The sequence below is a fragment of the Cervus elaphus genome, chromosome 20 (assembly GCF_910594005.1).
Source record: "Cervus elaphus chromosome 20, mCerEla1.1, whole genome shotgun sequence".
NCBI lineage: Eukaryota > Metazoa > Chordata > Mammalia > Artiodactyla > Cervidae > Cervus > Cervus elaphus.
The window spans coordinates 44,557,435-44,701,613 of NC_057834.1; the positions used below are offsets into that span (position 1 = coordinate 44,557,435).

Below are 144,179 nucleotides of genomic sequence, written 5' to 3' on the forward strand. Positions count from 1 at the left end.
TATTCACAACAGCCAAAAGGTGGAAGTAACCAAGGGTCCACTACCTATTATATAGAGTGAAGTCAGAAAGAGAAAAACAAATATCGTATATTAATGCATATTTATGGACTCTAGAAAGATGGTACTGATGAACCTATCACAGCTTCTGTATCCATTCATCTGTCAAACTGAGTTTTTCTTGTTTATCACTTGTTCACCAGCACCTAGCATAGTACTTGCATTCTGAAATCAATCAGTAAATATTTGTTGAATGAAAGGAAGGAAGGATCATACAAAATCTTTCCTGGCCACCCAAACTCACATTGATCCTTCCTTTGGTCCTTGACTTCGTGGAGTAGGTGAGATAGAATAAATAATTGCCATAAAGGACACAAGTAGGATGTCGTACTATAAAAGGACGGTGTGTGTGTGTTGGGGATGGGGGAGTACTATTTTGTTGGGGTAATCAGAAAAGGCCTTTCTGAGGAGCTGAGACCTTGAGGATGTGAAGGAGTCAGCCACTGGGAAAGGGGAAGGCCAGAGTCAAGAGCATGCCAGTACAGAAAACCAGTGTGTATAATTACGAGTCCCGAGGCAGGAAGAGTGTGGCACATCGCAGGTACTGGAATTAGAGTGGTTTGACTGGAGCATAGTGAGTGCGAAGAGAAGGGCATGAGGTGAAACTGGAGAATGCCTGGGGCCTGGAAGGCATTGTTAAAGATCTTGGATTTTATATGAATTATATTGGAAAGCCATTGCAGGGTTTTAAGGAAGGAACTGATGTATATGATTTAGACACTTTTTAGGATGACTCAGGCTACTCTGTGCAGAGAACAGATTGAAGGAGAGCAAGAGTGGAAGTAGCAGTTAAGAACTGAATGTAATGGACCATGTGAAAGATGGTGACTTCATCTGGAGGGATGGAGAGAAGTAGATAGATTTAAGATATTTCTTGGCAATAGACGTAAAAGGATTTGCTTATGGTTTTAATGAGGAGTAAAGGATGAAAGATGACTCCTGTGTGACTGACATGATAACTGGATGGATGGATATATATCATTTACTGTGGTGGGGAAATAGGGTATGGAGATTAGATTTGGGGGAAATGCAAAAGTTTAGGATTTAAGTTTGAGGTGCCAGCAAGACATGAGGCAGTGTTGAAAATGCCAGTTGACTGTGTCTAGAACTCCTACGGATAGGCTGAGAGGGAGATAGAAATTCTAGACTTACAATTATACAGATGGTATTTAGTGACTTGTGATTGGATGGATTAGAAAAGTAAGCAGAAGGCCCAGGGCCGAGCCCAGGGCATGTTTGTATACTGATGGGAATAATCTAAAGGAAGGGGAGAGGTTAATAATGCAGGAAGGGGGTCAGAGGCATGATCATGAGACCAGTAACTGCATTCTGTATGGCCCTTGTTTTGTTGTTTAGGGGCTTCCCTGGTGGTTCCAGTCTGTCTTTATTAGCTAACTTAGTAATTATTTCAATATTGACTATGAACATGAAATATGGTGATGCTGAGAATAGAATGTGGTCCTATTTTCCCATTATTGCTAGTGTATGTCTCTTCAGTTAGCTGTAGGTTCCTTGTAGGCAGCTGTTATACTTTCCTTTTACCCCACTGTGCCCAGCACAGTGCAGGATAGAAGATAAATGCTCAGTGCTTCTTATAAGGCCCTTGCTGAAACCACGGATCCTGGTACATAATGCTAAAAAGACTGTTTCTTTCCTAAGCCAAGCGATGCCTGCTTCATACTTCGTATGGCTGCGATCCCTGTTTTTCCTTATTGTTATTATTACATTTAAATCCTAATGGTTATATTTTAAAGCTCTTGCAGACACTAAGCATAAGAGAAATAAAGAGATCCCAGGGATTGTGTAGCTTCCTTGACAAGGAAAAAACCAACTCATCTTTTACAACAGCGTACTGACATTTCAAAACTGGCATTTAATTATTTACATACTCTAGTATATTAAAAGTATGTATACATTTGTATAAGTAAATCTGTGTGTGTGTGTATAAAAATTTTTAATAGCTCAACTACTGACAGCTAGAATAGAGAACTTCACCAAAGCTTGGGAGACCTCCTGCTGTTTGGAGAACAAAATAAATCACAGTAATCCATGATTCCCTGTAACCAAATACATTTTGAGTGAACGCACTGGTGATGACTCAGTGTCTAGCAAGGTGCTGGGCCTGGCCAGACTGTGTTTGGTGCTGGGAACTGGGCAGCCAGAGGCCAGCGCCCCGGAGCTCATAAAGCACATCCAAACAGCATGTGCTTAGATCAGACTGACTCAAGGGGGTGGGTGGGAGCTCCAGGAGAAGAAATGCATGTCGAGCTGTGGGGTTTCTATGTGGGGAATGGGGAAGATGAAAGCTCCTGAAAGACTGGCAAAGAGGAGAAACAGGCTCCCAAGAGTCTTCAACAGAACTTAAGCTGTGGAAAAAAAAATAATCTTGAAAAGTTAAATCCACCCTGGACAGTAATTTTGTTTTTGTTTAGTTGCTAAATTGGGTCCAATTTTTTGCAACCCCATAGACTGTAGCCCGCCAGGCTCCTCTGTTCATGGGATTTTCCGAGCAAGAATACTGGAGTGGGTTGCCATTTCCTCCTCCAGGGAATCTTTCCTACCCAGGGATCGAACTGGGATGGAACCCGCATCTTCTGCATTTGCAGGTGGATTCTTTACTGCTGAGCCAGTAAAGAATCCACCAGGGAAGCCCCAACACTAATTAATGGGACACTAAATACCATTAAGATTTCTAAGTCCCTTTCACTTTTGACCCTAGCTCCAGCCACAGGACAAAGGAAGAGGGAGGCTAGCAAAGAGCTGTGGGCAGGCTATACAGTATGAAGAACCAGACTTCCCAGAATCACGCATCATGTCCTGTCCTGTCCTCCCTCGGCCACAGGGCAGACCTGAACTTGCTTAGGGCTGGATTGTGCTTTTAAACCTGTTCCTTGGAACCCCAGGGTCCCTCATAATTGCTTTGGGCTCTGAGGTGGGGTTTTGCAAGAGAAGCCTGAGTTCTTGTATGTTTGATGAAATAACTGGATTTTTTTCATGCTTTAAATATGTGTGAGGCACATATTTCTGAACCTTCTCTTTATCTTCTTTCTGTGATCATCTACTTACCCTCTTCCCCAGGCAGTGTTGGTTGCCAGGCACAACTAAACACTGGGCCAGAAAGTTAACAGTTGAAGTGTGGTTACCTACAGGCAGAAAACAGATCCCGTCTGTTACAGTAACCCAGATAAGGAGCCATGTCAGAGGCTTTGTTATTTATACAACCCTTAGAGCGTATCTTCTTTTTAACTTATTATTTAACTCCTTCCAATATAAAATATTGGGCCACAAACTGGTTTCTGTGCTCTATAAACTGTTTGCTTTAAATGTGTCATTAAAATTTTACCACCAAATTAAGCTCCCTTGACTTTTCTTAAATATTGTGTTTGTGACTTTGAAAAATATGAGTGGTCTGGGTTAGAGAAAAGAAAGTGGCAATAGGCTCAAGTTATTAAGCAGCAGAGGAAATATGATCCAATTTGATGTTTTTTTAAAGCAAGAGAGATGAGTCTGTGAGTTTAAAGATTTTGTAGAATAAACAAGTTTTTGCAAAATCTTCCTATGGTTCTCTTACGCCATCCCCACCCTGTCCTCCACACCCAGTGCAGTAATCTTTCCACAGAACCTATCTGATCACCAGATTCCCTTGCTTAAAGCTGTGAAGTTCAAACTCCCTGGGCCACCCTGGGTTCTCCCATGACCTGCTCTCTCTGAGCTCATTTCTTCTCTCCACCTCCCTCCCTTAAAGAGCACCCCCATTGCAACAAGTAGGCCTTTGCTGCCCCCATGTCCTGTTTAAAAGCCCACCGGCACCCTCCACTGGGAAGTGCTTCCTCCTTCAAGAGTTAAGTTCAAAACCACCTTTCATGGCGGTTTCCCTGGCCCTTCCTCTCTGGTCAGTGGCACTCAGCTGGCACTTTCCCTGTGGTAGCGATCAGAGTATGGAATGTTGATTTACAACATGCGTTTCCTGGCCCCTGTCTTAGCGCAGTTCTTGACACACAATGGACACTGTCTAAATGGTTGCTAATAAATGAATCCTTGGGTTAAATACAGCTTTCCTCTCCCCTGAGCACTTTGAAGGTACTCAGGAAAAGGAAGTGACTAAAGGGTAGGCGGTTTAAGCGGAACACAGCACCCACCCTGTCTGGGGTCACCCCTGGCCACTGGGATGGAGAGAGGACGAAGAGAGACCCGGATCCCAGCATTGCTCTGGAGCTGCGGAGAATTCTCTTATTGCTAACAGGGCCAGCTGCTGCATTTGTGGGGCCCAGTATAAAAATGGAAATATGGGGCCCCTGCTCAAAGATTATTAAGAAAGTCAACACGTGACAGCAGAGCATTAAACCACTCTGGGGCCTATGCAGCTGCCCCAGTGACAAAAGTTGTGTCATGATCACAGCATCCACAAGTACAGGAGAGCAGGGAGGATAGGAGAAATTTTGGATCAATTTTTTAAAGAATAGCTTTAAAATATATAAAATTGTTTTAAAAACTTATCTTTCTTGCCCCTTCATAAGGCGTCTCCAGTTTTGTTTGCTTGTTTTCATTTACAAGTGCAGATTCTTTTAAAAAGTAAATCACTTTGTTTCACATTATTTTAAGGAAAATACCACATATGCTTCTTTAGTTCCTAAGAAATGCTATGATCCACAACCTTACCACTTAGCCTGGAATGAAGCAACACATTATTGCACTTCCTTCATTTAACCCCAAAATTTCAGGAGGGGCAGGGGGTGGGAGAGGCTGGCTTGGCTTTCATGGGATTATGTTAACATAAAATATTTTTATCACCCTTTTGTGGATTTTTTGAAAAAACCTTGCATCATTTATTCTTCATGCAAAAGCATCCAATCTGCCAAACGTGACTTTATTTCATAGCAAGATTAGCAAATTGGAAATTGTGACATTTAAACCCTAAATGAAGTTTATCATATCAGATGGATCATGATGAAATGTATATGGCTAAGGTAAATGAATGAAGATTTATGGTCTTTTCAAAACCCAACTACTTTGAAATGGTTAAGTTGATTTGCACTGCTGCAAGTTCTCCAGCAGGGGACAACATGCAGAGTGCCACATATCCAGCCTCTCCCAGTGGGGGTCTACAAAGCTCCTACCTGCCTTTGTCTCCCTCCTTGGGACAGAAGCAAAGGGACCACACAGCATCGGTGACCACAGCACTATGAGATGCAACAAAGAGTGGGACTGCCCATGAAGCCAGACCAGTGGACCAACACCAGGTCCCAGCCTTCCTTTCAGGGCTCTCATCTCACGTGCCCCACACTTAGCTGTTTCCCTGTTCTTTTTTACTAGTTCAAAGCCTAGAGGACCTAGGGATAGGGCTTAATCCTTGAAACAAAATCCTTGTACTCTAATTTCTCCACAATGTAAAATTTTCACTGCTTAGGTTCATCTGTAAAGATCTGATTGTGTGAGAATGCTTAAATCAATGAGCTCAGTATTCTCGTCTCCAGATGAGATGCTTTACTACCTGCTTCCTACGGCCCTTCGAAAGTTCACAAGAGAATGCATGTGGGGTGGAGGTGACTGGTAGAGGAGGTGCTCAAATCAAATCTCACTTTTGTGGTCTGGGGTTCTTGTGTTTCTGAGAAGACAGGATTGCTGAGGGTAGAAGAGAAAGTGACTCTCAAAAACATTTCACGGGAGAGAAACGTTCATAGGTCAAACTCAGACTGTGGGTCTCTGGCAGAGCCCAATCTGTACAAGTCTGTCTGCAGACGACTGCACCTGTGCTCCTCACTTAGATTCCCTCACCTGGGAAGAAACACGCACACAGACGCCCACTTGCTCAGCTGAAGATGCCTGTAACTCAGAAGAAATACATACACCAGAAGAAACCTAACTGCGCAGAAAACACAAACGGCCGGCCCCTTAGACATTCACCTTGCAGGACTGACGCTGACGCGCTGAAGGTGTGCCCGTCGAAGTGAGCCGTGTAGCCTGAGCAGGGCTGACAGAAGGGGACCGTGGACAGGCAGGGAAGGGGGAAGGCAGAACGGACCACAGAAACCACATTTGCACACACAGTAATAATACTTTAACAAGCTCCACGGACATTTCGTAGCTTTTCAAATGACTGTAACTTTGGCCTTCTTAAATACTTCACACCATTACACTGGCCCTCACAAAAATTCCTAGTAAAGGCCATGAGCTGCCTCCAGAGATGAGGCCCTGGGGACCAGGGCTGTTCTTCTGCCTACAGCTAAGATTTCATGCCTGAGACAGGAACAGCACTGGATCAATCTACAAGAGTAGTTACTCCTCAACAGCAAGCAATACGCTTCATCTGCAAAAGCACTTTTCTATACTTTCCCTAACTTTCACCCTGTCGATCAAGTCTGATACAATGGTGCTACGTTTCTGGGTCACATGGCAACCACTATGCCTAATATTCAGCAAACAGGAATCCAAATGGACAAAAAAAAGGCAATCCAATTTTGTAAGAAACAATATATTTTATTTTTCTGACACCACAGCTCTGGTGAGTGGTTTTGTACCAAATTTAATGGAGGTTACACAGAACGTTTTACGCATGGGAGGGGGGGGAAAGGGAAGGACCCACAAAATTAAAAACAGAAAAACAAAATCCTGGATAGCTTTTAGCATCTGTTCCACTCCCACATTAATAAAATTCACTTGGGAATTCCTAATAAAAGGAGAACAGAAAACAAGGTGGGCAGGGAAGGGGTAGGATGGGGAAGAAAAGACGAAGGGCAAAGAAGACCGTCGAGCATCCCAAAGACAGACCTTTCCCTCCTGGAGCCGGGACGATGCTCGGCATGGAAGGTGAGGCTTGCTTAGATTTATTTCCCCAAAGTATCACCGTGTATTGCAGCTGCCAAAGGGAAAGAGAGGAGGGAAGCAGGGGGTCACCAGTGAGGGACACAACAGGGGGAAACTCACTCAACCAAGAGATGGGGGAGGAGAGGGGAGGGAAAATGAGAGAAAAATGTGCAGGTGGGTCTGTAGGCTGGGAGAGGCAGACAGTGCTGAAGAGCACTTAAACTGAAAAACAAATGTCCTAAGCGTCATTATTTTTAAAAAGAAAAATCTCCCCCTCCCCCCACCCCTCGCTGAACTTAGTTCCTTTTTTTGTGCTTTTCATTAATACTCTGCTCTGAGGTTGTAGTTTGGTTTTTCTATACACTGGAGTTGAAAGAAAATAGTCCAAAGGTCTGAAGATGGATTCTCCACCTAAAGTAAACAGCCCAGCATTCCTGTTCTCCTCTTGTCCCAAAGACTAAAGTCTCTGCTAAAATCCCTTTTACAATATAGTACAGTACACAAAAAAATAAAGCCCCAAGCAAAAACAAAACCAGAAAAGAATCCTGGGAGAAGCCAAGTCCAAAGGACGTAAACATACAGAGAACGGTGCAACACGTGACCCATGGCGATTCTCAAAGCACGGCTACAGATTCCCAAAAGGAGGTGCCATCACGGGATACCCAAGTCCACAAAAATAATTTTTAAAAAATAAATCTTAAAAAAAACACACCTGTTGATTAAATGAATAATTTGTTTTCAGATAAATCCATACATTCTCGAGTTCCCCCCGCCCCCAAAGCAGCCCTTGGGTCTCTGTTCTCCTATTGCATGACCGACAGTGCTCCTGGAACGCCCTCATAGCAGCTCTCAGGACCTGGAATCTCATCTCAACAAGGATGGGCACATCCAGTCTTAGCAGCTTAAAACATCATGTTTCCTGGGTTGCCAGGTCCTTGGCTGAATCCACCCATGCCCACGTCAGCGGCCATGCCCCGGGGCCTCATCTGTGGGGGGATCATGATGTTCTGTTGGGGTCCCATCATGCCCTGCATGGACATCATCATGCCTGGAGAGCCCACAGGCCCAGGGTGAGTGTAGAGCCCGGCAGGCCCTCGATCCTTGCCAGGAATCATGCCCACGGCAGCAGCGGGATTGCTCATCAGGGTGGGCTGGCCGGGCATTGTAGATTGTGCTGGTGACATCATCCGATGGTGAGGTCCCATCATGCCTTGCTGGAGAAAGGCTGGTGGTCTCATAGGGTTGTGGCCTGGCATGGACGGAGCTGTCCCAAGAGGGATGTCTGGAGTTCCCACGGGCCCTGGACCTCCCATGCCAGGTAATGCTAGTCCCATTCTGGGGGCTTGTTCGCCCATCATCCCCTGCATGTGCGAAAACCCAGGTCCAGGACCCTGGGGCTGTTTACGGCCTGGGACTTCCCCTCGAGGGAAATATTGCAGTGTCTGGCTGGGCTTCTCAGATGGGATAATGCGAGACAGGTCAAACTCAGGTATTCCGGTGGCTCCAGGTCGGATGACCTCCTGTAGATCTGGGTCTGTAAACACTGAAGGCATGCTGTTTCCCAGGACAGCGAAGGAGTCAGGACCTCCGGGGCCTCCAGGCTTGCAAAGTGCTGCATCTGCTGAACTTTGGGGCAGGTTGCTGGGGCGGCCAAGAGGCCCTTCTCCTGGGAAACCCATCCCTCCTGGGAAGTTGCCCTGCCCCCCACTGGGGCCATTGTGAGGAAACGGAACCTGCTGTGGAGGAGACTGAACTGGAGGGAAACCCTGGGGAAAACCCATGCGTCCTTGAGGTACCATTGGAGGCTCCTGGGACCCATGCCCCATGATAGGATTGTGTGACATCAAACCAGGCCCCATAGGGACTCCATGAGGAGGTATGTTGGGTCCCATGGCGTTCGGAGAGGGCATCTGATTGGAGTGAGAAAGTGGCTGGGTCATTCCCATTGGGCTGAGGGTTGGCATTGGAACCACGGGGTTTGGACCTGAAATTCGAGGATTCTGTGTATTAATGCCCATTCCTAGAAAAATAAAGATATCAAATGAATCAATTTCACCAAAAGTAACTCAGAAAAACTATCATAAATCAAATTAACAAAAAAAGTGACCATGCATCAAATGTGCATGGGACTCGGCTGAGAAAATACACAATGCACAATCTACCCTCAGGAAGGTTATAACACATTTTGGGGCACACAAACCAACAACTCCAAAAGAAATGTATTACTGAGCTTTAAACTGTATGACATATACGTATATAGAAGACAGCTAGAAAGTCTCCTGAGTGAAAAGTTACAAGTTAATACACAAATGAGTACAGACTTATTCACTGGAGGTATTTAATTCAGAAGAAAACAATTTGCCTAGATGACCTGTAGTACAGTCCTTTTTGGAGAAAGAGGATTCATCAGTCCTACAAGTCCAAGAATCAGAAGTAATAGCAATGAGGAAACCAAATAGGCCTTTTTGAACTGATATGTGGCATCACTATTTTATACTGCCTTACAGGGAGAGCATTTCAAACTCTAGATTATGTAAACTGGTGAAGAAAAGCATTTCAAACTCTAGATTATATAAAATGGTGAAGAAAAGCTAACTTTTAATGGAAAAGGAAAACACAGAGGTTCTACCATGGCCTCTAGGACATTTAAATATTTGGTCTTTCCATGAAGTTAACCACTGAGTATGGTAAGAATGCTTGTCCAATCCATGGAGCATGCCCTAACCTGATTGATGATAAGAAGCATTCTTAACAAATCAGAATGGAACTGGAACCAGAAACCCATGGCTGAAGTTACGGTCTCTTTGTTGACCACATTTGCCCTCCCACATCATTTCCTGTTAAGTGAGATTTGGGGAGATGGGAGGTATAAGAGTGAAAGGACAACAAAACGAGGAGGGAAGGGAGGAATTTTATTTTCTCTGTAGGCCTAAAGAAAGTGCTTCTCTAGGAAATAGGGATTTTCCATTGTCAGAAATCCTGTGGCTGCTTGCCCTTTCAGGAAAATAGTTGAGGACTCAAGACATTCCTAGCTGAGTTGAGCTGAGCTGAAGTTGCTCAGTCGTGTCTGACTCTTTGCAACCCCATGGACTGTAGCCCCCCAGGCTCCCCAGTCCATGGGATTTTCTGAGCATGAATGCTGGAGTGGGTTGCCATTTCCTTCTCCAGGGGATCTTCCCGACCCAGGGATCGAACCCGGGTCTCCCTCATTGTAGGCAGACGCTTTACCGTCTGAGCTACCAGCGAAGCCCTAAGACATTTCTATCAGCATATTAAAAAGATACTGCTTTCAGTTTCGCTCCAGGAGGAGCCACCACCTAAAAATAAGCACACTGAGGTACACAGAAGCATCAGAACTTCTGTAAGAAAATGACAAGAACTCTAAAAAAACTTGCTTTCTTATCCACAAACACAGAATTAAACAAGTTAATCCAAAAAAGTGTTATTCTCTTCCTCTAGACAACACATTTTAGTTTTACTGAAACTAACTCAGGTGGTATACTTTTTCAACCTGCTGAACGTCAAGCTTATTGAGGTCTACAGATATCAAGAAAATACCTCAAGATGTTTTTCTTTTGTCAACAGCAAGAGGGCCATATCCTATCTTCCTGATTTCTTACCTGGCATATTATTCATTGATGGCAAGTTGGGAGAACGAGCTGGAGGGGAGTCATCATCTGAGCTGGCCACAGTCTTGATGGCGTCGTGGTATAACGGGGTAGAACTGGGCATTGCGAACTTGGACATTCGAGACATCATAATAGACAGTGGGTTCTGGGAAAGGGTCGGCTCTGGAGGCATGGTGTAAGGTGTACTAGAGGGAAGACTTCCTGGGATACTCACAGAGGCAGACTGGCTGGCTGTAGGAGGTGGGGGGCCACCTAGAATAAGAAAGCAAAATAAAACAGGGCAGGGAATTAGATTCTCCTGAAGGTTCTTGGGCCTGTGATTATGAACTAGCAGGGCCAGGAATGAGACAGATGAATGGGACAGTGTTATTAGACCCAGGACATGAATCATCAGTCATCTAGTCAAGCTCCGTATGTGTGCAGAGGGAGATGGCAGCGTGCAATGGAGGTGACAGCTCAGCAGATGGGAGGACAACGCACCAAGGATACGTGAGAAATATTAGCTAAACTTGGGAAAACCACGTCTCACAAACAACTCCTTCACTGAAAACAATGGGAAATAAGTGGATCTCTTACCCTTGCCAACCACAATTCAGAATTCGCCTCTGGCGTTAGTGTGCTTGGAAGCCAGATGAGCCATCCCACCCCAGGTACTGATCAAAGCACCCTACACATGCTCCTGATTGATTTCGGCCACCAAGATGTCTGCACTCAAAAGGTCTGAGGGGGCCACTCCACTGTCCGCTTTATAGAGAACAGCTACTCAACAGAGAGACACACTTTAACCTGGTAGGATAAATCTCCTATCTCATTCTGATTCTAGTCTTTCTCAAGTGGAGACAGCACAGACCTAGTATTTACACTAGGTGCTCATCTACTGACTGTCTCTGGTCCTGTTCACAAAACCACCATCATCAGTGAGAACTTCTCCCAGGAAGAAAATACTAACAAATTGCAGCTGATCTGTGAGAACAGCAGTCTACCAAGGAGAAGGTTTTGGGAACTGTTTCGATGGTCGACACATATTTACGAGAACCACTCAAGTCTCTCAGCGGTCTCCCCTCTTTGCTTGGGATGACCCTCACACTCTCTTTAACATGAAGCCAGACCTCTGAAGTGAGTGGGGCTGGTGTTTAAAGGAAACACATTTATCCACTGTTAAGACATTTTATTCCACCAATGTGAGTTCCCTGTGCAAATGTAAATCGTTCAGTGAAATGATATGCATTTCCCATTATCCTCCCAGTCCTATTTCATAAACATATTTTGCACTAAAGCCCATGAATCTTCACCAGGATTGGACACTTGAGCATAACCCCATGGGAGTACCGACTCTGCACCTTGCCGCAAATACATCCATCTTGGCAAAAGCCCCCTCCTCTGGCTGCGTAATCAGGACACCAGTTTTCTTAAAGTACGTAAACCAGGCTTTCACAACCTCTGGCTATAGGTGCAACTGTGAAGGTGAGAATATACTGACCTGACTCTACACTTGCCAGCATGGCTGGGGAGGCCATGGTGAGGGGTGCTTTGTGGTTTGGAGGGATCCCAGGACTCTGAAGGGGAGGTTTTGGAGACGAGGTCCATCCAGGTGATGGGGCGGGAAGTGATGGAGACTTGAGGTGAACAGGCGAAGCAGCAGCAGACCCCAAGACGGGCGGGGACTTAATGGAAGCAGCGGCAGCTGGGCCCGCCAGCATGCCTGCCAGCTGCGATGGAGTCTGGGGGGACTTGAGGTTCCCCGAGGGTGAGCCCAGCATTGGTGACTGGACTTGGCGCATCGTGGGGGATTTCAGAGGGTTGATGCCTGGGGAATGCACCTGGCTGCCTGCCACAGATATCTCCACGGGCTTCCGCCCCAGGCCGCGCTGAACGGGAGGAGCTGTGTTGAGGCTAGTGGGGTTACTGGAAGGGTTGAGAGGTAGTGGTGGCATATGACTGAGCCGGCTGTTAGTCCTTTGGTCGGGCCCCATGGGTTCTCTGAGATTCCGCAAGCCACTGTTGCTGCCTGGACCCTGAGACATGGGGAGGAACGGCCTGGGGCCCATGCCATACTCTTGCTGCGGGTGCTCGCCGAACGGCAGGGGCACCATCTTCTGCTGAGCAGGCAGCATGTCCGCGCCAGCCGCACGGAGCTTCAGCATCTCCTCGGGCCCTGCCCCAGCCTCTCTCATCTTCTGAGGTATCATCTGAGAGTTGGATCCCATGCTGACATTTAGACTGACATCTCCCTTCATCCCACTGGGAACCATTCCAAACTCGAGTTCCCGGCCGGGGCCCAGCTGCGGGGGCATTCCTTTCGGAAAGTCACCCCTGGAAGGGCTCAGTGGGCCCTCCACTGGTATTCGCGGGAAGATGGGATTATTCCCTGGCTCCACGTGGCGCTGGGAGCCTGGCATCATCCTGTTCATCTCCATTCCGGGCCTGATGCCTTCCACGCTCATCCCCGGGGGCAGTCCCAGCTGCTTCTCTGCCAGCTGCTGTTGAAACATCTCTTCAGACAATCCTTGGGGGTTTGGGAAGCGCTCCCCTCGGCCAGGACCACTGAAGATGCCCTGGCCAGGCGGGAAGTTTCGACCATCTGGGATTTTTGGCACATCGTCTGGCCAGCTGACTGCAGAAAGACCTGGTCGCGATGCCGGGTTGGGGACATTGGGCCCCTCCATCTCAGAATTCATCATTCCCGCAAATCCAGGGAGGCGCATTTGGCTCCCTGGCATGTTGGGGTGGGGAGCCATGGCTCTCGGGGGCAGAGAATGCGGCATGTTGATCCCGTCGGCAAAGGGCTCTGCGCCCCCAGGCCCCCACGCCTCGCCAGGGGTCATCTGGTACGGAGGGGGCGGCCCGCGGACGACCGCCCGCGGCCCGTGCTGATGGACCATCATGTCCTGGAGGGAGCACTGCTGCACGGCCACCTGCTCCTGTTTCCTCCTCTTCTCTTCATAGAACTCCTGCTGCAGTTTCAGCCACGCTATCTGCTCAGGGGTCATGTGATCCAGGTGGTCGGGTCCGATGGGCCCAGACTGGGAGTTCATGGAGGGTGGAACCATTTCATCTGGAGGAAAGGGCACATCTCTGTGTCCTTGAGGGCCAAACGGAGCCCCCACGTCTGTCCGGGGCCCAGGTCCCTTACCTAGGCTTTGGGATTGAACCATCATGGCCTGTATAGGCCCTTCTGGTTTTTTCTGAGGTCCATCTAATACCCCAGTGTTCTGCGGGGGTCCCCCACTCTGTCCTCCTGGGAATTCCTTCTCATCTGGGAAAAGCATTCGCTGGATATCTCTGAGCGTTTGTAAGGAGCGCTCCCGGTGCTCCAGCTGCTCCTGAGAGAGTCCATCAGGGTTCTCCCCCAGTGTGGGGGGCTCGCCACTGGACACTGGTGGAGGCGGGGGGGCTTTGGGATCTGCTGAAGAGCTATTGCTCCCCTGGGAGACAGGGGTCACGGCTCGGTTGTTGGGCGTTGAGTTTGGCCCGGTACTGTCTGGGGGCAGTGGAGTGGAGCCGGCAGGGCTGCCGACAGAAGGGATCAGTTTGTTTTCTACCCCAGGACTGTCTCGGTCCAGGGGACGCGGGGGGGCGGCAGGCTTGGGTGCTGGTGCCGGAATGGGGGGAGTTGGCTGCAGCCTGGTGTTCTGGGAAGAATTCTGGTCCTGGTTGGCTGGAGCTGGGGGCTGTTGTGGGAGAGGTTTCGGATCATTTCGAAGGGCAGATATCTGTGTGTTCTGAAGATAAACGAGATTTTAAAAATCATTGGTAAACTGAACAGAAGGGCAATGAAAAGAGCATGATATGTTATAAAGGACTGGTCCCAGCCACATAAATCTATACTGACACTTGCCGTAGAAACTGCTCATGTACAAACCCCATGGACGCGTTGGTGGTATAGTGGTGAGCATAGCTGCCTTCCAAACCCCATGGACATGAAGACATTTTGATTTTTTTCCTCACATTTTACTGTCAAATGGTATCCTCTTTCCCAAGCTAAAGATTAGGTTTCAATAACTTTATGAGCATGCCAAGGGAAAGCCACTGCTCGAGTGAATACATCTGAGTATCTATTTCGAGGAACAGGTTTGATATCACATGTCTACTATGTGTTTCTGATTCAGGGAGAGATTAGTTTCTTGGTATGTGGGAGGCTGTACCTAACACCTTTTTCTTTCCCTGAAAGTATAAATGGGTATGTAGACTTCTCACTGTCAATCAAAGAGTCTGCTGTTTTAAACTGAAAAAGAAAGTCCTTGTCACTTCCAGCTCAGTGCTCTACCAGCCACAGGTGGCAGGTGAGGCTGCTCCACTTCACTGTCTCCCCAGGCACGGTGACTAGTGAAGCACTCCTCTCCTTTAGTTTCCAGGGGGCCTGACAGCTCCGATTTCGGTTTTCAGTCTGTGATCACTGATTCCATATTTGATAAGAACTTGCACATTAACTGCATAAGATAATCTGTAGGCAAGAAACATCTGTGGAGAAATCTGAGGCTAGCTCGTGGTGTCTCTTGATCTGTTCTTTCCAATAGACAGCACATGGCCCTTTCTACAGGCTGAATGAGTGTCTTATTATTATTTATTAAGTACCAATGCCACATTTAAGTCCTGGGTAAAGGCAGGCTCACCTGTAAGAGGTGACATGGATGTTGTCAGTGTTTGAAAGAGGGATATAAAATGTTCTCCATCTATGCCTTGGCCCTGCTGGAAGTTCAGGTACTAGAGAAGGGCAGTACTGCAGAACAGAAGGGCCCAGCCTGCCAATCCTCAATGGATCTCAAGAGCTGCAGGATCCCTTTTTGATGTTCACTTCCTTCTACATATTCACTTAATCCAGTCTGTATTTCCAAACCCCTAAGGCTGTTACTTACATCCCCACCTACTCTCTGGAATGTTTCTCAAGGTACAAATTTGTACAGAAATCATTACATGTATCCCTGAATACGAACAGCTCACGTTCTGTGGACATGTATGTAAATGCTCCACACGCTGGTATTCTCCACGCATCTCTGCCTGCAGACCCAGACTGAGGTGGGGCAGACTGGCTGAACCTAGATGACTCTGGACGTCAGTGTCCTTGGTGTCTCTGACTACGTAAATGGAGTCTGGAGGTCACCTTAATTTTCTCTCCAGAGCCAGTTTACGTTTGGTTTTGTTGGCCAGGCTGTGTTTGTGTTAAAGTTGGATACTCATTTCCTATAAGGGTGACTGTGACAGAAGAAATGGTTTAGTACCACTCTTTTTATTTTAGATTTGGAGCAATGGTGATGGGACTATTCCCAATACCCTCGTTAGCTCCTCTTCTGATTTCATTTTAGTACTAGAGGAGGTGGAGATAAAAACTGTATGAAGATCTGTCATTAAGTCAATAAAACGTCAGTCTGAGCTGCAATGTGCCCTATATATCCAGAACAATATAAAATATAAATACTTTTAAAGTATAAATTAAAAATAGTATACATTTATATATAATTATATTATATATGATACATATAATATATACATTTAAAATATTATATATACACTTCTTCTACCCTTGATTAGTGGAGATACAGAGAGACAGGAAATTCCTTTGCTTGGTCTAGGAAAGCTCAAGCCCTGCTATGTCACGGGGAGGTATCCTAAGTTCTCATACAACATGGGCAAAACGTTTTCTATACTCAACTGTCACTTCAGTCATTTAACTTTTCCCAGGTTTAAGACTCATTCCAGTTTTATAGTTTATGCTTCCTGAAATCAGGGACTGTGTCTTGAACCTCTAGTGTCCCCACAGCACTGGGTGCAATGCCTCGACAATCTGAGACACAAGAAATACCTTCCGGTTCAATTTGAGACACTACATATATTGAAACAACCACTGCATGTGTGTTCTAATGTAGTTTACAGCAGGTGCTTAAGTTCCAAAGAGGAAACAAACTAACATTAACTATAATTTTGAAAATATCAAGCAATTAAAAACATTCAGTGGTTCTCTCACTCTGAAACAAATAAGAATCATTCCGAAAGTCACTGAGACTCTAATTATGGAACTATCAGCATGTACTCCAATACTGTAGGGTGGTAGTACACTGTTTCTTCTGTCACAGTATATAGGAAACCAGTGTCCACCCTTAACTGTTGTTTTTTCTCTGTTCTTTAAGTAACTCAAGAGTATGTGTTATTTTTTTTTTAATGCAGGGTCTGAATTCAGAATTTCCCAGAGATGGCCACATTAAGGAAATCCTAAGATATCCATATGTCTCCTTTTTTTACTTTGCACCTCTTCTCTTCTAGTAACTCATCAATATATCTGCATGCTAGCAGAAAAGGCCAGTGTGATGTGCCTAAAACTACACAACTAGGTTAAAGGCTCAAAATGTAGCTGATACCAAGATTATCTCCCTACTGAACCCTTGTGGATTGTTGGTGGGGATGTATACTGGTGTAGGCACTATGAAAAACAGTGGGAGATTCCACAAAGAATTACAAATACAACTAACATATAATCCAGCAATTTCATTCCTGGCTATTTATCTAAAGAAAACAAAAACACCAATTAGAAAAGGTATCTGTACCCTTATGTTGTTCACTGCAGCATTATTTACAATAGCCAAGATATGGAAGCAACCTAAGTGCCCATTAATAGATAAATAAAGACTACATGGTGTACACACACACACACACACACACACACACAATGGAGTATTACTTAGCCATTAAGAAAGAATGAAACTTTGCCATTTTCAAAAACATGGATGGACCTAGAGGGTATTGTGCTAAGTGAAGTAAGTCAGAGAAAGACAAACATGTGGAATCTAAAAAAACAAAGCAAATGATTAAACATAACTAAACAGGAACAGAGTCACAGATATAGAGAACAAACAGGTAGTTTAAAGAGGAGGGGGGCCATGGGAGGAGGACATAAACACGTGATCAAAATTGAGAGTACAGTCTTTCAGTTACAAAATAAATGAGTAATAGGTGTGAAATGTACAGTCTGGGGGATATAGTCAATAATTATGTGATATCTTTGTACAGTGATACATGGTGACTAGACTTATGGTGATCACTTTGAAATGTATAGAAATATCATTTCACTATGTTGTATACCACAAACTAACACAGTATAGGTCAGTTAAACTTCACAAACAAGCTCACAGAAAAACAGATTAGATTTGTGATTACCAAAAGTGGGGGGACTGGGGGAGAGGGAATTAGAGGAGGGCAGCAAAAAGGTATAAACTTCTAGTTATAGGGTAAGTAAGTAGTAGGAATGTAATGTATAACATGATAAATATAATCAATGCTGCTGTATGTTCTACGTAAAACTTAAGAAAGTACACCTAAGAGTTCTCATCACAAGGCAAAAATATTTTTGCCTTAAATTTTGTATGTATATGAGATGATAATCATTTTGTAATGTATGTGAGTTAAAGTATACAGTACAGTTGGCTGTACACTTCAACTTATACAGTGCTGTCCATCAACTACATCTCAATAAAACTGGAAGAAGGAAAAAAGGCTGTCAGTGAATTCACCACCTCCCACCTTTAGAGTCCCCTTATAACCTTGAAGCCATTATTCCACTTCTAAGATGACATACCAGAGGGGCTGTGCTTCTCTCTGTCTTGCTGTTAGAGATGTTCTGGATGTGGAAAGAGACGATAGTTTCAACCTGGCCCTTTAACACAGCTTCTGCAGCCCTGCAGAGAGAGAAGAGATGTACACACTAGGACTTGTTTCTATTTCACTAACTGAAATTCTAAAGCATTTTAACCCCAGACGGAACTGGTATGAGAGAGGAAGAAGTATAAAGAACCACCAGCAAAGTTCAGTGAGAAGAAATCAAGATAAAAATGTTTTAAAAAAAAAAAAATGTTTTCACTATTTGTCTGTCATTTACTGAAACTCGTCTGAAATTTAAAGATAGCCATTAGCAAATCTCAAAAGAGACATTAAAAACCCTCAGGGTTTTTTTCCTTTAAACCCATCACTCTAGTAGGTGTTTTATAGAGAATCCTAGTTCAAACTCCCAACCCAAGAAGATTAAATGAAATCTCACACCTTATCATAATTTAAGGTTGCCAAGATTCACTCTATATCTTAATTTTAAAAATGTTAGATGAAAAGTCAGAAAACTATGTAGTGTATATTCACATTTTAAATAAATATCCAATGATGCATCTGTCTACTAGAAACATGTACCAAAACATTCATAATAGTTATCTCTATAAATTCTTGAGACTTTTTATTTACAGTCTCTAATTATTCTAAAATGGACATGTATTACTTATGTATGCCATTTTAAAAGAATACTGAGTTGCAGAAAAGTGTGTACTGGCCATCGATCCTTTTCCTGTTTAAAAAAGTATATATACGTGTATCTGTATAAGTATCAAAAGTTTTTCTGGAAGGAAAGCCAAGGAACTACCACCAACGGTTGCCTCTGGGAGTAGAGGAGTAGGGGTTTTATATTTTATTTTACCGCTTTCTGTAGTGTTAACCTTAAGTAATAATACAAGTGGGCAAAAAAAGGTCAATCTTCAAAGGGAATAAAAATTTAGATGCCCCAACATGCAAGCCACACCAGCTGTCCATCAACTACATCTCAATAAAACTGGAAGGAAAAAAGACTATCAGTGAATTCACAGCCATTAACTTACTTATTAGCCATCTCAGTAGAAAACACATACACCACTTTGGCAGGAGTCTTCTGAGCAGGTGTGGGCTCTGGGGCAGTAGTCTGGCCATGGGAGGGGGTGGAAGACCTGGGGACTGTAGCATTTGATGGGGTCATCGAGTGTGGTGTGTGCTGGGAATCCTGGGACTTTATGTGGTCAGCAGAATTACATTCTAAAAAAATAAAAAGAAGATTCATGTTATAGAAAGTATAAAGCTTTCTTTTTTCTGCCAGCATTTATAGCATCATAATGCAAACACCTTGAAAATTTCAAGGAGGAAGTACCTTGATAAGAGGAAATTCTTCTATTCGTAAAAATACAAGTACACTTCTCCCATTTAAATGACTAAGTACAAAGCGCTCTTCCCCACCTCCTTACTGCTCTACTACACATTCTTTGAAAAGTGTGAAAGTGTTAGTTGCTCAGTCGTATCCAACTCTTTGTGACCCCGTGGACTGTAGCACGCCAGGCTCCTCTGTCCCTGGAATTCTCCAGGCAAGAATACTGGAGTGGGTAGTCATTCTCTTCTCCAGGGGATATTCCCGACCCAGGGATTGAACCCAGGTCTCCTGCACTGCAGGCAGATTCTTTACTGTCTGAACCACCAGGGTTTAGATATTAGCATAAATGTCCCTCCTTCCTGGAAACCCTTTTGGAACCTCCTCGGCTGGATGTCCTTGCTAGTTAGACCCATAGCCCCCTAACTTCCCTTACTTCAGCATTTATCAAATTTTATTGTAATTTTTAAATGATCTGTTATCTAGGTGCATTTAGACCCTTGAGGATAGCAACTGTTTCGGTTTTGCTGACCATGGCACCCCCAGCACCCAGCATAGTGCTGGTGCTCAAAAGAGGCCCCCCACAAACAACCTGAAGAAGACAGGAAAGACAGGGGAACAATTACCCAGGTACTCATTTCCAATTTGGGTTGGGGAGTCACCATTCTGCTCCATGAATATCAGTTTCACATTCCGGCCTACACAGTTACGATGTTCATTTTACACTAAGTGAGGGAAAGCCTAAGGGCACGGCCACAGTCCCGTCCCCTTCCTGGCTCTCTCCACTGTGGTGCCTACAGGACCTCTACCACATGGAGCCCCTCGTTCCCGCCATGGTGAAACTGGCTGGGACGATCTACACTTGTGCCAGGGCGGCCTCTTGTACCTACAACTGGCAAAATGGCAGCCAGAGTGCATGCAACCCAAGTCTTGAAGGACTAATTCCATGGAGAAGAGGAGGAGTTGTCAGAAAAATTGCTCCAGTGTGGGCTCTGGCATAGACAAACTGGAGTTATTGGCTGACACTCAAGTACACAAAAGCACGGAGACCAGGAACATCCTTAAGTCTATGGTTAGGGTCGTGCAGCATCCTCAAACACTTGCATCCTCAAGGGCAAGAACTTAACAAGGTCGTTCCAAACTATTCTTCAGTTCGTAGGAAAATGACCAGGAAGAGTTCCATCTGAAACTCCGAGAACTCCTGGATCTGATTCCTACTCTCCCCACTTGGCTGCTATTAGGCTCTCCGGCATCCGTCCATGTCAGAGGCCCTCCCTCAGGAATACCTACTTCCCTCTGAGTCTCAAAGATCTTATAGACATACCTTTCATGTCAGAGTCATCGTTTGGAGTCCCAGGATCTCTCTGATCAAAGGAGTCGGCGGAAATACTTCGCTCCCTTTTCCCCTTGCCCTTGGCACCATTTCCAGCCCCATTCTTCAGCCCCATGCTCCCACCTGGGCCAGGGAGTGCTTTAGGGGTATGGCCCCCACTCTTGGAGTCACAGGGGGATGGCTGGGATTGGCTGGCTGAGCCCCCCTGTTTACCCTGATTGGAGAATTTGGAATCCAGCTGGGGGTTTCCAGATGGGGACATCACTGTAGGGGGACGGACCATCACCTCCTGCTTTGACTTAGGGCTACTAGAAGAGACAAATAACAAAGGGAGATCAGACACCAGACAAGACTGGGCAGCACAAATCAGAGAGGTCTGATTTCTATCACACGTCAGGGAGACCTGGACAGCTAAAGTAACCACCCCACCTTTCACTTAAGCCGCTTGCTTGTTGCCTTCTCCCCATTCTCATCTCAGAGCTCTCAACAGAGAGGAGGATTTGGGCAGAGTGGCCTGTCTCGTCTCGGGAACCCTAGAGTCACATGGGAACCCATCGCTAGGGTTTCTGTCAATAAAGGACAACGGTTTCTATGTACATAGAGAAATGACTCTCACACTAAGACTAGCTCAGAGTAAACAAACAGACATCGTTAAGATCAAAATACTACCCACCCCTCGGCTGATGAACAAGGAACAGCTGTAACAAGAGACTGGCTTCCCTGCTGGAAAATACAAGCAGGTCTGGGAGAGTGTGAGGAAAGCCGCTGGTGACTGGCAGGTTAGGGAAACCCTCCAGGACACTAATCACCAAATAAGTATCACACCAGAGCAGACACACTAACCACTGTCTCCAGGGGAGGAGGAAGAAATTCTTTTAAGGTATCAATTTTGTGGAACAGAGGAAAAAGCTTCACAGTGGGGGTCAGGGGCTGGTGTTTTAGTTCTAGGACCTTAGGCCTCCTCAACTTTCCAGGTCTCAGTTTCCTCCTTTGCCAAGTTTAGCATGTTGTACTGGATGGTTTTTAATGTTTTGTTGAGGAGGGAAGCTGTAATGAGGAGCAGTCAGGTAATGATGGACAAATGAGTAAGAGGAGAACGCTAACCTGAACTTTGACTCACTATTCTATCATTGTCTACTTGTGTCTTTTTCTTTTCCCATTTGGGTCTCATGATTCAACATACTGTTCCACCAGTGAGTGTTCAGGGTCCACTATGATGTCCCCAAGGGGCAGTCAGGCCAGGCCCTGGGGCTCACCTCTGTGTGTTTCCTGATGGAGAGTTCCTCACTTTAGGGTTACTGGAATGCATTGATTGAAATCCTGAGCTCGCAGCCACAAACAGGGACGGGCTCACCGAGTTCCTCTCGGGCTGCAGCGGGAACAGCTGCTGGGGGCAGCGGCAGGGGCCCACTGCGTGCCGGGTGCGTCCCTTAGTGCTGGCTGCCTGCACGCCTTTTTCCTCTTTGTTTTTCTCCGCTGTGGAAGTGGGTCCTGTCCCCTTGCGGCTCCAGCATTCTCTGGGTGTGTGCCTCCGGCTGCCAAAGGAAAATCTCGCATCTCCAGGGCACACTGGGAACAGAAACAGAGACATCCAACACCCTTATAGCAGGACCAAGGCTAAAGCCCCACCTCAGCAGTGCAGAGGCAGATGGTTCCTCAGCTTCCCTCAGGGTGAAAGCAAAGGGCGATGTTCATATTCTGGCCAAAAGGCTCTGGTGCTAAAGCAGCGGAAGAGTGACTAAGACTTTCTGCCAGGCATACAAGCCTCCCACCCAAGCATCATATACCAGGCATTTGTAAGCAGATGAGAAAAACATTTTTATCTTTAGCTGTGTATTCTCCCTTACATTTCTCTACTTCCAAATACAAAACCCTCAAAAACTTGGGTTTTTCTTTCTTCAAAACAATGCTCTGAAACCACTGGGTACTCCAAATCCATAGCAACTATCTGGTGCTTCACCTCTGATGGCACTGAAATGTAACAAACCCATCCCAATTTCAAACCATGAAACAAATTACTCTCTGTTTATATTCTCAGGGCCTCAGGGTGGGGAAGACATTAAAGGAGGTACTTCTGAAATCAACTATTGAGCCAATACCAAATACAATCAGTTCTGCCCCCTGATTTCTATGATCTTTCTATTAAATTATGCTGAGTATGTGTCCTGTGTTCCCACTGCTTAATGACAGGAGCTGTAGGCATGGGTAAGCAAGGGAATGATCCATAATGCGGAGGTGAAAGAACATCTTTGAAGACTAAGATATTTTTTGAGCCAATTTGCAAGGCTAATTTGAAGCATAAAGGTCAAAAAAACATTCCCCAACCTATGAGAGAACAAATGAGAAAGCCCTTTATTTAGAGAAATCTAAACTGGTTCAGGGAAAACCAAGATACACTTTCAGTCACTGCTCCTTCCAGGGCAGTTCCAATGTGATTTTTTTGGTAACCATGGTCCCCTCCCCTCCCTCCCTCCTGCCATCTTTACTAATGAGGTATAGGACTGAAGGAGAATATTAGATGCAGGATTAAAGGCTAAAGAATCAAAAGGAGTTAGAAGTCACTTTGGTGTTACATACACTACAAGAGGTTCAAGAACTGGACTAAAATTGGGAGAAACCCTTACATTCTAGGACTCAGCAATGAGTATGATCGTTGTCAAGTATTAAATGTCTATTTCCTCTTTTAGAAATAGTCCCAGCTATTTCACCTGAGAGCATGAGAGGAATTTATGGATGTTCTGAGTGTACACAATCACGTTTTTTTCTTTTAAATGAAGAAGGCAAGAAAAAAAACGAGTAAAATGCTATAGAATATTTCTACACTGATCTTAGGAAAAAGCATCCTAAAAACATTTGAGTCTCAATTATATTTAGGGTTGTATGTTTATTCCCTACCACCTTTAGCTCCCTCCCCCCACTTTAGATTCTAAAACTGATTATGGCTGTGAAGCTCAACATAATATATGATCATAAACCATACTGTCCCTCTCATTAAACATCAGGAATCATTGGTAAAACAGAAGCAGTCAATGAATCTTCCATGGACAAAGCCAACAGCAAACACTTACCTCAGGAAAAGAAAAGAAGTTACCACCTGTATAGTCCCTTCTGTAATTTCTTCTCGTACTTTCTGTCTGTATCACACATTTGAGCACTCCAATCATGTGTCAAACTGAATAGTCCCATGTGCATGATTTACCTCCCTATGAAGACTATGCTCTTTGAAGACAAGAACCTTGTTTTAAATTTCTTTGGTTTTTCTATAGTACTCAATATAATGTACTAAGAATGTTGTTAGACCCTAGGTGAGTTACAGAGCAGAAACGCCTGGCACTTGTGTTACACTCCTTCTAAAGAAACTCTAAACATTAAAAGTACCAAATCACCTCAGTCTGCCAGGCACTTCCGACGAGCTGGTAGCAAAGATTATTTCTAAATAATAATAATGTGAACAGAAAACATTTTCAAAGTATCTCCACACAGTTTCTTAAACTCACTATACCGTGATCAATGGCATTTTATAGATGAATGGATGGAGCACAGGGGCGTGAATGCCTTCTCCCAGGTTTCCAATCAGTGCTCCCTGACCTGCTCTTTCTTCAAAGCCATCTCCTTGCCATTACTTTATGAGTGGAGAAACAGCACAGAAAGTTGAAACAAGTACATGGGCTCACTCGAGATGGGAATAAAACCCAGCTGTTTTAACCCCTAATCCAAAGGAGTTGTTGAAATAGGTCACCCCAGCTTTAGCCTATCTGACACCAAAAACAACTGAGCAAGAAATCTGCCAAGTATCTTATCAGATAACCCTAAAGAATAAAATTCGAGTCTTTCAGCTCCTGAGTGTTCAGGTTAGTGCTCAACTGTTCACCTTTCAGGACTGAAAAAAGAGAAGATCTTCCTCAGAATGGTTAATTTTAGCCAGAGAGAGATATTCCCCCAATATAACTACATCTTCTAACTCTTAAGATCTGCTTATAGAATGTTTCTCTCTTTTCTCTGTAAGTAATACTTAAAATATTTACTAACTGTGATTCAGGTACCCTTATAAGCACTCTCCATATATATTAACTCATTCATAACAACTGCAGAAGGCAGGTCCCATTACTATCCCTATTTTATTTTACTACTTTTTCTTTTCGATTTTTTTTGCAGTATAGCTGATTCACTACGCTGTGTTGATTCAGGTATACAGCCAAGTGAGTCAGTTATACACATATATATATATATCCTATCTCTGTTTAAGGGACGAGGAAACTGAGGCTCTTGGAACAGTACGTAATTTGCCCAAGTAAGTTGGTCACACCCTAGTTAAGTGGTGGAGCTGGAGGTCAGCCAGACACTCAGGCTGCGCTTCATCACTGCAGTACTTTGTGAAAAGCATGGACTTGGTGGACAAGGTGAGCCAGCACATAGAAAATGCTTAGCAGCACAACATAAGCATTTATGTAAACTAGTACCATGACTTCTACCATCCTCTAGCAAGCTCACTCACCTGTCCTGCCCAATGGCATTTCAGACCTTCACCATTGCCAACCATCATCTTCCTCTCCCAGTGCATGGCCTTGCCCAGGACTTAACAGGGAGAAGAGAAGTCACCAGAGAGGACTCCTTACCACCAAATCTTCAAACCTCTTTTTATCATTCCCTATCCCCTCTTTTTTCTCCATTACTGCAATCAAAAAAAAAAAAAAAAAGCCCATTTTTCCCCCAAAGGTTAGTCCTACCACAGGTGGTCTAGCCCCATCCCTTTCAGCTGACTGAGTACTCACTCTCTTCCATGATCACCCTTCTACATCCTGCATCTCCTGGATATTTCCAATCAGCTTTCAGACATGTTATTCTACCTTCCAGATGAAATAATAATGATAAGGCAAAACAAAACTGGCTCTGGCATTCTATTCCCCTTTGAAGTCAAGTTTCTTTACAGAGTTGACAAGACACAGCCTTCATTTCCTTACCTGCCATTCACCCTTTAACCATCTTAAACCAACTTCTACCCACAGATCACAAAAACCATGACTCTTGTTAAGGTCACCACTGACCGCTTTTCTAACCTCATCTTACTCCATCTCGTAGACTATGCCAGTTGAACACTCCTTCTTGAAACTCCTCTCTCTTGGCTTCTATAATACCACACTTTCCCAGTCTTCCTCCTTCCTCTCAAGTCACTCTTCATCTGCTTCCTTTGCTGACCCTTTCTCTACCCAATCTCTACAATTTCAAGTTTCTCACAGATCTACCCCAGGTCCTCTTCTCTTCTCATTCTCTAAGTTCTTTCCATGCCAAGAACTCCCAAATTTCCATCCAGCTCAGCTTCTGCCCTGCTGACCTGTATACACAACTGCCAACTTGGCATCCCACTAGACGTCTGAAACCTAACAAGGTCAAAGATGAATTCTTCATCCCTATATAGCCTCCCTCCCCAACGTATTTCCCCTTCAGCTTTCTACATTTTAGTAAATGGCATCTTCATCCACACAGCTGCTCATGCCAGAAATTTGGAGTCATCCTTGACACCTCTCTCCCTCACCCCTAACCTTCCCATGTCAAGTTTGAATATTTTTGCTGAGTGAAGAAAATCTCAGTTTCACTGTTTTTTCTTCAGAGATAAAGGATATGTAAAGCCACTAATCTAGATGAAATGCTCCATTACATTCTTTTCATAGCATCCTATGTTTTTCTTTCACAACATTTCTCATGTTGTATAATTATGTGGTCATTTGCATTAACATTCATCTGTCATGCTAGGCTCCATGAAGGTAAGAGGATCCGTAAAGGATCAAGACTGATTTGTTCATCCTTGTATTCCTAGTACTTGCTATAGTATCAGATACATGCCATCTGCTCAAAAAGCATTTGTTGAATAAAAGTTGAAGCTTTCCCCGAAGATCATCTCCTAAGCCAGGCCTGCTTTCTAGGGTCCCTATCCATCCATCAGGCTACTCACCAAAACCCCAAGGGTCACGATAAGGCGGTGCTCATCCTGGAGGTGGGGAGCTTGGGGAGTCCAGGAACCCCTATCTCAGAGGTGACCCTCACCTGGATGAGGATAAAGGAAAGAAGAAGAGTTTCTAAGGAATGAAAACAAAATCATCAGTGCCACTTAGTTACCATCTGAAGACCTGGCTTCCTATCTACAGGGTATTAGTTTAAGAGGAAGTTGTCGTCTCCCATGTAAACAGCATCAGCTTCCAATTATTTCAGGGTATATCATCCAACCTGCAGATACCTCAAGGCCCTTGTAACTTTCCCTTCTTCCCAAGTGCATATTTTCTTTTCAGAGACTGGAAAAATATTAAAGGCAAAGAAAATCGATTTGTCTACTTTTCTGAACAGTTAGTAGGGAAAAAAAATCTTCACATTTTTGCTTCTTCCCATTCCTAATTAGTACAGAGAATTGAGAGCTGACTGTGGAGGTGAAAGAGACAAAATTCCAGACACACTTTTGAATTCACAAAGCGCATGCCATTCCCAGGTCCTCCCTACTCTCAACTGTAACTTTACGCAGCATGCATTCAGCAAGGAAACTTATTTTCACACCCTTTTGGGAGAACATATGAGTGAATGACAGGGCCACAAGATCTCCTTTGCTTGAGAGCTACTGTGTGTGAAATGCTATACCAAGTTGAGCTAGGTAAACCGGTAAAAGACTAAGTAACTCAGCAGGCAGAACTATTTCCAACATTAGTCCTTGTAAACTACAATGATAATGCTGAGCCTCCCCCTTCACCCAGAATTTATAGTTTTGAAATGGCAGGGAAAAACCAAGTTCCAGACTGTCCTAAGGCCAAATTTCTCAGGAATCTTTAAAAGGAGATTCTACAAGGTTGCCATGAAGCTGTCAATAAATCCACAACTTGGTCTAACTTAGCTCAGAATCACCTCTACAATTCCAATTTCAACTTTTCCAATGATCCTTTCTCACTCTCCTGCTCTAAGAAGTCAAGTTTATTACAAGTATGTCATGTTTAACAAATTTCATTTCTATGCTATGACCACTACGCCATAAAAGGCATAGTATCAAACTTAGAATGTGGAACTAAAAGGCCCTGGGATTCCATTCCGAGCTCATTCTTAAGTTCTGGCATACCAGCTACTAAAAGGCTTCCTTCTCAGAAAGAATACACAATAGGAAGAACCAATCTTTCCCAAATATGTGGAGAAAAGAACATTATACTATAGTCTTATGTAGAAAACCTTGGTCCTAACAAAATGCTAAGATATGTTTTCATACTCAAAGGGTAAAAACTCATCTACTGTCCTTCAAGCTAACAAACTTTAAGCAAGCAAATAAATTTGTATCAAGCTCAAGGGTTCTGATAAAATGTAACTAATAAAAAATGAACATCATCTATCACCCTTTAGAATAATGGCTACCCAAAGTAAAACTTCAGCACAAATGTCCCTTCTTTGTGAAACTCTCCTTGATTCCAAACCATTCCCAGGAATGTCCTCCATGGCCCCACAGCATTATATTCATGACACTTTTAAAACACTTTGAAAATTGTATCCTTGTTATGTACAGCCAGGGAACCTCCTGAGGAAAGGGTCATCATCTCAGCACCCAAAAGAAGAAACTTAATAAATGCTAGTTGATCTGTGTGTGGTAATGAGCTGGGGGCTCGTATACTGCTACTTCGGCTTTGCATCCCCAAATAGCAATGATGACACAATAAATACTTATTCAACTTCTCACCATCTGCCTTTCCTAGGAAATAAGTTACTGCAGAAGTCCCTGTTCACAGAAAAGTACAAGGTAATTGCACTTACAGCTATGGCTTGCATTTAACTTGATGACCGCTGCCTTGGGAACTGCTACAATAATGAACAAATACAGTTTTAACTTACAAGAGACCCTACGGAAGCAGAAACAAAATCCAAAATACACTGACTGAATAACAGAAGTGACATGTTCATAATTGGGCTCTTTACCTTTCAAGACGTCCAACTTGCTCTCTCTTCTAACATTGGGACACAGCGATCTGTGCCTCCCAAACAGAAAGGAATTTTTAGGTCAAAGTGGAGTGACACCAGCTAGTCCCACATTCAGTCCTACAGGAATGAGAAGAATGGAAAAGTTCATACCCCATCACACCAACAGCAAAGAAAACCACCCATTCCCCAAGGCTCCGTGACCAAAACAATATCTGGAAGAAGGAATAGTAAGAAAAAAATCAGGTCAAAAATGGGGAAGGCAGGCAAAACCACTAAAACTCAAAATGCAAGAAGCTGGAGCACTCTGGCCTACATCTATCCCACTGAACACTGGGAAGTCTAGAAAAGCAAAATCCATCAGACACAAAAGCCTCATTCTAGTCATTGGCTTTAACTTTCTCCTCAACCAAGAACAGTTATCACAGGTTGCAAAATAGACTTTTATTTCATATCTTCTCTATGCCCTTGTTCTTAGCATGGTGAAGATATTGAAGCTTATAAGGCAAGTGGCCATAAGATAATTGACCTTTCAAAGATCAGCTGGTCTATAGCAGGAGCTCTTATCTGGGGATCCACGACCTCCTAAGTGGTCTGTAGAAAGACTCAGAGGAGGGGAGGCAGCTGTGAACTTGGCTGGAGAATATTCTGATTTTCATACTCACTAACCTCCAAGAAAAAGTTAGCACCACCTTCACCTTCAACAATGAATGCAGGTAATAACCCACACAGTATTGTGACTATGTCACCAAGAGGAACCAGGAGACACTTCACATCACATTACTGTTATGGCAGATCTCGCAACATAGTATTTACACTCATTACTACTTCGAAACTATAGTATCTGCAGCTACATTTTGTTATTTAATGAGCTATAAACATATAAACTATTGTATCACAACTGTTTTAACATTTTGATAACTGTTCTGTGTCATTTGTAATTTTATATACTTTATACATGAAAAAAACCATGATTCTCAGAAGGGGTACTATGCTTCATTAAATTGCCAAAGGAAAATATGCGGCACACAAGATTAAGAACTTCTGATCTAGGGCAAATAGTTTCTATAGACCCCAACATAGTTACCAAGGCAGAGAGACAAGTCATTCCACCAACAGTACTTCATAGTTGAAGAAAATTAAACCACTAGACTTCCCAGGTGGCACTAGTGGTGAAGAACATGCCTGCCAATGCAGGAGAGGTAAGAGATACGGGTTCAATCCCTGGGTGGGGAAGATCCCTGGAGGAGGGCATGGCAACCCACTCCAGTATTCTTGCTTGGAGAATCTCATGGAGAGAAGAGCCTGGCGGGCTACAGGCCATGGGGTCGCAAAGAGTCGACACAAGTGAAGCAACTTAGCACGTATGCAAACCACCAGTAAGACAAGTAACATGTCCAAGGTCACACAAATTTAGGGTCAGCATCAGCTTAGGTTAGCACTCACAGCATGTATAGTTACACTCTCCCATGGGGACTGTTGCTTACATTTCTACAACTGTCATCACTATTCCTGTCTTACCACTAAATGGGGAAGAGGTATCACCTTTCAAAACTCATGTAAAACCCAAACCCAGACAATAGAACAAGGCAGATGTAGAAGGTACTCCTTTTTGTTTCCTGATCAATCACAGGGCATGTTTCAGAAGCTGAATTTGGTCTGTTCCTGAGATGATAGTTTTTCAGAAGTGAGGAAAAAGTTGGTCTACACAAACTTTCATTCCCAGATGTGTCCAAGGCACTTTGCAGATAATCATTAACTTGTTTGGTGCCACAATGCATTATGAGTGATGAGAACAGTGGTAACCCCGCTTTATAAAAGGGAAAACTGGAGAATAAATATGAGATTTGTTTGAAGTCACATATAAGTCAATGGGAAAGCCAGTGTTCCAACACTAAGTTCAAGGCTCAACCAAACCACCATGATCAAATACTTAGTTGATTACAATGCTTGTGAAACCTCTGTACTTCCCCCACCCCCCACAAGCCAGAGAACATTTTCTTTTGATTCACAGGACCAGACACTTCTGAAGGCTATGGGAAAAATATTCCATAGAATAAATTCCAATGTACGTAAGTGCTTTTTCACTTACGCTAGTCATGTAGGAATCCAGGTCAGGAATCCTTAGCTCAACAGCCAAGTTACTACATAAAATTTGCCTTATAAGAAGAGAACAGTATGGAAATTGTTTCTTCATCTTTTACTCAATGACCTCCATATCATCTACCACAGGTTTAGGAACTATTATCATCTTATATTCAACACTGTTATTACAAAATAATATCCTAATGGTTCAATACAATCAGATCCTAGATTCTAAAACTATGAAAGATCATCTCTATGTCAACTTTGCATTAAATTTCCTCTTTTCACACAAACCACCAATTAATGGAATCCTCACTTCCCAAAGCATCCTTATGCCATCTAACTAACTGCTCCTTTTATTAACCCATTTCTGTTTTTTATAGATTGGGTCTTTTTCAACAGTTAGCAAGATCCTTCTTAAATCTGTACTTAGGACCGTAACGTTTTTCACACTTAACTCCTTTTTACAAATCATGAGCATCCAATCAAAAACCAAAATCAACAGAACAATCATGTTGTACAATCTCCATGAACAGTGAAAAGTTAACCTACACAGGAGTCTTACCTACCAATACCCATCTGCACCCCCTACCCCTTACTCTCAACTACTTATCCTTCCTATCTGCTAATTCTGATTCATCACTTCCAGCGCAGTGGACAAGAGTCCAAATCTCTGACCCAAGAATGAACACTTAGTTCTTGAACACATTAAATGCTAACAAACACTCCATTACACACCACTGATCAAAACCTAACTCTTTACATGGCCACTCAATCATTTTCCCTTTAAAGTTACTGCCCAGGGATCTGAATATGTTTGCCCTAAGGAAAGTTTAACTTTGCACCAATTCTACCCCACCTTAGTCTCTCACTACTGACACAAAGTTACGTCCATTTCTCTACTTTGTCTAATAAGTTTATCAGTCTCCAACTGGGTTGCAGTCTAGGCTCCAAGTCACTCTTCTCTATGGCAGGCAGGGCTTTGGAAGACAGGTTTCAGGCCTCCTCCTTCAGGCTTGGGAGCCTTCACATAAGGACCCCAGAAACACTATTACAGGCCTCCGGCCCTTCCCTCTGAACATAATAACCAAGTCTGCTGTTTATTTTAATAGAATATCTCCATTTCACCAGGCTGGTCCAACACCAACCAGTGACACCTTTAATAGTCTTTGCAACTTTCAAAGGTCAACGACTACAGCTCCATTCTGGAAATCACTGGCGTGTCCAGGACCCTCACAGTGACTCAGTGACCTAGACATCACCACCTCACCTGCTGGAGCCCTTTACTTCAGGAACATTCCTCTTAGCTTCGGGTTCCCCCACCCTCCAACAAGTCACTGGCCTGCAAACTCCCCTTTACCTCTCTATCCATCTCCTGGGTCTAAAAGACCCCACCAAACTCAACTCGAATTCAGCTCTCCATCTCGTCCCTACGATGTCCCTTCATCCCAGGACCCTGGGACTGTCCCATGTCCTCGTTTAGTCTCTCCAAGCACCGCCTGGGACACAACCTCTAAAAAGCTGAGAGACGCCTCAGTCTCTCCCCACCGCTGGTGGGCAGAGGACGCCCCCCCAACCTCTCCCCACAGGTTTCTCTAGACTCAACTCTTAAATTCACAACCTCGGCCCCCACCCCTTTTCTCCCCTCACCCCAGCCCCCAGCCCTCCGCGGCTTTGGCTACCCCTGCCCTCAAACCCTCTCAAAACACGCGGACGCGGACCCGGCCCCCCCCACCCCCGGCTCCGGTCCTTCCCCTCCCCCGCCCCCTGAGGTGCCACTTACCCCCGAGGCAGGAGTGGGGGAAGGGACAGGAGGAGCGACGTAGGGGAGGGGGCTTCGGTCCGGGGCGGCTTTCAGCCCCGCGGGGCTGGGGCCGGGGCCAGCGGCAGCGGCGGCGCAGCGTCTCCCCCCGGCGGCGGCAGCGGCGGCGGCGGCGCCGGCCCACTCCCGCAGGCACACATAGGCTCCATTGTCCGCCGGCGCCTCCCCCTTTCCGGCACCCCCCTCCCAGTACCGCCCCTTCCCCCTCCCCTCGGCCCTCCCCCAGCCGCACCGCGCCACGAAAGGTACCGCCGGCCCCGCCTCGGACGCGAGCGGAGAAGTGCCCCCTCCCCCGCTGCTCCGACGTCCAGCCCGGCGGGGGAAGAGGGAACGGCCCCTCCCCACCTCAGCGCAGGGCCCAGCCGCCGGGAAAGGCCCGCCCCCCTCCAAGGGAATGTCACTTGTCCCCCTCCCGAACGCGCGTAATGGTACCAACCCGGCCGCTTCCTCCTCCCCCTCCCCAGCCTTCCCGGAGAGGCACCGCCTCTCGAGCCCCGCCCACCAAGTAGCCTCGCCTCCTCGACCCCGCCCCTCCCTCCAATATTTTACTATGGAACCGCCCACCGTCGGCACCACCTCCTTGCTTTGCATGGACACACCTACCAGGTCCCCTCCCCAGTTCGTCACCCGGCCAGAGGTGACGCCTACTCCCCACCTTAAAGCGGCAGAGCCCCCCCCCCCAACTAAAAGAACCTCCCAAAGGGCCGGCGGGGTGGGAGGTGCGGCCAGGGAGGGGCTCTTCTTTCTTGCACCTTTATTTTCGCGTTCACATTCACCGGACCTCCTCACCGCCTCCTGCAGCACCGGAGAGCCACACGGTGGAAAAGGCGCGGAGGGGGGAAGGGCAATGTGGAATTTGGCCATCTTTGACAGAAAAAAATTGGGAGCTGCCAAAGGAAGGGGTCCTTCCCTCACACTTCCCTACTGTCCTGGTCCCGGCCTAGTCCTCAGTCTTCAAGGAGACCCCTGCCCGCCTCCAGGATGAGGTTCCGCCCTAACCCACCCCCTCTCCCGTCCCTGGTCTTCACCCCTCAGTCTCTGCACTGCCTTCGCTGTTGCCGGCTTTCTCCCCTCCAAAGAGTGCAGGCCCCTTTCGGGGTTGCACTCTTTTCCACCTTCTCCAAAGCACGTTCTAGCCATGTCCTGCAGACACGTTGGTTAGTGCAGGGTCTCTTCTTCCTTATGGAGCCCGCCTCAACCCCACTCACGCATCGCTATCTAGAGCCCATAGAGAACCTCTGCCCAGATCCTAAAATCGCTTCATAACCGCTTTTTAAATCACTTCCCTGATTTTTGGAAGGCCTGTGCTTTGGAGAGCTCAAACCCCAGGCATTCCGGCACTGCCCCCTGTGAAGTGAGAGGGTAACCCATTAGACTGCACTTTTCTCAGAAGGAAAAATGACGGCATCATGGTGAGCGCATGTTGCTGAATAAAGCTCAGATTCCGACTACTCCTGTTTTATCTTTGTGGCCCTTGTTGCTGCTGTGCCCAGCTGCTATTACAGACCTGTCTGCTCCACAGCCCTCCCCAGAACACACGGTTTAAATCTCTGTGTCTGTGCTTTGTAGAGTCTTGATCTAAGATGTTTCTGTAACTATGTGCACTGGCCCCACAGCTTTTCTCCATCAGTTAAGTGAAGACTGCCTGTGTTACACTGTACTTCGTATTCTCCCTGAAGATAGATGGAGGCAACATGGCCAAGAGAAGTAGATAAAATTTTCTTCTGTATTTGCTTCCATCACCAAGTTTTAACCAGGTACTTATTTCGAAGAAATATTAGGTTCCCTGTCTAGAAAATAGGAAACGTTCCTTGTGGCAAGTTTTTAACGAATGGTACAGTGGTAAAGGATGGTACATCCTCAGTCGTGTCTGACACTTTGTGACCCCATGGACTGTAGCCCGCCAGGCTCCTCAATCCATGGGATTTCCCAGGCAAGAATACTGGAGTGGGTTGCCATTTTCTTCTCCAGGGGATCTTCCCGACCCAGAGACTGAACCCTCATCTCCTGCTTTGGCAGGCAGGTTCTTTACCTTTGAGCCACCAGGGAAGCCCAAAAGGATGATAACAGGAGAGCCCTAAATGATAAAGCTTTTGAAACACTTTAAAACTCTGGGCTGGTCATGTAAGTTTCTATACCATGGCTCCCCAGCTTAGATTCTATGAAAAACTGTTTTCTTCATAGCAGATGTTTTCTCTTTGTCTTATGTTTTGACTGAGCATGCTGTTCTGTGCTTAGTTGCTCAGTCGCGTCTGACTCTCTCTTTGTGACCCCATAGACTGTAGCCCCCCAGGCTCTTCTGTCCACGAGGATTCTCCAGCAAGAATACTTGAGTGGGTTGCCATGACCTTCTCCAGGGTATCTTCCCAACCAAGGGATTGAACCCAGGTCTCTCGCATTGCAGGCAGAAAAAAAAAAAAGGCAAAAGCAGGTATAAATATAAATTTAAGATCAATTGAAGGATTCCTAATGGAAAAATATTACAATGCTTTTCGTCAAGTTTTGGTGATAGAATATTTGATGAAACATAGTAAGGACCTCTGTAAAAAAAAAAAAAAGTAGGAGGAAAATCAGGTCTGGACATATGAAAAGATAATTAAATCCAGAAATATGCAAGAGGCATTTGCAATTACTAAGGTGGATGGAAAGAAGGGATTCACAGACTTATCTGTAAGAGAAAACCACTACTAAAATAAACTCTGGGCTAGGGTGTTCCAGACCAGATCACCTCTGCCCAGAAAGGTAAAAAAAAAACAAGCTCATTATAACAATAATACACATGCAAAAAAGTCTTAACCATTTTACAAGGCCTTAACACCCTCACTTAACTATATATGTCAAACAAATATATGTTAGAATTATTTACTGAACCAGAGGAAAAAAGCAAATGAATATTAAATGTGCAACACCAGGCTAAAAGAGCAATAATACTGAGAATTTAAGCAAACTGAAAGTCATGAGATTCAAAGGTTAGAGACTCCATAGTAATGGTAATTTAGCTACATTGCACATGGGATAGAAATGCATTTAAAATATTATTTACTGTAATGAAATAGTTTATCTATTTTTATTAGTTTTTTTCCTCTGAATTTTCTAACTTCCATGCATCTCCATCTCACTTGAGAAAGAATTCTATCTATTTTACTGGATAGGGCTCTAGCATACTGTTTATACATAAATACTAATTGATAATGATGAAATCATTGTGAAAAGCAGCCTTTAAATAAAAGCTTCAAACTGTTTATCTTACTGTAGAAATTCTAAGAGAAATCATTTTTTTAAAAATCCAAATGGTAATATGGTTAAAAATAAATGCTTTCAACACTGAAGAGATCTGGGTTTGATTTTTTACTTTCTGAAATTTGCTTCTCCCAATGATGATAAGCACCCACTGTGATACAAACATGGATGGTATGTCTGGCTTAGTTCTTTAACTAATCACTGCACCTGTTATTTGTGTGTCACTAGTCTTTTTATTTTATTTTTTTTAGGACTTCCCTGGTAGTTCAGACGGTAAAGCGTCTGCCTACAATGCGGGAGACCTGGGTTTGATCCTTGGGTCGGGAAGATCCCCTGGAGAAGGAAATGGCAACCCACTCCAGTGTTCCTGCCTGGAAAATCTCATGGACTGAGGAGCCTGGTAGGCTACAGCCCATGGGGTCACAAAGAGTCTCTCAGTTGTGTCCGACTCTTTGAAATGCTTTTGTTCTCTCAGCTTTTGATAAACATATACCTATATTTCTGGGTTGGAAAGAACCACATCCTATTTTACAGATGAGAATTCTGAGACATAGAAGTTTCACGACTTGCCAAAATTATGCCCATTTTTAGGGACTAGAATTTAAGTCCAGCACTCTACAGCACTGTTCTAACCTCCGCGGATTATTCACTCCTAACAATATTACTATTGTAAGAGAGAATATTAGATAATAAAATCAAGACTCAGAAAGGCTGAACCCACTCAGTCAGCTGGTGCTAGGGTTAGAAGCATCTTGCTATTTAGTTCAGAAGTCATGTCCGACTCTTTTGTGACCCCATGGACTGCAGCCCACCACCAGGTTCCTCTGTCCATGGGATTTCCCAGGCAAGAACACTGAAGTGGATTGCGATTTCCTTCTCCAGGAGGTCTTCCCAACCCAGGGATCGAATCTGAGTATCCTGCATTGCAAACGGGAGATCCTCATTTACCACTGAGCCACCCAGGACAGCAAGGGTTATAAGAGGCCCTAACAAATTCCTGGCCTTGGTCAAAGTCCTTAGTTTGTTTATGATTTCCTGCTTCTTAAACTGTTTCTTACCAATTTATCTGGGCTTCCCCAGTAGCTTAGCAGTAAAGAATCCACCTGTGATGTAAGAGCCGTGGGTTTGATCCCTGGGTAGGGAAGATCCCCTGGAGGAGGGTATGGCAACCCACTCCAGTATTCTTGTCTGGAGAATCCCATGGACAGAGGAATACTACCAAGATAGTCATTTATGACTGAAAATGAGGGTTTAGAATGGGACAGCATCTTGACTTGCATAGGTACTGCCCAGTGCTGTAGTAAAATAGTCAGGAAGGGATTTCTTGTTTAGGCTGCCCATGAAGCAGATTTCACCAGTCCATTTAAGCCAATGAGAAGTTCCAGAGCTTCATCCCTGCCAGGAATATTGAGGGCTAATTGTCCTTTTCATAAGGAAGAAATCAAAATTCCCATCTCCTTCCTTCTTGCAGCTCCACCTGGGGCCATTGGCACTCTGATGTGAGCTTGGGTCTTGTTCTATGTCCCCACATATCTGCTTTCTACAACCCGGGCATCAGAGGCACTCGATCTGCAAAAGCTCTGACAGATCTGTCATGTGACACTCATTTCCCTTTAGAAGGTACCACCGATGTTTCTCCCTTATTTCCACACTCAAACCTACAGGGTTGTGCCTCCTAACCTCATTGCCTGCCTTCTGGAAGCCAAGCTTTGTGACACCCAGCCTGCAAATTCCTAAGCCCTAATTGATCGATATAGAAATGCCAATTCCCCTTCCCCAGCTTTCCAGCCATAGTCCATCATGGCTCAATGAGAAACAACCTATATGTTCCACGTGCTGTACCCATTTCTCCCCTAGATCTCTTGGTCTTCAGGTGGTTCTTCACATCTGTCCTTACAGTCTCATGTCTCCTTTCTTCTTCAGTTTCCACTAATTTACTATTTCATTTTTAAAATTCTTAACCTCTTTCCCAAGAATAATTCTCTGCAAGTATTTCTACTATTTAATTTCATTTTCTCCTGCTAGACATTTCTCCAGGAATTTTGCCCATCACACACACGCGCCTATTTTATTTTTCCTGGGTTCTGCCTTCACTACTAAAATCTTCCCACTTCCCACAATCAGTCTCTTCCCAGCTTCTCTGGAGTTGGTACCTAACTACTGCAGCTTTGACTTCACTTCCATGGTTTGAGTCCAGGTTGCTCTTACTAGCCACATTGCCTTTTGGAATCCTTGACCACCTATCATTCCAGCAATTGAAATTCCTATGGCTGAGATGTACCCACATTTGTTTTCACTCCTGGGCTGGCAGACATTACTAGAAGAAAATCCCCCATGAAACCAAAAAAAAAAAAAAAAAATGGATCTCAATCAAATTTCAGGTGATGGAACTTCAATCAAACTTTATTGGATTTTACTTGGCAATCCTTTTATGCATCCTTATTGCTTCCTATATCATTTCCTACAGCAATTACTCCAAACTTTGTCTCCTACTTCTACACTGCAAGACCAACCTTGTCATCTCATCTCAGCTTGGAAGGGTTTTGCTCAGTTATCCGTCTGTCTTCCATTTACTCACTCTTTAGAATCTTTAGTAAAATCTTTCTTACACAAATACTCTTTCCCCCCCTTTCTTTTCATCCCCAGTTTATCTAAAGGGTAACCTACATTCTCTCCCATCACAATTCCTTTTCTTCCTCTGTAATTAACCTAACCATTTAACCAAAATCCTTTCTCCAATATGGCCAAACCTAATCACCAAATCCATCCAATGAATATCCTTTTTTTACTCTCTTACAGTCTGAACTCCAAGATACAATGATATTCTTGTTTTGTCTAGCCCCCATCCCCCAATTTTATTGAGATATAATTGACATACAATATTGTTTAAGTTTAAGGTATGCACATAATGATTCAATATATGTATATATTATGAAATGATTACCACTTAACTTTAGTTAACATCCATCACCTCACATAGTTAGGATTTGTGTATGTGTGATGAGAACTTTTTTAAGACCTACTCTCCTAGCAACTTTCAAATATACACTATAGTATTGTTGGTTATAGTCACCATGCTGTACATTATACCCCCACATCCTATTTATCTTATAACTGGAATTTTATACCTTTTTTTTTTTTTTAATTTTATACCTTTTGAATGCATGTGTGTGTGTGCGTGCTCAGTCATGTCTGACCTGCCAGGCTCCTCTGTCCATGGAATTTTCTAGGCCAGAACACTGGAGTGGGCTGCCATTCCCTATTCAAAGGAATCTTCTGGACCCAGGGATTGAACCCACTTCTCCTGCATCTCCTGCATTGGCAGGCGGATTCTTTACCACTGAGCCACCTTTTGAATACCTTCATACCTTTCCCCCAACCCTCTACCCTCTGCTTCCGGTAATCACCAGTCTATTCTCCGTTTTTGTGAGTTTGGGGTTTTTTGATTTCACGTATAAGTGAGATCACACAGTATTTGTCTTTCCCTGTCTACCTTACTTCACTCAGGATAATGCCCTCAAGTTTCATCCAAGTAATGGCAAATGGCATAACTTCATTTCTGTGGTTGAGTAATATTTCACTGTATGTATATAGCATATTTTCTTTATCCATTCATCTGTTGATGGATACTTGGCTATTGTAAACAGTGCTGCTGTCAACATGGGGGTGCAGATATCACTTGAAGATCATGATTTCATTTCCTTCTAATGGATACCTAGAGGTCTGTCTTCTTTATTGACTTAAATACTTCCTTTACTTGAACATTTCTTGAATGTTCCTTAAACTCCTTGGTGTTTTGATCTTTTGTTTCTCCACTTCTCCCTAGGATTTCTCTCTCTTGCTCTCCTAACTTTAGCTATTACCTCTTTGCAGTTGATCAACACATTTGCAGGTCTAACACAGGCCTCTCTTGAGCTTAAATCCTGCATTTCTATCCACTCGGTTTGCCCATGTAGGAGTCAGTTTAACACATCAAAAAACAAACTCACCATCTTTCAAAATTATACACTGTCTCTCACTTAGGCTCGAAATTTTGGAGTAATCCTGACTCAAAATTTCTAGCTGCTATGTATTTTACTCAACCATCAGTGTCCACAAATTCCTCCTTAAATCAATTTCTTGTTTTCTGTTCCCAAGGTGGGACTGTTGTAATAGTTTCTAAATAGACATTCCTGCCTCCAGCTTCTCCTCTCAGTCAATTCTCCACGTTCTTCCTAAATAGATCTTCCCAAAAGACTTGTGTGTGTACATACATGTACATACGTGTGTGTGTGTATAATCATTTGTGCAGCGCTAATTCCTCTCTAATTATTTAAGCCCTACTTGTTCTTCTGGGCCCAACTATCCTAACATCTCCACAATATAGTATAGCAGGAAAAACAGTGGCTTTAGAGTTACCAGGACCTGGATTTGAATATTAGACTGTATTTTACTTCAAACTTCATAGAAAAAAAATGTTATTTTCTTTATCATTAAGTTCAGTAGTAGATGTTTATATCACCTGTTTTAGAACACAGCTTAGATATGCAAGTGTTTAATATTAATAGCGTGTGTACATGCGTGCTAAGTCACTTCAGTCCTGTCCAACTCTCTGACCCTATGAACTGTAGCCTACCAGGCACCTCTGTCCATGGAATTCTCCAGGCAAGAATACTGGAGGGGGTTGTCATGCCCTCCTCCAGGGGATCATCCAGACCCAGGGATCGAACCTATGTCTCCTGCAGCTCCTGCATTGCAGGAGGATTTTTTACTGCTGAGCCACCAGGGAAGCCCAATAATAATATCATCTACCTTTTGTTGTAGTTGCCAGTCCTTCCCTATGTCCTGAGAGCAGAATCTTACACCTCTTTGTGTTTCAAAGTCGTTGAGTTATTGCTACATTTATTGAGTATCTACTAGATGCAGGGCATCTTGAGGGGAACAAAAAATGAATCAGGCACACCGTTTTGTCTTCAAAGTATAATCAGACTTATGTGGAAGATTCATTCATCCGGGGGGGCGGGGGGGGGGGGCGGGGAAGAGAAAATGTCTAATTTGCCAGGTACTTTGCAAAGTACCGAAGATTCAAATAAGAAGAGGACATGTTCCCTGACATTTGAATCTGGGATCTATCCAGTTAGGGATACTGATAAGCAAACATTTATAATCAAGTATAGTAAATACTGGTTCAATCCCTGGGTTGGAAAGATCCTCTGAAGCAGGGCATGGCAACCCACTCCAGTATTCTTGCCTGGAGAATCACCATGGACAGAGGAGCCTGGTGGGCTACAGTCTACGGGGTATCAAAGAGTCAGACATGACTGAGTGACTAAGCACAGCACAGCACATAGTAAATGCTAGCATATGGATACATACCAGGCATTTGGGGCACACAGAGGAGGCATATCTAATTCAGACAGGAGAGTCAGGGGACGCAATAAGTCCTGAGCACAGTCTTAAAAAATGTGTAGCAGTCAACCAGGCAAAAGACTCAGCAATGAGCAAAGGCTTGGCTGTATAAGAATGTATATAAATAACCGCAATACAAGATAGAAAGTAATAAATAAGTGGCAGAGCAGAGGCAAAAAGTGGCAGTCAAGAGGAGGTACATTCTTGGGAGGTGGGTGAGGTGAGCAGAAACTGCTGTGTGGTAGTGGAGGCATTTGAAGCAATCTGAAGGGTTAAGGGGTCAAGTTCAGACGTGCAGTGGGGCCGATGCCTCTTTGTCTTCTGAGCATTCTGTGCTGTGCCCTGTACAGAGTGGCATAGGTCCCTATTTGCTGTGATGATGGCGATGATTATGATGATGGTGGTGATATCTAGGTTTTTATCATGAAGTTGCCTCTTCCCAGACTAGTTTACAAGGGGAGAATCATGAATCAAAAAAGCATTTCTGGGTGGAGAGCCTCTCAGTCAGACTGCCTGGCTTGAATCCCAGCTTTTTATTAGAGGGCTGTGTGACTTTAGAAAAATTACTTAACTTCTCTAGGGTTGAGTTTTTTCTTCCATAAAATGGAGTAATGATAGTGTATGGAACAAATGAATGACTGCATATAGACATGTAGGAAGAGTGCCTGGCACACTGTAGGTACCCAATAAATGTTGGTTATTAGTATTATTATTTTTTGATGGTTATTGTTATTACATTTGTGCATCTCTGGATTATCCACAATGGGGTTGGCCTTAAGAGAGATTTTAGGAGCACTGAAAAGGCCATCTCCTCAATACTTCACTTATTGTCACATCACATCTCACTCACTGGTATCTCTTCAACTCTCCTAATACAGTCCTTTAAATTCTGTCATTAGACATTCATACCTTTGGATTTGAGATGCCACTTTCCCAATACCTTGGGAAGGGACATAATAAGGGGTCAGCCCTTTTTCACTTTAAAATTTTATCTGGCCAGACCTCTGTCCTTCTTAACTGCCAACAATACTGAGGAAATACGGAGAACAAAGAAAAGGCTAATGCTGAAGCTTGGAGAAAGTTTTTCCTCAGAAACTCAAGCTAGAAGGAGATACTCTGAGGGCTTCCCGAGGACAGCAGGTCCTTTGGGATTGGAAAAAGAGGTGAGACAGCAGAGGGAGACCAAGAAGTGATGAGGAAAGCAAAAAGAAGGTCATTCATGTCAGTAAAGACGCTAACAACAAACAGTGCTGATCTTCACTCTGGAACTCTTCAGTCACCACGCCTTTCTCCTCTCTGTGCTGTGTTTTACAATAAATAATTTTCTCAGGACAAATCTTCATTCATATTAATGAAGGAGACCATACAGGTGATCAAGAAACCCCTGGTTTTAAATTTTCATAACGACTTTTACATGTTTGCTTTCTGTGTTATCAAAAACTAATAAAACACCTACTATCTGTCTTAATGCCAAATTAAGGAGAGTGAGAATTTCACTAGAGGCTGAAAAAATAGTCCCTCTCAGGCACCATATAGTCCAAATGAGGAAGCATAAAAATTAATAACAACTAACTCCTAAATTGTATAACAGATATGACACAAAACTCTAGACTTGTAGGGAAAAAAAAAAGCAATGAGTAGAGTTTGGAGTAGCAAGCAATAATCTGAAGGATTAAATTGAACGGGGCCTTGAAGAATAGGTTTTGGGCAGTTCCAAGAGGGGTTGATGACCTCAAGGGAAGGGAGACAAGGAGCAAGCCACAGACTAAAAGAAGCACAGCACATGTGTGGACAGAAAATGATAACAGTAAAGGTCATTACCAACAAACATGATGACAGCTGTCATTTATTGAGCATTTAGTATTTGCATGTGCCAGGCACTAAACACTACATTTATATTGTCTCATTTGATACACATAATAACGTCATGAGATACGAACTGTTATTCTCATTTTACAGTTGAGGCGCCAGATGCTTCAAGGAGTAAGTAACTGTCCTAAATCATGCAGCTAAGTGGGAGCTGAGTTTAAAACCCAAGTCAGCCGGAGGTGAAAGCTCTTAACCAGCCCACACTACAGCCTCTCTTCAGCACGGGTGTTAGGAAGCAATGGGGCATATGATTGGTTAAATAAGTTGGGAATTCATTACACAAAATATAATTTAGAGAAAGCATACAAGAAGGATACACGGTAAGTTTTTAAAAAGGCCAGATAAAATAAGCTATGAGGATATATTGTACAACATGGGGAATATAGCCAATATTATAAAATAACTATAAACGGAGTATAGAAAAAGAAAGTGTTAGTCCCTCAGTTGTGTCCAACTCTTTGCGAGCTCATGGTCTGTCCATGGAATTCTCTAGGCAAGAATACTGGAGTGGGTTGCCATTGCCTTCTCCAGAAATGGAATATATGTAACCTTAATAATTATGAATCGCTATGTTGTATACCTGTAACTTATGAAATATTATACAGCAACTATACTTCAATAAAAAGAGTAACCAAGACCTTAGTATTAAAAAATAACATGCTTACTTTTTCTTCATGTCTATTAGTAACTTTCAACTAAAAGATTGTTCATTCTAAATAAAACAATAGTGTAAAAAAAAAAGGTAACATGCTTAAAAATTTACAACTTTTTGATGAATAATTTTATAATGTTATTTACTAGTAGCCATTTAACAAAAATATGGGTATCTGAAAATACTAACAAATATTGCATTAGATGTCTGTATTTATCAAAACAGAACCAAAGTATGCATGTTGCCATTGTTGTTTATTTGCTAAGTCGTGTCTGAATCTTTTGTGACTCTAAGGACTGTAGCCCGCCAGGCTTCTCTGTCCATGGGATTTCTCAAGCAAGAGTGCTGACATAGGTTGTCATTTCCTTCTCCAGGCTATCTTCCTGATCTAGGAATTGAACCAGTGTCTCCTGCATTGGCAGGCGAATTCTTTACCACTGATGTATATATGTGTTTATATACCTAAATAACCAGAATTATATATCTTTATTAATAAAAAGGTCACAGTGTACTGAACACTGCTTATGGAACAGGCACCTTCCTTACAGCATCATCCTGAATGTGATTTATAATTACACCCATTTTATAGACAAGAAAACCCAAATGCAGAGGTTAAATGACTGCCCAAGCCTCACAATACTTAAACAGCACATTCCAGATTTGAATGCTAGGCTGGTGGCAACACCTGTGCCCTTGCTACTAACCTACACAACCTCTCTCCTGAGCAAGGGAAAAATTGTGTAAAAATAACACCACTGCAATTTACATTGTGTCTTTCAAAGCGTTTTCATATTCATAGCAACAGCCAACTCTTACGATAACCACGTGATAAGGTTCAGAAGATACCTCCATCATAGTGAATAATAATAGTAGTTATAGTTATCATTAAAATAGTAGTCTTAGTCAGCACTGACTGAGTGTTCCATACACCTGGCACTGTGCTAAGGTCTTTAAATGGACTACATGGTTGGTTCACAACAACTCTGTAAGATAGGCTCTATTACTATCCTTACTTTGCCCATGAGGAAATGGGGACTCTCCTAACTGGTGTCAAGAGAGGGTAAGTAACTTAAGGAAGGAGACTAGGCTCAGATAAGTTACAGAATTAATTCAAGGTCATGTGATAACGAGTGTGATTCCTGGACTGGAGCACAGATCCCCCAATTCCACATCCATGAAATATCCTTTTCATGTGATGATACTAACAATGAATCTGCAGCTACAGGAAGGACAATTTGAAGAGAGAGCTACAGCCAGCAAGGAAAGCAGCTGGAAGACTAATGTGTAGTAATTGTGAGATGATGCAGAGCCAGGTAGGATAGTGTGAGGGGGGATGAAAAGGTGGCCAGGCCAGGGGCTATCTGAAAAAGATTATGGTAGCTCACTTCTGCAGCATGAAAATACAAGAGGAAGGAAAAATAGCATAAGTTTGGCTTCTAGCCATAAAACCTGTGAAAAGAGGGACACTGTGGTCAGAAATAGGAGTGGTTTGAAAATGGCACTGGCCCACAGTGAAATAACACTACATACCAACTAGGGATACAGTTTTGAAAAGTCAGGCAATAACAAGTGTTGTGTGAATGAAGAGATGCTGTAATTCTCATACACTGCTGGTGGGATGGTAAAATGGCACAGCCACCTTTGAAAACAGTTCCATAGTTTCTTAAAAAGTTAAACATAAGTTTACCAAACAACCCAGCAATTCCACTCCTGCATGTCCACAAAGACTTGTGTGTGAATGTCCTACAGCAACATTATCTCAATAGCCAAAAGGTGAAAACAATCCAAACGTCCATCAACTGATAAATGGATAAATAAAATGTGGTATGAGGAGGGCATGGCAATCCACTCCCAGTATTCTTGCCGGGAGAATCCCATAGAAGCCTGGCAGGCTACGGTCCATAGAGTTGAAGAGAGTCAGACATGACTAAAGTGACTTAGCATGTATGCACACACATAACAATACTGTAGAATATATTCAACAATAAAAAAAATCAAGTACTGATACACACTATAACATGGATGCACCTCAAAATCACTTGCTAAGTGAAAGAAAAGAAAAGCGAAAATGTTAGTCACTCAGTCATGTTGGACTCTTTGGGACCCCATAGACTGTACTCCTCTGTCCATGGGATTCTCCAGGCAGAAATACTAGAGTGGGTTGCCATTTCCCTCGCCAGCAGATCTTCCCCACCCAGGGATTGAACCCAAGTCTCTTGCATTTGCAGATGGTTTCTTTACAGGTTGAGCCACCAGGGAAGATGCCAGATACAAAAGACTATAGTATTGTATAATGTTTTTTACATGAAATGTCCAAACAAAACAAAGCTATAAGAGAGAGCAGATTAGTGGGACTGGAAATGGGAATCAACTGCAAATGAGTATGAGGGATCTTTTTGGGGTGAAGCAAAGGTTATAAAAATGGGTTTTGGTGATGGTTGCACAATACTGTAAATTTACAAAAAAAAAAAAAAATCATTGAGCCATATATACACTTAAAATGAGTGAATTTAGGGTATGCAAGTTACATCTCAATAAAGATGTTCTTTAGAAAGGTGAAGCTGGTTTGTGAAGGAAGAGAGTTAAGTTTTGGAATCATAGGTGACCGCTGAACACTAAAATGGAGATGTCCCACCAGGTAAGAGTTGCAGGTGCAGAGGTGAAAGTGGAAGGAATAAAAATGGATGAGCTCACACACACACACATACACACACACACACACAAACAGACACACACAAGAGGAAAGGAAGAAAGGAAGATGCCAATGGCAAACATTTGGTGTAACTACCATTTAGGGGCAGGGATAATAGTTTACCTGGGCTGACATGGTGTTCATCCTGGTAGCAACATATCCAGCTAATATTCAAATTTACTTGTATTGTCTAAGCATACACCCACTAACAGCAAAGGTACGTGCCACACAGCATGGCAAAGAGTGGGGTAAATCTACTTGGGGGAAAATTGCCTCTAAGTGACTAAAACACACAAGGATAACTGGGAATGGACTGAATATGTTCCCTGTATTTTGGTGCTAAAAAGAACTGCACAAACATTTTTACCCAAATTAGAAATAACATCAGCATTAGGGAGTGCAGTTTTCAAGAGCAATGATATTTCACTTAGTCACTGGCAACCAAGAAGGATGGATACTGTGCTGGACTACCCCTGGAATCAGGCTCTTTGGCCCCAATATTGACTTCTGAATTTAGAAGGAGGCAGCAGAGATTCTCAGATAAACTACAACTGCTTTTCCACCTCAGAATTCGTGGACCCTTCCTCCTCCTGCCTCGACTCCATCCCTAACCAAAGCTTAGAGCTTTGGGGAGGAGACCCTCCCAGGCTAGGGACTAAAGACCCCTTCCCTCCCCTAAGGCCTGACAATTCTTTGTTTCTCCTTCTTTCACATTTCTGGTTGGTGTAAATGAAGCAAAATTAGACTACAGTCCTTGGCTGTGAAAGTAAAGGAAAAAAAAAATTCAAAGACTCATGAAGCTCAAGATAGAAAAGGAAGCCCAAGATTGAAACCACACTGGCTTCAGGACCACCCACCACCCACACGGCTAAGCAACGGGTTCCAAATCCTGGGTCCAAGGTGGACCGAGATAGAATTTAGATTGGGTGGGGGGAATAAAACTTAAATTTCACTAACTTCTACCTGAAATTTATCATTTCCTTCAATGATGAAGATAGGCAATAGATCAAGGCAGAGCAACCCGTGACTTTTTACCAATAGAATCACAGACATTTTCACATCATCTTACAGTTGTGGCAGATATTCTAAATATTGTTTACACTCACGACTATGACAGAATTACAGTAGTTATTAGACCTGCCAATAGACTTTTTTTAAAATTAATGCCCTAATAAAGAAGCACATAAATTACTATATTACGAATTAGAGGCTTTGAATATTTTTGATATTTCATTATTGAAATTATTTCATTATGCACTATTTTTATATCACTATGTATTTTATTTTACACGTTTAAAATCATGATTCTGTCCATAGGCTTCACCAGACTGCTCAAGGGGGTCCATGTCACTAAAAAGGTGAAGGACTCCCAGGCTGGAAACCACTCCCAGTCCTCATTCACCGCCACCAAAAGTGAGCTTCCCTGGGTGCCTGCAGTCCCACCATTAGTGAACATTTCCTTTGGGTTTTTAAGATTTCCATTAAATTGCAAATACCCCCAGAGGAGAAGAACTTCTCCAAGCGTTATTAGTTAACCCCTTAAATGGGGTTGTTTAGCAGCTAGCTGAGCACAACGCCCTACAATTCAATTAAGCAAGCATTTATCGAGCTCCCGCCACGGGTAAAGGAGCCAGGCTGGGGGACGGGGAGGGAAACCCTGCAAGGCTTCTTCCCTCAAGGGTGCCTGCAATTTAGTAGGAGGCAAAAGACAAGTGCAGAAAAGACAAGGGAAGAGCAATGCTAAGGGGAGAGGGCAAAGATCAAAGATCGTCCTGGGGGAGGGATGCTCAGGAGAAAAGAGACTGCCTCGTGCTCGCATTCCAGAAGGAGTGATGAGTGTCCACTCGGTGCCAGGGCCGCGGAATACCACCTTAGTCAAGGTCACTGCCTAGGATTAAGCTAAAGGGGTAAAACACGAAGTAAGCTACTGGCATGGAATTCTCTAGGAGGTGTAGGAGGCCGAGGAAGCACAGGGGAGGGAGTGCCTTCGTGCCGGCGGGGGCGGGGAGAGCCTAGTGAGACTTGGTTGTGATGAATGTGGCACGGAGGAAGTGACATATGAGCTGAGCCTAGTAGGATAAGTTTTTTTTTTTTTTTTAAAGGGAGACCGAGAGAGAGATGGGGGAAGGGAGGAAGAGGGGGGAGGGGCACCGCATTCCGGGCAGAGGTATGTGTAAAAGAGTCTGTTCTGAGAATGCATTTTCAGTGGGAGTTTAGGGATAGCGGAGGAACCTGGGCAGGAGTCGGGACTGGAATTGTATAGCGGGGCTGTTCCGTGTGAACGGACCTTACATTTAATGCTGGGAAGTTTGCATCCTCTCCTTTTGGAACAATCTTAAAGGAGGAGATATTTGAGCTGGGCCTGAAAGCATGAGAAAAATTTCAACAGGTGGAGATGGGGCAGGGTGGGGAGTGTTTCAGGCGAAAAGAACAGCATAGCCAGGCCCAGGGGCTGAGAGCATGTGCCCTGGTGAGAACAGTGCCCGAGCCGTGCGTGGTCCAGAGCGCGCGGCACGCACTGGGTGCACCTGGCCGTGGTGGGCGTGGGGGAAGGGGGATTTGGGGGGATGCTTGCCAACAGCGCGAGTTCTGGGCCGGCCAGCAGACCTGCCGACTCAGGACCTCTCCCCGCAGGCGCCTGGTTATCAAGCTCCTCTGTCCTGAGGAGCAGTAAAAGCCGTTTAGGAGAGAAGGCTAAAAGGAAGGTAGGGTTTGAGAACAGGGTAAGAAGTGTTAGTCTCTAAGACCTGTCTGACTCTTTGTGACCTCATGGACTGCAGCCCGCCAGGCCTCTCTGTCCACGGAATTCTCCAGGCAAGAATACTGAAGTGGGTAGCCATTCTCTTCTTCATGGCGCCTTCCTGACTCAGGGATTGAACCCAGATCTCTTGCCTTCCTGACTCAGGGATTGAACCCAGATCTCTTGCATTGCAGGCAGATTCTCTACCATCTCAGCCACCAGGGCAGGGTAAGAATCTGCACTTAAATCGGAAAACAGTGGGGAGCTCTGGAGAATGGAGGCAGAGAGAGAGTGGTATTTATCAAGGCTGTTCTTAGGAAGACAGGCAAGCTGAGGATGGAAAGTGGGGGCCCACGTAAGGGCTACTGCAGTACTCCAAGTAGGGATATTATGATTTAGGGCAGTGGCAGGGGGAAGAGGAGGGACGTGACAAATGCAAAGACATGCAGGTGACAGAATCTCCATGGCTCACTGGGCAGCTGAGGTGAGTGGAGCGGCTGAGTCACCAGTGACTCCAGGGATTTGAGCTGGGCAGTGAGGAAAACAGTAAGGCCTTTAAAAGCAAAGCAGGAGAGAAGGCGCCCTTACTGTAAAGCAGGTGAGGAAGCGAGGTGTTTAGGTGTAAAGTGGTGCCACAGAGTCAGAGGCCAAGAATAGTGATAATTTTTATTTTAAGGGAGCAGCCCCTGGCTAGCAGGGTACAGGATGAGAGCAGCTCGCAGACCAACAGGGAGCTGGGCTGGAGGAAGGCTGCAAGGGCTGCCTTCATCACCACTTTGCTGAGGATCCCCTAACAAGGTGACAGGCACTCTGAGCTATAAACCCAGGAGCTCCCATTCTCCTTCTTGATGGAAAAGCAGGTGATAATAAAACTTATCACCCACTCATCTCATGGGAGTGCTGCAGAGGGCAACCAATATACATATATAAATAAGTTGAAGGCACTCAACAAGAACAAAGTGTGTTAGAACTGCTAAACAATAATAAATTCAGCCACCTCCTCCATCATTATAGTAAACAAGGTATCTTCCTATAAAGAAGATGTGCTTAACCAGATCCTAAAATTGAAACCATCTCTAACAACAGACACAGCCTCTAACAACAGGTAATTAAGTCTGAACTCTTGATTTTCAAGAATTCCTTCATCAGAGAGTCTCAGAATGACCCTAATATCTCTATCAAGCTGGGCCCTGGACCAGATAGCAATTAATAAACATGAAAATTACTTTATCATCCTCCCTCCCATTCTTAGTATCAATGTGTGACTACCATCCAAACCATAGGCAGTCTCCACCATCCCCCTGAGCTGTACTCCCTGCCACACCCCTGAGGTCCCTCTCTTGGCAGAATGGTGCCGTATAAAATATTCAGATCCTAGGTAGGATGTGTGCAACCTACACGGGAAAGAAGGCTGTCAGGGGGAAAAAAAAAAACAACACAGCTCTCCTAAAATGACAAAGATAGCAAATCCATTTAAAAGGACCACATCTCTAATTATATGTTCCATGCATAGCAAATCTCTTAATAAATCCCACCACAATCTCTGCTCCCCTAAAGAGCAGACCTGAGAGGCAATAACTCCCTCCTCTGTGGTAAAATCCAATTTTCACACCTGGTAAATGAAATAACTCCACTGTGAACCAAGGTCGGGTTGGGGTGAGCCGTTAACAGAAGGTTAGGGGCTGCACATCATGTAACAGCTCTTCTGGGAAGCTCTTCCAGAGACTTGCTCCTTTTATGCCAGCTGATACTACTCTGCCAGAAAACCTCCAACCTCCTAGGTTACAAATGCGAAAGCGTTTGTCACCAGAGTGGTTATAAATGAGTACTACAGTTTTCAAGTCATATATGTGCAAGGTCTGGCTTTAGCCTCTATCTCTGGTTTGGTATGAAGTTTTCTTACCATTTGTGTACTTTCAGGGCATAAGCTTATACCACATTCCTGACAAACTGGCCGCAAGAAGGGGAGATGCTACTGAAATTTACAGTGGTAAAGGAGTAAAATACCCGAGGAACAAAAAAATGTAAAGCTTGAAACTCCAACCAGGATGTATACCTTGTACAGAACTAATCAGGAACAACAAAGTGGACATCCACAAGGAATACACACACACACACATTCTTAAAGATAATTGGAATAATCGCCAGAAACACATATCAGGATACATAAGAATCAGTAAAGGTGACATCACAGGTAAGTAGAAAAAGGAAGAATTGCTCAAGAAATACTGAAATAATTGTCCTACTCTTTGGAAAAAAAATTCACATTCTTATCTCACACCATATAATAAAAAATTCCAGTGGGATTAAAGTGATAAACATAAAAATGAATCTTTTTTTTTTTAAACTAGAAGAAAACATAGATAAATATTTATCAGACCTTGGGGACAGGCAAAGATATTCTTAGAATAAAATCAAAGGAAAAAAATAAATAATTCAATAGATGTGACTACATAAAAATGTAAAATTCTGTATGTTTAAAAAATCATAAAACTAAAAGACAAACAGCCTAATGAAAAAAATATTTCCAACAAATAAGATTTCAACAAATATGACTGAAAGAAGTTTATGTTCTTAGCATATAAAGAGCAATATAAAAAGCATATAAAAAGCAATATGCAAAATGTAAATACCTGAGTTGAAGCTGAACACTTCATATACATAGAAAATTAACAGAAAAAAAATCACTTGAACTTATGAAAAAATTCATTCTAACTTGTATTCAAAGAAGTAATATAATAAATAAATCATATTTTCTATGCAGACTTGGCACATGATAAACATTTGGTAAATACTCATTGACTTGTTCAAATTAAAAAATAAGAAAATCCCAGTGTTTAGGATGTGATCAAATGAGTGCTCTAACATGCAACTTGTAGGATTACATACGAAAGCAGGGGTCAGCAAACTGCTTCTGTAAAGAGCAGACAGTACATATTGAGGGTTTGCAAGCCGTATAGTCTTGTGCAACTACTGGGCTCTGCCGTTGTAGGCTGAAAACAGCCAGAGACAATATGTAAATGAATGAACATGACTGTGTTCCAAAAATATGCTATTTATGGAACTGAAATGAGAATTCCGTATAATTTTAATTGTGTCATGAAATATTATACTTCTTTTGATTTTCCCCCAACCACTGAAACATGTAAAAACCATTCTGAGCTCAAGACACAAACAGACCATGGGACAGATTTGGCTTATGGATAGTAGTTTGCCCTGTCCTAGAGCAGCATTTCTGGCAATCAGTTTGGCACTATATATCAAGAGTCTAAAAAAAGACCATACCCAGGCTTGCCAGTATCAAAATAATCTGGTACAAATAATTTTTAAAATAAAAAATGGGAAGGTTGTACTGTTTTCCCTAATTGTCATGTAATTCCCTTTCTAAGAATTATTTATAAGGAAAAACAAAATAAGGAAACTCAGACAGCTATATATACAGAGAAGCAGCTAAACATCCAGTAGAATGGGAATGGTTAAATAAACAACCTTGGTTATGTTCATGTTAATGTACATATATATGTATACTGAGAAAAGACTTGAGGAAATACAATAAAATGTGAATAGTGCCCTGGATGCTGAGTTCATGAGTGATTTTATATTTCTTTATTCTTTTGTTCTAACAGTTCTCTACAGTAAGTAGTTATTACCCTTGTAATTAGGAAGATACTCTAATATTATATTTAAAATAAACTGAAAAAAATTAATCCAGAAACTAGTTTACACAGAACAGTCAGAGAAGGCAAAAAAAAAAAAAAGAAAGAAAACCTGTCCAATGCAACCTAGATGTAAAATCTTGACAAAATTTGCAATGAAAAACAGACTCAGCCAGGAAAGTTTCAGTTGACTGGGTCTAAAACTCAAGCACCACCAAAGTAAAAAAAAAGGTCTGATCAAAAGCAGCTGAGACCTGGAATCTACAATTGACCCTCTACTGAACATAACTTGAAAAACATGAGATTAAAGGACCTATCCTTGTGCACAGTGTGGCTAGGGGCATTCAGATGCTTCTTTTTCCTTCTCTGCCAACAACCCCACTCCCCCAAAATAAACTCCAAACAACTGTTGTCTCAAGTTTTAGAAAGACAGAATTCTACAAGGAAAGCTTGCTTCTTTTGTTTTATTTTTGCAGAGGGATGGCTTCTCTCTTCCAAGTGTTAACTAGCCATTTACACTTGGATGCATCTTTTGCTGCAAAGAGGGAGAGAAGCTAGGGCAGTTTCAGGAAATGGAAGGTTCCCTTAAACAAACTTCAGCTCTTTCAGTTTGGTCCAGAAGCTGACTTACACACAATGAGTAAATGGCTGTCTTTTGGGGAATTTACTGTTTGCCAGTCCATTTGCTACCTCTTTATATGGGTTGCTTCTTTTAGTTCTACAAGGAGGCCAATAAAGAGGACTTTCCTCAACACTATCTAAATCAGCAGTCCCCAACCTTTTTGGAACCAGGGACTGGTTTTGTGGAAGACAATTTTTCCACAGACTTGTTGGGGGGAGATTAGGGGTGGGTGGTGGTTTGGGGATGATTCAAGCACATCACATGTTTTGTGCACTTCATTTCTATTATTATTACATCAGCTCCCCCTCAGATCATCAAGCATTAGATCCTGGAGGCTGGGGACCCCTGATCTAAGCAAGTGTCATACCAGTCAAGACCTACCAGATAAGTAAGACCTTCAGTTCAGTTCAGTTCAGTCGCTCAGTCGTGTCCGACTCTTTGTGAGGGGTCAAATAATTTGCCCAGGGTCATCTAGGTAAAGCCTGGTTTCAAATCTTATTTTGAAGTTTGTGGCATCAGTGGCTGAAATGTTTCTCAAGCCATATTTTAAGGAAAGGCAGGGTAGAGGTCAAATGTTATCATCAAGCCCACTTGAGTTCAAGGTTCAAGATCATGGTATGAGTTGATTTTTCTTATCCTCAGTTTTCCCACCTACAAAAATAGGGGATACTAAAATCTCTCTCTCAAAACTTTTGGAAATTCAGAGACAGTATAAAGAAAATAGCCAGCATATTGTAACTGCTCAGTGAATGACTGCTATTAGGAGAACACAACTACTACTCATTTCCTTCACTAAGCTAAAACTTAATCAGAAGGTCTCTTCTAGGAAAACAAAGGAGAGTTAAAGGAGGGAAATTGCTAAGGTAACTTGGGAAAAGGCTTTTCCTTCCCTTTATTTCCCAGACAGCTTTAAGTCTTTGCTTTTCTATTTAAGATAAGGGAAGCCTGTTTGGGACAAGTTTGGAAATGGAAGTACTTTATAGCATGTTTATGCTTTAAAAATCAAGTCTAAACTCTGTAAGACCACAAACCACTGTGTATGGTGCTTTTCTAGAAGGGTAGGAGCCATAAATGTATTCCTATAGGAAGACGCAGTCTCACAGAGCCCATGAGATGAGCCAAAGGAGACTCTTCTGCCCACAAGGAGGAAGGTGGTAACGTCCTTCACTTCCTTTGTGGTTTTAACCTAAACCACAGCTCCTCCCTTCTAGTCATGTCTTTTCTTTACATACATTCAGATGTGTGTTAGCTTTCTTCCACCTAATATGTCATTCCCTTCCCTGCCATATGGAAAAATTGCATATGTTTCTCTCCCTCCTGGGAAAGCTCCTCCAGCACACAGGAACGGTTTTGAGGCGATCTCACAACCCATCTATTCTATCCAGAGCTGGCTGCTTGAGTGTCTGCTCCTAGAGACCTCTGGAAGATTCCAGAGTTCTTCCAACGCCCAGGCCCTTGGCTTGGAGGCAGGGAGGATGAATGCATGTACTGTGTATGTGTTGTGTGCTCAGTCGCTCAGTTGTATCTGATCTTTGTGACCCCAAGGACTGTAGCCCGCCAGGCTCCTCTGTTTAGGGGATTCTCTAGGCAAGAATACTGGAGTGAGTAGCTGTTCCCTTCTCCAGGGGGATCTTCCCAACCCAGGGATTGAACCTGGGTCTCCTGCGTTGCAGGCGGATTCTTTACCATCTGAGCTGTACATCACTTAGGCAAAAGAGGAAAAGACTTGCTCTGAGATGAATGAGAACATCAGGGCTTTCAGCTGGGGATACATGGAGGAAATATAATGTCTTATTTTGTTTTTGCTTTTTTTTTTTTTTTTAAAAAGGAGGAAAGGAGAATGAATGAAAGGGGGAAAAAGCACAATGCTCAAACCAAGTAAAAGAAAATACCCTAAAAGTAGTGATAGATTCAGGAAGGTGGGCAGACTGCTGTCTCCTAACTGCTGCTGTGGTTCCTGAGTTAATGTTTGCCAGACTTAGCATTCCTGGGCGTGCCAGTGGGAAAACGGGCGCTGCTCAGCATCACGTGAGCGCTCCATCCCAGCTGAGGAACGAGATTGTAACCGTATCACACACAGCTCTCATTACTTGTAAGGAAATGATCTTCCCAAGGAAAGCAGCACAAACCATAAACACACTCACTTAAAAAGGCGAAGCTGTTAGGTGAACCCCTTAACTTCATGACTAATACAGTGTGCTGGTCTTCGCTGCCAAGGTCTGAGTCTGGAGTAGCATTTCCCAGAGCAGATTCGAGGACCCTTTCAGGTCATGGGCTGTGATACGAGAGGGGCGCCCTCAGGTTTAACTTTCTTGCCAGAAGGAGTAGAATAGCAGTCATTTTCTAAGGAAGAATCTATTAAGCACCATCTATGTCAGGCAGTGTATCTATAGCATAATGTAGAAAAAGGAAATTCTTTGCCTTTGAGAACTATCATCTTGTGTTAGACCCTCAGTCATGTCTGACTCTTTATGACCCCATGGACTGTAGCCCGCCAGGCTCCTCTGTCCATGGGATTCTCCAGGCAAGAATGCTGGAGTGGGTTGCTATTCGCTTTTCCAGGGGAGCTTCCCAACTCAGGGATTGAGCCCATGTCTCCTGAATTGCAAGCAGATTCTTTTACCATCTGAGCCACGAGAAATGCCCATAATCTTGTTAAGGAACCAATATGCCAAATTTCAGAATTCTAAGGCTAGAATCATTTGATCCTGTAGCAACTTTTCCCTCCCTCCATCTTTTATGTTAAACAAAAACAATAACACTGAGACCTAGGGAGGGTGACTGACTGTCCTCCATCGCTCAACTAGCAAATCAGCAGAGTTAAAATCAACATTTCATAACTCCAAGTCTGGGTACTGTTCCTTTATGGTTCACTCATACTTCAAAAGGAACAACTTGAACAAATAACTAAACAAGTTAATATGATACAAACCATGTGTACTGAAGTACTGTGAAGACAAATTAAGGGAATGAAAAGTCTAATTTTGTCCAGAAAGGTTTCTTTGGAGGAAGGTCTGAAGCAATGTGCTGGGTAGGAATTGTCAGAAATTCAGTTTAATTCAACAGCCATTTTCCAAGTGCCGAATGTGTACAAAGCACTAGGCATAGAGAATAGGAAGCCCCAAAAGATGAACATCATACAAGCAGCACAAATTAAATTTATTAATGACGAGAAGGGCATGACTGAAGTAAGTTACACAGACAGTTATAAGCCAACAGGAGGAAAAGGCAGATTCTTGGAAATATTGTGATGGCAAAGAAAAGCTGGCCAGGAAATATACAGTAAGAGGGAGGATATAGATTGTATTAACATTTTACCGGGGACGGGGGGTGGGGGGGCTTCTAAATATAAGCTGGGTAAAAAGGGAAATAATCAATTAACTTACATTTCAAAGATTTTTGGAGTTTGTCCCTACAGACATAGTCTTTTTATTTCTTTTTGTTTTTGACATAATGTCTTGATACATCATATGACTGTAGCCAAATTCACTCAGAGATTGACACCATGAAGGCTTATTTAAAACACACACACACACACACACACACACACACACAATAGGTAGGGACTTCCCCTGGTGGTGTGGTGGCTAAGAATCCACTGACCAATGCAGGGGACGGGGGTTTGATCCCTGGTCTGGGAAGATTCCACATGCTGTGGAGCAATTAAGCCCTTGAGCTGCAGCAACTGAAGGCCGCATGCCAAGAGCCTGTACTATATAACAAGAGAAGCCACTGCAATGAGAATCCCAACTACCACCATGAAAAGTAGCCCCTTCTTGCTCCAACTAGAGAAAGCCTGCTTACAGCAATGAAGACGCAGTGCAACCAAAAGTAAGTAAATAAAATTTTTAAAAGAGAGACAGTAGGTAGAAAACTTTGAAAGCACTACTCTAAAGCTCATACTGTTAAAATGTTAAAAACAAAAGCGCTCTTCAAGATCACTTGGTCCAACATCTCACTAGAAATGGAAAGATTAAGGTCCAGAGAAGCAAAGCAAAAACTTACCTTTTCACTAAGGAAAGTAAAAAAAGATCAGGCCCCAAACTAGAGCCACTTTGTTCTAGCTCTAGTGTTTATATTTTCTAAGCCAAAAATTGGGACACAAAATACAAGAGCACTGATAGGCCTAATGGAGCAGAACATTTAAAATAAAAATAAAAGTTTACTATGGTCCTTGATGATGCCCTTGATGATGCTTCCAGAGCATTCCACCATGTTGGTCCTTCTGTTTGCCAAAGTCATATTTCAGAAGGTAATCATAGCCTACTCAGAGTCATGAGAACCTTCCACCGTCATAATAGAAGCATCAGAGTCTACCACCACCCAAGGTGAGCCTTGGTGAAAAGAAATGCTAGAGGGACTACAGGCAAGTTCTTCATAAACAAAATGAGATGATAAATAACATAAGAGTCTCAGTTTCCAGGCACCAGATTTTCTACAAAGCCTAACATGCGCAGGGCTCAATAAATTCTAAATATAAACTAGAGTAAGCTGATGATGACCTTGGCCAGGGCACTCCTTGAGCATCATAAGATACTCATAGCAATTTTAACCTGGTTTATCTGTTACTTGTACAAATACAAATCCAATTATTTTAATATCATGGTTAGATCATTTCTGGCTATTCAAAAGTTAAAATTAAAATTCCCCAATATTTATGTAATAACTGTCAGAAGATTTGTGGGTTATTCTTGCACTAAAATAGTCATCCAAGATAAGCATCAAGCCCTGTCCACGATAACTAATATATAATGGTGATGTCCTTTATGTAGACGTTTCTCTTTTGATGGTTAATAGATTTACATGAATTCATACTCACTTTCTCACCTAACTCCTCTAGAGACAGATCAGCAGTAAGTTAAGTTGCTAACAGTAACTGGAACCCACAGCTTCTGCCTCGTCATGCTGATACTGAACAAAGAGATGTATAGAACCATCATTCTGAGAGCTAGAACAGAACACCTAGGCTGATTTAGGACTCACGCTTGATGAAGTCATTACTGTCCTAAGTCACGCAGCATTTCTCATCCATTAGGACCATGTTTCAAATTTCAATAGCCATGATGTTCAGTAGTAGTTTCTAAGAAAGTAGACTTAAAGAGCTTTGTGCTTTTGGGTTCTATATATTGAATTCCTCCCTCTCACTTCCTGTCTTTGCCTAGACTAGGAAGTGAGCTAATTCACTTTTATGATTCAGTCTGTACTGTGGTGTTTTATCAAGAAATAATACCTTTTAAAAAGCATATGTTTGCTTATTCATAGACTATCTCTATGCATAGACATATGCAAAACTGGCTATCTCTAAAGTGGCTAGGGGATGGGAAAAGGTGAAAGGGGGCCTTTTCATTTTTATCTTTCTGTGAATTTTACATCACTTTGTGTATCGTCTACTTGTTTAAAGAATATGTTTAAAAATGCTAATGAATAAACAAATATTCTCATCGAGCTTCTTAATCCCCAAATATGTTGCAGCAGTGACCAAGAATAAATAGCAGTTGATTTTCAATGTTTTAAAGGCGTCGACTTCGTTCTGGTCTAGCCTGCCTCTTATTACTCCACAATGTTTCTTGTGCCATGTGTGTGCATGCAAAGTCACTTCAGCCATTTCCTAGTGCCTTTTAAACATCCAGCAAAGTTATGAAAAAAAAATTCTCAAGAATCATGCGTCACTGTTCAAAATAACTGGACATTCTTGGAGTGTGCCAAAACTACAGCCAGGAATCAATGAAATACAGATACTGAGAGTGCTAGTTACATTTTAAAAAATTTACAGAATCCAATGACACATAAATGCACATGAATTTTATCTGGTTTACTCCAACTCTCTTGGGTTTATTAGATTCAATCACCTATTATTTGGGGCTTCCCTCGTGGCGCTAGTGGTAAAGAACCCACCTGCCAGGGCAGGAGACATAAGAGACTCAGGTTTGATCCCTGGGTTGGGAAGATCCCCTGGAGAAGGAAATGACAACCTACTGCAGTATTCTTGCCTGGTGAATCCCATGGACAAAGGAACCTGGCGGCTACGTTCCATAGGGTTGCAAAGCGTCAGATATGACTGAAGCGACTTAGAACACAGCACCAATTATTTGAATATGGACAAAAATCTCTAAATTGTAAGATAAGGCTGAAGCATTGAATAGATAAATATGATGAATCGTTAAGGGACCTACTGCAAAATTGTAATAGAGCATTTTAAAATGAGAGAAAAGAAAATCTATTCCCCTATCCCTCCCCTCCAATGCATATTCATTGTACTTGTACTACCAAGAGACTTAAGCTTGGAATTTGAAAAACTAAAAAAAGGAAGCATGATGCAATGGAAAACACACAGACCACAGAACCACACGTAGCTAAGTTTGAATCACCCGTCTTATTAGTCGGGTGTCTTTGACAATTCATTTAGCTCTTATTTGTCAAATACCTGCTACACTGCAGGTACTTCTCTGGGTGCTAGGCACTCAGCACAGAGTAGAGAACAAAGGAGAAATGAGTTAGTTTATCATTTGGTGGGGAAGACAGACAATTAAATTATAGTAAAGTTTGTGAGGGAAACTGACAAGGAGCTAAGCTAGTCTAGGGGTCAGAGGTGGCCTTCTGGAGGAGTGATGCTCAAGGTAAGACTGGAAGGATGACCTGGAGTTGGCAAGTGAAGCAACTCCCTCATCTTCAGGTCCTTGTCTGTAAAAATAGGGATTATGGCTGCTATTATATCTCAGAGGTTTTCTCTAAAGATTTAATGCATTTTGACATCGAAAGCGTTTGGTGTAGCATCTAGAACATAGGACATGCTCAATGGGTGCATGCTCAGTCAGTCAATCAAGTCCAACTCTTTGCGACCTCAAGGACTGTAGCCCACCATACTCATCTATCCATGGAATTTTCCTGGCAAAAATACTGGAGTGGGCTGCCAGTTCCTACTCCAAGGTATCTGCCCAGGGATCAAACCTGCTTCTCCTGCATTGGCAGGCAGATTCTCTACCACTGAACACCTGGGAAGACCACACACCCAATAAACAATAGCTATTACTGTCTAGCTATTGTTTAATAGCTATTATTGGGACTTCCCTGGTGGCCCAGTGGTTAAGAATTCGCTTAGGAGAAGGAAATGGCAACCCACTCCAGTATTCTTGCCTGGAAAAGTCCATGGACAGAGGAGCCTGGCGGGCTGCAGTCCAATGGGATTACATGACTGAGCATGTGTACATGAGGGTGGAGGGAGATGGGTTGGTAGCAATAAACTGGTAGAACTAAAAAAAAAAAAAAGAATTCGCTTAACAATGCAAGGGACATGGGTTCAACCCTTGGTTCTGGGAACTAAGATCCCACATGCAGCACAGCCAAATAAATACACAAGTATTTTAAGAAATAAACCATTTTGTGTAGCTTCTGGCATATAGTAAGTGCTCAGTAAACGATGGCTATGATTCTTTGTTCACTCTGTACAGCCTTCTCCAGTTTATAGATGAGGCGGCCCTCAAAAGTATAAAACTTAGCAAGTGAACCTTCAGCCAAACACTTAGGTTCCCCTGCACGTGCTGCACAGGAGGGGATGGGATCAGCAAGCCAAGTACACGTCCTCTTGGCAGGAACACCCTCAAGCTCAGGGCAGCACACTCGCCATGGCAGGGAGGCGGGGGCCCCAAATCTTTTTTGTCACAGGGTTAACATGTATGAGTCAGATCTAAAGTCCTGGCTCTCTCAAAGGCTTCTGGGTCTCCCTGTTTAATCAGACATGAAACAAATCGCGTGCTGCGGCAGAGGCGTACAAACACGCTTTAATTACAATATTGTAACACCAATTAGAGATCTATCTAATCGAGGACTCGGCACTTCCTGCTCGGATATTACTCCCATGTTGGGATAATTACTGCTAATTAAGCTTGGAACTAATTAGGCTAAATGATCTCATTTATACCAACAAAGATGACTTCTAGGAGTTCATAAGAAAAACTAGGGTGATTTTATCATTCTTGGACTATTTGGCATTTCACACTGGAAATAAAGCCCCATCCCCTGCTACCAAGGTGAGCAGATAAGTTTACTCTTCTGGAATTCTGGTCCCAGATGGCAGCAGGTTCTTCATCTCCCTACACAGATTCTCCTCCACAGAGAAACAAATACCGTAAAAACACTGTCCACTCAAATCACTCTGTGTCCTTCCAGGGACGACTGTCATAGCCCCTTGAAGGGGCGGCCACTGAGGTCAGTGACAGCAGTAAGGGGTGACTATGCACAGCCTTGTTTAACGTCCTTTTTGCTATACACTTAATGTCATATTCCTCCAGTCTTACCACAGTCAGAGTGTAGAGTAAAGCGTCGGGTTGGGGGGCCAGGCAGGCAGACCTGCGTTTGGGTAAATTATTTATTCTACCCAGTTCTCAGTTTTACATCGCTAGTGCAGGGATAAGAATAATGCAGCATTTCTGTGAGGATTAATAAGGTAACACATATGGAATGCAGGTCGTACTTGGCACACGCGTGCACGTGTGCTAAATCGCTTCAGATGTGTCCGAATCTTTTGTGACCCCATGGACTGTAACCCACCAGGCTCCTCTCTCTTTGGTAGTCTCCAGGCAAGAATACTGGAGTGGTTTGCCATTTCTTTCTCCAGGGGGTCTTCCCAACCCAGGGATCGAGTGGTGTCTCCTGCATTGCAGGTGGATTCTTGATCCGCTGAGCCACCTGGGAAGTCCCACCTGGCACATAGTATCCTTCATAAGTAATAGGACTTTTTTTTCCCTTTAAGTCACCATCATACTCACTTCTAAGTCCTCATGTTACCTGTCCTGCTACTCTTTTCTGGCATAGTGCAGTGGTGGTGGGAAAAACACATGACAGGGAGTTAGGAAACATAGTTATTTTCAGGTTTATCTCTAACTAGCCGTGTGACTTCAGCAAGTCACTTGTCCTTCCTGGAAAATAACATTTGGTGCATGTACTGAGCCAGGTCCAGTACTGACTGTTTTATGTGAATTTTCTGACTTCACCTTTCTAGCAATACTCTTCATTTTAGAGACGAGGAGTCTGAGACCTAAGTAAATAATTTTCAAAAAAAAAAAAAAAGCCAAAATCTGTCACTGTTATTATAGGACTACGTCAGAAATTGAACCTACATCTCACTCCAGAGCCTACCCTCTTAATCACTGTTATGCTGAATTGCTTTTTTTCCCCTTCCCATTTGTAACTGAAGGAACTGGAGAAGGTATCTCCAAGATCTCTCTTGGCTCTGACAATCTGTGGTTCTGTCCTATGGGGTGAGCCCTCTTTATATATATATACATATATTTTTTTTTTGAGGTTTTTTTTTTTTTTTTTGATTTGGACAGTTTTTAAAGTCTTTATTGAATTTGTTACAATATTGCTTCTGTTTTGTGTTTTGGTTGTTTGGCCACAAGGCATGTGGGATCTTAGCTCCCCAATTAGGAATTGAACCCACACCACCTGAACTGTGAAGTCTTAACCACTGGACCACCAGGGAAGTCCCTCAACCTTACTCTTAGCCAGCAATACTCATCAATTATGAAGTCTTTATTGTGTGTCTAATATATGCTGCATTCTAAGGAGAATAAGATGCCTCCTCCCCAACACAAACACCCCAAGAACTTCATTATTAGACTACCTGCCTTAGAGTCCCTGTGCTTTGACAAATGCTTGCCGCATCAGAATTACATATTTTAACTCTTTTCACAACAATGAAACTAACTTCAGTCCTGGAGAAAATCCTTACATGTGCTATTTTCTTCAGGCTCTAGCACTTGGACATTTTTTTCTCAGAGAAAAAAGTTCTAGGGACTCTGATTCTCTATTACTGTCGGAGTCTAATTAGAGCCTCCAGAAATATGGGGTACTTATACACAGATATTCTTTGCCAGATTGTTCTACTGGGGGACACAAAAACCATAAGCAAAGCCCCAAACCCTGTTCTTAAATATTCAGAGAGAATCAAAACCTTCCACATTTTCTTCTAGAGAAGTATTAAGGGGATCAAAAATGCAATGCTGGCTGGTCCACTATGGTCAGCTCAGACCAAGAACTTCCTGCACTCTATCCTGGGAGGAATTTCTGTTGTTGTAGGAGTAGATGAATGTGACACATTGGTCACCTGACTCTTAGGGGCCTTGGCAGCAAAAGCCTGCTCTAAAGCTGGCCTCCAGTCTATACCCCATTATAACCTAAGCTCCAGGAGGACAGAATTGGTTTGTATCATGTTTCATCTCCAGTACCCAGATCAGAGCCTAGTATATAGTAGATGTTCAATAAATGTATGTGGAGCAAATGACTAGGGCTTTCCAGGTGGCTCAATGGTAAAGAATCTGTCTGTCAATGCCAGAGTCGCAGGATCCCCTGGAGAAGGAAATGGCAACCTATTCCAGTATTCTTGCTGGGGTAATCCCATGCACAAAGGAACCTGGTGGGCTGCAGACCATGAGGTCTCAAAGAGCCGGACATGACTGAGCACAATACAGGAGCAAGTGACTAGAGTACTGGGTTCCAGTACAGGAGTTTGGGGCAAAAACCAAAGAAGCTTCTACACCTTTTCAGACATGTGGAAGTCTGGGAAAGTACATCTTCCGTCCTTTGGTGCATGCTTCCTCTGGCATCTCCTCAGGTGGTAACCCTGAGTAGTGTGGTCTGTTCTTTGACTCCTCTGTCTGGAGGGCTGCCCACAGCCACATCCTGTGGTGATTCCCTCACCCCAGAGTCTCTCTGTGGAGGAAAAGGTATGGGAAGAGGGAAGAGGTTGCTTTTTCATTTGTTGAGGAAGAATGCAAGGACCTCAATATCACCCTGAAGAAGGGCTGGTGGTAGACCCTGCCTGAATGCCCAGAACACTAAGCATTTCCCAACCCAGGAGCTTGGCTTCGATGGAAAAGAGGGTCTGTCTGCAGCCAACTCTCGGAAGATTGGAAAACACTTAACTATCCTCGCCTCAGTTTGAAATAGACTGCCCTGGGGTGATGTCAAGTTGGTTCCACACCTGCAAGGTGAGAGCCTCAGTGATGGTTGGTCAGAAAGCACAAAGAGAAGGAAGAAACAATGGATTTGGGACCAGGAAACTCAAGTCTCAAGCTGGGCAGCTTAACTTCCTTCCAGGGTGCGTCCTAAGTCACTTCAGTCATGTCCAACTCTTTTTGACCCCATGGACTGTAGCCCACCAGGCTCCTCTGTCCATGAGATTCTCCAGGCAAGAATACTGGAGTGGGTTGCCATTTCCTCCCTCAGGGGATTTTCCCGACCCAGGGATCAAACCTGCATTTCCTGCCTCTCCTGCATTGCAGGTGGATTCTTTACCGCTTGAGCCACCAGTGTGTGTTCTTCCAGTGTAAAATGAGGATAAGAGCCATCCTTCTCCCACCCCTCACCCCTACCCAGAGTTACAAGAATCAAAAGGGATAGTAAATGCCACAGCCGATTGCACATTGCAAACATCATGTAACAGTGAGTTACCACCTCTCGCCCATTAATTAATTGTATCTAATTGTAATGGGACCTGACTAGGAACATCTGTGACCCACAGTGTCCTCAGGGATGCCTGGGTGGGCCCCACGGTGTACAGCTGGTGGAATGCAGGTTCCCTGAGATCAAGCATGAGTCTGTCTTTGCCAGAGATTGGTTTGGCTGCTCATCTGGCAGGATGGCTCCAGAGATTCACACCTAAGAAGCAGATAATACTCATATGGTATTCCTGGCCTCCATTTCTTTGCTGGAGATGGATTTTTATGGATGAAGACATATGGGAGTTAAGAACTTCTTCCTTATTTTCCACTGGTCACAAGTATTGGTTCCTTACCATTTCCTAAGAGCATGGGCAACCCAGGCAAGTGAGGGATTGAAGAGAAAGGCCCTTGGTTACCAAGACTCCAGTCTGACATATGAGAAGAACAAAATTTTAAGGAATCCTGAAAAGGAACAGGAATTAGCACAGGCCTTAAAATATAATAGGTGACTCTTACATGTGCAATCTAAAATATAGCACAGATGAACCTATCCACAAAACAGAAATAGACTCACAGATAGAGAATAGACTTGTGGTTGTCAAGGAGGATGGGGGAAGGAGAGGCATAGACTGGGAGTTTGGGGTTGGGAGATGCAAAGTGTTACATTTAGAATGGGTAAACAACAGGTGTTACTGTATGGCACAGGGCACTAAATTCAGTATCCTATGATAAACCATAATGGAAAAGAATAGGAAAAAAAGAAAGTGTATATGTGTATAACTGAGTCACTACGCTGTACAAAAGAGACTGGTACAACATGGCAAATTAATTATACTTTAATTAAAATGTTTTTTAAAACAACAGATGATTAATTTAAGAGGATAAAAAATGAATAAATATATTAATGAATAAATAAATATTTGGGTAAAATGAAGAAACCTGTAAGAAGAATGGTTGTGCCATTCTCCTGATTCTCATTTTGTCTTTTGTGTGAATACAGTTTCAATGTATCATTTTTGTGTCCATAACTCAGCGTTCTGTGCTATGTAGGGCATGCCAGACAGAGAGCCAAGGGCCTCTGTGACTAGGGTGGTGAGGGAAATATTCTGAACCCCCAAATCACAGCATAGCAGGTCTAAGGGAGAACTTGGGTAAGTCAACCAGACCCTTCATTTGACAACAGAGAAAACTGTGGTGCAGAAAGGTCACATGATGAACCCAAGTCCAAAGGACTATGCCCCTCTGAAGACAGCATGTTGGGATGTTTGCCTGAGAAAACTATACCAGCTTTCCTCATCTGAAGCAAAAGAGAAACAAAAATGTTTTACATTTGTTGCTACAGGAGGAAAAAAAAAAAAAACCAATAAGTTGACAAAAAACAAGTCCTTCCATTTAAAGGTGTAGGAGAAATGACCCAGTAAATATGGGACTCTGAGCAATCCAAGACCAGTTCCTAGGAATGACAGAGGTACTGGGAAGTCCCCTGAGGCAGAGGTATCAGGGAGACCATGTCCTGTTCTTTCACTCCATTTAGCCAGTAAAAGCCCCAAATGGGGCTGGTATCTTCAGGACTATGAAGGTCCATCCATTCCTCTTTAAGGAGTATGCCTGTCCCTGAAAACATGAGACACTATTGCTTCAAGTATCCATTAGAAGGGCTGAAGGGCTAGAGTCTCCCTAGTAAGAACCTCATCATGAGGCCGAACTCTAAAATGGGTTGTCCCCAAAAGTCCTTACAGTTAATCTTCCCTGGTAGAAAGAAAGTGGTTCTTCTTTGAGGTTGGGGGTCTAATTGACATTTCTCTGCCTTTAAGCTTTGGCTCATTCATTTATGCACTAGTCCAACTGGCACTTACTGGGTTTCTTTTCTTTCTTTCTTTCTTTTTTTTCTTTTTAAATATTTCTTTATTTGGCTGCACCAGGTCTTAGTTGTGGCACATGGGGTCTTCAGTCTTCATTGCAGCATGCAGGATTTTTATTTGCAGCATGAGAACAAACTCTGAGTTACGGCATGGGGTTTAATTCCCTGATCAGAGTTTAAATCCAGGCTCCCTGCATTGGGAGTGCAGAGTTTTAGTCACTGGACCACCAGGGAAGTCTCTGGATTCTATTCTGAGCCACAAAATAGGGTAACTTTGGGAAGATAGGGGGCTTCCCTGGTGGCTCTGAGGGTAAAGAATCTGCCTATAATGCAGGAGATCTGGGTTCGACCCCTCAGTTGGGAAGATTCCCTGGAAAAGGGAATGGCTACCACTCCAGTACTCTTTTTGGGTGGGGGGGGTGGGGGCGGCAAAAATACTGGAGTGAGTTGCCATTCCCTTCTCCAGGAGATCTTCCCGACCCAAGGATCGAACCCAGGTCTCCCACATTGTAGGCAGACGTTTTACCACCTGAGCCACCAGGGAAGTCCTTACTCCAGTACTCTTGCCTGGAGAACCCCATGGACAGAAGAGCCTGGCAGGCTACAGTCCATGGTGTTGCAAAGAGTCTGACACGACTGAGCGACTAACACTTGGGACGACAGAATCCTTGCCATGGAGAGGTAGTTACTCTCCGGAGTAACTGGTGGCTCAGATGGTAGAGTCCGACTGCAATGTGGGAGACCTGAGTTTGATCTCTGGGTCTGGAAAATGCAACCCACTCCAGTACTACTACCTAAAAAATCCTGGATGAGCCTGAAGGGCTACAGTGCATAGGATTGCAAACAGTCAGACACAACTGAGTGACTTCACCACACCTCTGAAGACTAGGTTATATATCACTCTTCTTATCTGAGAAATGTTTTCCTTGTTGGAGGGGTGAAGAGGGCAAATTTATAACTGGTTTGCTTAATGCATCTGATCATCTTCATGCAAAGGTCACATCACCCAACTGGAGCTAAAGTGAAGGAAGGAGGTTGGAAGGCAGATCAGAGAGCAGAAAGGGCAGACCACAGGCAGAGAAAGGGTTCCATAAGCTTCTGGCCAGCCAAGCAAATGTCAAGTATGAAAAGGTCTTGTCATTCATTCATTCAACAAACATGTGCTGAGCATCTACTGAGTGCCTGCCACTACACTAGGGACAGAGTTATAAGATTAAATAAATGGATGGCCTTATTTTCAAGGATCTCAGGATTTAGAGGAGGAAACATGAACACACACAACATTATGATGAAATGAATTAAGTCCCAGAAGTGCTAGGTGGAGAAAGTAAATACTGAATTTGAAGACTTTTTAAAGGTAGAGTCAATAGATTCTCATGACTGTTTGGATGTAGAAGGTAAGGAAGAGAAAGAATTCAATGACCCAAGAGTTCTAGCTTAGGAAACCAGATGAAAGGTGGGATTATTTAACTAGGTAAGGAAATGCAGGAAGAGATTCCAGATTTTTAGATAAAAGTGCATGCATTTTGTTTTGCTCATGGTGTCCCTGGGTAGCTGTAAATGTGTCTAGAATTTAGGGGAGAAATCAGACAACAACATTGTGTTTGGGGACAGGGGTACAAAGGGATAGGATGAGGAAAAGGGACAAAATTTAGAGTATAAGTATATAAGAAATTGAAAACATGATCCCTGCTCCAAAGAAGATGATGCAAAGCTCTTGCCTACCCCACTTCATAAAAATAAAGATTGCTTTCATGTAAGTTACAAATAGCTTCAAGTTGTCAACTGCAGATGGCACTTTCCACTCTATATTTTGCCTGGCTTTGCAGGATTCACACACTTGTCTCCTCAAGGCCTTTTGTCTCCCTGTAACTTCTGTGATGCCAGTTTTCTAATTCTCCTTTCACTTCTCACTTTTTCCCAACTTTCTTTTACTTCCATCCCAAGACTTCTCTTTTCACTCAACCCACTCTTCCTGGGTGATATCCTATAGCTTCAGTTGCCACTGACAAGGAGATAGCTCTCAAGCCAATATCTATAGCCCGGAAATCCTGCTGAACACAATGGTTGGCATACAGCAAGTTACAATCAACATTTGTCTGCTGAAGCTAACTAAGCTCGAGCCAGACTTTTCTCAACCATAAGCTCCATTAAGACTCTAGGACAGGGACTTCCCTGGTGGTCCAGTGGTTAAGACTCAGTGCTCCCAATGCAGGGGGCCCAGGTTCAATCTCTGGTCAGGGAATTAGATCCCACGTGCTGCAACAAAAGATCTCACCTGCCACAACTAAGACCTGGCGCAGCCAAATAAATAAATAAATATCTTTTTAAAAAAGGTATCAGGACATCCTGTAGAGTCTTCAGATTCGACAGACGTAATCTTTTGCTATGGCTGATCGTCCTTTTTAACCCCTTTTCTCTCTCTCTCTCTCTTTCTTTTTTCCCTTCAGAAAACCACACTTTTAATAACCAGAGTTTAGAGTCATCGCAGCCTCTACTGTCTCACTACCACATTGTCTTTCAGATTCTACCTCCAAAATGTTTAAAATACACCCCTTCCTCCTCATTCTCACTGCCAGTGACCCTCACCACCCGCTCCTATTTCACTCTGACAGCCTGCTATTTAATCTCTCTGACTCCAGTCTTGTGTGCATGCTCAGCCACTCAGTCGTGTCCAACTCTTGCCCTGCTCCAAAGTACTGTCAGAATGATCTTACAGGATAAAGTTCAAAGTCCTTGTTGTAGGACAGATCCTTTCTCTCCTGGCTCTTGTTCACTTCCTTCTACTCTCTCCAAAAATAATCCTTTTCAAGAAAATAGTTATTTACTAAGAAGGCTTGGTTCTGGAATGGCTCTGTCACTTTTCACATTCTGTTGCCCCCTTACTGGACGCTTTTCCTCCACTTGCCTTGGTTCCCTATTTGTTCACCCAGAAGACTCCTCTAAACCTGAAAAGCTCAGTCTAAGAGTTTTCTTCTTCCCATGCTTATCCCAGCTGCCCGGAGGTCACCTTCCCACATCCAGACTTCTATTTATCATCTTAATCAATCACTTTGTATTAATATTGGTCTATTTATTCATCACTACACTATGCAGTATGCTCCCTGAAGGGAAGGCATTTATCTATGATTCCTAGGGATCCCTAGCACCTGGAACAGTGGTATGACTGAATAAATGAATGAATGAATGAAAATGACGGGAGGGGACTTCCCTGGCGGCCTATTGGCTTAAGACTCCATGCTCCCAATGCAGGGTGCCTGGGTTCAATCCCTGGTCAGGGAACTAAGATCCCATATGCCACAACTAAGACCTGGTACAGCAAAATATATTCATTAAGTAATTTTTTTTAAAAGAATTTAAAAAAAAAAAAAGAAAATGATGGGAGAAACAGAAATGAAACAGGCTTCTGTGTATTAATTTTGTAACCTGCAACTTTACCAAATTCATTGCTGAGCTCTAGCAGTTTTCTGGTAGTATCTTTAGATTCTTTTGTGTATAGTATCATGTCATCTGCAAACAGTGATAGTTTAACTTCTTTTCCAGTTTAGATTCCCTTTACTTCTTTTTCTTCTCTGATTGCAGTAGCTAGGACTATGTTGAATAAAAGTGGCAAGAGTGGACATCCTTGTCTTGTTCCTGATCTTAGAGGGAATGCTTTCAGCTTTTCATCATTGAGTACGACGTTAGCTGTGGGTTTGTTGTATATGGTTTTTATTATGTTGAGGTGTGTACCCTCTATGCCCACTTTCTGGAGAATTTCTTTTATCATAAATGGGTGCTGAATTTTGTCAAAAGCATTTTCTGCATCCATTGAGATGATCGTTGTTTTTAATTCTTCAGTTTGTTGATGTGGTACATCACATTGACCGATTTGCAGATGTTGAAAAATGATGGCATCCTTGGGATGAATCCCACTTGATCATGGTGTATGATCTTTTTAATGTATTGTTGGATATGAATGGCTAGCATTTTGTTGAGGATTTTTGCATCTATGTTCAAAAATGATGGAAGAAATAGGACACACACACAAAAAAAGACTGTGGGGAAGAAGGAAGTAGGTAAAAGAAGTTTGCTCAAAGTCCTCTTGAATTTGCCCTCCCATTTCATCTGATCCATGTTTCTCTATTTGAAAAAAAAGAAGTAAAAGATTTCCATTCAGATAGGTTTCTAGAAATCACAGGCTGTTATTTTGTGTTCTGTTTGGAACCAAGTAAAATGACAAAGAAACTGACCTGGTTTTAGCTTTTTACGGCAACTTTTCTGGATCAACGTGCCCAGGTATGAAATTTAATGGGAGAGGGGATTTAAGCATTCAGTGAGATGTTGGATTCTACAACTCTTAAATTTTGTGATTCCATGAAGTACAGCATTCTAGGTTGAATGATCAACAGGATATTTGTTAAGACTTTGCGCTGTTAGATTATAAAGCCTCTCAAGGCTGTGGAACTCACCTTTTATGAGATCGTTTGACCACAGTTCTGCCCTCAAGCACCTAAATCCCCAAACACAGCCCTATTGGGAGAAGTAACATGACTAGAACTTTCTTGGGATGAGTGGGTCATTTGGAGTTCTGAAAAGATAAGGCACTGGCTACAGGGATCAGTGAGATTATTAGCATATCTAAAGCATGATATGCAAGGCCTTCCAAAAGAAAGAAGACAGCAGGCTTTGTTAAGGAAACTGGATGGGGTTTGCTAGTGTTTGTGTGTGCAAGTGAGTTTCAGAGTTAAATGCATGCAGTTTGAAAGTGCAAAACCATTAGAGCTGAAAGATAAAATTTGAAATAGACAGCAGTTGAGCAGAAAGGCAGTCAGACCTGCTAGGTCACTAGCAATGTCATCCTCAAAGTAGATAAGGGGATCTCTGCATTAGGAGGCAGGAGAGATTGGTTCCTGAGACTGGGGTGGGGGTGGGGGTCCTAGGACAGGAACAGATTTAGGTTTCATTATGCAGGAACACTGCTTGCTTTCACCTCTTAGATTCTCATTATTTCCTCACATATTTCCCTTTAACTGAGTGTCAGTTATAAGCCAAGTTTGATGGATTTTTGTACTACTAATTGTTGAACATATCTGGTTTTTAAAATAAAGTATTTTTTTTTCTTGCTCTTAGTGGACTCAGAAATAAATGGAAAAAAAAAAAAATGAATGGGTTCCATTTTGGCTTTCCCTCCTAAATTTCCCTTAGGCATATATCAAGTATGTGTGAAATGTCAACTCAATTAGAATATTTTGGAAATAAGTCATCTATGATGGTGAAAAGTAGGCCAGACTAGAATTCTCTTCCTAAACTTACTGGTGATATTTCTATCATAATACTATAGATACTACAGATATAGATATATTATAGTACTGTAACACTACAATACAACTACAAACAGACAATGTTAGTATTTGTCCCTTCCCTTCATTGGAAGAGGTTCTTGGCCCACTCTTTGGCTTCCTATCCATCCAGACTCTATTTCCCACAGGGTCCAATTCAAACTTTATCTTCTAACTTCAATACAAGGTTAGTTAAGAAGAGATGCCTGATAAATAACCTCTCATAACCAGAATCCTTCTCTGATTAGCTTTCACCCAGCATCCTACTACACCCCCACCCCACCCCATGGGACATTGTAAACATGAAGAAACACCTCTTAGTTAGACCTAAACTTATGAACAAGACAATGAAGCTTTAACCTCACTTTCACAGACCACCTGCAGGGTCCTGAACCTGATTAATTTTGAATAATCTTTTCTTCAGGAGGGTCCCACAAACTGAATAAACTTCCAGCTCCCCCAAACCTGGACCCACCTCTGCCTATACATATATTTTGTTCTCAAGTACCCAGCTAACCCTTTTTCCAATAAGGCCCCAATGGCCATTTCATGTGAAGAATGAACCCCACTGTTAATTCACACACAGGTATGGAGGGACAGAGCAACCACACAGTGCAGATTTTCTGGGTCACTTTCTACTTCTGTTGTCTCTAGAAATGCTTTTATACCAATCAGATCCTTTGTCTTATAAAATCTTGAACTATCTCCCCTGCTCCCATACCTCTACAACTGTTCATACACAGGGCCTTTGATTGTAGACTCTCAAAAAAGGTTGACCAAAGAGATAAGAATTAAAAGCAAAACCAAACAAAAACAACAACAACAACAACAAAAACAGGAGTTTGGGGTTCTGGCAACTTGGGAATTATAAGTGTTATATTGTTTATCTCGGAAACGGCTGGCAGCTGGTAAGAGGATGGTAGTGGAAGTGGATAGAGCTGGAGGGAAGGGAATTAAATGTCTACTGGACACCTACCATATACCAAGAGCTGTTTACCATTTTACATGCATATTACATATAACCCTGGGAATAGCAATCCCTATTTTAATTCCCTAGCAGTTTGCTTAAAGATCCAATATATCATGATTCAGATGAGTGTAAAGAGGAAGTAAGGCCAGTCTCAAGGAATTTGATCTGATCTGGGGAATTTATTCAAATTCTCAACCACAGAATACTCTGGTTCTCAAGGAAGCCAGCCTTCTAGGGCCCTTGTAACTCAACAGAGGCAGTGGTGGAAGGGTGAGGTGTGTCCCCCATCTTTTACCATGTCTTCACTATGACTTAGCGAGGGCTCACCAGTAGCACTAGGCCAGACAGGAGAAGGCTGCTGAATGGCAATAGCAAGCAACCTGTAAATTCTGTCTCAGATATATTTTCTTCTAAGATGGATGATATCAGCCACCCTGCAGGAGGAAAATAATGCTACTTTATTACTTGTGTGTTCACAGTTATACTGTGCAAAGAGTGGTGGAAATCCATTGAAGAGTTGTATGAGCTCAAGCAAGTGATCTCAGTTCTTTGGGGTTAATAAAATTAGGAAGTTTGGGGACCTCCCTGGCAATCCAGTGGTTAAGACTGAACTTCCAATGCAGGAAGTGCAGGTTCAATCCCTGGTCGGGTAACTAAGATCCCACATGCCACTTGGCATGGATAAAAATAAATAAATAAAATTAGGAAGTTGGAATAGATGATGGCCAACATTCTTTTGATCTTTGATATTCTATCATATGGGACTTTCCTGGTGGCTCAGTGGTAAAGAAATCATCTGCCAAAGCAGGAGACCAGGTTCAGTCCTTGGGTTTGGAAGATCCCCTGGAAATGGAAATGACAACCCACTCCAGTATTCTTGCCTAGAAAATCCCATGATAGAGGAGCCTGATGGGCTACAGTCTGTAGGGTCACAAAGAATTAGACACAAATGAAGCAGCTTAGCACTCACACACACACAATTATATATGACTTTATGCTCTCCAAAGTTCTTTCATGACTATAATTTGGTCCTCACCAAAACCCTGTGATGTAGAAGACAAGTAATACTATCTCATTTTACAGATGAGCAAATTGAGACCTGGATACTTGCCCAGGGTCAAACAGTAAATGAAGCAGTAATTTAAATCAATCACTTCTGACTTCATTTCTTCAGTTCCTTTAACAGACAGTACAACCTCCAATCCTGACTTCATTGTAGAAGTTGTTACAGATTAAACAATACAACACAATATGATAATAAGAAAGCAAGGAACTCAATAGTCCACAAACTAAGACCATCCAACCCAGAGAGAATCAAGAGTTAGTAGTGTGTCTCTTGCGAGAAAAAAAAAAAATAGAAAAATTAAGTCCCACTGTGTGCCAAGCGTTTTGCAGATGGTACTTGACAGAACAAATTCTATGCGACAGCATTCTCAGCAGCATTTTATTGTTGATAAAGTTATTAGTCTGAGATTACCTGCTTATTGAGCGGCACAACTGGGATTCTGTTCTACAGCTCCTGTATGTTTCCAGAAGTCACATGTGCGTTCAAAGGAAAAGAAAGATTCCCACTGCCTTCTCACCCTCCCACAAACTCTACCGCCCCCCTCCCCACTTCACCGCAGAGCACGCTTAGGCTTTGGAGTCACTCAGACTAAATGTGAACTTCAGATCTGACAGGGTTCAAGGGATTTATACTTCTGAGGCTCAGTTTCCTCCACTGCAAAACTGGGGATTTTTTTTGCCTACCTTACAAGGTTTTAAAGTGGATTAAATGAGATAACACGTGAAAACATTTGGTATACTACCTGGCACAAGAGCTCAGTGAATGGAAGTTATTAATATTTTGCATTACTTTTAAGGTGCTGGTGACTCTGTGGGCAACTCTAAAATAGAGATTCCAAAATTATGTCTGACAAAGTAGCCTTTTTGCTAAAGTCTACCAAGAAGAGAGTCTCTGGAGGACAGAAGACACTCAGTTGGATAACAGAGGTTAAGTTGGAGATTTAAGGTTTAAGATTAGTTATTGAGGCAGAAACACTAAAGTGATGCCTTTGCTCAAAAAGGCCCAGGAGTTGTAATACATTTCCTGACTTTTCATCTCCTGGAAGACAGATGTCAAGCCTGGCCTTCTCCTGAGCTCTAATCCCATATATCCAAGTATTTGTTGCCTGTCTCTACCTGAATGTGAAAGTGAAAAAATGAAAGTGTTAGCCACTCAGTTGTGTCCGACTCTTTGAGACCTCATGAACTGTAAACCCACCAGGCTCCTCTGTCCATGGAATTCTCCAGGCAACAATACTGGAGTGGGTTGCCATTCCCTTTTCCAGGGAATCTTCCCGACCCAGGGATTGAACCCAGGTCTCCTCATTGCAGGCAGATTCTCTACCATCTGAGCCATCAGGGAAGTCCACATGAATGTGACACCTGAATAAAAAGCCAATATTCTCCAAAGAGAATTCATTCATTCATTCAGCAACTATTTATGAAGCACCTCATATGTGCTAGACTTGATTCTAATAACTGGGATACAGTTATGATACAGACATGGTCTTAGAGCTGACTTTTGTTAGAGGGGAACAGATACAACATAACAAATAAGATCACTTCAGATTATGGTAGGTGCTATAAAGAATAAAAGCAGGATGATGTGAGAAAGAGTGGCTGTGGGTGATGGGTATGGTAACTAATTAGGAAAGTCTTCTCTGAGGAGATAACATTGAAGCTGAGGGCTGACTGACAAGAAAGGCGAGTTATGTGAGGGCAGGGTGTTCTGGGCACAGGGGTATAGCAATGCAAAGGCCCTGAGGCAGGAATAAAGTTGGTGCATTTAAGGGACTGAAAGGTAACCGATGTGGCTAAAGCTGAAGCATTGGAGAGAGTACCAGGAGATGAGGTTAGAGTAAATCATAAGGGCAGATCATGGAGACCTTACACAAGTTCATGGTAAGGAGTTTGGACTTCATTCTAAAATGCAGTAGAAGGCCATTTGGATATTAAGCAGGGGACAATAGGATCTGATTTTGCCTTTTGAAAAGATTATTTCTAATCCTGCCATCCCCTCACCCAAATACATAAATGTTGAGTACTTAAGTGCACACATCCAGTTTCTCTTAAAAGCATCATCATTTTGCCAGTTATCTGTCATGGGTGAGTCTCTCCCCACCCCCACTTAAGCTGTTGCCAAATCCTATCAACTCGGCCTCTCTGAAGTTCTCGGCCCCTCTGTTTCTGAAGTTACTGCTCCATTGCATTCCCATTGCCTCACCCTAATTCAAGGTCTCACCACTTCTCACCAGAACTACTCTAGTCTTAATAGCTTCCTAACTGGTCTTTCAGACTCTTGACTAACTCTTCCACGCCACATACCATTGCCAGATAAATCTTCCAAAAGTAAAATCTGCTTATGTCACTGTTTCTGTTCAAGAATTTTCAATGGCTCTCCACTGCCCAAGAAACTCCATTACAATTCTCTAACCCAAAATTTAAGATCCTCCACCATGTCTCCCAAGCTGCTGTCTCTCCATGATTACCTACATCTGACCTATGCTTTGGTCAAATGGTCTACTTACTCTTCTCAGCACATGGCTGGCTTTTACTCATGCCATTTCCTGGGTCTGAATTGATGCTTCCTCCAGTTATATGTAAGATGTCTTTTACTGTTCAATCCCTGGAGTCAAATGATACCATCTTCCTGAGGCTTTCTCTGCTCTTTCTACCTAGATGTTAACCTCCCATGGGATTTGGTCTGACTCTTTTTAAAGCATTTATTAACTTGTTCTCTGTATTACAGTTATCTGTGTACATGTCTTACTCCTCTACTAAATTAATAGCTCCTTAAGGATGATGACTGAACCTTATTCATTTTTTTTTTAATGCTTGTTAGTCCCAAGCAGAGAACATAGTGTACAGGAAAGTGAAACTGTCAGTCGCTCAGTCGTGTCTGACTCTCTGCCACCCCAAGGACTGAAGCTCTCCAGGCTCCTCTGTCCATGGGATTCTCCAGGCAAGAATACTCGAGTGGGATGAGGACCTTGATAAATATTAGTTGAATGAACAAATGAACAAACAGAGCACTAGACCTAAAATTCATCTTTAGGTCGTGCAGTTCAATAAGACTATTTTAGAAAATTATGAATAATCATGAGAGGGAATAAGAAGGGCCTAGCCCTTTAATCTTCACATGGCACTTAAGATCTCCTGGGAAACACAAATAAGCATGGAAATAGGTTTCCATTGTTTTACATGGAATGGATGTGAGGAAAAAGTCACTTGGGAGTTGCTGAAAATCATACACTGTGTTAACAGTGCCTTAGGACACAGATTTCATGTCTGTGGCTCCCACTACCCACAGTCCTTCAATCCCCAAGGTAGGTTTATGGGAAATAATGTAGAACCATTTCCCTTCGCAATTAATTTTGAGTTGAGTAGCTCCTTTTTAGAAAAAAAGATAAAAAGTTTCAGCTAATTCCCTAATTCTTCACTGTACTGTATTAGCATTCCAGAAAGACTGAATTAGTGTGTTGGGGTTTACCTCAATCAATTGTGTGGGTGAGTTCATTTATCTTCAGCGACTTTGCTTTGGAAGAAAGGTACTGAATGAACCTCCTCACGGAGCAAAGGCTTCTATTTATGTAGAAAACGGGCACAAATTTGTTTGGGAAGCAACAAGGTGACCTTTCCTCATTCCCTTTCTTTTGCTTCATGCACAGACCTTGACTCTCTTTATGAAGGAGGATAACTGCATGTCCCCAGTGTTATTTAAATTAGACATATTGTTAGCATAGTGTTTAGTTGTAAACCATCTATTATTACTGGAGGAGGAAATGGCAGCCCGCTCCAGTCTTCTTGCCTAGAGAACTCCATGGACAGAGGAGCCTGGCAGGCTACAGCCCATGGGGTAGCAGAGTCAGACACAACTGAGCGACTAACACACTGTATCTATTATTAATTGTGTTTAAGAATCAAGATGCTTCCCCGGTGGCTCGGTGGTAAAGAATTCACCTGCCAGTACAGGAGATACAGGTTCGATTCCTGGTCCAGGAAGATTCCATATGCTGCGGAGCAACTAAGCTGGTGCATCACAACTATTGAAGTGTGTGCTCTAGAACCTGGAAGCCGAAACTACTGAAGCCGGCACACCCTAGAGCCCATGTTCCCCAACAATAGAAGCCACTGCAATGAGAAGCCCTAGCACCGCAACTAGAGAGTAGTCTCAGCTCGCCACAGCTAGAGAAACGCCCACGCAACAAAGGCCCAGCACAGCCAAAATAAAGAAAATTATTCAAAAAGGATTTGAGATCATCTACATATAAAAAAGGATGCTCCCATGAACTATAGTGCCCTGTTTTTATTACTATTTTATGGTTTAAAAGACTCCTCCCAGAAGGTTTTAAGGAATCTGCCAAAGGCCAGTCCCTTGGCTAGAGAGCACGTGGCAGTCAACACCTCAGCATATGACTCATCTCCCCCTGGACTGGCAACCCCATATGTATCTCATCCATGCTCACCCACCTTGGACTGAGCAGTAGGCTGGTTCTCTGCATCTTCCCTGAATCATTTATGTTGTTTTCTTTCTCTTTAGTTTTTAACTTTACAATTGTAATTTATTTTGAAATATGAAGTCATCATAGCATGTGCTGAGGGACGAAGAGAAAGCGAGTCTTTATAACTCTGGCGACTTTATTACCAAGAGTTTAGGTAACTGGCTTTTACCAGTTTCTTAAAATTTCTGTTTTCTCTAAGTCCAAATACTGCTCAATAGCCCTTTCGTGTTCAGGAAAGAATCTTCTTGTTCAAACACTGTTTTTGTGCCTGTTTCTAAGAGAAGTCAACGGAAAGGAAAGGGTGCGAGAACTTCCAATCCTTAGAGAGAAGCGGGCTATCCAGTCTCCTGACTGAGGTTCTCTGGGGAAGGAGGAAGAGAGGGCACTTCTTTTATGACATCTGGTTCCTTGAGGTCAGAAATGCTCTCCTGTAGTTCAGGAAAATGAGGTAGAAATACCATTTCTGAATTTCAGCAAAAAAAAATTTGCAATGGGTACATCCACAGTAGAGGAGAAGGAATGTGAAAACACGGTTGCAAATCCTGGTTCTGCTTCTAACAAACACTCCTGGGAGAGCTCCTTCACCTGCCTGAGGCTCAGTTTACCTAATTGTAAAACAGAACCATCTAGTCAAGGCTATGGTTTTTCTAGTAGTCATGTATGGATGTGAGGGTTGGACTATACAGAAAGCTGATCGCCAAAGAATTGGTGCTTTTGAACTATGGTGTTGGAGAAGACTCTTGAGAGTCCCTTGGACTGCAAGAAGATCAAACCAGTCAATCCTAAAGGAAATCAGTTCTGAATATTCATTGGAAGGACTGATGCTGAAGCTCCAATACTTTGGCCACCTGATGTGAAGAACTGACTCATTGGAAAAGACCCTGATGCTGGGAAAGATTGAAGGCGGGAGAAGGGGACGACAGAGGATGACATGGTTGGATGGCATCACTGACTCAATGGACATGAGTGTGAGAAAACTATGGGAGTTGGTGATGGACAGGGAAGCCTTGCGTGCTGCAGTCCATGGGGTCGCAAAGAGTCAGACACGACTGAGCAACTGAACTGAACTGAAAACAGGGACAGTCATATCGTGTTACGGACATTTTGCCCGGGTAAAATGAGGTGGCGTGTGTAAAGCCCCTGATATTCTTATAAACAAGATAGGGAAATCCAGGGCATAGAAAGGTAGGACAGAAGAATATAATGGACTGGTAACTGAACAACTAAAAGATTTTCTATGACCTCCCAGCCAGCTCTGTCTTTGTCCCTACCCAGCTCAATTTTTGCCGCAATGTTTTTATCAATGCTCTGAAAAACCTTTTAAAAAAAATCTCACTTGTGGATGTTATAAAACTGGGGGAGATGAGTATCAAATGCCAAAAAAAAATCAACAAAACAAACAAACATAGGCCCAAAGTAAAAAATCCTTAATCAATTCTAATGAAATACATTTTAAAGTTCAGATGGCCTACATAGTAGTAGGTGTTAAGAAAAGGGCAGGGGGGAGGGGTGGAGAGAGAAGGAAGGAGTCTATACTTCTGTGATGAGCTTCTGCACACATCAAATGTACCCACAGCCTGTGCCAGGAGATGTGCTGTGCTGCGCTTAGTCTCTCTGTCGTGTCAGATTCTTTGCGACCCCATGGACTGTAGCCTACCAGGCTCCTCTGTCCATGGGGATTCTCCAGGCAAGAATACTGGAGTGGGTTGCATGCCTTTCTCCAGGGGATCTTCCCGATTCAAGGATTGAACCAGTGTCTCCTATGACTCCTGGGCTGGCAGGCAGGTTCTTTTACCACTGAGCCACCTGGGAAACCCTTCTGAACTCCTCTTTTTCCAAAGGAATACAGACAACAGAATAGCAACCAGAGAGACTTCTATACCATGTCCTGTAAGGAACTCAGAAGGTTCACCTTAGAAAAGACAAGCCTTGGAGGGGCCCTCATACTTGTTCTCAAATATGGGAAGGGCCATGTGGTGCCAAGACAGTGAGGCCAACTCTAGACTCTCCACACACAGAACGGGACCAGTGAAGAGATGAAAGCAAAGCTCACAAAAGGTGCACCGAGCTGCTCAAGTGGCCCCGCCCTGCTGGTGCTTCTCATAGGTCACAGGGCTCCCTGGGGGAGTGTTATCATCAGCGTTCAACCACCAGACATAGACTGAACCAGAGGAACTCAAATTGCCCTTTTACTCTTAGAACTCCATGGCTCTTACTGACTCTAGTGTCACTCACTGTTTTACCCCCCGAGGAAAGGTTTTGGGGAGACAAGTTCAAAGGTGAGTGCTTTTAGTAGAATACATTGTTTTTATTATTTATTTTCTAAAATCTCTGAATCCTGGGCAAGCACTGGTTTCCATCAGCACCATAGAACTCTATAACTATGAAAAGGGCATAGGAAAAAAAAAAAAAAAGAAAATGGCATAGAACTAAGGAACTGTGGAAAGGGTGCTGGATTTGGAGACAGATTACTTTGGGTTCAACTCCAGTTCTAACAGTTACCTGCTACTTGACTTTAGGCAAATGACTTTTCTGAGCCTCACTTTCTTCATCTGGCAATATGAATGCTTAATGTAAGGGTCATTGGGAGGATTAAATGAGATACTATATCTCACTGATTCTCTAAGATGCATATTTTTCACTTCTTAAAAGCTCTGAAATCAAGATGTATTTTAACATTGATGGTGTGCTATGGTTAATTGGGAGTTTTTGTTTTTTTCTTTCATAGTGGCACATAAAGTAAAGTTGATCTTAAAAAATCAATTGCAACTTATATTCAAAGGAATATGCTAAGCTATATTAAATACTTAGCTTAATAACTGGCACACAATGAGTGCTCAATACAATGTTAATTCCATTCTTCCTTTTCTAGATAACTGCTTCATAACCTCTTGAAGAATAGGGGGGTCCTCAAGAATTAATTATTGGAATTGGCCAACAGGTACACAATATGGAAAATTAATGAGAAGATTCACACCAGATCCTATGGAGTGTTATTTCTACTGTATACATACACACATACACACACACTATATATATATTTATTTATTTGTGAATATATATACACATACATATAATAAGCAAATATATGTGTGTGTATATAAATACACGAATAGGTAAATATATATATATAGCATGGAGATATATATATATACATATATATATATGTATTTTCCAGTAGTCTTGTATGGATGTGAGAGTTGGATCATAAAGAAAGCTGAGTGCTAAAGAATTGATGCTTTTGAACTGTGGTGTTGGAGAAGACTCTTGAGAGTCCCTTCGACTGCAAGAAGATCAAACCAGTCAATCCTAAAAGAAATCAGACCTGAATATTCATTGGAAGGACTGATGCTGAAGCTCCAATACTTTGGCCACCTGATGTGAAGAACTGACTCATTGGAAAAGACCCTGATGCTGGGAAAGATTGAAGGCGGGAGAAGGAGATGACAGAGGATGAGATGGTTGGATGGCATCACCAACACAATGGATATGAGCAAGCTCCAGGAGTTGGTGATGGACAGGGAAGCCTTGTGTGCTGCAGTCGATGGGGTTGCAAAGAGTCGACATGAATGAGCTTCTGAATTGAACTGATACTTTTTCTCATCCCATTTACTCATCATAGAAACTTTCTGTACTTTTCCAACTATGCTTGCTCCGTTAATTTTGTTTCAAACATTTTTTGAGCATAAGGCTAAGTGTTTTTGCCCATTGTATTTTCTTGTTGTTCAGTCACTAAGTCATATCCAACTCTGTGACTCCATGGATTGGAGCAGGCCATACTCCCCTGGCCTTCACTATCTCCTGGAGTTTGCTCAAACTCAGATCTATTGAATTGGTGATGCCATCTAACCATCTCATCCTCTGCTGCCCCTTTCTCCTTTTGTCTTCAGTCCTTCCCAGCATCAAGGTCTTTTCCAATGAGTCGGCTCTTTGCATCAGGTGGCCAAAGTATTGGAGCTTCAGCATCAGTGCTTCCAATGAATATTCAGGGTTGATTTTCTTTATCTTAGGAAAGAGGATATCCCTGCCCTCACCAACATTCTACCTGCAACTCCCAAATCTGCCATCAAGTTTAATATCCTTCAGATCTGACTTCTTTCCTCTTCTGGTGCTCAATTCAAGATGATTTAGTTTGTCACAAGAAGCATATCATAAACTCAACGTTGCAAGGATATGTCAGTCAGGGAAATTTTTTCTTGACCCAGCTGGTCCTGAAAGTAATCATCAGAGAGGCTTTTCATAGTCAAATACTGTGGTTGTTAAGTGTGGATTTTTCCTCATGTAAGAATATTATCTAATCCTTTTAAAGATGTTATCAAGTGTACTGTCTCACTATTATTTTGTGCTAGTGAGTTATCCAGGTTAATTACATATTATACAAAATTCACTTCTTTGTAGTTGCCTTCCATTCAACTTCTAATGGTATATATCATCTTATCCTACAGCAATACTGGGAATGCTTTTGCTAATTCTTTCTCTCTAATCCAACTTCTGCACAGAGGATGGTGCTTAAGACCCTCACCAGAAGATGTGCAGCAACAAAGCTGAGTTTTGCTTTTGTTGGTGTAATCAGTTAGCTAGTTTATCAGTGTTAATTGAGGGTCCACTATGCACCCACTGGGCTTCCCAGGTGGTGCAGGGATAAAGAATCCACCTGCCAATACTAAAGATTCGGGTTCAATTCCCAGGTAGGGAAGATCTCCTGGAGTAGGAAACGGCAGTTCACTCCAGTATTCTTGCCTGGAAAATTCCATGGGCAGAGGAGCCTGGTGGGGTACAGCCCATGGTGTTGTAAAGAGTTGGACACGACTGAGCACATACACACACCTATCACTGTAGTGGGTTTGGGGACTAACCAAAAAGATAAAGGCTAAAGTTTCAAGGTATTCATCTTCTAGGCCAGACATGGAACAGAAGCCATACTGAGTCAGGGCTCTCCTAAGTGGCCAGCACCTAACTGAGACTCATCTGTGGTCTCCATTCCCCCTGCAAATGTAAAGACCAGGCCCATGGCATGCTGCCTGATCACAGCCAAGAGTGGCTACTCCAGGAGGCCCACAGCCTGCTTTCTCACCAGTGGAGAAAACTATTTATGCTAGTTCTTCTTATCATAATTCCACAATTTAATTAAAGTTACTTAAAATAATGAAATATGAGTGCACAAGAGAAAATTGTTTCTATATCTATCAATAAGTTGAAAGTTTGGGAAAGGCATATTAAAGGTGAGTTACTAAAAAATGCATTGTCAACTTAGGTTGTGGGGGTTTTTGCTGTTTAGCCGCTGAGGCATGTCTGACTTTTTGCGACCCCATAGACTGTAGCCTGCCAGGCCCCTCTGTCCATGGGATTGTCCAGGTAAGAATAATGGAGTGGGTTGCCATCTCCTTCTCTAAGGGATCTTCCCAACCCAGGGATTGAACTCTCATTCCCTGCATTGGCAGGCTGGTTCTTTATTACTGAACCACTAGGGAAGAGTCAACATTAAATCTGGAAAAATCTGATTGTCTCACAGAATGTCTTTAAGATCCAGCTCCACTTTAAAGAAACTGAGACAAAATGACTATGAAAGCCTTGGAGGTGTGGCTTAAATGAGAAATAGGATGAGGAGTGTTACTGGGAGGCCCTAAACTCAAAAGACAGGCCTTGGCCCTACATCAAAAACTTGAGGGATGTTTTAAGTGGAAATAAAGGCTTAAGGGATGATTCCATCACGTTGTATGACTCTTGCTTTAACGAACTTGTTCAGCTAAGTCACCAACTATTCACTGAACAGGGTAAAAGGGTTTCTACTGTTGTTAACATAATAACCTGTTAAGAGCTACAAGACAGGGGTATGAAAGCAGACAAGATGACTTCTGGTGATGAATCCTGAACTGTGTGCCACAGGATAGAGTAGGAGTTCCCAGGGAAATAAGGAAATGCCAGCCCAGCCACTCCCCAGGAAAGGGATCAATATTGTCACATGAGACAATTTTTTAGACTTTTAAAATCAACCCAGAAGCAAGAGAGCATAGGTTTGACTCTGTATTCTGCCATTACTATGTGTCCCTAAGCAAGGTGTCTGTGCTTCAGTATCTGCAGTCTGGAAGGTGAGGATAATTGCAGTATGAGCCTTACAGGGCTATTGAGAAAATCACAGGAGATGACCTTTAAATAATCTCACATTAATAAAAAACATATGCAAAGTTATCTTAAGGTTTTCTGGAAGCAAGGGAGTAGGCATGCTGCAGATGGTTCTGGAGATGAAGGAAATGTTGCATACTTCTTCTAAAACCTCCTACTGTGAGCGCTAGTGATAGCAGATTGAAGAGAAGGGAAGAGTGGTGTGAGCCCCCCTTGCCTCCCTGGTATTGGGAGCCATGTCTGCTCTCGAGATTGGCCAATCAAGTGGACAGCACTCTTGACAACCAGCTCTCAAATTCATACATCACCACTCACCAACCACTTCCAATGAACTTATGTAGTTTTCCCAACAAACTATAATTTTACAGACCTTTCACTTTGCAGATGAGGGAACTGGATCTCATAGAAGTTAAACATATCACTCAAGGTTGTATGGATGATAAACAGAAATGACAAAATAGAACCCTGTTCACCTTATTCCAAATTCTGTGCATTTCCCAACACCCCACACTGTCTTTCTCATGAGCCATTTAGTTCACAAACCCTGGGCTGCTATGTCTTGTATTTATTCATCTGTTAAAACTTTCCATAGGACTGGATCCTACAACTAATATCTGAAATGAGGGTTGGAGATTATCAGGGATTTCAATTATCCTGCCTATTTCTGACCTCCATTACCAGGGATAATCAGAAGCTAGCTCTAGCAATTTTCTGAAACTTTCATTAATTTTAAATAAATTTATACAATGTCATTTTCCCCCCTTTATCCAAATTAAAATGTCCTTGTCATTTCAGTTTCTCATTACAGGCAAATCCCTTGTATGTCTTGGAGACAGTCTGTTGTTTTTCTCTGGATCCTTTATATTTCTGCTTTGTTTTCTCGGAAATGAAAGGACTCAATGCCGAATTCTGATTTTAAGGTGAAGTCATAACATCAGTGTATATCATTAAAATGTTTTATTGCAATTACAGAAGTAGTCAATGCCAAATTATGTGCACTATATTATCTTCTGCATTATTCTTTATCCCATTCTCAAAGTTAATACAGCCTATTATATCTCATTCATTCTTCTGACTGCTGCTACACAGCGAGCAGATGTCCCCATTGAGCAATCCACAATGAATCCGAGATCTTTTTCCTGAGCACTTACAAGTAGAGTAATTCAGAGCCCATCAGTGAGTATGAGCTGTTTCAATTGTTCCTTCCAGTATACATTAGCTGGCACTTGTCTACATAAAATTTCAAGGAATCATAGATATTAGAGATGGAAAAGACCAGTTAGTTTACCAAGTCTGCCCACTCAGCCAGCAAAAGCAAGTAAAGAAAATAATCCTATCAGTCCATGCTATGTTAATGATGCTTATTAATAGTAATTATAATTACTATTTATATTACATGGTTTCTTTCATCCTAAAATCAGTAAGATGATGCTTTTTTTTTTTTAAAGCAACATTTCTTTTCCAAAAGGGAACTGGGGCTCAGATTTCAAGGTTACCATACCCAAAACCAATCCAATAAAACCAAGAATACAATTAAGTTCAGTTCAATAAACACCTCTGAGCATCAACCAACTGTAAAGCAGCGACCCTGTTAGGTATTTTGAGGGACACACAGATGACTAGAACTCAAGGCCCTGCCCTCTTGTTTATTACCTATTAAGGGATTTGTGATAGTAAATTTGAGATAGCAAACACATATAGCTACTACGACCATTCCAAGAAAAGAACAAGATAACATGGATACCATAGAGTTGGAGAGATTTCCTGGGCTCTAGAAATTGAGAAAGACTTTGTCATAAGGTGACATTTGAGCCAGACCTTGAAAAAAAAGGATGAGCATTAAGACAGAGCTTGGGAAAAGGGGACTTGAGCAAAGAACCAAAATAAATCAAAACGACAGATCTTTTTAGCTGGGTTTCTGCTGCTGCTGCTAAGTCGCTTCAGTCATGTCCGACTCTGTGTGACTCCATAGATGGCAGCCCACCAGGCTTCTCCATCCCTTGGATTCTCCAGGCGAGAACACTGGAGTGGGTTGCCATTTCCTTCTCCAATGCATGAAAGTGAAAAGTGAAAGTGAAGTCACTCAGTCATGTCTGACTTTTCAAGACCCCATGGACTATAGTCTACCAGGCTCCTCCATCCATGGGATTTTCCAGGCAAGAGTACTGGAGTGGGTTGCCATTGCCTTCCCTGAGCTGGCTTTCTACCTCACAGCATAAACACAAGTATGGACTTTCTCACTGCAAGTGGATAAGTGGAAGACATTTACTTGGCCTCTGTAAACAGGATTAAGATGTAGAAACTCCATCTAATTAACAATCTGAAAGAACATTCGGAAACAGACTACCAATCACAAGCAAATTTATGGAAAACAAGACAAAAACGTTTTCAATTAGGACTGTCTCCAAAAAAATTTCAGAAAGCCTGATAATGTATGTAAGGAAAACTGGGAATTTCCAGCTACAGAAAAAAATCTCTAATCGAAGTATAGATGGATAAATGACCTATGTGCTCATACCTACTTAATACCACTCAATATAGCTGAGAACAGCTACTGGTGTACCATTTGGCCATTGGAGGGATTTGCAGGCTCTTGCTAGATGGCTGGACAACTACAGATCCCCAACTGAGGATGCACAGAATAGAGGATTCCACATTCTGATTCCTTCAATAAAAATATACATAATTGTAGACCAGAAAAATGCCAATATACCTCTATGATTTTTTCCTTTAATTTTTAAAATCATTTTTAATTGAAGTATAGTTGATTTACAATGTTGTGTTAATTTCTGCTACACAGCAAACTGATCCAGGTATATACATCCATATGTTCTTTTTTATATTCTTTCCCATTTTGATTTATCACAGGACATTGAATCTAGTTCCCTGTGCTATGCAATAGGAACTTGTTATTTATTCTCTATGATTAATCAGAGTAGATATTTCTCTACTTTTAGTCAAAGAATTTACTCTTTGAAATCCTATTATCTAGCCACATAGTACCACAGTAGTTATCTTCTTTATACCACCCTTTATGAAATCCTTGGTGTGAAGAAAAAGAAAACTATAGAAGGCAGTACTTCCATATTTGTCCCCTCAAAAACCATTGCAAATGCCATCTTCATCATGAAGACTTCCCAAGTTCCTTCCACCAACATACCCTTCACCACCAAATTAATGTTCTCTCTTAACTCCACAGTTCTTTCATCTGTTGTCCTCTGCTTTATCACCGGCTGGGTGAGTATCTATCTCCATCCACCAGAATGAAGGCAGGGAGTCAGCCTTCCTCATCTTATATTTCCACAGTGCCAAGCCTATTTTTCATTGCCTGACACACAATAGACATTTCCAACACATGTTTGTTAAATCATTTCAGCAGGTCTGAGAGAACTTATTTTAACATATTTCAATTATTAAAAAAAAATTTCCCTTTGTACCCTTTCCAAAGTTTGCCCTTGCAGTCCAGTCATGGCACTCAGATTCAGAGGCAGCACAAGTGTGTGTACAGTGACCACTATTCTTCATCAGCGTGTGGCTCTGGTGGTGAGCTACAGAATTACTGCCCTAACCAAGACCTCAGTCTTGACTCAGTCATACTCACATTCGTCGATTCTGTGACTTTGGAAAACTTCGGTCAGACTGGCCTAGGTTCAGATGGACTTACACCCAAGCTCTGATTATCACTTCCTAGATGTATGATTTGGGGCAAGTTGAACTATCTAGACCTCAGTTTCCTCATCTAGGAGATGAAGACACGAACAGTATCTATCTTGGTTCAAATATGACAACACAAGAAAGGGTTTAGCTCAGTGCTTTTCTCATAGCAAATACCAATTAAATATTATTAGTGTATTCTCACTCATAAAGTAGAAATAACACATGAACTATATACTACTGTACTTGTACCTCAATAAAAGAAAAAGTAGAAATAATACAAGTCCTGTGGGATTGTTACAAGGAATAAATGATATGACAAGCAAAATTTTGCTTAGAACATTGTTTAGTCAATTCTTTCCTTCCTTTGTGCTAGAATAATTGCTACAATTGACTGAGCACCTATGACATTCTAAGTAATGTGTACCAGTCACTTTAAATATATTATGCCATCTAATTTAATTCATATAATAAGCTATTGAAATAATAATCATTAGCCCTATTTTACAGATGAATAAATTGAGTTTGAGAGACAATAAATAACCAGCCCAAGGTCACATCACTAATTCATGACAGATGGTTCCAGAAGCTAAAGTTAAGAGGGATCAAGTACAGAACAGAGAAGAGGTATAAAATACAGGAAGAAAGGATAGGCAGAAACTCCCTAAAAAGCTTAGTATTCCTATTTATTCTCATTCTGGGCCTCAATTCCAGGCTTATGCTTGCTTTTTAAACTAGCCTCTGGGATTCATGTCAATATAGTCTCACTTTCACTATTTACCTACATTCATTCTTTAATAAATGTATGAAATGGTGCCACTCATCTAAGAACTAACTCTAATACACTTCCCTCTCCCAATTTCTTTCCTGGTTATAAAGTTGCTATTTGTTCCCACGGTCTTCTTATCTCAGTTATACTAATCGTCATCCATGAAACATTTTAATTTTTAATAATCTGGTTATCCTTAATTTCTCAGACTTCCCTAATGGCCTCATAATAGATATGTCAAGTACATTTGTTGTGAGCTATATGGAAGGGAAGATGGCCCTTCCTTCAGTTCAGTTCAGTTCAGTCACTCAGTCGTGTCCGACTCTTTGCGACCCCATGAATCGCAGCACGCCAGGCCTCCCTGTCCATCACCAACTCCCAGAGTTTACTCAAACTCATGCCCATTGAGTCGGTGATGCCATCCAGCCATCTCATCCTCTGTTGTCCCCTTCTCCTCCTGCCCCCAATCCCTCCCAGCATCAGGATCTTTTCCAATGAATCAACTCTTCTCATGAGGTGGCCAAAGTATTGGAGTTTCAGCTTCAGCATCAGTCCTTCCAATGAACACCCAGGACTGATCTCCTTTAGGATGGACTGGTTGGATCTCCCTGCAGTCCAAGGGACTCTCAAGAGTCTTCTCCAACACCATAGTACAAAAGCACCAATTTTTCGGCACTCAGCTTTCCTCACAGTCCAACTTTCACATCCATATATGACCACTGGAAAAACCATAACCTTGACTAGACAGACCTTTGTTGGCAAAGCAACATCTCTGCTTTTTAATATGCTATCTAGGTTGGTCATAACTTTCCTTCCAAGGAGTAAGCATCTTTTAATTTCATGGCTGCAATCATCATCTGCAGTGATTTTGGAGCCCAAAACAATAAAGTCTGACACTGCTTCCACTGTTTCCCCATCTATTTGCCATGAAGTAATGGGACTAGATGCAATGATCTTAGTTTTCTGAATGTTGAGCTTTAAGCCAACTTTTTCACTCTCCTCCTTCACTTTCATCAAGAGGCTTTTTAGTTCCTCTTCACTTTCTGCCATAAGGGTGGTGTCATCTGCATATCTGAGGTTATTGATATTTCTACAGGGATTCCAGCTTGTGCTTCATCCAGCCCAGCATTTCTCATGATGTACTCTGTATAGAAGTTAAATAACCAGGGTGACAATATACAGCCTTGACGTACTCCTTTTCCTATTTGGAACCAGTCTGTTGTTCCGTGTCCAGTTCTAACTGTTGCTTCCTGACCTGCATACAGGTTTCTCAAGAGGCAGGTCAGGTGGTCTGGTATTCCCATCTCTTTCAGAATCTTCCACAGTTTATCGTGATCCACACAGTCGAAGGCTTTGGTATAGTCAATAAAGCAGAAATAGATGTTTTTCTGGAACTCTCTTGCTTTTTCGATGATCCAGCGGATATTGGCAATTTGATCTCTGGTTCCTCTGCCTTTTCTAAAACCAGCTTGAACATCTGGAAGTTCACGGTTCACGTATTGCTGAAGCCTGGCTTGGAGAATTTTGAGCATTACTTTACTAGTGTGTAAGATGAGTGCAATTGTGCGGTAGTTTGAGCATTCCTTAGTTCCTACTAAAAGGCAATCCAGTTTTATACTGACTGACTGCCCACCTGTTTCTACCCACTACCCTCTGCCACAGCATCCTGAACTAAAGGTGCACTCCTGATCTGTGGGCAACTCCAATCCTAAACTGGTTAGAGTCCTATAAGACAGGGCAATGAAAGGCTCAGTTGGATTCTTTCTTGGGAATCTAAATTAGGGAATTCTGAGAGAATGAAGCAATTCACAGGGAACACTACAAATGAAAGAATATAAGGACAGAAGCCCTGGGGAAGAAGCCATGAAGGAAGTAAGGGAGAAAGGGTGTAGGGTTCTCGACATGGGGGGTCCTTGGCAAGTTAAAGAAGCAACAGTTGGGTGTAAACAAAAGCTATGAGATTGAGAGTGACTATTCAGAATAACGTTAGAAGACCAAACCAGCAGGCAGCAAAAGGAGCTCAAGGAAGGCAACAAACAGAGCTTAAGGAAAGCAAACACACCCTGAGAGGATAGGACTGATGGAAGACAGAAGGTGGTGCCTAGAGTTTCTTCAGTAGCTCAGGGATTTCCAGTTCTAATTCCAGGTTCCATCTGTGAGCATCCTCACAATGAAAATCCCTTTTCTCGAGGAAACTTCAGTGATCCAGTTCTTTGCAACCAGTATGCCTTTGTTAGAGGGTTCAGCACTTAAAAACCTTTTTAGAAAAGTTAGATTGTACTATTCCCCTTCTTTGTTTCAGATGGGTCACAACTACAGTTTCCTGGAAGACAGTCATTTACCTCACTATCCTCTGATTGTCCTGACTTCCCCAAATATCTCTCTATTTTCCGTGTACTGAGGTAGAATAAGCTTCTCTTCGGCTACTACTATCAAGACAAACTTCACCAACTCATTTGTCATAAGGGATTCTTTGACATAAGGGCTTCCCAGGTGGCTCAGTGGGTAAAGAATCCACCTGCAATGCAGGAGACGCAGGTTCGATCCCTGAGTTGGGAAGATCCCCTGGAGAAGGGCAGGACATCCCACTCTAGTATTCTTGCCTGGAGAATCCCATGGACAGAGGAGACTGTCAGGCTACAGTCCATAGCGTCGCAAAGAGTAGGACACGACTGAAGTGACTGAGCACACATTCTTTGATATAAAAAATAAACTCTTAAGTAAGGTAAGCACAAGGTTCAGGGGTGGGAAACATGACAAAAAAGCTTTAGGGGAGAAAAACTGGACATAAGAAATAGGAATGTTCAAGAGTAGAAAAATACTTCATTATGAATGTGTAATTTACTTGCAAACGAGAAGAAGAGTGAATACTCTAATATAAGAAATTTCCTGTATTTTAAACTTGAGACATAAGATTATACAATCTAAGCTTTTTACCTGTCATTCTTTCTGTATACAGTAAAAACGTTTATCCATTCAACAACATTTATGGATCATCTGCTGTTTCACCCTAAGTTAGGGGTACAAAAATCAAAGACGGCCCCAGTCCCTGATGGGACCACAGCCCAGAGTAGAAGCCAGATCATTCCAGGGCAGTGTGAGGAGGGCCACATAAGTACATGACCAGCCCAGGAAAGGAGGTAGGGTGCTGTGTTCCTTAGACACTAAGGAACTTTCCAGAAGAAATGGCCAGGATGATCTTGAAGGAGCAGCGGCAGTTGGCTTGGAAAAGACAAGGCAGAAGACCTGGTAACTGGTACAAGAACTAAAATTCTGCATTCTTTAGAGTATGGTTGTCTTAAACAGCCCAGTATTTCATGGATTTCTATACAATAATTCACCACTCCAGGCATTAGGGTAAGTGTGTCTTGGACCTACATTCAAAAAGTCCCTTGTCCACAGACCCTCTGCAAAGTTTTCCTCCTCAAACACGTACTAACTACACAAGCCCCAAGGATAATAGACAGTCCAATAGATCTAGTGTTAGGCAAGATAAAGCTACCTCAAGATTCACAAGTTTCTCTTCTGAGCAAATGATGGCTTGGCTTCTTTCAACTGTCATCACATTATTGTTAATTTTGAATTTGTGCATTTATTTTTCAAGAAAAACAGTGATTCTGGATTTCATGGAAATCACTAAAGTTCTCCAAAACTTTACATTAGAGGCATTTTGAATCTTCAAGTGAATAGCATAAAAATACTTTTGATAATCATTTATATTATTAAAAATTAGTTGACCACAATAATATGTAGAATATTATTTCCCATAATAGTTTAACACTTACCAATAATCAAACATTTCATGTATTTCTACAGAGTATATTCTAAAAGGCATGCCATTATACTATTCCACAAACCTATTTCTGTTTTTCCATCTTTAAAGTCAATAATGCCTTTCTCTTATATATCTACTTCTAAGGGTTGATGTGTAAGATTAAGCAAAATACCCCAAATTAGAAATTTTAAGCAACCAAAAATAAAAGAACAATATAAGTGAAAAAAAATTACTATATGTTGTTTTCAAAACTCTCTTCTCCAATTATAAAGTAATTATATCTTATACACTATTTTTTTTCAGATAGAAAATAAGACCAATTCAAAGAGAGTCAGTGATTTACTAACTGTCAAAGCAGCCTTGAACTGGTCACTCTTGCAACAAGCCAAGATGATATTTCTAAAATATGGCAGAAGAACTTACTCTGGGGTTCTAAAAATTGCATTAAAAGCTGTTATGTGAAATTTTCCAATTATATCTTTCCAAACCTTTAACCAATTTCAAAAGAACAGTGCATGGAATTACTCATAGAAAACATGATTAATAAAAATGCCATTTACTCTCGTTTTTTGTCCCACTCTTGGGCTCACTTTAGAAGCAATTTATTACTCACGTTCTAAACATATCATATATATACATACATACATACATATATATATATATGCACACATACATTTATTTATGTATTTGTCATCACATCAGCAAGTCTTCAGCAATATCCGTCAGGAGTTGCATATCATAAAGATCATCAACAGTCCTGTCATCCCCAAAAGCATAACATTAAACACACAGCATGTATCATAAACACTGTAATTGCTTAAATTGGTCCCTTGCATCCTCAAAACCACATGTAAACATAATGCAGAAAGGAATAGCACAATTTCTATGAAAAAGCATGAGAATGGTGAAGCTAGGAGATGTACCCAGTGTCCAGCCATTTTAAATTCATACTTATTATACAGAAAGACATAGTCAAAATGCATCTCTTTTGAAAATGGTTCTTACGTCTCCTTCCACATGAGTCTGCATGCTGACTGGCAAATTCTCTTGAAATTCATAAGTTAAAACCGTACTTTTCCTTATTGTGCTTTCCACTTCAAAATGTCAACACAGTTTGGATGTACAGGAATAAATCTCATACACCCACAAAATTCACATTTCCCCTTTTGGTAAACATAATTCTTGAATTGGGCCTTGTGTAAGGTGACTAAAAGACCAGACTCATGGAAGATCCTATTCACAGAGTCAGAAATACTGAATAACAGAGCTGAAAGAGAATTTAGAGAGGATTTAGTCCAACCCCTTCATTCTACAGGGGTTTTCCAGGTGGCACTAGTGGTAAAGAATCCACCTGCCAATGCAGGAGACATGAGACATGGGTTTGATCCCTGGGTCAGGAAGTTCCCCTGGAGGATAGCATGGCAACCCACTCCAGTATTCTTGTCTGGAAAATCCCATGGACAGAGAAGCTTGGCAGGCTATAGTCCATGGGGTGGCTAAAAGTCAGACGTGACTGAAGTGATTTAGTACAGCACAGAACTTCATTCTATAAGAGGTCCAGAGAAATAGATTGGCAAAACCAACACCAGAAACCAGTCCAATGTACTTTGCAAAAAAAAAAAAAAGTAATTATTAAATTGTGTGCTTAATCGCTCAGTTGTGTCCAACTCTTTACGACCCCATGGACTGAAGCCTGCCAAGCTCCTCTGTCCATGGGGATTCTCCAGGCAAGAGTACTAGAGTGGGTTGCCATGCCCTCCTCCAGGGGATCTTCCCAACCCAGGGATCGTTCCCAGGTCTCCTGCATTGCAGGTGGACTCTTTACCATCTGAGCCACCAGGGAAGCCCAATTATTAAATTAGAATTGGGGAATTCCTCTCTTTTGATCAACATTCTAAATCAGTCTTTTAAAAAGGGGCCAAAACTAAGGCAATCAGGATCTTTCCTGCTGGTCCAGTGGTTAAAAATCTGTCTTTCAATACAGGGGACGTGGATTCAATTCCTGGTTGGGGAACTAAGATCCCACTTACCATGGGGAAACTGAGCCCCTGTACCTCAACAAGAGAGCCCTCACGATACAACCAAGACTCAACACAGTCAAAAATTAAATAAATATATTTAAAAAACTAAGGCAGCTATCTTAATATCCTGTCAACACAGTACCTTTGACCTGAATAGCATGGTGATTGCCTCACTTCTTTGCTTCTCAACTCTTGAAGAGATTTAGTCTAACGGGGAGATTTAATCAGATGGCCATCTTGCCCCTTATTTTCTTGTGCGTCTTTAGGTGAGCTACATAACCTTACTCAAATATAACAGAAGGACAACAACAGTACTTAACTAAACAATATTATTAATACAAGAGAAGTCTGGGGCTTCCCTGGTGGTCTAGTGATTAAGACACCATGCTTCCACTGCAGCAGGCACAGGTTCGACGCCTGGTGGGGAACTAAGATACCAAATGCCACATGGTGTGATCGAAAATAGAAAAAAAAATTACAAGAGAGGACTAAGCAGATATCATTTTAAACTGCATCAAAATGTCAAGACTTAAAAGAAATGTAGAAAATTTCCATTTTACATCTTATATGTATGTCTCTTGGGGGTTGGGAGGACACAAAATTCCCTTCAATAAAACTACATGCAAAAGCAGTATTTGTATCTAAGGCTTTTGAGGAATGTCTTGCATGTTGTATTGGTTTTACCTTCAGCAAGACTTCCCTGGTGGCTCAGACGATGAAGCGTCTGTCTACAATGTGGGAGACCTGGGTTCGATCCCTGGGTCAGGAAGATTCCCTGGAGAAGGAAATGGCACCCCACTCCAGTGCTCTTGCCTAGAAAATCCCATGGATGGAGGAGCCTGGTGCAGGCTACTGTCCATGGGGTCGCAAAGAGTCGGATATGACTGAACGACTTCACTTTCTTTTCTTTCATCAGGACTAGAGGCTCTAGCACTTTTATTTATGCAAGTATCCAACCACTGTACCTCTTTAAAATATCATCACAATCTTCATTCTTATTTCTCTAGAGTTGAGGATGACCAGGATCACTGTTGTCTGTCTCCTTAGCTCTGTTAAATGTTTTCCCCAACCAGATTTTTGTTTTATTCACTGTTTAACTCCCCACTCAGATTACTCCTCTCTTTGGATTACTCTTCGGAGGCAACTCAGCCTGCCTCCCCCAGAGGCAGCTCCCCAGTGAGTAACACGGAGTTGGGGGGGGAGTGTCTCGGAAGTGATCAAAGACTTGCAAATGAAGTCATACAGCTCACAGAAGGCAATGGCCACAGGTGCCAAATGCAGACGACTACCAAAGCTCCGGAAAGGGTAGTTACTACAACGTGTGTCGACTACCTCACTGCCTAGCAACAATGGGTATTTAGAAATGCCTCTTATTCACATGGCTTGACCATAGAACCTGTGTGGGTTCCCAGAGGATAGGCATCAAACCTATGATTTATGTGTGGGTGGGCATATCTGTCTTCCTTTTAAACTACTAAATTAATCTAAAAAAGGATGGATTGACAACATTGAAGACTTAACACCTGTGAGTACCAGAAAAAGACACAATGTAGAAAATGGTGGTATAAGCATTAACAGATCTGCCTCCAAGGAAATGACTGGCATTTCAACAAAATATTCTCTCCAAACAAGACCATAAACGTGGGGGTGGGGGGAATTCTCCTACCTTTGACTTCATAAAACCAGTGAGATTTTAACAAACCAGCCAAAAGTGGACCCATTGAAGAGGCTTTAATCCCTCCCCCCCTTTTTAGATATGTATGCTTGTTGGTAGGAATGGGAAGTCATTTTGTACACAAATGTCTTTGGAATTCTAAGATGACAGTGATAATGGTGGCGTGTCCTGCAGCTAAGTGTTTGGTATTACCTGGAAGAACTATGGAACAAGTGCAATGAGACAAGAGTCTCCCTAAACACATGTCCCCTCCAATGCCTATTTGGTTTAACTGCGCACAGAGGCTATAGCTAATACGAATCACCCAGATAATGACTGTTAAATAGGCTGGCTCACAATAAGTATGAAGTTATTTAATAGTACATGTGTAAAGGGTTAGCAGACATATTTGTGACTCTTTTGTATTGTGTGGAGGAGGTGGAGGGAATGAGAAAGAGGGAATTTTCTGCTGTCTTTACAAACACTGGACTCTATGTGAGTAGAAATGCTACCAGGGAATGGAAGTTGGCCAGGGGTAATAAGCTAGCCACAAAGCCAAAAAGAGAGTTAGTTTATGTTTAATTACAAACTTCAGGTCAATGACTTATACAACTTTATGCCCTGCATTAGAGCATCTGCAAGCCGTTCAACGTATATTATCAATATTATAATTACTACTTTGTGTGGTTCATGTTGATTACACCAATAAGACTGCAAGTTTTTTGAGAGAAGTGTAGGTGCATCTGCCTTGTTCTTTCCCACATCCTCAGTTTTCAGCAAGATGCTCAGCACATAGCAAGTGCCCCTGAATATTAGTTGAATAAACAAATGAATACACATGTGAATTCATGCAAATTCATGTTGTGACGCATATTTGCCACGTCTGTGCCACGAGCAGGGCTGAGTGTGCTGCCATAACTCAGTACAGCAGGCAAAACTCCAAAAGGTGCCCATCTTTGGCTGGCTCAATGCTAGGGCAGACAAAATCAAATGTGGAGGCCAGGAAAGGATGGCTGGCGTAACAACTGACCTGCAGGGCACTCTGAACCCCAGGGTATGATTCAGATGCAACCACACTTGTATTGAGCCCCTTCAGATCACTGATGATCTTCTCTGGGCTTTTGTGTCCTCATTTAAAACTTGAGGAATAATCATTCTTTTCCCTTGCAGTTCTGAAATTCTAACCTTTTAGGAAGATTTCTGGACCTTGAAATCTTGCCAGAGACAAACCATGGTAAGACCTTCTGCTTACAAAGTTGAAAACAATTTCTAAAATATGAAGTTCAGTTCTGGTTCAATGAAATGTTATTGGGGTGGGGGGTGACTTCTTGCCAGATCCAAGCCAGTTAATACCTTCTCTTCATCCTTTTCCAAACCCAGAAGTCAGGTTCTCTAGGCCTCAATGGGAAGAACATAAATAATCTCAACCAGAGCTTCAATCTCTAGCTATCACAGGGAGTCGGTCTGATAAACATTTGCAGTTAGAATGGAAGGAAGCACAGCCTCTCAGACTTTTACAGATTTTTTTTTTTAATGGACAAGTAGGAGAGTCACAGAAAACCTAGAATTAGGTAAGAAAGAGAAATTCCCCCAGAGAATTCAGAGAGAGCAACAATTGAGAGCCTTGAAACAATCACTGTGTAAGAACAGAAGAAAGGAAACCCATAATTTGAGAAAATAAGCAGACATATTTTTTCCTTAAAAAAATTTTAAATTAATATTAGGCATTGATTTTCGTCCTCTAGTCCCATCTCTCAAGATGTCACTTTAAAAAGCAAAGGTTTTATCCACAAAACCACCAGTGAGTAAACAACCTTCACATTCTTACCCTCACACACACACAGTAAGATATTCACTCTCTGATAAACAGCATTTGTAAATAAATCTCATTTAATCTCTAGAAGCCACAATAAAAATTTTAAACCTCCAAGGTAGAGTTTACAGATGTGTCTGCATGCCCTGCTAGAGCCAGAAAACACAAGGTCTTGAAAAAACTCCTATAACGGGAGACACATTTTCTCTCTCAAGCATCTTACATTGACCTTCTTTTTAAAAAAAAATATGTACCAGGGAGGAGAAAAGGGGAAAACCCAACCCCTCCCACCCCATTCTCTGTACAAATCGGCCAATAAATCTAAGGAAAAGACACAAGAGAAAAGGACAGAAGCCAACAGGTGGAAAAAGGCTTTTTGTTTCCTTAGAAATGCTCAGACACTTGATCTGTGTTCCCCGGTCTATTTGTCTCAGGGTGTCTTAATGATGGTTTTATTATCATGATGATGACGATCAAGAACAATGATAACACTTCTACTTTGTGATGCCACAGCATTGCTAGCTCGAAGATTTGTCAACGCGTTTGAGACAGAAGGGTATCTGTTCCGTTTTCATCGGATCCCAGAGAGGCGGGCAGCATCCCCAGGCGGCTCTCTGGATTTTACAGCTGGGGAAACTGAGGCATGGGGCCGCCCACAACTCCTTCACGGTCTCTACCACCAGAGAGATCCCTGAGACGGGAAAAGTTTCTGGATCGTCTTGCGACAGAGTTCTCTCAGCCTCCCTGCTTGCCTGCCATGCCGCTCTTCCTCCCGGAGAGTCTGGGCTGGGGTGGTAAGGATGGGGGTACCTCCCCTTCACGACGAGGCACGCCAGGGCAGGGTGTGGGAAGTGCACACACACGCACACGCACACAGGCACACTCGCACACACACAAAGCTCGTGTAATCTCTGCAGGCGCTCGGCGGAGCCCCCGCCGGCCCCTGCTCAGCCTGAGAATGCACCGCGCAAGCTTGCAAGGAGGCCCTCCTTGGGCTCCTGGCTGGGGCTGCTCTGAACGAGGGCTCTGCCCTTCTCTGCCTCTCTTTCAGGCTGCTCTCTCTTTTTTCCCCCCTCACGCCCTCCAACCTCACACCCTCCTCCCATTCCTCTCCATCCACCCCTTCTCCCCCATCAACCCAGAGGCGCAGATCGTGTTACTGGGGTTCCCTAGAAAGAGGGGGCCATCCCCAGCCCGGAGCGCCTGCAAAGACTTCCAGGGGCAAGGCTAGAGCTCCAATCGCAGGCTCCCAGCGCTCCTCCTGAGCAGCGCAGGAATGAGACCCCCACTTCCAGGCACGGGCGAACCAGCCTGCCACAGAAGAAGGAATTGTTAGGGCTCTTACCTTTTTTATGAGGAGAAATTCTGGAGAATCATTTCAGAAACTGAGGGGGGAAAGTGAGTGAAGACAAAAAAGACCCTTTTCCTGCAATCCCTGGCCTCCTGGTATCAAGACACTAGGACAACATCAAAGCAACTTAGGGGGAACACTTTAGGGGCCTATTGTCTGCTCTGGTCTGATCTGTTTTTCTTCTGACTCCCCCTCTTGCTGCGGTGACACTTGGTACGGCCCAGGCATTCATGCCAAGTAGCTTTCACACATGGAAGCTTGTCTCAAGCAATTGCTGACAAGCCACAAACAAGACATTCTCCCTCCCTTCTCAGTGCCCCCCCACTCCTCCCCCCTCCACCTTTTCCTCCCCCCTCCTTGCCTCCCCTCCTCCTTTCTTCTGAATGCAAACTAAAACTCTCCAGTGACAGGCAGGCTCGCAGGCCTGGCCTAGCTGCGCAGGCAGACACACACACACACACACACACACACACTCTCTCTCTCGCTCTCTCACGCAAGCAGCTCAGCTAGTTGCTGCTGCACTGGTGGAGTTAAGAGACAGGAAAAAGCCTAGGCTGAGTTGGGGGCAGGGAGAGAAAGAGAGAGAGAGACGGAGAGCCGCCTCCTGTGTCCTGGTAAAATGGCAGAAGAGAGGTGAGCCCCCTGCAAAAACAGCAGTGGCCACACACGTGTGCACACAGACACACACTGGGAGGCAGCTGAGCTCCAGAAACAGTGAAATCAATGACTCCACAAAGGAACAAGCGGCGGCCCATCAGCTGCAGCTTGGGGGAGTGGGGAGATAAGAGTGGGTGGACCCAGGGCTGGGGTTTCTGTTGAAATGTTTAGATGGTTTTCTTCTTCATAGTAGGAAAAAAAAAAAAAAAGTGTTCCCTATGGAGCTAGTCTTTCTTCACTGCATAATGGAGCCTAAACCTGAACCACTAGTTAAAATAAAACCAGGAAATGTGTAAATGTGCGAGTAAACTTAACTGTGGGTTCAACTTGTACCTAAGATATTTTTAAGTGGATTTTTTTTTTTTTTTGCAGAAACCCTAGAGAGCGGTAGCAAGGAGAATAGTAACAAGTAGTGTAAACTCTGAGAGCTGTGAAGTGTGATGCGAAAGTTACTGATTGCCAGGCTGCTGGAATTTATGGAGGGTGGGCATTGCGAGTTGGAGGGGGGAAGGGTGAGTCTCTGTGAGCTGTTTTCGAGGAATGAAGGGGGAATGAGGTAGAATAATGAATATGGCAAGAAGCTAGCAGGAATTTGATTGGTGTGGAGGGAGGAGGAAGGTGGGGGTGTAAAGGAGGGAAGAGAAAGAGAGGAGGGAGAAAAAAAAAACAGTGCATGAGAAAGGAAGAAGAAAAATGGAAACCCAGAGATTGAAACATGCCGAGTAAATGAGATGGCAAAAGAAGGCATAAAATGTGAGCAAAAAGAAGCACAAAGGATGTGCAAATTTGCAGATGGCATGAAATCAGGAGAGCCAGTTGAGATCAAGAAGAAGGACAGGATGATTATGTGACATTCGTATTTTTAGCCTCTTGTGGAGTTATGAACCTGATAAGGTCTCCTTTGCTAGAGCTGGGATGGTTACCCTTCTACAGGCAGGATCTGAACGGGAGCTCAGCTCCTAACTGGAGCTGCCAGATCTGTGGTTTTGCAGAAAGGTCGCTTATACTCTAGTCCTCTGACTCCTCCTCTACAACATGCAAATTATGTGAAAACACATCACTCATTCCTTTGCTGGGGTGCAATAAGGGCTAAGTTATGACTTTTTACATTTAAAACTAGCTAAAGGCTTCCCTGGTGGCTCAGAGGTAAAGAATCCGCCTGCCAATGCAGGAAACACGGGTTCGACCTCTGATCCTTGGAGCAACTGTGCACCACAACTATTGAGCTACGTTGTAGAGCTGGGGAGTCGCAACTACGGAGCCCACAGGCAGCAACTACTGAAGCCTGCAAGCCCTAGAGCCGGTGCTCCACAACAAGGGAAGCCACTGCAATGAGAAGCCAGCACACCACATCTAGAGACTAGCCCTTGCTTACCACAAGTAGAGAAAAGCCCACACAGCAAAAGAAGTCCCAGCACAGCCAATAAATAAATAAATTTTTTTTAAAAAAAAACTAGCTAAATGGCTTGTCACTACGTAAAACTCACCACATCAGACACATCCTTGTTCCTACTACCTTTTCCCTTTCTCCGTTATGGCAGATCCTTTTAACTGTCTGTTCTGATTCACTTTCATGATGATAATGAAAATAATTCCTTTGGATTGAGTATTTACTTGATTCTCAGCATTTTCCAAGCATTCATACCATGAAGTCACTTCTATTAAGACCATCTCTATTTACAGATGACAAAAAATGAAGCACAGAGAGGCTAAATAACTTGCTGGAAGTCACACAGCAAAATAGAGATGGAGCTGAAATCAGACTCAGGTCTGTGTGGTTTTAAAGCTCCAGCATTTACCCATCAATTTATATCCTCTGATCTGGGTAACACATGTTCTCCATGGCACCCCAAGTCCACTCAGCCATAAAAGTGCCCTGTTTCTTTCTGCACCCCAGAGCTAAGTTTGGATCCTCTCACTTTGAGCCAGGAGACCTTCTGACCTCTCCTTAAGAGACTACTGACTCACCATCCACGTCTAAGCGGTGGTGACTCACTATATACAATGAGGCCTTCTAGGCAAGAATTGCATAAAGGGTCAGCTTGACCTTAATAACTGTATGATTTACTGATTGCCAGGCAACAGAGAAAGGCAGCTAAGACCAGAAAGGCTTCCCTTTCTTAAAAAATGTACAAAGCAAACTGAAAACATCCACAAGTTGTTGATGGTAATATTGACGGTGACAATTGGTAACATGTAATGAGCAGGTACATATTACACAACCCCATAAGGTATACACTATTATTGTTCCTGTTTTCCAGATGAAGAAGCTGAGGCACAAAGGTTCAGTAACAGGCTGAGTTCACTCAGTCAGGAAGTGCTAGCTGACCTATGGCCCCAGGCAGCCTGCCTCCCCAGAGACCATGCTCTCCCCCACTCTGCTGATACTGCTGAAGAAGTGAAAAGAGTAGTTTCAATAATGAGAGTGAAAAATCTAACTGCTCAGTGATAGAAAGGGGAGAGAGGCAGTAATAATCCTATGATCTCCATGAGTAGCTAATGAAGCAAAAAGCATGTACCAGGGCCCCCAGACAGCCCCAGTTTTCGAATTCCTCCACAGCTCCTCTTGGTAGAGGACAGAGACTCTCCAGCCTCTGGGTCAGAACATATTGGCAGGAAGAGCAGGTCAGATTATCTTGCCTCCAGCAGTGATGACTTCTACCTACCAAGTCCAAAGAAAGAAAAGACAATCCAAGTGGATAAGTGAGCAAGGTCAATGAGTGTTCCTGAGTTTATTTTGCGAGACTTCTGAATGCTAAGCATGGATTGTAGAAGAAAATACCCTAGACTTTTGGGTAGAAGACCTAGTGCCTCTTCTACCACTCACCAGGCCCTTGTATCTGAGCTTGGTTTCCTCAATTATATAATGAACTAATGACATTAGCTTTACAACCCTCTCCAGTGCTGAAATGCCATCATTCTAATAACCGTCCATTTGATGAGGAAAAGATTAGCAGCCAAGGTAGCTGATATGATGTGTGTCTGGATGCGTGTGTATATATGTGTACTGGAGAGGTTGGTGGCATGAAAGGATTGGGCAAGAAAGACACTTGTTGGCTTGGTCTCTCCGTATTATGGCACATCACTTCCAAACTACCTTCTACATAGCAGCTATTTTCACTTTATTTTGTTTCACTGCAAGATGAATGTACATGCACAACTAATAATATTTTTAAAAAATTGAAGTGTTGATTTACAGTGTTGTTCCGCAAGGTGACTCAGTTTTACACATGTATACATTCTTTTTTAAATATACTTTTTTCTATTATGGTTTATCCCAGGAGATTATAGTTCCCTGTGCTATACAGTAGTTCCTTGTTGTTTATCCATTCTAAATGTAATAGTTTGCATCTACCAACCCCAAATTCCCAGTCCATCCATCTCCCTCCCCTCCTCTTCCTTGACAACCACAAGTCTGATCTCTATGTCTGTGACTCTAAAACTAATAATCTTTTAAAAAAGCAAACCTCTAGCAGGGATAAGGGAAGTCAACTTCTTATACTTCAATGTGAATTATTTTATTAATCTGCTTTCCTCCAAACCCTTAGTTCATATCCAATAGCTGCTTAATATTTATTTGTTTTATTGTTTGGCTGTGTTGGGTCTTTGCTTAATATTTATTTATTTTACTGTTTGGCTGTGTTGGGTGTTTTTTGCTTTATGCAGGCTTTCTCTAGTTGCAGCTAGCAGGGGCTGCTCTTCATTGCGGTATGCGGGCTTCTCATTAGAGTGGCTTCTCTTGTTGCTAAGCACGGGCTCTAGAGTGTGTGGGCTTCAGTTGTTGTGGCACTCAGGCTTAGTTGCTCCAAGGCATGTGGGATCCTCCTGGACCAGGGATCGAACCTGTCTCCCCTGCATTCTAAGGTGGATTCTTAACCACAGAACACCAGGGAAGCTCCCAATAGCCATTTAGATTAGAGGATGAAGTGGAAAGATGAGAGGGGAGTAGGTAGATAGTTTTAGAATTTAGAGGACTCCTTAATGTATGGAAGGCCTGATCTGGAGGTCGCTCAGAGCAAGAGAAGATAAAGGGGCACTAAAAGATGGCAATGGACATGAACTTGGGCAAACTCTGGGAGATGGTGAGGGATAGGGAGGCATGGCATGCTTCAGTCCATGGGGTTGCAAAGAATCGGACACAGTTTAGCAACTGAACAACAACAAAAGATGGCATAAAGTGTAAGAAACAGAGGAATTTTCAAGATTTACCAAGATAAAGCAGCAATTTAGAGGCAGGAAAGCTTAGAACTCAATCTGGAAATAGCCACCTCTTCTAATAATAATTTAAATTAATTATATAAAAATATACCCCCCCCCAAAATTAAAAGACAGTGAGGTTTCTGTGTTCTGGAATGAAAAGATCTGAGTTCGTGTTTCAGTGTGCTTATAAGCTAAATGAACTTGGCCAAGTCTTTTAACCTTTCTGAGCCACAGTTTTATGATCCTTCACTTGGCATCATGAAGTAATGAGCTACAATATCAGTGAGCTTAATAAAGAGGGGTGACTCAATGGTAAAGAATATGCTTGCCAGTGTAGGAGATAGTGTTAAATCCCTGGGTTGGGAAGATCCCCTGGAGAAGGAAATGGCAGCCCACTCCAGTGTTCTTGCCTGGAAAATCCCATGGACAGAGGAGCCTGGTGGGCTACAATCCATGGGGTCGCCAAAGTGTTGGACACAACTTAGCAGCTAAACAACAAAAACAAATACAAATTTTAGTTGCTAATATGCAGTAATATGTAATATGAATATAAGAGTACTAACTATGACCAGGCATGCTCTTCCCATGCATTACCTCATTTAATCCTCATAACTCACCTTATGAGAAGAGTTGTACTACAGGGACACAACATAGTATGGTTTATGTACTTGGCCTCTAGAGCCAGACATGGCATTGAGTTACAAACTCTGCCACTCTGTGATTCTGTAAAAATTACTCAACCTTTCTGAGTTTCAGTTTCTTCATTTATAAATGAGCATATTAATAGCATCTTCCTCATAGGATTATTTTGAGGAGGAAATGAGATAATGAATGCACGTGACATAATTAGCCCAGTGCCCAGCACATAAAAAGTAATCAACAAATGTTAGATGTTATATTAGTTCTCATTTTACAGACTGCTGAGATTAAATGTTTTGCCCAAGGTCATACAGCTTATAAACATAAGGGGCCCAAAACCCAGTTCTGTTTGATCCAAAGCTCTTGCTCTTTACTGTTCTTTTATATTGTCTATCTTGCCACTGATTTTCCTGAACCACAGATAATTGAAAGGACATACTAATTGCATCATCATTTGTTTTACCTTTATTAGCTTCCCACTTGAACTATTAGTCTGCAAACATAAGCACTCAGGGAAAATATTTCCATACAGAGCATCTTAGAAAGTAATACTATTACTTAAAAATACTATTTGAAAAGATCCCTCAACATAGTTTAAGCATCTCAGAAAAGCACTGTGACAAACTCTTGTTTTAGAAATGAAAAAGTATTAGTTTAAATTTCATCTCTCTCTCTCTTTTTTTTTTTTTTTGCCATGCTGCACACCTTGTGGAATCTTTGTTGCCTGATCAGAGATTGAACCCAGTCTCTTGGCATTGACGTACGGAGTCCTAACTACTGGGCCGCCAGGGAATTCCCTCATCTTCTTTTCGTAGTTAAGCTTCAGGTCAATATACAGCACTCAGTGGTCAAAAACTACAGATTAGAAGAAAGAAGAATAAGGCATCCAGGTAACCCACAAACTATAAGATGCTTCCCCTCAAACTTTAAGAGATGGGTAGAAAATTGTGATGAAGAAGGAAATGGCAACCCACTCCAGTACTCTTGCTTAGAGAATCCTGTGGACGGAGGAGCCTGGTGGGCTGTTGTCCATGGGGTCGCACAGAGTCAGAAACAACTGAAGCGACTTAGCATGCATGCATGCATTGGAGAAGGAAATGGCAACCCACTCTAGTATTCTTGCCTGGAGAATCCCAGGGACAGAGGAGCCTGGTGGGCTGCTGTCTGTGGGGTCACACAGAGTCAGACATGACTGAAGTGACTTAGCAGCAGCAGAAAATTGCGAACTACAGTTTTTACAGGCCAAAAAAATGTTTAAAGAACTTAGTTTAAAGAACAAAGTTAAAATACATGTATTAACAAGAGATTCACATTACTTAACTCTGGTGAGAGATGGCAGGCAAAAATAGACCATTATTGTAGTGAGAAATAGAAATTCCTTGCTCCTTCAGAACAAATGAATACAGCTTCTTCATTCTTTTGAAACAGCAATAAATTAGGAGAATGGACTTACAGGTGGGTAGGCTGAGAGGATAACCATTTTGGAAGTGGCCAACAGATTAAATGCCCCCAATTCTAAAGGAAATCAAAAAAATAAAATCAGTTAATCCTAAAGGAAATCAGTCCTGAATATTCATTGGAAGGACTGATCCTGAAACTGAAGCTCCAATACTTTGGCCACTTGATTGGAAGAACTGATTCATTGGAAAAGACCCTGATGCTGGGAAAGATTGAAGGCAGGAGAAGGGGATGACAGAGGATTAGATGGTTGGATGGCATCACTGACTTGATGGACATAAGTTTCAGCAAGCTCTGGGAGTTGGTGATGGACAGGGAAGCCTGGTGTGCTACAGTCCATGGAGATGCAAAGAGTCAGACATGACTGAATGACTGAACTGAAGATCTTAACACTACTTTTTAAAGCTCAATTATTTTATTTTTTTTCTTTCTCCAGGCAAACTTCCGAAAAACCTCTAATTCTTGCCAAAGACCTATGGGTGCTTTTAAAGGAGTCTGATTAGGTGATCAAGGCTAGTCAGAGATTTGCTTGAGTTCAAAGTATTTGATTTTTATAATTGTTATTTAAGTGGGGTTAAATAATAAATTGGAGTTCTATGCATTTCATGAGATGTGACACCATGTATGTGCACACCCACATACCATCCTCTTGGGAGAAAGATCAGCCTTGAACTACATTAAGCACCCCAACAATGAAAGTCTTAGAGTGTCTGGTATGAACAGAGTATGTATGTAATAATACAACTGGTATTTTAGTGGGATGGATGGGCCATTTTGTCTTGAGTCTTCTCCCTTCTAACCAGGATATAGAAGGGAGCACAGAAGACCCTGACAAGGGCCTTAGGAATCGATGTCAGCTGAGCCAAGAACGGCAGAAGCCAGCACAGGGTGCATCTGCCGTGCACTGTCTGAAACGCCTCTTCCCTGAGATCTACTTCTGCCTGAAGCTTGCAGCTCATCAGAGCAGAAAGAGGCAGCAGAGCTACCGGTGGGAGCAACTGGTTTTGGTAAACAATGAGGCAATTTCTCCCTCAAGAGAGCAGATCAGAGGAGAAATAATAAACGATGGAGAGAAACTCTCCAGCAGTTACAAGACAGCCAGGAAAGGGCCGCCTCTCCTGACTGACCTTGGCAGATGCAGAGGCTGAGCTTTCCTGGCCTTGATAAAAGGGCAGAAGGATTCAGGTATGATTTGGGGCACTCAGCTGCTCCTGGACCTGCGTAGAAGCCAGCATAGGCCGCAGTTATACCTAGGGCTTCCCTGGTAGCTCAGACAGTAGAGAATCTGTCTGCAAATGCTGGAGACCTGGGTTCGATCCCTGGGTTGGGAAGATCCCCTGGAGGAGGACACGGCAACCACCCCAGTACTCTTGACTGGAGAATCCCCATGGACAGAGGAGCCTGGTGGGCTACAGTCCACGGGGTCACAAAGAGTCAGACACAACTGACTTTGCGTGGTAAGCACAGCACATACCTAGGCCACTAGCCACAGCTAAGTAATTCTCTGCTCACACTGGCCTAGACTTCACTTTGGGCTGACTCCATGAAAGGATTTTTGCTAGTCTGGCTCCAGAGTTCGAGTTGCTTCTCCCTGTGGAGCTGGAAGGAGATAATTGCTCTGAAACTATTATAGTTGCATTCATAGTACATCTGGACCTGAGGTTGTTTGACCTCTGAAAACCTGGAATGGAAATAATGCAATTATCTGAGCTAAAGACAATTTAACAAAATTAAAAAAAAAAAAAAAATGAAGCCAGGAAAAGAAAATTTATCTTTTATGCCACATGTCTTTTACCTAGCAATGGAATGTGTATCTTTCATAAAGGTGAAAGATGCTTTAAGATTGACTAGAAGGTGATGTTTTCAATTCAATAAGCAGTTGCTAATACATGCTGGGTGCAAAACATTGTATTGAAATGGGGGACACGAAAATGAGTGAGGCTCTGTCCCTGTTCTAAAGGAGAACGCTGTCTAGATAGTGGAAAAGACAGACATGCATACAAGTAACCACAACACAAGCCATCATGAGACAAATGAAGCCAGCAAGTATCACAGGCATTTTGAGGTGTCTGCCCAACACATTCCCTCCATTCTTGGCCAGTGACTCCTAGACTACCCACGCAAATCTTCGGCACTTTGTTTATAACATGCATCCAGTGCTCCCAGCCAATAAGATTCTCTCTCCCAGAAATTTAAAATTAGAACTCTCAGAAGCTAGCTGGACTGCCCCAAAAAGAAAAGTAATGAAATCAGCCTAGTCAAAGAGGTAGAGATGGGAGTCCATGTGGCCTGAGAGAGAGAGAGAAGATCCCTGGTTGTCAGCTTAGGAAACCGTGGTTTTAGCTCTGATGGTGGCTTCCTCAGTTTAAGTTCTTTAAATGTTCCTGATTCTAAATCACTCCTCCCCCCCCCCCCCACCCACTGCATGCCTGCTCAGTCATGTCCAACTCTTCAAGACCATAGGGACTGTAGCCTGCTAGACTCCTCTGTCTGTGGGACATGGGATTCTCCAGGTAAGAATACTGCAGTGGGTTGTCACGCCTTCCTCCAGGAGATCTTCCTGACCCAGGGATGGAACCCAGTCTCCTGTGTCCCTTGCATTCCAGGCAGATTCTTTACTGCGAGTCACAGGGAAGGCCCTCTCCCTCCTCCTAAACTAGTGTTAATGAGTTCCTTTTTCTTGCACCAAATAGAGGGAGTGTGAAGCTCAGTAATTTGGTTCAATCCTTCTCAGTTGCCAAGCACTGTACTAGTTCCAGATGTTCATCAAATAAACTGAACTCACAGGACTTTGAGGCCTAGTAGGGATTCTGGTAGGGGGAAAAAGTGCAGTGCATCGTACTATAAAGGAAGTGCTTTAAGAATCTGAGAGGGGAACAGCATTGATTTCTTCAGGGGAATTTTGGGAAGATTTCACCAAGGATGTGGCATGCGATCTAAACCTTGAGTGGGATTTTAGTGGATTTGGTGGGATAATGCATTTCAAGCAGAGGAAAGGGTACTTCCTACTGAGAAGGCAGGAAGGTTATATTAAGATATTATTTCTACACTTCACTGCCTCTCTAATTTTCAACCAGGCTTCAGAATGACAAGCTGGTTTGTTCCCTATGATCCATGGGCCACATCCAACCCATTGCGTTTTTGTGCAGTACAGCCTGCAATCTAAGGATAACTTTTACATTTTAAAATCATGTCTGGTCTGGGAAAAAATCAAAAGAAGAGTAATCGTTCATGACATGTGAAAATAACATGAAAGTCAAATTCTGTTCTTTATTAATACAGTTTTATTGGATCACAGCCACCCTTTTTCCTCCACATATTGTGTACAGTTGCTTTCACACTGCAACCTTGGAGTTAACTAGTTGCAACAGAAACTACATGGCCTAAAATGTCTAAACTATTTGTATCCAACACTTTGCAGAAAAAGGCTGTGGACCCATGCCCTATACTTCAGCCTCCAACAGTTTCCTTTGAACATTTGGGATATGAAGTTGCAACCTTCAGAGAGGTTACATCAGATATCCATTTATAGACACAATGATGTATCAATATGTAATTTGTAGGGTTGTTTTGAAAATCATCTATAATATTTGTCAAACAAAGAGATGTGGAATTATTTACATATTTTGGACCCCATATTATATACAGACACAGATATAAAGACATTGATATAGGTAGAAAAAATCTGAAGAAATACGCAAAGAGCTATAGGTAGTAGTTACTTCTGAGATGTGAATTATGGAGAACTTTATTTAAAAACTTGGACAGCAAGGAGATCTAACCAGTCCATCCTAAAGGAAATCAGTCCTGAATATTCATTGGAAGGACTGATGCTGAAGCTGAAGCTCCAATACTTTGGCCACCTGATGCAAAGAACTGACTCATTGGAAAAGACCCTGATGCTGGGAATGATTGAAGGTGGGAGGAGAAGGGGACAGCAGAGAATGAGATGGTTGTATGGCATCACCTACTCAATGGACATGAGTTTGAGTTAGCTCTGGGAGTTGGTGATGGACAGGGAGGCCTGGCATTCTGCAGTCCATGGAGATGCAATGAGTCAGACATGACTGAGTGACTGAACTGAACTTATTTAAAAACAGCAACCTTAATAATATCAATAATAACCAAGTTATAGTGACTGTTCACTGTATGCCAGGTACTGTGCTCAGTGCTTTATAACATCTTATTTAAATTTCTCAGGAATCCTATGATATGAGAAGTATTATTGCCCTTATTAAACAAATAAAGAAACAGAGGCACAGAAAAGTTAAGTAAGACATCCCAGATCACCTGGCTAGTATCAGTAGAGTCAGAACGTAAACGCAGGTGGTCTGAATCCAGTACTTTCCTGCTTTGCAGCACACCACTCTTTCAATTCTTATGTATTTCTTGTTAGAACTTTTTAACACTGACAACCTTTTACTTTTATAATTAGGAAAAACACATACTTTATAGGTAAATATGTAGGGACTTCCCTGGCGGTCCAATGGTAAGACTCCATGTTCCCAAGCCAGGTCAGGGAACTAGATCCCACATGCTGCAACTAAGAGTTGCATGCCACAACAACAAGGAAGATTCTACATGCCACAAGGAAGACAGAAGATTCCATGTGTGGTAACTAAGACCTGGTGCAGACAAATAAAGAAACATCTTAAAAAATAAATAAATATGTTAGCACATAGCATGGTGCCCTGGCACATAGTGATTGTTGTTGATAATGATGATAAGAAGGAGAAAGATGACGATGACAACTTACATTTATTGACCTCTTCCTGTGATCCAGGTTCTAGTATAAGGTAGCAGGCACTTTGCTAATTTAATAGAGGAGGTATTTGGTAACTTGTTATTCCTATAACCATCAGATGTTCCTCAGAGCTCCAGAGACGGGCTAGGGATGGGTGGATCTGGGATGGAGTATGACCTCACAAGCCTTCATTCCAAGGATTAAGGAGAAGCTGTTCTTAATACTTCTACTTCCATGTCTATTCTTATTCATTCCCATTAAGTGGCCATTCCCATTAAGCTGCCACGTCCAATGAAGAAGGGTTCTAGTCTGATTCCATTATTTATTTTTCAGCTCTGTGATCTTATGCAAGGTCTTACATTGTCACAGTTGGGCATATTTGCCCCATTTTTCCAGTTCCCCCTTGTATTGCAGGATGTTAGGTGTTCGAGGATGCTAGGAAGGCCCTGCTGCCCTACTGGCAGGCCTCCCATAGTCTGAGAGTCTCTCATGAAAGATTCATTTCTTTGGGTTAAAGCTTTGCCAAGAGCTGTGGTACATATACACCATGGAATATTACTCAGCTGTCAAAAAGAATTCATTTGAATCAGTCCTAATGAGATGGATGAAACTGGAGCCCATTATACAGAGTGAAGTAAGCCAGAAAGATAAAGAACATTACAGCATACTAACACATATATATGGAATTTAGAAAGATGGTAATGATAACCCTATATGCAAAACAGAAAAAGAGACACAGAAATACAGAACAGACTTTTGAACTCTGTGGGAGAATGTGAGGGTGGGATGTTTCAAAAGAACAGCATGTATACTATCTATGGTGAAACAGATCACCAGCCCAGGTGGGATGCATGAGACAAGTGCTCGGGCCTGGTGCACTGGGAAGACCCAGAGGAGTCGGGTGAAGAGGGAGGTGGGAGGGGGGATCGGGATGGGGAATAAGTGTAAATCTATGGCTGATTCATATCAATGTATGACAAAACCCACTGAAATGTTGTGAAGTAATTAGCCTCCAACTAATAAAAAAATTAAAAAAAAAAAAAAAAAAAAAAAAAAAAGCTTTGCCAAGGAGAGGTGGCACATTAAGCCACTGACACCATAGCGATTTAATTTCATGGAACTGTGAGATGTTAGAGCTAGGAACAAGCTAGAGTCTAAAGCCTCGTTGTTCCTACCACTTGACCCATTCTTTCCTATTTCCATCCACAATGGGAGAGATATCCCGGCTCCTGTCTAAGCTAATCCTTCTCCCCATACTCTGGATCCCACCCACCCTCCTTCTCAAAGACCTCCCTTTATCCACTATACCTCCCTTTTCCGTACCACCACCTCCCCTGCTCTGCTGGCTTCTTTCCATCAGTATTTAAATAAGCTCATGTCTCCCTCATTTAAAACAAATAAAATGAAATAAAAAGCCTCTTGGGTCTCATACCCCTCTTGAGCTACTGCCCTGCCTCATTTCTTTCCTTCTCAGCCAAACTTCTTATGAGAATTGCCTATAAACTCTAAGGGGCAGGCCAGAGAACTCCAGGTTTTTAGGATAGGCATACGTTTTGGGGGCCTGATACAATCTAGAGGGAGACAAGTAAGTGGCACAGAAAGAGGTTGAGGAAGTGGGAGGTTCCTATGGCCAAACTACCTATTCCATACTTTTACCTAAAATCAATACTAACCCTTCACACCAACTAATAATTTATATTGGTTTGGGTACCCTCTCTGAGTATGCCACCAAGGTACTGTGGGGGATACAGTCTAGGACCTACCACATCACTGCCTTTGACTTCTTCACAGTTTCATCTGGGGGGCAGAATACACACACTCAATGAAGATATCAATACAGGCAGTGCATGATTAAGGCTAAATGAATAATACAGATTTCGTGGTCCTCAGAACATAGCATCAGCATCACTTTGGAAGTTGTTAGCAGTGTAAATTCCCTGCTTCCCTGGTAGCTCAGACGGTAAAGCGTCTGCCTACAATGCGGGAGACCTGGGTTCGATCCCTGGGTTGGGAAGATCCCCTGGAGAAGGAAAGGGCAACCCATTCCAGTATTCTTGCCTGGAAAATCCCATGGACTGAGGATCCTGGCAGGCTACAGTCCATGGGGTCGCAAAGAATCGGACACGGCTGAGCCACTTCACTTCACTTCACCTCAACCCTACTGGATCAGAGACTGAGGGGTCCCAGAAACCTGTGTGTGTTTTAAAATGCCCTTGAGTAAGCAAGGCTAGCATGTACTGTGCTGTGCTTCACTCAGTTGTGTCCAACTCTGCGACCCCATGGACTGTAGCCCTCTAGGCTCCTCTGTCCATAGGGATTCTCCAGGCAAGAATACTGGAGTGGGCTGCCATGCCCTCCTCCAGGGGATCTTTCCAACCCAGGGATGGAAGCCAGGTCTCCCGCATTGCAGGCCGATTCTTTACTGTCTGAGCCACAAGGGAAGCCCACCCTTGAGTAAAACAATAGACGTTTTCAGATCATTTCCAAATATAATTGTACTTCTCTGCTGGTTGAAGAACAGGAAGGATCTGAAGTGAATTGGAAACTTGATCGTTACTAATAACAATATTTATAAACTAGTGTGTGACCCAGGCACACAAGGATTGGGGTGGGATAGCTTGAATTTTATCTGATAGTAAGTTGGACATGAGCGTAAGCCAAAGTTGGTTCTGTTAGCAACAGGCTACAGAAAGAAAAACATAAACAAACAAATAATAAATAAAATGCCCTCCAGGTGATCCTGATTCAGAGTCTACAGAACAGGGGTGTGGGCAAGTGGGACCAGTGGGGCTGGAGGGTTTGGTCAGACTTACAGGGTATTCGGCACTTAAATTTGATTCAATGAGACAGAGCGAAGGGTAGAGGGCGATCCGGGAAGGATGAACCTGGTGAGTGAATGTTTTGGGGTTGGAATACACAAACAACAGAAAGGCTGGCGGGAGAGGGTATGGTGGATGAGGAAGGTGGGGACCCGGAGCCCTACCCTGGAGGAAGGCGAGGTCCCTGCAGAGGAGGAGGGAGGAGCCAGTGAGCCTTAAACACAGCTATCCTGTGGGGAAATAGAAACCTCTTCAGGTTCTCTCCATAGCAAAGGCTCCATCTCCCACATCTCATTTCTTACTCTCCTTTACCTTGGCTGGCATTCTCTCGCAGCCTCTCATCTCCAGAAGCGAGGATCACCCCTCTCCTTTGATCTTCGCTGCTCTGATTGAGAATCGTGTCTTTTTCCCTGCCTCCCCCATCAGTACTTCCTCCTTCCTCCTCCTCATCCACCTCCTCGCTCCTGCTACAGATGAGAAATTATAAACCACTCCTTTGAAATAAATGTTCCTAGAGAGGCTACATGATATGAACAAGTTCCTATTGAAAGCGTCAGGGGAGCTACACCTGCCTCTTAGATTCTGACAGTGTGTACCAGGGACTCATTCAGCGTGAATCAGAGGTCGGTTGTCAGAGCCGGCTTTTCACTGCGCCTCGCAGTTCAGTTCCACTGGGGACCCTCGCGGAAGGCTGATGCGCGCTGCGGTTGGAAGCAGCTCTCGGTTGAAAGTCCGTTTCCAAGCGCGGAGGAATGTGGGTGGCCTTGTTTCCCAGAGGGACCTTCTCTCAAGATAGAGCCTCCAAAGGCACCTTTAGGCTCTGCTGTTTAGAGCACCTGGAGAGGCAACTTGATGTTGCAGGATGTGCAGCAGTGGGTGATGAAAGCACAACGGATTCCCTCTTAAAAGTTTTCATGATAGGGCAGAAGTTTTTTGTTTGCTTTGCTTTTTTTTGTTGTTGTTGTTTTTGGACACACCTGCCCTCCGCAGGGAAAGTGCAGAGTCCTAACCAGTGGACCACCAGGGAATTCCCAGAAGACTGAGATTTTTAAGCTTGAGCTCTTCTGTTTGCTAGCCAGGAGAAAGGGAAAGTGTTAGTCACTCAGTCTTATCTGCTCAGTCTTGTTCAACTCTTTGTGACCCCATGGACTGTAGCCCGCCATCCCTCTCCATCCATGGAATTCCACAGGAGAGAACACTGGAGTGGGTTGCCATTTCCTTCTCCAGGGGATCTTCCTGACCCAGGATCAAACTCAGGTCTCCGGCATTGCAGGCAGATTCCTTACCGTCTGAACCACCAGGTGATTTGGTCTGATTTGTTTATCTTCTCTTGGTTGCCTTATTTGTAAAACAGGGATAATGACCACCACCTGACAGAGCTGCTGTGCAGATCAGATGAGAGGTAAGTGGACATCAGAAACGACCCCGGCCGGCTCCACTTCTGGGATGGCCTTTGAATCAGTTCCTGTGTTCCTCCACCCTCTCCACACTCCATTAGATCCTGTCCCATGTTGTGAACTGGCTTTCCCCAAATATGATTTTTATCATGTGGCAGGATAATACTGCAGGATATTATCCTCTCCCACTCCATCTCATCTCCCAACATTTCTTTTCATCTTTTATCTTTCAGTCACTAAAGTCGTATGAGGAACAAGAAAAAGAGCGACAGGCTGGAGCTCCTCCAACCTTTCACCACTTCCAAACTGGGAGACACATCGCAGCCTTGACAAGGGGCATATGGCTGGGCCCCTGGTGGAGTGGGCCTGCACACCTCAGGAGCAGAGACATCTCAGGGACCCCAGCATGGAGCATGACAACAGCTCCCGTCCCCAGGGCTTGCTAAGCCTCAGGGAACCTGGTCTCCACACCGAGCATAGCAGGGCTGGCCCACCCTTGCTGAGGTGTGATTTTCACCACAGGTTGGAATGGGGGCTGGAAATCAAGTTCTGTTTTGGTTCTTGACTATTTGAGTTTGATGCTTGACATTTAAAAAGCTGTTGCTGACTGTGTTGTTTCCCTAATCAAAGGGCGTCAATGACTTCTTACTCTTCACACTCAAGTCCATATGTCATCCTGTCACCTAAGCTCTCTACTGTCTAATCAGCCCTCCACTCATCCTAGCCAGTCTGTCAGATTCCCCAGTCTCTTCTTCCAGCCCAGACCTGGTCCTGAGCTCTGGCTGGGTCTAACCCACCACCCAGTAGGGAGAGTCCTCCGTGAATTATCTCACAAACACACCTTTTACTTCCTGTGGTTCTCACTGCTGACGGCCCTGCAAGAAAGAAATGCAGCTATGGGAATAGAGCTCTGGAGTCCTGCTGGTCCTCCCTCCCCTTTAATCTACATATCAGATCAATCACAACACCCAGTAGGGCCTATTTCCTAAATGGTTTTGAACCCCATCTCTTTCTATCTGTTCTCAGTCCCACCACTTCAGTTCTGGCCTCATTATCTTTTATTCTGACCATGACTCTGATGCCTTCTGTCCCCCACCACTTCCCTCCCCTCCCCAGCCTTCCAACTCTCCAGTCAAAGAGGTAACAGAATGTAGGGGTGAAGAGTCTGGTCTTGAAACCCAAAAATCCTCTTCCTGCTCCTTCTGTTGGAGTTATCTTGGGCAAGTTTGTACCTCCCTCTGGAACTGATAAGATTGTGAGGTTAAGGTTTACAAACTGCGGTTGGCCCTAAATAATGTGAGACACTGTTATGCTTATCTTTCCAAAATGCAAATGTGGTATGTCTTCTCCCCTGAAATCTTTTCTGATTGCCTCATCCTCTGAATAAAGTCCAGATTCCATAGAATGTCCTTTAAATGCCTTTGAGATCAGATCTCTAGACCGTCTAACTACCTTATTTCCCATCAATCATCATCTGCCCTCTACACTGGCCTCCTGTGTCCTTCCTAAAGAGCCTTGGCATGCTGTCCCTTGCGGCTGCAGAGCCTTGGCTCCCTTGTAACCCACTGAGCCCCTCCTCATTCCCCAGGAAGATGACACTTTCTGCATCCTACTTTACACAGGCCTCTGTTGTTATACTCATTACACTCTAATATACGTTTTTCTTTATGTGTCTACCTCCCCCATTAGACTACAAACTGCTTGAGGGAAGGAATGATGTCCTACTCATCTTTCAGGCCTATAATAGATATTTCCAAAAAATTTCATTCAGTGCATTAATGAATCAATCAATAAAAACTATGTTCATCCCTGCTTCTGGGAGTTACCCCCCAGTGACTTCCTACTTGGCATGCCACTCTGTACCGTCATTTGTTTAGATGATACCAAACCTTCACATCAAATCAAGGCCCATCAGCCTCATAATGAGACAACTCAGATGGACCCCTTGTGTGTGTGTATGTGTGCTCAGTCGTGTCTGACTCTTTGCAACCCTATGGACTGTAGCCCGCCAGGCTCCTCTGCCCATGGAATTTTCCAGGCAAGAATACTGGAGTGGGGTACCATTTCCTACTGCAGAGGATTTTCCCCACCCAGGGATCTAACCCATGTCTCTTGCATCTCCTGCATTGGCAGCTGGATTCTTTACCACTAGCGCCACCTGGGAAGCCCCAACTGGACACCTTGGATAATATCAAGCAGGCCTCTTGGACATGACCATGTTCTGCCCTATCCTGGAGCCATGCCCACACGGATCAGCACCAGTGCTAGTCACTCAGTCATGTCCGACTCTTTGTGACCCCATGGACTGTAGCACACTGGACTCCTCTGTCCAAGGAATTCTCCAGGCAAGAATACTGGAGTGGGTTGCCGTTTCCTTCTCCAATCAGCACCAGTTCCTTATTAAAGTATAAGTTCTCTGAGGGCAGCATTTAGCTTTCCTGAGCTCCTTCTCCTTCATGGCCCTCAATACAGAGGGTGTTCAGTGTCTCTTAAATAATGAGTGAGTAAAAGAATGTATGGAAGAAGGAACAAATGAATTAAGTCTCCCTGTCTTAACTTTCTGTAGCAGTTACCTGTTTTGACACACTTGGGGATATATTCATGTATGATCTTGGTTTTTTGTCTGTATGCTCTCACTGCAAGAGATTGTAAGCCCAAGACTCATACTGCTTTTCTATTTCCCATAACCCTGATCACAATGCTGGAAAAAATGGTGCAGGTTTTGTAAGTACTTCTTGAGGAATCGACTCAGCCTCTGACTAGTGACGGAAGTAACAGACTGTGCAGAAGGAGAAATCGGTCTGGTGTATTACAACACGTTCTACCCAGCGTTGCACTTCTTCAGTCACTGTTTTTCTCCTTTTCCACTCTTGTTCAAGTTTGTTTCTCTAGCCTGCGGCTAAACGTTACAACCAGCTCAGTTCTCACTACTCTCACTGTATTCAATGCCAATAGCAGTTTTCCTGGGGATCCTTCCTCAGTTAATGCCTGCCATTGCCTGTTCCTATTCAAAGTCAACCCTGAAGATGAACCTGTGGCCTTATTGTCAGCCTGCAGGCCTGGTGAGATCAGAATGATCTTCTTATAACAAAAACAGCAGCAACAACAACAAAATAGCTACCACTTAGTGAGAGCTTGTGATATGGCAGGTGATGAGCTAACTGCTTAAAATATTTTTATATTTAAAAATATTAGTAATAATATCTGATTATATTTCATCATAAGAGTTACATAGTTTAGAAGTATATGGAATAAAACATCAAATGCTAAACAACAAGGTCCTACTGCACAAGGAACTGTATTCAATATCTTGTAATAAACTATAATGGAAAAAAAAATCTGAAAAAGGGTATGTATATATATATTTATATGTATTACAGAATCACTTTGCTGTACACCAAAAACTAAAACAACATTGTAAGTCAACTTTTGGAGAAGGAAATGACAACCCACTCCAGTGTTCTCACCTGGAGAATCCCAGGGACGGGGGGAGCCTTGGTGGGCTGCCGTCTACGGGATCACACAGAGTCGGACACGACTGAAGCGACTTAGCAGCAGCAGCAGCAAGTCAACTTTACTTCAATTAAAAAATTTTTAAATTAAAAACTCAAATGCTGAGCATTTTTTCCTGGATTTTATTAATTAATTCTCTGAACAATAATGATAGCTAACTAATAAATAGGCACTGTTTTGTACACTTCACATATATTAACTTATTTTAAGTTGCACCATAATCTGTTGAGGTAGACTTCTTGTTCTTATCACCACTTCACAGATGAGGAAATTGGGGACAGAGAGGCATAGAGAGATTTACTAGCTTGCTGAAGTTACAGTGGTGGAAGTGGCTGAGTTTGAATTCAGATTAAGGAAGTCTGGTTCTACTGTCTATATTCTTCATTACTATGTTTTATTGCCTATGTGTGCATGCTAAGTCGCTTCAGTTGTGTCTGACTCTTTTGTGACCCTATGAACTAAAGCCTGCCAGGCTCCTCCATCCATGGGATTCTCCAGGCAAAAATACTGGAGTGGATTGTCATGCCCTCCTCCAGGGGATCTTCCTAACCCCAGGATGGAATTTATTGGCAGGTGGCTTCTTTACAACTAACGCCACCTGAGAAGCCCATTTTATTGCCTATGGAGTAGTGCTAATATTATTCTCACTTTATAAGTTTATTTATTCATTCAGCAAATATGTATTGCCAGGTGTCCAAGGAGCCTCTAGGGATATTATAGTGAATAAGGCCAAGTCCCTGTCTTCATGGGGCTTCCAATCTAGATGGGGAAACTGAGGCCGGGAAGTAATTGAGTACTGCTGTTCAGGCTGAATACAATAGTGCTGGGACTTTTGGGTCTGACTTTAAGGCCAATGATCCTAACCTTAGGCCATATGACTTTTCTGAACAAATTCTGTATCAAAGACCCTGGAGGACCTGTTAAGGATAACTGGAGGTGTCAAGGGATGGTGACACTGAGATGTCCCTGAAGCTACCACAAAGGTAGAATTCACTCTGATGGAGGCACTCAGAGCCAGAGAGATTGCTGAGAAGCCCGGCCACACTGCTGACTTGGGCATTGCTTCACTCCCTGGTGGCTCAGAGGTAAAGAATCTGCCTGTCAGTGCGGGAGATGTAAGAGACCTAGGTTCAGTCCCTGGGTCAGGAAGATCCCCTGGAGAAGGAAATGGCAACCCACTCCAGTTTTCTTGCCTGGAGAATTCCATGGACAGAGAAGCCTGGGAGGCTACAGTCCATGGGGTTGCAAAAGAGTGATTTAGCACCTGAACAACAAATGACTCATCTCTGGTCCTGTTTCTTCTATTAACATGATCACTAACAGAAAACTATTTAATAATCCTCCTCTCTTCAGTCTCCCTGATGACAATCTTCCCCCAACCCCCCTGCCACCTCCCCACCAAATTTCAAGAACTTCACGGCCCTTACAAGGGAGAAGTTCCATCTGAACTCAGTCTCTCATACGCTGTCCATTCCTCCAGTCTGAGTCAGTCTGTCTGAGTCATTGGGACAGTTGGTGTCCTTGTACGTCTTTCCTTTTCACTCAGCATTCAGCCTAGGTCTGTTTCTCAAACTCATATCCCTATGACATCCTCCCCCAGTTCTTATTATCATGCTTCACTTGTGAGGCACAAAATACAACGTGGTGTACATTCCAGAAGAATTGGGTCTATTGCTGAGGGCAGAGGAAATCAGACTGCTGGCCCTTCCCTGAGCACACTTTCTGGTGAGGATGATATATATGGCTGAGTAGTGTGGGGAGCCTGGCTGTGTAACTCGAGCAAGTGCTGATCTGAGGATGGGCTGGGGATCCTGGGATGATCCCAGTCTTCCTTCCTGAGTGCTGAAATTTAGGGACTTGGAGAGTGAGGGAACGATGGACAGGAGTGCCAACAAGGGTGCTGCAGGCAGGCTGAGGTTGGGCTTTACTCCTTCCCGCAACCCTGGGAACACAAGAACCTTTCAGCTTTCACAGCCATCTGGGGAGAGGGGAGGGCACAGTGCCTGACTGCTTTGCCCTCAGTGAAGTGTCCTGTACCCCACAGATGTGGGATTCCCCATCACTCAGGCCTCCGGGAGCTCTCTGAAGACCTCTTATGACTCATAAGCCCCATAGGACAAACCCAAGAGGGAGATGGTCAGAGGTGTGAGAGGGGTGGTGGAGAGAATTTACACTCCCTCACTGTGTCATACTGTGTGACTTACTCCTGTGTCTGGAACAGCTATTTTTCAGGGATGTATAGAAAAAACAAGTTTACTCTTAGTCCAGATTCCTTCCAAGACAAGGGCTTGTGTGCAGGTGATTAATTGGGGGAAGTGATGCTAAGGAATAATATAGTGGGGGGGGGGGGGCGGCACAGATGGAGGGGAGTGCCTGTGAAGACTAAATCAGGGAAGAAAGAGAAGCCAATCCATGATGACTTTTGTTATCCGATTATCATTGTGGGAAACCAGAACTCAGTCCTACCTAGGACCCTCTGAAGAGCCCTTGTACAATGCCTCAGTGTTAGGAGCCCAAAGGATGGATGAGGGAAGTATTAGTCTGCCAGCTTCTGCTCCCCATTGATCAAGTGTGGTTCCTTGGGTGTTAACATCCATACACTTCCAGGTTTGCATGTGTATCAGAATGGCTGTAGAAGTCTGCAGGCAGGGAGGGCAGAGAAGACAGAAAGAGAAAGCCATTGCTGCTCAGGGCACCTGAAGTTACAACATTGTCAGATTTCTCTGGCTTATAGCTCATTGCTGCCTCCATGGCTGAAATGGTAAGGTGGGCCCAGAAACGGAGGTGGTGCACTGAATTCAGAGGAGGAATGCTCTTTCCACAACCTGTCTTCTGATTCAGATCCACCAGATCCTTCCAAGTTCAGTTCAGTCCTCTCCCATGAGGTTTTTCCAAAGGAATCTGGTCATAGTCAACTTTTCTCAACTCCTGGAGCACAGTCACTTAATTAGCATTTATTTTTTGCTTGATTTATGTTATATATTATAATGGTCTCACTCTTTGGATGATGACTTGAAGGCAGAGACTTAATTCACCGCACTTCTAGGGCCTTCAGAGTTGTAGATGTAAAACAGGTCTCAATCAGTGTTCATGTAATTGAATGGTATAAACATTATTAGCAATAAGAGCTCTGCAGTTTTCAAGCATCTGTTTGAAAGCGTTTGCTTTTTGTTGGCATCATAGACTAAGCTATAGAGATGGAAGAGGTGAATGTGGGTGAAGGTTTTGTTTAGGGCTCTAGATGATAAATTTAGCCACTGGAACCATTATGCTTTCCTACAAAGTCCTTAAGCTATCTCTAGCAGAAAATGTACCCTGTGACCTTCTCTTTGAAAACATGACATGTGTTGGACTGAATGACCCAGCTGGTCATTTCTTCCTGTGCCCTTGCTGTCACTTCAGCCTGCCTCACCCTCTCCTTTGTAAAGCCTTTTGGGGCTAGATCCACTCAAGTCACTGAATGTTGACCTAGAAACTTCTAAGGATAACTCCAGGTTTCTGTCCTTTCTCCTGGGTAAAAAAATAAAAATAATCAGATTTTCTTCCCCATGTTCTCTAGAGTTAGAATTAGTGAAGGATTTGCTCTGCTCTGTTCATATTCTTTTGTCTATCCCTTGCTGTTGACCATGGCACACATGGTAAAATGGGTGATTAGGGGAGTGGTCTGTATCACTGGAGCTAAGATTGCTATTGTCTTGATGAAAATGTAACTACTGGTCTTTTGAGAATTGAACCAATGACCTTGACCTCATTGGCACAATGCTTTAGCTGACACAGGCTAGCCCATGATGCACTATCTATATTAAAGGAGGGGAGCCCTGGACATGAATAACAGAAACCATAGGTAATTCAACAAACAGCTAGTGAGACCGTATGGCCTGCTAGGTCTGTGTTATATAGGAAGCTGCTCTGAAAAGACCACCATATTTGGTATTAGAAATCCTAGGTTTGAATGGCAGTTCTACCACTTAATATCTATGTGCCCTTAGGTGAGTCCTTTGACCTCCAAATATCTTAGGGTCCTCATGGGTAGAATGGAAACACTAATTTTTTGCTTATTGGGATTTTTGCAAGAATCAGATGAGATATATGTGAAAGGACTTTTAAACAGTTGAGTCTGAAGTATTATTTGTATTTATGTAAAGATGAACAAGACCCAGTCTCTACCTTTGGGGCTCTTACATTTTTGGCTGAGTCTGGTGGGGCTAAATTTCTCCCAGAGAGAAAAATGTCCTTGAGGAACAAAGTCAGGCCCCAGCCCATTTGAGCAGAAGCAAACTTTCTTTTGGGAATAATTCTTCCCTCTATCGGGGTCTCTCTAGCTTCCTAGCCATGTTAGGTCACCACTAGGCGAGGGCCCCCGTGCCTGGATAATGCATGTGTAAATTATGCAGAACTGACAGATACATTTGGGTAGGCCCCCAAATTAGACAGGACTTCCAAGGTGGCACTGGTGATAAAGAACCTGCCTGCCAACGTGGAAGACATAAGAGACCTGGGTTTGATCCCTGGGTTGGGAAGGTCCCCTGGAGAAGGAAATGGCAACCCACTCCAGTATTCTTGCCTGGAGAATCCCATTGACAGAGGGGCCTGGTGGTCCATAGGATAGAAAAGAGTCAGACATGACTGAAGCAACTTAGCACGCACACCACTTAGGATATGTATAGATATTCCAGAGCAAGTCATTCTAGGCAAATGGCTTAAAAATCAAATTTGCTGGTATGAGAGAAACCTTCTCCCCACAAATCCTACTTGATTTGAGAAGATGTGTACATTCTGACTAGGGACCAGTCAGACCTTTCACAACTAATTAAGTTGTAGAAATACGCCCTCATGAACATGTTTGGCTGTTATGGAACAAAACATACTGAGTGGGAAACTAGTTACCCAAGTTTGGGAACCCTGAAATTAGAGTTCAGAAAAAGTTGACCAAAAATACTGGAGACCTTTAACAAATCAAGATTGGGGAGGTTAGGGGATTTAATTCATTAGAAAAATCACCAGCCAGGAATAAATGAAAAAATTGAAGATGAATGAAAAAAGTCATGTCATTTACTCCTTTGACATTTGTTGAGTGTGATGGTGGCAGGAAAGTTCTAGCCGCTAGGGTAGGTGGTAGATCCTCATTACCTGGAGGGCATACCCACCTCAGCCCCTGAGAACTCTCAGCTGAAACCCTTAATGGAGCTTGTAGGTGGATATCACTCCCCACAGTGATACCTGGGAAGTTGTGCCCCTCTTATCCCCACCCATATACACATACTCAGGGGCCAGCCCGCAGAAAATGAGATGACTGATATTTGGGGGGTTGGTGAAAACTCAACCCCTAGCCTCAAGGTAAAAGAACTAGAGCTCCTCCCCCAGCCTCAGACTTAGGCTGAGCCCACAGCTGATCTCATCTTACCCTATTCTGTTTCCCTCATTCCACAGGTCTCACCTGAAAGTACACTCTCAATGAATCACATGATAAGAACTTTCATCTTAGGCTGTGCGTCTAAGGAACCCAACTTACAGTAAAGAGCAACATCACAGCAGTCTCCACCATCCAGAAGCTCGTTTTTGCTCGAGGATACTGACACATAAACAGGTACTTCCAGTGTAGAGTCATGGTGATATTGTCAGAAAATACATGGTGCTCTGGGAACACAGGTGCTCATAGAGAGGTTCTTAGAGTTGAAAATTTCTGAGCCGAGAATTGGAATGTGACTCAGAGTTGGCTGGGTAAGAAGGTGGGGGCAAAAGTTTGCCAGGCAGAAGAAAAAGGCACAGAGGTAAGAATGGAGAGACCGCAAGATACATCCTCAAGACTGTGAAGGGTTGAGTAAGACTGAAGCCGCAGGTGACAATGGCAAGGAAAGAGACCAGAGAGGTTAAGATGGTCCAGATTATGAAGGGCCTAGTGACCTATTAGCAAGCTTGTACTGTGTCCAGGCAAAGGAAAAACAATGAGGGGTTTTAAGCAGAGGATACATGATAAGGCTTCTCTTTTAAAAAGAATTCCTGGGTAGTAGAATGGTGAAAGGACTTAAAAGGGCAAGGCTAATGGTAGGAAACAACAGCAGTCAATATTTCAGTTTTAATGCAATGGTTATGGGCTACAGCATCAGCATTAGAGAGACAGGGATTTAAGTTCCAACAACAAACCCACCCAAATTTATTCTCTCTGAGCTTCAATTGCCTTGACTGTAAAATGGGACTATTAACAGCACTAAAACTCTCAGAGTAGGCATAAACACTGGAAGATCTAATGTATGAAGAGGATTTTATTATTAATTTTTTATACCACTTTAGTACCACGAAAATACCATCAAAACTATCAATTATTATCCATGTGGTCTGAACTAGAGCAGTAGCAGTGAGAATTGAGAGAAGCAGATGGAGTTAAGAATTGGGGGAGGAGGAATTGAAGGGACGTGTAACTGGTTGAATGTGGAAATGAAATTAAGAGAGGTGTTGAAGATTTCTGGTTTGGGCAGCAGGTAGACTGCAGTACCCCTTATAGAGATGGGACTTTTCAGGAGGAGGTGAGGATTCTGAATGGAAGCTATGGCCAGTTCTGAGCATGCTGCTTTTGAAGAGCCTAGGAAACACACAAAAGTGGAAATGTCTGGCAAGTAGTTGTCTCTGTGACCTGGAGTTCAGGAGAGAACTCTGAACAGGAGACGCAGTGGGTGGAGTGTGTGCTGAGGACAGAGGAGAGGGTCAGGCACTGTACTGGACCGGGGAACAAAGGTGAGAAGACATGCCTTGCAGCTCAGGGAACTCACAGTCTGGTGGGGGAAGCAGATAATTAAACATTACTACAATACAATGGATATGTTTTTGAACTGAAGCTATGGGGGCGGATCCCAGGAGTTGAAGGAACTGAGGATGGGTTGAAGACTCCAAAGGTCAGAACTAAAATTGGAGGCAGTTAAAGGAGTGGGGTGGGGGTGGGTCAAGGAAGGAAGGGTGGAACAGCTTAGAAAGTATTTTTTTTTAATATGCTAACTCTGGGACAAAATAATGGACTGTAACATCATCATAGTATCAGGAAGAGCTTTAGTGCTCTTAAGTTCTGTGCCTCTTGGGCTGTGCTACAGTGGAATCCTCAGAGTTCTGAGTGGCCCCTGTAAGCGAGACCACCACAGAGTGGGAAGCTGAAACCAAACAGACGCCCACTGTTCATCAGAGTGTCTGTTGTTGTTTTGGAAATTGGGATTTGGGGGCTGTGTGCAAGCTTTTTGTGGAAAAGAGCTGTTGTACTAAACAAACATAAAAGCATAAAGCTATTGACTTGGGTCAATGGACAGATTAAGAATCTGACCATAGAGGTTAAGCAGTTTGTTTAAGATTATACAGCTAACTGGGCTTCCCAGGTGGTACTAGTGGTAAAGAGCCTGTTTGGCTGTGCAGGAGATGTAAGAGGCATGGGGTTGCAGCCCTAGGTTGGGAAGATCCCCTGGAGGAGGGCATGGCAACCTACTCCAGTATTTTTGCCTTGAAGGATCCCATGGACAGAGGAGCCTGGCAGACTAGAGTCCATAGGTCACACAGACTCAGACACAACTGAAGACTTAGCACGCATGCACTCACGCAGGTATATAGCTAATTAGGGGTCAAGCTGGGCCTAGAATCTAGATTTTTGGCTCTCAGGCTAGTGTTGTTTCTTGCTGTATCTGAGACCTTGTAACTTCAATACTTTGGCCACCTGATGTGAAGACCTGACTCATTTTAAAAACCCTAATGCTGGGAAAGATTGAGGGCAGGAGGAGAAGGGGACGACAGAGGATGAGATGGTTGGATGGCATCACTGACTCAATGGACTCTGGGAGTTGGTGATGGACAGGGAGGCCTGGCGTGCTGCGGTTCATGGGGTCGCAAAGAATCGGACACGACTGAGCAACTGAACTGAACTTCTAATGTGCCCAGTCCACATTCTCCTGTATTTTCAAATTTTTCTGAACTGTAGGAAAAGAGATGTATACTTTAAAATATCGCAGGTATAAGGCATGGGAGGGATAATTTTATGGAATAGCAAGCAAGATCATTGATGGCACATGGTCTTTCACAAGAAAAGACCTTTCACAGCTGAGATCCCTTTTGATTCCTATCAGGACAGTAGTAGAAACTTAACTCAGGAGCAAGCTTGTCAGTCTTGCTGGGGACCCAGGCATTACTTCCTGTTAAGGGATCCCATTTCATTAGAAATGGTCTAAGTTTGAACAAACACCACAACCTGATGGTGTAACAAAGGTCTACTGTGACCTCTGTGAAAAGATTGTTCTCAAGAAAAGGTAAAATCATGACTCTCACAGATTTAGAATGAACACTCATTAGAGGTTTTAATTCAGTCAGTGAGGGAACAAGGTAGATGCCACAACTGATTCAAACAAGAATTCAAAAGAAAACAGACCCATTTCTAGATTAGGAATGTTGATATGAATGTGCAAAAAGCTGAAAAACTGGCTTCTTTCTTAAGGGACATGAGAGTCAATCGAGCCTCTACCAGAAGGGATGGAAATTCGCATGTCTATAGACAAAAGTGTTTTTGCAATGATATCAGTTATCTCTAATGTACAGAGTTGTATAATGTACAGCTCCCATCGAATCAAAATCAGATAACGCAAAATGGTATGCTATAGATAACACATAGTTTTCCAGTGATGAGAAAATTTTTTCCTACACCTACAAGGAAAGCAGAGATATCTGACAAACAAACATGGGATTCCTGGGTTCCTTTCCTTGTTGGCATATATACAAATACATGCACCTGTGTGTTTACATACACTTTTAAAAATAAAAGTTTTATGAAACAGTACTTAGCCTTATCACATGCAATGCACCCTGATACTTTCTATTCTCATCTTAATGCTGGTACCTACACATATTAATTTCATGACCGATCAATGGGTGTTGGAGAAGACTCTTGAGAGTCCCTTGGACTGCAAGGAGATCCAACCAGTCCATCATAAAGGAGATCAGTCCTGGATGTTCATTGGAAGGGCTGATGTTGAAGCTGAAACTCCAATACTTTGGCCACCTGATGCGAAGAACTGACTCATTTGAAAAGACCCTGATGCTGGGAAAGATTGAGGGCAGGAGGAGAAGGGCACGACAGAGGATGAGATGGTTGGATGGCATCACCAACTCAATGGACATGAGTTTGGGTGGACTCCGGGAGTTGGTGATGGACAGGGAGGCCTGGTGTGCGGCGATTCATGGGGTCGTAAAGAGTCAGACACAACTGAGCAGCTGAACTGAACTGAACTGAACCCACTCATGGATCAAGGATTCATGGTTTGAAAGCCGGGGATTAGATCAGTGGTCCTCAAACTGTCTCTTGAGAAAGACTCATTTTGAATTTTTTTTTTTTTCCACAATTTCCAATCCTTCATGTACAACTGACCCTTGAACAATGTTCAGGTTAAAGGTGCCAACTCACTGCAGTTGAAATTCAGGTATAACTTAATATCTGTGGTTCTGCATCTGAGATTCAACTAACCAGATCATGTAGAACTGTGGTCATATTTACTGAAAAAAAAATCAGCCTGAAAGTGGATCTATACAATTCGAACTCATGTTGTTCAAAGGTCAACTGTTCCTCATAATTTTGTAAAATAATAAAAATAAATTACTAGAAAAATGAACTGGAAAAAAAAATCCCCACAAATTTACAAAATGCAAGCTCAAATTTTTATTATTAGATTCAACAGACATAAAATTGGATGTTGGGGCAAGGTCAAATTCCTGTTAAAATTCTCAAATGCTTACTCAGTTTCCATTCCTAGTTCCCACACACTGGAATGGTGGTGGATTCCACTGGTCCTTGGACCACACTTTGAGTAGCACTGACTAGATGATCCCTAACCACCTCTGACAGTCTTGGAATTCCGCCCCCCACCCCAGGAACCAGTACTCCCTTAGCTTACCTCAGTCAGTGTGAGATTACTGAGGCATACCTGTGGCAATACAAAGAGAGACATGTCATACCATCTGAAACAGCGGCCTCACAGTAAGTGAAATGCCATATGGGTAGTGGGAGGACTAACCTCAGAGGTGGTCCTTCATCTCAGTACTGTTCATCACAAGCATGACCAGTCTGTTCTCTCCAGCCGTTCTTCTGTGTTCATTCCGTGTTCATCTGCTGCATCTCATAGTACAGATATTTTTTGTGAGTTTCTCAGTCCAAATTCCTGAAAGAACTTTATTGCCCTATTGGATCATCACTCTTGTTGCTGCAAAACTTTGTGTACTATTGGGGTTACTTGACAAAATTCAGATCGCCTGCCTTTATATCAGGAGTCAACTATGCATTTGATCCAAGGGCAGAGAGAAGGTTCTAGTGTTAGGGAACATGGCCACCCTCATTCAAGGCCCAGCCAGGGCTGCTTCCCTCAGCACAGCCGGGAATGGGAGGATGAAGCTAGTTGTCCTTTGAAAGAAAAATTGACCCATTCAAGATACATTTTATAATTCTCCATTCCAAACTCTGAATAATCCTGTGATGTTACTCCCCAGGAGACTGAAGAAGGGCAGGGCTGTTGAAGCAGCATCTCTAAAATAACTGTAGATACATGCCCTTCTGTCTCCACCACTATCCTAACCTAAAACTAGATAATATTATGAAAAGACATTGGAGAATTTACCTATATCAGTGGGGTATTTCCTCATCTCTTCAAAATCAGAAACTGTTTTGCCTTTGTGAAGTATACTTCTTAAGATCCTTGCAAGTCTTCAAGCTCTCAGTTAAAATAATAGTTGATACTATCCCCCATAAAATGCAGTTAAGCGTTGTTCCAAAAGAATGATGACAAACTCAATGAAACATGTTAGAACAACCAAGTTATACTGAGATGTAGACAGTGGGCAGTAAACAATTTTCTCTCAAAAGCTAAAAGAATCATTGCCCAGCATAAGTCATTCTGGTGTCTGAGTAAATTACAAATCAATCCATGTCCTCCACTTTAAGGGCTGCTCATGAATAGTCATGACTAGTTATGTCAAATCCTTGAATGGTGAAGTTTTTATACCTCAGGTCCATACCTTTCATTTACTTCATTTCACGCCAAATGAATGGACATATTACTTGATGTTTAGATTTCACAGGCTCGTTCATATTTCTCCTGATGGTGGTTTAGTCACTAAGTCATTTGTGACCCCACAGACTGTAGCCTGCCAGGCTCCTCTGTCCATGAGATTCTTCATGCGAGAACACTGGAGTGGGTTGCCATTTCCTTCTCCAGGGTATCTTCCCAACCCAGGAATCAAACCTGGGTCTCCTGCTTTGCAGGCAGATTCAAGATCTAATGTGTATAAAATGGTTAATACTCTATCTGCCACATAGCAAACACTCAATAGACATTAACTCTGACATACATATATATAAAATCTACACTATCTAGATTGCTTGAGTTATTTTTTGTGCATGTGGTTGTATTAATGCCTGCTTGAGTTATAGCTATCTTCATTATTCAATATGTTCTCCGCTCTTGCTTACATTCACAGAGCTGTTGTTTTTCTGCAGTGATCTCTTCCACTAGTTTTCAAGCTCATCTTAGAAGGTCTTTTACAGTCTGGCTAACTCCCTGCAGTTATTAGTACCGAGAATGCTCTGTGCACAGTGGGTACCTAGCAAAGGCTGCTGGCTGGCTGACTGATTGATTTACTACTGACTCCCCTCCATCCTATTATAAGCTTTCATCACTGCAAATATAAGAACCTCCTTATCTACATCTCCTGCCATCCAGAACAGTCTTCCTAGATCTCCCTGCCTCATTGACTCACCATCTCATTTCACCCTTTCTTCCTTTTCCTGGACATTCTAACTTAGTTCTTCTCCCCAGACTATCATTTTAAGTCAGTGCACACATTTTTAGTTTTGGAAAATGCTTTCCATTTTCTCCTGTGTGTTAATTTGGCCATACCTATTTCTATGGAGCCTAGCTGTATAAATGAGACAATGGCTCCAAGAGCCACTTGTAAAAAAAAGAAAAAAAGAAAAGTTCCATGCAGACTGTCAGGGACATTAAACGCATACATTAGACCAGAAGCTGAAACTGTGGGAGAGGAAGCTTCCTTAGATTGTCTCTTCTGCGAAGCTGTATTTGGGGGAATGTTTTTATTTATTTATTTATTTTTGGGGGGGATGTTTTTAAAGGAATTCTCTGAATATGGAGTGGGGGCTGGGGTGGGATGAAGCCTTCGCCATCTGGATGAGAAAGATTCAGATGCTGAAACAGATCTCTGGAGTTAATGAATTTCACAGTCCTCTGCCCTTACTTTCCTTTCAGTCTCAGTCTAGGAACAGACACCTGGTTGGAGCTCCTAAAGTGGCAGGCATAAGTAAGGAAGTGAAGCAGAGGTGAAGCAGACTTCTCTGGGAAGTGCTCTCCTTCTGAAACTAAGCAAGGAGCTTTAGGGGCGAAGGTAACCCAGGCAGTCTCCTGGCTCTGTGCTGATCAAGTACCAAGGTTCACCCACATTTATGCACCTGCAGCTTCCCCCCCCCCCCCAAACTTAAGTCTGGGCTAATTACAGAATTTCATTGTATTTTCATACGTATAATAATTTAGTCTATCCTATAAACAATTCATTTACAATTCAATTAAACAGCCAAGGAGAACAAAATGTTAAAATAAACATGTGTCTAAATAAGATACAATATGTATAATTAGACATAACACATCCCCATATCTTAAGCATTTAATGTGCACAATAACACAAAACAGGTCATTTGAGGCTATGCCAAATATCAGGGATTAGATGACCTTTAAGTTCCTGCCAAGCCAGAGAGTCTATGATTTTGTGATCTGAATGAAAAATGAAAAATTCATTGCGTCATCCAAATGTTTATAAGGATCCAGCTGTTTGATGTCAGGTCGACAAAACACCCAGACTACTGACAGAGGCATTTCATTTTCATCCAGATGTTTCTGCATTGTGTTGATTTAGCCTGATGCATAGCAAAGTTAAGTGACTTTCTCAGGATCTGTGACAAAATCTTCTGAATATACCGTCAGTAAAAGGATTTAGGGTTTACCACCTTAGTATCCGTACCACCAATGTCTTGCTCCTGCCCCACTGATAGCTTCTGCATCCATGAGATGAAAACAGTCCGTTCAGTTCTCTTCATTCTCCAGGTCATCACTCTCCTCATCCCTCCCTCCCCCTCTCCAACTAAGGTCGGTGTTTAACCTGGGCTCTGACCCATGACAAAGTGGACTCCTCCATCACAGAGATGTGCATCATGGCCTTTGTCTTTGTTGAAGCAGCTTCTGTTCATGGTGATCACTGTGTCTCTGGGACACTATACTCCAGGCCAAGGGCTGGCCAGATCAAAATTTCTAGCCATCTTAAAGGTTGATTGCCGTGCAGGCAGTCACAGCCACCATGCATCCTCCCATTAGTATGGTCAATAATACAACTCATCTAGATTTGGCTGTGATTCAAAGGCCTGGCTGAGGTGACTGATGCTGACCAAAAGTCCTGTCCACACTCTGTAAATCTAAATGCTGTCCTTGAGTTGCAGCTGCAGCTTCTGTATGCAGAGTCCTGTGCTGTTTGCAAATCAGTCTCTTTGACTCAGCTTCTTCCGGTTGCCTTGACTCCCAGTGAATTTCCCAGTGCCTGATTGCTGCCCATCCCAGGCCCATCTGGTACCTCTCACGCCCAGATGTCTCAGGCTTGACCATTCGGATTGAAATTGTGTGGCTACAGCCTCTTCCTCTGCAACCTCTCCTGGCTTCTTTTCTTCCAGCCCCTGCCCCTCACTTCATCATTGCCTCCAATCCTCTGCACAGACCCTGCTGTTGCTACTTGAGTCCCACCCAAGTCTAGATAGCCTGGCCTTGACTGTCCACAGGGCTGGTAATAGACCAAACTCCCTATGTGACCTTGAGCAAGTCACAACACCTCCCTGCACCTCACTGTCCTTATCTTAACATGAGAGCATTGGATTAAATCAGGTCTGAGGCCCCCTCCAGTTCTAAAATTATATTGTCTCTCTAATACTGTTAGACTGGCTGCCTTCCAAAGTGTCACTGCTTATCATTCTATCTAGTTGTTATGCAGGAATTTTTGGAGGTGGGGGTGAAAAAAATGAGGTCATGGGACTAATATCTTGAAAAATTATAAAATGTGTCTATTACCCTTCTCATCTTCATCTTTTTTCCCCCTCTGTTGAATTTAAAACTCAGAGACTTAAACATACACATTATGACAGTTCTGTCACTTCCCCAAATTGCAGGGTGAAAACAGAGAAAGGTGCAGGTAAGCTTAGCACTCTGTTCTACAAGCAATGCTGCTTCTGGGCCCAGGGTGGAGGCAGGAAAAGGCTCTACACAGGGAAGCTGGGGAGGGGGAGAGGGGAGAAGAGAAAGACACAGGACTGAAGAAAGGTGCCTGCATTCATGTGGATATAGGAGAGAAGTGCTCACCTGGAGCATCCAAGCAGTTCTGTGTGTGGAGTTTAGATATGTTCATTTCAAATGAATATAACACTTAAGACACTTAGCATATGTACAGTGTTGAGAGATTTCCAGTGTTTAGGTTTCCAGATAAACTATCATCTATGGTAGTAAAAGTTTGTCCATTCCTGGTCTGGATGTTCCAGGGAGATCACATTAACTGCTCTCCCCTCACACGTTTATACAGGTAAAATCAGGTTAGTGAACATACAGCATAGTTTTCAAGAAATCACAAAGGGTGTTAATCTAAGGAGGCGGGTGTCGAAGTGGAGAAGGAGGCACTTACTTCTATAACCTCTTATGTGAATGAGGTTATAAGGTTTTTGCTGCCATGATTGTTTTTATAATTTGACACTGCCAACTGATACAGTGGTTGACTTTCCCACAGCATAACCCTGGTGGTGATTTTTTTAAAAAAGATCACTTGATATTATCTCTGATTTTTGGCCTCTAAGCTCAGGAATGGTTCTGAATACCTAACTCTGTTTCCAAATTAAATCACAAGAGATCAAATGTATCAATACGTCCTATGTTGGGTAGCACCAGATGAGACTGGGACCTCCACCTCTGTTCAGAGCTAGCCAGAGACACAACCTTGCTTCAGTGAGATGTACCGTTCTCAAGGGAACAGAGTATGACCTGGGAGGATGGATTCACTACCCTGTTTACCCAACAACTCTTCTACCCTCACACGTACTCCTTGTTTCTCTCTTTCTTTCTTTTCTCATATCATCTCTAATCTCTCTCCCCTGTAACCTCTGGATTGAGATTTTGCTTTAAAAACTCTTTCAGCATTCTATTCCTCTCCAGATTAACTTCTCCAATGGCCAGGATAACCTTGGGTTATAACCCTCTCCTGCAGTTTCTGGAGTGAGTGAAAATAAGAGGGCTTGTTAGCCTGGTCAGGAACAGAGATGCTAATCCTTAGTGCAAAGGCAATTGCTAAGAGTCCTAAGGGTGGGGAGAATCAGCCAAAATAACCAAATTGGACTGAACCAGCATGAAGCTGTAGATATTGCAGGGGTGAGTACAAAGCTTTGGGATAGCTGCTGATTGAGCCAAGCTGGGGACGGCACTGACAGAGATGCTATGGAAGACAACCTGAGCAGTTTCTAGATCAGAAAGGAGCCCCCAAGTGAGAAAGCACAGGGCAAGTCTCAGCTGACGTGAGTTTGATGCATCATGATCTCTCAACTGTTGAGATAGTGGGTCCAGAAAGACGATGAAAAATCTAGAAAAGTATGGGAGATCAACCATGCATAATTTTTTTTATTGTTGTGGGGGTTTGTTCTACAATTTCACAGCTTACAAAGTGTAATAACAAATACTATCTCATGCAATTTCCACAATTACCCAATATAACTGAGAAGTAGTTATAATTAACTCTATTTTGCAGTTCATTCATTCAATATACTCTGAGAGCCTTTTATAAACAAGGTGCTATGCTAGATATTCAAGATACTACAACAGACAAGACTACATCAACAATTGAAAAGTAAAATTGCAATGAAGTGCGATAGATTATGTTTGAGGAAAATAAGAGTGTCAGCAGGAAGGTTTAATCTGTTCTAGGGAAGTATTCTCAAAAGACGTGACATTTAAGATGAGAACTGACTGGTAGGTAAGCAAGGCTGAGCTAGGAGAGAGGCAAGGGATGAAAAATATTACAGTTATAGGTACAATTGAAAAAAAAACTGGAGACAGGAAAGACAGAAGAGGGAAGTGAGTTGGCTCATTCTAGGAACTGCAAAGAGTGATCACAGTTAGGTGAAGACTGTCAGGGAATGAATGAGAAGAAATGGAGCTGGAAAGAGAGGCAGGAACCAAGTCTTAAAGGGCCTTTGAAGCCATGTTAGGGAGGGTAAATGAGAGGTGAAAAAGATGACACTGAGTTTTCTGCCTTGGGCAAATGCTGGATAATGGTGTGATTTTACTGAGATAGGAAGTCTGGGAGGAAGACCAGGTTTTGAGGGAAAGATAACAAGTCCTGTGTGAGACATCATATGCTCCTGTGCCTTGGGCAGTTGGAGAAAAAGACCTGGAGCTCAGGAGAGGAGCATGGACTGAGGACAGAGGATAGTAATATTTCTACATGGATGGTTATTAAAGACAAAAAAGTGGGTGAAATTATCCAGGGAGAGATGACCGAGGAGAAGCAGGCCCAGGATAGAGCTCCATGGCATTCTAAAAGTCAAGGGAAGCATAGAGGAAGACAGCCTATAAAGGAGAGTGAAGCATGTTGTGTCTGTTGAGAGAATATGGTTTGGAAACAGACAACTCTGGCCACATGTCCCTGGGCAAGTTATGTTACTGCTCTAAACCTTGGTCTTTTCCTCTTTGTGTGCATGCATACTAAGTCTCTTCAGTCGTGTTCAACTGTTTGTGGACCCTATGGGCTGTAGCTCACCAGGTTCCTCTGTCCGTGGGATTCTCCAGGCAAGAATACTGGAGTGGGTTGCCATGCCCTCCTCCAGGGCATCTTCCTGACCCAGGGGTCAAACTTATTTCTCTTATGTCTCTTATAGGTACTAATAATAGTACCTATCTTATTGAATAGCATCTAGGAAGTTTAGCATAATCTTGGCACATGGTAAGCATCAACTAATGCTAGCAATTATTTTAATTATTTTAATGAGAAACAAAAATGATAGCAATAAGAGGAAGCAGCAGCTACAGAAGTCAGAAAAGTATCAGATGAAACAATATCATAAAAGTTGAAGGGACAGTGTTTAAGAAAAACTGGTCAATAAGGACAAATGTGATAAGAGGTCAAAATTAAAAGGCTGAAAAAGGTCTACTGAATTTAACTGTAGGTAAGACATTGATGACCTTTGCAATATGTTTCTGTGGCATGGTATGGGAGGGGAAAGTCCTGGAGAACAATGATTGGGTGGAAAATGATACTCAGAAGGGTCTGGTGGCTTAGCCAAGGTGATGCAGCCAGCAAATTCTGTTGTCATGTAGTGACCAAAGCTTATATCATAAGACTCCAAATTTGGTTTTCTTTCCACTTGTATGACTCAAAGAAGGTGATTTAGTAGATAAACATGACTCCATGACTTACACTGAGTTAACTGAGGAAGGGAAGGAATGAAAAAGCAAGAAAGGATGGGAGAGAGAGTGATGGGAAGTATCCAGCAAGGGACAGAATGTGTCAAGAGGGCTAATTAGGCAGACCCATTCCGAAGAAGGGGATATAAAATCAACAAACATTTATTGAATGCCTAAGAGTTGGATTGGCTTCCCTGGTGACTCAATGGTAAAGAATCTGCCTGCCAATGCAGGAGACACAGATTCAGTCCCTGGGTGGGGAAGATCCCCTGGAAAGGGAAATGACAACCCACTTCAGTATTCTTGCCAGGGAAATCCTGTGGACAGAGAAGCCTGGCGGGCTATAGTCCATGGGATCACAAACAGTTGGACACGACTTCGTGACTAAACAACAACAAATCATGTGTTAAGCAGGTGGGAACTGTTGATGAAACAGACATAAGACATGGTTCCTGTTTCTAGGAACAAGATAGAAATATGTAAAAGATGTAAGTGCTAAACCAGTTGTTAAAGGCAACAGTAGAAGAGCTGTCACAAAGCAATACGTGATTTACTGTCAAATGTACTATAGTATTTCATGAATGGATGGACTTCTTCAGACCTTGCCAAGGAAGGGTCACCTAGCAGAGGTAGAGTTCCAAACTGCCAGTTTCACGTAGTTGAACTGGCCCCCTGTCAGTCATCAGGGGACAGGTACTGAGGTTTCCTGGAATTGTGTGATAAGAATGGGGCTGCAGAATGGCAGGGTTCAGAACTACTGGTCCATGATTAGGCTGTAGGATGAGAGTGCTATTCTCCACTTGGCTGGGGGGAGTATGGCAGAGGAATAACAGAGGGAAACTAAGAGACAAAAAAGACACAGAAAAACAGACATAGAGATATTATATCTTAAAAAAAGGAATGAAGAACACCCAGCACATAGTGGGTAGTCACTGGGTAAATGAACAGAAAATCCAGGGAGACACAGTCCACAGCATACAGGAAAGGCTGAGCCACATATTGGGGAAACTTCAGACTCAAACTTACCTCTTTTTATCTGTATACATTTAGACAAGTTTATTTAATTTTTCTGGGCTTCCTTTTCTTTGCCAGAAAGCCAGGGTTAGCAACACCTTCTTTGACAGCCTGTTGTGAGGCCTGAATGAGATAATACATACATAATATCCAGCACATGGTCTGACCCAAAGTCAATGCTCAATAAATATCATTTGCCAACGACAGTTCAAGGTGATTACAGATGGTCACCTTTTGCTGAAGAAGTTCAAATGCTTTATAAATATTAGAATAGGAAGCTTTGTAAGACCCTGGAAAAGTGGAGAACAAATGTTATCATCCCTGCTTTATGCATGGAGAACCTTGGCTCCGAGTATCAGAATTCTACCAGAGAAATAAGCCATTCCGTGGGAGGATGGGAAGAGGAGGAAGAGGAGGAAGCAAAGCCCTCCACAAAGATTCTTGAAGGTGGCCTTCCTTCCCTCCAGCCCTCCAGCCAGCTTTCCAGCCAGCTTTCCAGCTTGCTAGCAGGTGGTGGGGTCAAGTTTCACTCCTCTAACGCAGCCCTACCGCTAGCCTTGACTGGGAGTTTGCAAGGATGCAATGTAACCCTGGGCATTTATTTCTTAAAAAAGCAGGCAGCATTAAGAGAAAAAGCTCTGATCAGACCCAGCATTGGCTCCCTCTGAGAGCAGTTTGCGAATCAGATTCTCTTTGGCAATCTTTCCCCACCTCCTCCACGACAGCTTGATAATAGTCCGTCCTGGTGGGATTTTCTCCCCCGGGACATTCCTGCAACTGAGTTTCAAAACACGAGAGAGCAGAGCCCAGAAACTAAAACAGCCTCCGGTCTCATTAGCGTGCTGTGTTTCCCTGTTGTTCTGCTTTGCTATTGTGGTTTCTATGTGTGAAGGTGATCACTTGTTAGAGTGGTCTATTTATATGGTTTTTCTCTTTCGTTTATTTCCATTACTCAGCACCCTAGAAATCAAGAGAAGTCAGTGCATCGCGCTTATGATTTCTGGGGCCCTGGTTGCTAGGTGCGTGTGTGAAGACCTGGAGCCTGAGGAGGCGCTCAGTGTCTGAACCAGCGTCAAGTGTCTCCTCCAACCTGTCCTCAGGCGCACGCACCAGTGACACTCGTTGTTATGCCTGACTTGAGCGTGTGCGTCAGAAAGAGGCTCCTGGAGAATGCCAGAGTACTGAGGTTGAATGGGAACTGCACGCACACGTGCACAATTGTGGTGCTTCAGAAAGGCGTGGCAGGGAGGAGAGGCCTAGAATATTAATGAAGTGTGGGACCTTCCAGTGGGTGTAGCAAACAGTAGGTGCTCAGCTCGTTAGTGGTTGAAGGTGAAAAAATAGAACCAAATGACCAGGAGAATGGACTTCCCTGGTGGCTCAGAAGGTATAGAATCTGCTTCCAATGCAGGAGAAATGGGTTCGATCCCTGGGTCAGGAAGATCCCCTGGAGAATGGAATGGCAACCCACTCCAGTATTCTTGTCTGGAGAATTCCATGGACAGAGGAGCCTGGCAGGCTACAGTTCATGGTGTCGCAAAGGGTTGGACATGACTGAGTGACTAACACATTCACACACCCCAGGAGAATGGGTCATATGCTAGGTTGTTAGGCCTGAGACTTGGATTGCATTTTCTTCTAGTTACCCCTGGGCCTTGGTTGAGCCCGCACTTCAGCAGGATAAGAAGTATCTATCTCTTTACAATTTAAAGCTCTGAAAAGTAGGAAACAGGAACCACTCCTTCTCCCTTAGAACTCAATACCTCATCCCTCATCAGGAGATTCTTCCCTCCTATATGAAGCAAGCTCGTTTTCTCCAGATCCATCCTCAGAAGAGCTGGAGAGGTACATTTGCTGGCCTGTTTTAAGGACCCTCCTTATGCCTCATGCTTTTTTCACTCATGTGACCTTTTTTCTCCTTGATGGCTTGTCTCAGTTCCTTTGATGTTTGTCAAGGATCTTACTAACTGGCTATTTTACATCATCCTCTTGTCCCTGCCACAACTTCTGTCGAGGAATAATCAGGCTGTATGTAATGAAAAGGCTGGAATGCTACTTGTCTTGTTTTGTTCACACCAGTTTAGGATTAATAACAATGGCTAAATTCATAGAGCACCGGACCATGTGCCAGGGCTCATGTGTGTGTACTATCTCATTTTATCTTTCAGCAGCTCTATAAGGAAGGTACTAATATTATCCACAAATAATAGCCAAGAGAAACCAGGCACAGAGAGGTTGGGGTACTGGCCCAAAGTTACACTTCAGAGTGGCAGAGCCGGCCACTGTTTGAACTTGAGGTAGTCTAATGTTAGATTTGGCACTCCTGATGAGCCTACCATGAGGTCTGTGTATGGGTGTCTGTTGTCACACTTCCTCCCCGTCACTCCCACTGGCCATTCATGAACTTGCTTTTACTTTCTTTTCTGGTCAATATTTTTCCATCTCTGAATGAGCTTTTTATTTTTCCTCTACAACTTCCTTCCTTCATATACTTACATTGTTCCTCAGATGTTTCATGTTTACCTCCTGAGTGCAGGTTCTTTGGTATTAACTGCTGGACTTCCAGTGGCATCTTCCAAAAAGCCCTGGTGGCCTTAGTCTACTTTCCTCCTTTTCTCATCTCTTGCTTTTCCTTACTTTACAACATACGAAACAAAGTGAAGAAGGATTTTCAGGGTGTGACATTGAAAGGCCCTCAGAAAGTATCTATTGACTCGTTCACTTACCCATAAAGACCCAAGTTTTATTCTAATTAAAACTTTTTCATTTCTCTCTACTCCTTGCTTTAACCTTAGTATCAGGTACATTGGAGACAATAAGTGTTACTTGGCCGTCTGTATCATTCTATGACTCAATTTTTTAGTCTGTAAAATGGAAATAGTATTACTACTTATCTCTTACAGTTCTAGTGAGAACTAAAGGAGTTACTATATGTAAAGAGCTTAGACTGGTGCCTGAATTAATAAATGTTGGTTTATTATTGTTATTTTTAATTCTACTTCATATTTCTTTATAAGTCAGTATTTCTAAATATTTGTCATATTAAGATGTTTTTGAACAGGAACTGAAAAAATGAACTTCAGTTGATCTTATGATGCTACTAGTGAATTAATAGAAGTTATTTGTATAATTTGGAAAGCACTGTGAAGGCTTATCAGCCCTCTTCTCTACCCAGAGACTTTGGCATGGTCAGGTCATGCATTTTCCTTGGCTTCCAGATACCCTGAACTTTGGATCGTTACCATTTCCCACTCCCATTCCTAAGACACTGTTGGAAGCTTGAGGGCATAGCCTAGACCTGTTCATCTTTTTATTGCCAGCTCTAAGTCCTGGATCTTCCTGGGTTGTGAAGATCCCCTGCAGAAAGGAAAAGCTATCCACTCCAGTATTCTGGCAGAGAGAATTCCATGCACTGTATAGTCCATGGAGTCACAAAGAGTCGGACATGACTGAGTGATTTTCACTTTCACTTTCAAGCCCTGGATCAGGAAGATTCTCTGGAGTAGGAAATGGCAACCCACTCCAGTATTCTTGCCTGAGAAATAGCATGGACAGAGGAGCCTGGTGTGCTACAGTCCATGGGGTCACAAGAGTTGGACATTACTCAGTGCACGTGCACACACATGCACAAGCATGCAGTAGGTGTTCAGCACAGATCTGTTGTTGAATAAAAGAACACAATATCTACATGTTTGTATTATTTCCTCCCCAACTTTCTACTATGGTTCACCAACTTCTTTCTAATATATAATATACATTTTTCTGGCTTGACTTTTAATTCATTTTCTAAGTCACCGTAGAGTTTAAAACAAAGATATAAACTGTTAAATGCATCCAGATAGGTGGCTTACACAGAGACCATAAAAAGGAAAATGGAAGCAAAAATCAATCAGAAGTCTCCAATGCTATCAAGGGAAGAAGGGACAGATAATGTCAGCCTTTTAAGTAGCCCTAATCCTAGAGAAACAGGACAGAGCAGGTGGTTGAGAGCAGTCAGCTTTGTAGTTGGACACACCTGGATGTAGATGAGTTCACTAACCTAGATCTCTAATCTTCTGTTTTACCACCAAAAATGAGGTGATAACTGGTAGCCTTCTCCTAGGACTCCTGCAAAGACTGAGATCATTTCTGTCCAGTGCCTGGCATATTGAGAGGCCTTGATAAGTATTAGCTGTAGAAGGGAGGCTGGCCTGCCACGGTCCCCACACGCACCCCAGGCAGGTAGAATGGTTTCTTGAGACCATTCCATGCCCTTTATTCTAATTTTATTTATTTTTAAATTCTATTACTTATTTTTGGCTGTGCTGGCTTTTGGTTGCTGTGCATGAACTTTCTCTAGTTGCAGAGAGCAGGGACTACTTTTTGGTTGTGGTGCGTGGGCTTCTCATTGGGGTGGCTTCTCTTGTGGTGGAGCACTGGCTGTAGGGCGTGTGGGCTTCAGTAGCTGGTGCTCTTGGGTTTAGTTGCCCCAAGGCATATGGAATCTCCCTGGCCCAGGGATCGAACCTGTGTCCCCTGCACTGGCAGTTGAATTCTTAACCACTGAACCACCAGGGAAGTCCCATGCCCTTGATTCTAAATCTGTGGTCACAAAGTGTTTGTTCCCTTATGGGACTCGACAGTGAATTCTAGGGATCGGAGAAGGATCTCTCCTCTTCTATGTGAATGTGTTTGCATTCTGGTTTATCAGTCATTTCTAAAAGGAATTTCTTACTTGAGGCTTGAACCTGTACTGACAGAGTTTGAGCGCAGTTCTTGGACTCGTGGTGACTTTCCCTCTCCCCTTCCTATGATTCAGACGAGATGCAGCTACGTGGAGAGAGCCTGTCAGAAAGAGCTGAGCATCTCTCACCACGTAGAGAGCAACTGCAGTAATTTTCATCATGGCCATCACCATCATAATAGGTTAATAGGGCACAAATACATTAAGGACAAATGTGAGCCATAAATATAAGACTAATAATTTAAAAGAAATAAGATCATTCATTTTAACTCTACTCCCTACTCTCCTGAGCTTTGCTGAATTTATACAACCAAACAAGCAGCAGGCAGACACCCAGTTGAATATGGTTACCAGAAAAAACTCCCTGCCTTTACCTTGTGATTGGCTGAGCGTCTCCTGAGGGCCGAGCTTTTTAAGCAGCTGGTGCAAATGGATGCCTTTCTGAAATTAACCAGTTGATGAATGTCACAAGCAGCAGGCTCCATTCCAGGGTTGGGCCAGGCTGCGCTCAAACTGCCTGTTTCCCTCACAGCCTCCAGGGTCTATGACTAACGAGGAGATGAATGGTCCAGCGCGAGTGGAGTGGGATGGGGGTCGGGGGCAGTTTGAAGGAAATTGTGAGATGCTCACCCCTTGCGGGCAGGTGCGTCTCTCTCCTGTGCATCCTTGGAACTATGCAATCCCTGCTGAGACCACAATTTCTGGATATTGGTTTACATAAGGTCTCAGTCCAGGAGGTTTATGTGTATGGTATAACGGCGGTGTCTTGGCTCAGGTACTTTATGAACTTGTGTGGTTATTACCCACCTTGGGTTTGAGTTTTCTTATCTACTTATGGAGAAAATAAGACCTGCTTCCCATGTGCATTGAATGATACATATGCTTCACGCCACCTGGAATGTGCTGCATGTGTATGTGTGCTTAGCTGCTCAGTTGTGTCTGACTCTTTGAGACCCTATGGACTGGAGCCCATCAGGCTCCTCCGTCCATGGGATTCTCCAGGAAAGAATACTGGAGTGGTTGCCATTCCCTTCTCCAGGGGATCTTCCCGACCCAGGATCAAATCCATGTCTCCTGCCTTGCAGGCGGATTCTTTACCATCTGAGCCATCAGGGAAGCCCTGGAATGTACTGGATACTCAGTAAATGGTAGGTCACTGATGATGGTGATGATATTGCTTAGCATTATTACTACTGTTATTGAAGAAGTTGAGGTCAGCTAACTTCAGCTATCACAGACCAAAAGTGCTATTGGCAGAGACCTTCTTTTTGGATTCATGTCCTCATGGGTACTTTTTTAAAATATGGATTCATGTTTTGCATATACTGAGGTATTAACAATGCATTTTAGTCACATATCTCAGTGTATTTAATTCCTTCTTGACATGAAAGAGGTGAGAGTTTATAAGACTAGCTTTATTTATATCATGATTTTGCCAAAGGCTGGACCCATGCCTGAGAGCCACTAAAATGAGTCTGGTATAAAGCTATATTTTAAAAATGAGTCTGGTAACTGTGTGTTCCTAGAATTAGCCATTGGAATGGGATCTACAGCAATGCTCTGTAGTCCTGGTTGTTCTGTCCTTACAGAGCAACTGGGTTGGACCAGGAGGCTGGGCTGGTCCTAGATCTCCCACCCTCTACTAGGTTTTGGCTAAGTCTCTCTTTGGACCTCAGTCTCCTCATTTGCAAAATGAGAGGGTTGCATTTTTATAGGAGACAGACACTAGGAATGAGAAAGAAGAGTGCTTAGAAGAACAGAGAGAGATGAG

The 144,179-nt window shown here is 43.0% G+C and overlaps 1 protein-coding gene and 1 long non-coding RNA gene across 8 annotated transcripts; one reads left to right on the forward strand and one right to left on the reverse strand.

The window, feature by feature from the left end:
• Positions 1-6,518: 6,518 nt before the first annotated feature.
• BCL9 (BCL9 transcription coactivator) lies at positions 6,519-99,923 on the reverse strand. 7 transcript variants are annotated; one of them, XM_043876685.1, is made up of 10 exons: positions 99,741-99,923; positions 28,682-28,801; positions 26,697-26,788; positions 22,003-22,315; positions 20,960-21,051; positions 19,118-19,307; positions 18,058-18,157; positions 11,971-14,212; positions 10,482-10,742; positions 6,519-8,881 (listed from the first exon to the last, which is right to left on the reverse strand). In XM_043876685.1, the coding sequence occupies exons 4-10, from the start codon at positions 22,053-22,055 to the stop codon at positions 7,764-7,766; spliced, it is 4,056 nt and encodes a 1,351-aa protein (XP_043732620.1). In that variant the 5' UTR covers positions 22,056-22,315; positions 26,697-26,788; positions 28,682-28,801; positions 99,741-99,923; the 3' UTR covers positions 6,519-7,763. The 7 variants fall into 7 exon arrangements, with proteins under 7 accessions (XP_043732620.1, XP_043732617.1, XP_043732618.1 ...); XM_043876682.1 differs by having other exon boundaries at positions 20,738-21,051; XM_043876683.1 differs by having other exon boundaries at positions 6,519-8,845; positions 20,738-21,054.
• Positions 99,924-100,289: 366 nt separating this feature from the next.
• Positions 100,290-116,991, forward strand: LOC122678093. Its single transcript, XR_006335996.1, has 3 exons — positions 100,290-100,379; positions 115,618-115,665; positions 115,894-116,991. It is a non-coding gene; the product is annotated as an uncharacterized LOC122678093 (long non-coding RNA).
• Positions 116,992-144,179: the final 27,188 nt, after the last annotated feature.

Bases quoted from the DNA above. Each gene is read 5' to 3' on its own strand.
- BCL9 (XM_043876678.1), bottom strand. From the start codon at position 22,055: ATGCATTCCAGTAACCCTAAAGTGAGGAACTCTCCATCAGGAAACACA. The intron at 10,743-11,970 runs GTCAGTATATTC...TTCTTATTCTAG, and splicing joins GCTGGCAAGTGTAGAGTCAG to GTGGCCCCCCACCTCCTACA. The intron at 8,882-10,481 runs GTAAGAAATCAG...TTATTTTTCTAG, and splicing joins ATCAATGAATAATATGCCAG to GAATGGGCATTAATACACAG.